The 137,293-nt window shown below is 44.4% G+C and overlaps 3 protein-coding genes across 6 annotated transcripts; 1 reads left to right on the plus strand and 2 right to left on the minus strand.

Moving 5' to 3' along the window:
* Positions 1-20,582: 20,582 nt before the first annotated feature.
* On the minus strand, positions 20,583-46,077 carry LOC141049625 (pleckstrin homology domain-containing family A member 3-like). 4 transcript variants are annotated; one of them, XM_073546224.1, is made up of 8 exons: positions 45,903-46,077; positions 42,368-42,484; positions 40,813-40,968; positions 35,837-35,973; positions 29,739-29,909; positions 28,097-28,140; positions 27,841-27,971; positions 20,583-22,051 (listed from the first exon to the last, which is right to left on the minus strand). In XM_073546224.1, the coding sequence occupies exons 1-7, from the start codon at positions 45,955-45,957 to the stop codon at positions 27,857-27,859; spliced, it is 795 nt and encodes a 264-aa protein (XP_073402325.1). In that variant the 5' UTR covers positions 45,958-46,077; the 3' UTR covers positions 20,583-22,051; positions 27,841-27,856. The 4 variants fall into 4 exon arrangements, with proteins under 4 accessions (XP_073402325.1, XP_073402324.1, XP_073402328.1 ...); XM_073546223.1 differs by lacking the exon at positions 20,583-22,051 and adding an exon at positions 25,069-25,496 and having other exon boundaries at positions 45,903-46,076; XM_073546227.1 differs by lacking the exons at positions 20,583-22,051; positions 45,903-46,077 and adding exons at positions 25,069-25,496; positions 45,339-45,880.
* A 232-nt stretch (positions 46,078-46,309) lies between these two features.
* TARBP2 (TARBP2 subunit of RISC loading complex) lies at positions 46,310-91,163 on the plus strand. Its single transcript, XM_073546228.1, has 9 exons — positions 46,310-46,466; positions 50,101-50,270; positions 51,053-51,155; positions 58,692-58,766; positions 61,483-61,555; positions 61,622-61,739; positions 77,204-77,331; positions 87,974-88,169; positions 90,222-91,163. Exons 1-9 carry the CDS (start codon positions 46,417-46,419, stop codon positions 90,377-90,379), a joined length of 1,071 nt encoding a protein of 356 aa, XP_073402329.1. The 5' UTR covers positions 46,310-46,416; the 3' UTR covers positions 90,380-91,163.
* A 2,841-nt stretch (positions 91,164-94,004) lies between these two features.
* NPFF (neuropeptide FF-amide peptide precursor) lies at positions 94,005-99,399 on the minus strand. Its single transcript, XM_073546229.1, has 3 exons — positions 99,263-99,399; positions 96,339-96,457; positions 94,005-94,534 (listed from the first exon to the last, which is right to left on the minus strand). Exons 1-3 carry the CDS (start codon positions 99,386-99,388, stop codon positions 94,414-94,416), a joined length of 366 nt encoding a protein of 121 aa, XP_073402330.1. The 5' UTR covers positions 99,389-99,399; the 3' UTR covers positions 94,005-94,413.
* Between the last annotated feature and the right edge of the window lie 37,894 nt (positions 99,400-137,293).

Below are 137,293 nucleotides of genomic sequence, written 5' to 3' on the forward strand. Positions count from 1 at the left end.
TCACCCCTAGATAAATTTTTCAACACATATGCAGCATCAGAGGTGCTATCCCAAGCTAACAGCTTGAGGGGTACTGGTCTTCACATGACTGATGCCATGTTATCAGTCATGGCTGTCGCGGCGCACCCGTCCCCCCTGTATACTGCAGTTCACGAATAACAATTTTTGATGACGTGGTGGGAATCTTTTGTAGGTAGCCATGTGCTTGGCTTCAACATCTTCATCAAGTAGCCTTTTGAGATCGGTGCAGAGAAGAGCAGGGGCAACGACACCTTTGGTATCATCATTAGCTGTCTTTGTGCAGACTTTCCTAATACATACAGAAATACACCAAAGCACAAGTTTTAGTATCACATATACAACAAGGATGCAGGCAGCAATGTGTAACAAGCTTTGTAAGATCCCAGCTATCCAGCCCCCAATTCCCTTGAACCAATTGGCTGGATTGAGAAAGGAGAAGGTGTCCTTATTACGATCATTGTCTTTATTGTATTGATCTGAGTCTTTGAATATCTTCTAACTTTAACTTCTACCAATAATAATATGGAAAATGCGAAAAACCAAAACATTATGTCCCTTCATTTGCTATTGGCTTGTTGGGTGATGAGGAGAACTTGATAGGGACCGTTATACAAGGGTTCTAGTCCGTGCTTCCTGACATGCCTCTTCACGACTACCAAATCACCAGGCTTCAGGTTATGACAGGTGTCGGTTTCTGCTGAATCTGGAAAAGAAAAGAAAACTAGAACATAGGTGTTAGCAAGATTTTTACTAAGCAGAATAACATATTGAACAACACGGTCAGTTTCTTCTGATAACTGCTGGGGCTGGAAATTTGCAACTGGGGGCCTAGTACCAAACAATATCTCATATGGGGACAGGCCATATTTTACAGTAGGGGTAGTACGGATGTGGTATAGTACAATGGGTAGGAGCTCTGGCCATGGAGCCGTAGTCTCCTGCATCATTTTGGTCAATTGTCCCTTCAGTGTGCCATTCAACCTCTCAACTTTCCCACTGGATTGTGGGTGGTATGGAGTATGGAGGGCTACAGTGGATCCAAGCATTGTCGGAACTTCTTGTTACACATGGGAAGAAAAGGCCGGACCTTGATCACTTTCAACAACTTCTGGAACCCCATATCTGCATATCACTTCCATCACCAGTTTCTTTGCTGTGGTTTTTGCAGTCATGTTGGTAACAGGGAATGCTTCTGGACAACTGGAGAACCGGGGCCCAGTAGAATTTTTGCACCAGTGCGAGGGCCTGATTCTTTCCTCGATATGTAGGCCCATGTGCCTATGTGGCAATAGCAGGGTACATCCGCTTAGGGAGACACACAAGTCGGTCCTTTTTCCAGAAACCATTATCCATTCGTGCCCCATCAGTCTTCCATTGCTTCACCTCTTCCTTTGGAGACATTCTCTGCATTGTCATTAAGCGGTCTCGCAGGGTTCGACAGAAAACTTCAGTCTGTTGAAGATCATCAGGTTCTTGTACGGTCAATGCTTCTTGTAACTGTTTACGCTGAGAGCGTGTGGTCACCATAGTTGGTATGGTTGGTTCAACGGGTAAAAGAGCGGCGGCTTTTGCTTGCATATCCGCAAATGCGTTGCTAACAGTCTATGGACTGTTCCTAGGACCGTGCGCCTTAACTTTGATAATAGCCACCTGAGTAGGTAATTTGATCGAGTCCATGAGGGTTTTAACAGCTTCAGCATTTTTCACTGGGGTTCCAGCAGTAGTAATAAACCCTCGATTGGCCCATAGAGCCCCAAAATCGTGAACAATAACAAATGCATACCGTGAGTCCGTGTATATATTAGCCCGTCTGTTCTTGGCCAAAGTACATGCAGTAGACAGAGCCTGGAGTTCTGCTTCTTGTGCTGACTGTGAGGGCGGGAGCGCAGCTGCGTTCACTACAGTGTCCTCTGTGGTAACAGCGTATCCCGTGTGGAATCTACCAAACTCCTCAGCATATCTTGAACAATCCGTGTATAACACCAGATCAGGATTTGGGAGTGGATTCTCACTGACATTTGGTGGAGTAGCTGTTTTTCAGTCAGAAGTTGGGAACAATCATGTTGGAGGTAATCCTCATCACTGCCATCTTCCCTTATAGGTCATTATACCGTCTTTCAAGGCGTTGTAAAGGGGTTGAATTATGCGGGATGCATCCGGTATCCACTGACAACAATAAGTGCATAGTCCAAGAAAACGCTGGAGTTCAGTTTCATCTTTTGGGAAAGGAAGGGAGCTGACAGCTATTTTTCTTTCTTCTGCGAGGTGTCTGGCACCCTGAAGGAGACAGTGACCTAAGAATATCACTTGACCAAGGCAGAACTGAAGTCTCGAGACCGAAACCCGACAGTTCAGTGCTGCCAGATACTTAAGGAGGCTAACAATGGCAGAAATGGCAAAAGACACCTGCTCATATTTTTTCAAATTGGTTGGGACTGTTTTGGGCCCCTTGTGGCATAACTGTCCATATTAACTGTCGTTCCTGCTAAGTGAATGCAAATAGAAACTGGCAGTCTGGGTGTAACGGAATGCTAAAGAAGGCATTGGTAAGATCAATAACTGTAAACCAAGCAGCATCCTGGGGTATTTGGGACAAAAGAGTATGAGGATTAGGCACCAGGTTTGAGAAACACTTTTACTGGTTCTACAGGCATTTTCCCTATATCATTTGGCCCTTTTGACCAGAGTTTAGATGGTATCTCTGAGAGGTATGGGGTGAGTCATTGATCCTCTGGCAATATTGGGGGTGGATCTGAGCCTATCAGGGCCATCATAACCGTGAGAAGGGCATGCAAAATACAGATTTCCTCACTGTCTTCATCTACATAGGGATTTTATAACAAAAAAAAAACATCTGACCATCATCTTGGAATTGTATTCTGGAGCGGAACTGTGATAATTAATCTACCCCTAGTAAATTTACAGGACATGTGGGAGAGATTACAAACTGAGCAGTAACGAGAATTAGCAGGGAGGGGCTGAGGAGCAGGGTTCCCACTAGCTGAAGTCTGAGGAAGGGGGCGAGAGTTTGCTGTGTGGGCTGAAGGGCACACTGTTTGCTCGCAGCTGCGGTGGGGGCTGGAGGCTGCTGTTTGCTCTCTTTTTTTTTCCCTCTCTCTCTCTCTGCTGAACAGAGCGGGTTAAAGTCTTCTGAAAACTTTTTTTTTTCTTCTTTGGATCCCCATAACCACTAGCAATATTAGGCATAGCGGGGACTGAGGCTGGCAGCGGTGGCTGATAATAGATACCGTCAGCATTCAACAAAGGAAAGGTGGGGGCTGCAACACCCGGTCTTCTTGTGCCACAATTATAACAGACCTCTCTCCACTGAGGATTAGTAACTACACATACAGCACAGATCCACCCGGCAGGATCATAGGGTGGGGGCATACTGAGTTTCGGTAGTCCAGGATACATCGGTGCCTTAGGGTTAAGGGGCACTGAGCTTACAGTCGGGAGGAGAGGCTTGATTTCCTGGGGAGGGACCTTATCATCTAACAGGGAAACTTCTTGTTTCAAATCATCACTTTTAACTATTCGACTGCCTGACACATTGGTATTAATCTTAATTCCTTCTTAATCAATCACATTCTCACACCACAGTCACTTGCTTGAACCACAATACATCCAGTCCCTGTCATAATAGACAATTTTTCCTTCTTCAACATAGCAGTAACAGAAACAGTATCAGAATTCACTTGCTGTTCAATTTCCACATAACCTTCATTATACAATTCATGTGCCAAGCCACGGAATTCCTCAGCGCCTTTAAGTAATCCATCATCAGTCAACCTCCCTTTATTTATTTATTTATTTTATTTTTTAACTCCTTCATCCCATAGCGTAGGCTACAACCTCCCGCCCTTAGAAAATCCCAGAATCGAAAATATTTTTCCTGCATTCCTGACATTTCTTTCCTCGTCTTTGAATCATAAGACTAACAGTATCTGATCCTTCACACAATTCCAAACTTTTCTTTTTCTTCCACAGAAACATAATTCTCTCCTTTAGAGCTAAATATCCTGACAAATTGTGCACAATACTGGAGCAGCCGTCTCCGTTTGTTCCACAGGGTCAATAATCCCCCTCTGGGATTGCCCAAAATTCGCGGTACTCAGTGAAAGGAGGAGGGCGTCTCAGACTATCCCTCCAGACACCTCTGGTTATATATATCTATCTATATATACCTGAGTTACGTATCCTACCCAGTCTTCGATCACTAACTACGCCCAATACTAATAATGATCGGGAATTTCAGGATATTTTGACTATAAAGAGAGTCACAATCACTGGTCAATCCGGGGTGTCCGTCCCTTATGAGGTACGGTTCGAGCACTGGGCCCCCAACGGGACTAAACCTCTATATGATTCCACCCATGAATCACCCCACCACGGGGACAAACCTCAGATCCTCTTTGCAGCAACAAGCACAGGAAAACCACACCAATGGTCAGTCTGAACAGTATAACTGCCAACTTACCGTGGTTGTGGGGCATGATCAGTCCCAATTTTCCAGCACCTGTGTCCGCTCCGAGGGTCCTTTGTCTTGTTGTCCTCCAGGAGCAGAGGCGTCCCTGTTCGGGGGCCCCACGTTGGGCACCACTGTCGAGGTAGCTATTTTGGGAGGGCTAAATTAACCCTTCACGGTTGAGCCAGTGATTTCCAAATTATTCCAGTGTTGCTAGCAACTCAAATGACCACACGGAGACTGGGGTCTCTGTACGGGAGGATCGAGGCAGATCACTAAGCCCCTTTATTTTAGTCACATCTTTTATAATCTTTTGCTTAATTATGCAAGGTTCTCAAGTACCAATAGCATCATTTCACTTTATAAGTCAATAATATTGCAAGAAAACCGGAAACTACATATATGTCCGTACCTAAATAGCGTAGAAAGTAGTATAATGGCATATTCTTCAGAGTTTTACACCCCCGCCTCCCTTATCTTTGTACCTGATGAGAACAGTCTGGTTTCATGACAGCCCATGCCAATTACAAAAATTTATCTTGCAACAACAAAACCAGAGAAACGAAACCTCCAGAGAATGGATAAAACGAAACTTCAACTCTGATTTTAGTATTAACCCTTCACAGTTCCACTCCTGGTTTTGGCTTACAAATACTGATGTAAAATACTGACCAAATACTGAATGTGTGAACGAGGCCTTATATTTACCATCTGCTGTCTTCTGCTGTTATCGACGCTGCTCCAATCAGTCTCCAGCAGTTTGTGACATGCCGGATCACTCCGGTTTACTGGAACCGGAGGTCACTTTTCATTGTAAGTCTATGATAGGCTCATTCTGGCCTCATTCAGGCCTCGTTCTGGCTCTCATAGACTTGCATTGAGAGCAAGTGATTGTTATGTCTGATTTCCGGTCAGTCAGAAGTTGTGGTCACAAGATGGTGGAGCGGGACCGAAGCGAAGCTGGGAAGAACTGAAGATGTTGGGTGGTGAGTATAATACTAAGTTCAGTGACATTTTGTTACCTGTACCTCTCCAGCTGCAATAAGAAAAAACGCTGGAGTGGTGCTTTAATAAACAATTTAATACAAAACCGATCTCATTAGCAGGAAACCTTTATATATCTGACTTAGTAGTGTCTTCTTGCAGGTTGATATATTTCATGATCATCTTAGGTACGTTCTATAGTTATGGAAGTCTTACCATGTCTTGTTGTTCTGTATACTCACTTTTATTTTTGCACATTATCTCACTGAATATGAAGTCCTTCATCTTATTCCTTTGTCTACGGTAACTAAGATAAAGGCATATAGTTTACAAGCCAAGACAGTGAATATGCTTACCATAATTTCCCCAAGTATTAAGACAGCATTTGTCTATGATGATACATTGGTGAACTGTTAATAATTGTACTGTTAGTCCTCCTGTCAGACCATGCACACTAAAGTAAGTGTTATCGACAGTTTACCTTGGAAGAGACATTGCCGTATACTGCCACGGAGAGGTTTACGAGAACATAGTGCTGACTTACAGTATGTTAACCAGATCTTCAGCTATTCCTAATTTAAGTTGTATTTAATGTATCACTGAACAATAGTAGAGAAAGACAGCAGCATATACCAGCTTTATTTCTGACCACACACCTTATAGATGTTGGTCGGTTGCTGAACTATGTGAATAAATATCATGTGCACTACTAGAATAGGTGCCTTAGGAGGTTCCCACACCGTACATAGAAATATAATAAACTAGGCACTCAACTTATGCTGAATAGTAGTGGTTTTTAATGCAGCCAAAAAACGTTTCGGCTACAGGCGGCCTTCTTCAGTTGCAGCGATATTGGGGTTCGGGTATGTGAACCCAAACTGTGTAAACGGTATATTAGAAAGACCCGGGAGGGTGGTGTACCAGCGTGTCAGGCTGTGACGAGGTATCCACCGCTTGTCAGCTCTTTCTTTCTAATACACCGGTTACACCGGTTGGGATCACATGCCCGAACCCCAGTATCGCTGTAACTGAAGAAGGCCATCTGTGGCTGAAATGGTTTTTGGCTGCATTAAAAACCACTACTATTCAGCATAAGTTGAGTGCTTAGGTTGCTCAGCTATGTCTCAGAACTCCGCCATACGTGTGAATACTCCAGGACAGCTTGACATGGGAGAACAAAAGGATGAGGATGGGGCTTTTCACCACAAATATCATCTATCCTGACTACAGAATGGTCTGCCATTCCTTCCAAACTTGTCAGGTTTTGCCTTACATGATTCTAATGTGAATAGGGGCTTGATGTATCACTGCCCGACCTTCATCTCCAAGGACATCACCTTTAATAGAGGTGGGGGTGTCTGTAGGCCCCCAATACACATTACATTAGGATGCTGTTCAGCCAACTTTAGTTTAATCTGTTTGGATATAAACTTCTGCTACAAGTCATGAAGATGCATTACGAATCATGATAATCTTTGTTACATCTATATGATTGTTATCTATTCTAAAAAAAAACTGTGCAGAGATTTTAGGTAATGTAACCCTAGAAGACTATTTCTTTAAAGGAATTTTTAGACAGTCTATTCCTGGGTACCAGACTGTCTAATCACTGAGGTATTCAACAAGTATTCTATCTGGAAGAGACCTACACTCCTCAACATTGAAATTGCTACACCAAGAGTTGTGGAATTAGGGAACTTACAGGACCAATAAACATGTTAATGATGTGCAAATGATGAGAAAATAGAAACAAAAAAATTAAAAACACTTTGATTTATTCAATATTATGAGTATGAGTCCCACACTTACATGCCTTAGCTGCTGTCAATGAGGTTATTAATGGTTGCGTGAGGAATGTTCTGCCACCCTGAATGCACTTGGAATGTAAATCATCAAGATCAACTGCTGGCATCTCCCTTTGGATTTGCCATTTTTAAAAAAAATTGTTTCCAGTTTTAATAATTTGCATATTATTAACATGTCTATCAATGCTGTGAGTTTCATTAATTACATGGCTTTTCCTTCTTGGTATTGCAATTTCAATGTTGAGCAGTGTAGTTTAAACACTATTTTTCCTCAGGAATTATTGCCTGAGCGTCTGTCAATACGAAATAACTGTTCAAACTAAGCACAGCACCTTGACGGGAAAATTGCATTTAGTGTCCAAGTCTGTTGCTTTACTTGCCAAAAATTGGCATCATCATCACCCCATGATTTTTAGACTCAGGTTTGGTGGTGGTTGGGTGGTTGAGCGTTAAGTACCTTTGTTTCAGTTGCCTCGTGTTGTCAGACTTTAGTCTATTTCGCTTTGCTTAGCTCCAGCCAGGTGTATCCTCTGTTATTCCTGACTTCCATGCTACAACCAGAGAGTTTCCCAGGCTTGGACCAGGTTACTTAAGAGTTGTCTACACAAAGTTCTAAGCTAGTTACCAACTGCTCGTAACTGTACACACCTTGCCTCTGCAATGAAGGAAATTCATCTCTTCAAGTAAATATACAGTATACTTCATTGCTTTTACATCCCTAATCACTGCTATTAACCATGGTCCTGCTGGAAGACACCAAATTGCATTTACTTGTCAGTTACTCCTGTGTTTAACCATTGCCCTGATGGAAAATACTAGGCTGCCTTCCTGCTATTAACTGCTTCCCTGCCAGAAGATACCAGTTTCCTATAAAGTAACTCTTCCTGTCAGTAGCGTAGCTACCGGGGGGGCACAGGGGGCGGTGGCCCCAGGCCCCGCACTCTGAGGGGGCCCACCCGAGCTGTGATTAACTGTTCTATTCTGCAGCAGAGCAGGGAGAATCGATCTCCCTGCTCTGCCGCTCGGCTGCTGCGATGTTCATCTCTTCAGTGCGCACAGGACCTGTGATGAGGTCACAGGAGGGGAGGAGTCAGGGGTCACATGATCAGGGGTCTCAGTGTATGTAGGACGCTGCTGTCTGTGCTGGTTGTCATGATGCTGAATGAGGGAAGTTTATGTGTGGGGTCAGGAGGGGTTTACAGGGTGGATGTAGCAGAGCTGTGTGTGTAAAAGGTGTACAGAGCAGAGATGTGTACAGAGCGGAGATGTGTGTGTACAAGGTATACAGAGCTTGTGTGTACAAGGTGTACGGAGCGGAGCCGCGTGTGTACTTGGTGTACGGAGCGGAGCCGTATGTGTACAAGGTGTACGGAGCGGAGCTGCATGTGTACGAGGTGTACGGAGCGGAGCTGCGTGTGTATGAGGTGTACGGAGCGGGGATGTGTACGGAGCAGAGCCACATGTGTACGGAGCGAAGCCGCGTGTGTACTCGATGTACGGAGTGGAGTCGCGTGTGTACGAGGTGTACGGAGTGGAACCATGTGTACGAGGTGTACGGAGCGGAGCCGCGTGTGTACTTGGTGTACGGAGTGGAGCCGTGGGTGTACGAGATGTACGGAGCGGAGCCGCGTGTGTACGAGGTGTACGGAGCAGAGATGTGTACGGAGCAGAGCCGCATGTGTACGAGGTGTATGGAGCGGAGATGTGTACGGAACAGAGCCGCATGTGTGCGAGGTGTACGGAGCAGAGCCACATGTGTACGAAGTGGAGCCGCTTGTGAACGAGGTGTATGGAGCAGAGCCGTTTGTTTATGAGGTGTACGGAGCGGAGCCAGCGGGGGATCACCTTGGACTTGGGGATGTCGGCCATGTGAGCGGATCATGATATGTCCTGCACCGCGAGGCTCAGGTGAGCACTGCAACGGGAGCCAGGTTGCTATAGTATCTTTCTTTCTCCAATGTAGCCTCCTTCATATGGTATAATACAGCCCCCCCCAAAGAATATAATGTACCCCCTTCAGAATATAATGCAGCCCCCCCTCATAGGGTTTCATGCTGCCCCCCTCATGGGGTATCATGCTGCCCTCCCTCATGTGGGGTATCATACTACCCCCCTCATATGGGGTATCTTGCTGCCCCCCCTCATACGGGTATCTTACTGCCCCTCATCATACAGGGTATATCATGCTGTCATACGGGTATCATGCTGCCGCCCCCCCATACGGGGTATCATAATCATGCAACCAGGTCTCACTATATAAATAATAATAATAAAAAAAACTAACCTCTCATCCTCGCTCCCACGCTGATTTCGGCGACGGCTCTGCTCCAATGTCAGGAGCTGACGTCATCGTGCACCCGCTCTGTGTCAGAGGAAGAGGGTAATGATGGGAGAAGGAGCGTCATGTGACACTCTCTCTTCCATTATTGCGGCGCGCACTGGGGGCCGCGCTGATGCTGCGTCCCCCTGTCTTTCGGCCCCATGGGCTGGGGGCCCCTGGGGGGTGTGGGGGCCCTGGTCTGCAGGCCCTTATAGCGGGCAGTGTTAGCCGCAGCCTGTGGCAAACACTGGCTGCTTAATATTCACTCCTCTCCACGCCCATGGGAGCGTGGGGAAGCGTGAATATTCATTTCTCTTTAGCAGCGGGAACAGGCTTTGGCTTCCTGTCACCCGCTGCTGCTCTGCTGGCACGGGGGGCCCCCATAGCAGCTGCTGGTGTGCCGCTATTAGTGACACACCACTGGCTGGGGGCCCCTGGAGCAGCAGGGACCCTAGGCAGCTGGCCCTATATGCCAGCAGGTGTCAGTGCCTGGGCCCAACCGAAAATCCTCCGGTGGCCCAGTCCGACCCTGAATGTGGGCACTGTTTTCTAAGGCACTTGCACCAGGAATTACTATATTCTAGAGTGTTGCTTTAGAATTTATAGGTCACATGGAACCAAACAATAGGTGCAGTAGCCGGGACACATACGGCAGCAGCGGCTCAGTATTGGGGTACCAGGTGCAGTAATAGGGACACATACAGCAGCAGCGGCTCAGTATTGGGGTACCAGGTGCAGTAATAGGGACACAGTATCAGCAGGATGAGCAGTTTGTGCAGGTTGAAAATAGTCCAATTGGTGACGGTGCTGAAAATATGAGAAGTAAAACGTGTCTTTGTTGTATTCTCTGCAGCCGAGTCCTGGCTGGAGGAGTCGTCATGTCGGTCTGGGCCAGATGGAAAAGACATGAAAAGTGAACGATTCCATCAGAAAGAATGTCAGCGGTAAGTCATTATCTGTAACTCTGCTGTGATCTCTTATATGTTCGGTAGGACTGGTATTATTTACCACTGACCATATGGCGGTAATATCAATACTGGTCTTTTTATCTATAGATTATTTTTGGCAACAGCGCGGTCATCTGCTGAGATTCTCTGGTTAGGGGCCCACTCAGAAGTTTCGCCCCCCTGAACCAAAACCCTAGCTACGCCTCTGCTTCCTGTATGTATCCAAACACATTTATACTTCCTGCTCTGCTTGTTTGTCTGCCGTTCTGCATACTCATGGTCTTGGTCTTTGCTGATCTACGTGTTGTCCAACAACACCTGCTCTACTGGACTGTCACCTCTGGTCCATAATGCTCATCTAGACTTACTTACGGCTCAGATAATCCACTATTCCCGATTGAGCTCATAAAAGTTATTTTAGTCACCTGATCCAGCTCCAGTTCTCAGCCTTGCTCCATTCTATGGCTGTATATTTCAGTCTTCGTCTACACTGGGTTGCCTTGTTTACCCAGCAAGTACTTCTGATATCATCCAATAAGGTTTAATACCTGCTCAGGTAACCATGAGTTGCCTGAGCATTTGAGAAGTAGAGCACCTTGCTACCATGTGCTATATTGCAGGAGTGAGGTCGGAGTCACACTAGTGAGAAATACGGACGAGTGCTATGCGAGAAAAAAATAGTCCCAATGTTAATCTATGGGGCAGCTCCCATCAGCTGTTTTTTTTCTCGGCCGTATTATACGTGTTGAGAAAATCGCAGCATGCTGCGATTGTCAGCGTATTATGCCCGTAAAATGCCAATGCAAGTCTATGGGGGCGAGAAAAATACGGATTACACACGGAGCATACGTGTGACTTGCGAGAAATACGCCCCGGTGTCCTTTAACAAAAGACGTCAATCCAGTGCGCGATACAGTAAAATCACACTGACATGTATATTAAAGAATAGAAAGAATGGATATATAGACATAGAATACATATATATATATACATACAGTGTGTGTGTGTGTATATATATATATATATATATATATATATATATACTAGCTATGAACCCGTTCTACGCCCGGGTGGCGAACATTTATATTGTGACATGGTCTGTATTCTGGTATGTGCTGCTTCTATCCTGCGCCGCTCTTCTGTTATGTGGTACTCTCATCCTGCGTCCCCATTCTGGTATGTGCTGTTGCTATCTAGTGATGTGCTGGTTCTATAAAATAGAACTTGAGTCAATGTGTGCGTATTTCACAATATCTGGTGTCATTTTGTTGAAGACACTATGTCTAGGAATTTGCACACACAGTGTGTTCACGAAAATGGCATCATAGTGCAGTATGCAGGCGTTGTCACTGAGGCACTACACTGCACAGGTGTTACCTATTTTGTCTTTGAACCGAAAGACACATTTACTGTTATATATAACATTTTGCCGTGTGCTGGAGCAGGGCTCTTACAATGGCGGCAGGTGTTGTTCAGTGACATGACGTCATGCTGCGCCACAAACCGCCGTGTGCTGAGAGCAGTGCGAGACCGTTGGCGTAATGCTGCGCCACAAACCGCCGTGTGCCGACAGCAGTGCGAGACCCAGCATCACTATCAGATTATGACGTAGTTGGGCGGTGATTTCTGTAGAGGGCGTGTTGTGTGTCTGACTCGGCGCCTGTGCAGATTATTACATAGTTGGGCGGTGATTTCTGTAGTGGGCGTGTTGTGTGTCTGACTCGGCGCTGTCCGCCGCCATTTTCTTGAAGATACACTGTAGTGTGCTTCAACATGGCGGCAGTAAGCGATGACTATGCAGGCGCCGAGTTCGGCACCACAACACGCCGTTTCCAGACATCACGGCCTAACAACATCATAATCTGGTATTGATTCGGGGTCTCGCTGTGATGTCAGGAGAGGGCCCGCGTCAATACCCGATTGTTTAGCTGTTCTGAGATGTGTTTCATAAAATGGCGGTGGTAAGCGTGGGGGATGCGTCACTCTGGGTCCAGACTGCGTAGGCGCTTGTAAGTCTTCACAAGGTTGCCACACACTGTTGTTGGTATGTTGGCCCATTCCTCCATGCAGATCTCCTCTAGAGCAGTGATGTTTTTGGCTTTTCGCTTGGCAACACGGACTTTCAACTCCCTCCAAAGGTTTTCTATAGGGTTGAGATCTGGAGACTGGCTAGGCCACTCCAGGACCTTGAAATGCTTCTTACGAAGCCACTCCTTCGTTGCCCTGGCGGTGTGCTTTGGATCATTGTCATGTTGAAAGACCCAGCCACGTTTCATATTCAATGCCCTTGCTGATGGAAGGAGGTTTGCACTTAAAATCTCACGATACATGGCCCCATTCATTCTTTCATGTACCCGGATCAGTCGTCCTGGCCCCTTTGCAGAGAAACAGCCCCAAAGCATGATGTTTCCACCACCATGCTTTACAGTAGGTATGGTGTTTGATGGATGCAACTCAGTATTCTTTTTCCTCCAAACACGACAAGTTGTGTTTCTACCAAACAGTTCCAGTTTGGTTTCATCAGACCATAGGACATTCTCCCAAAACTCCTCTGGATCATCCAAATGCTCTCTAGCAAACTTCAGACGGGCCCGGACATGTACAGGCTTAAGCAGTGGGACACGTCTGGCACTGCAGGATCTGAGTCCATGGTGGCGTAGTGTGTTACTTATGGTAGGCCTTGTTACATTGGTCCCAGCTCTCTGCAGTTCATTCACTAGGTCCCCCCGCATGGTTCTGGGATTTTTGCTCACCGTTCTTGTGATCATTCTGACCCCACGGGGTGGGATTTTGCGTGGAGCACCAGATCGAGGGAGATTATCAGTGGTCTTGTATGTCTTCCATTTTCTAATTATTGCTCCCACAGTTGATTTCTTCACTCCAAGCTGGTTGGCTATTGCAGATTCAGTCTTCCCAGCCTGGTGCAGGGCTACAATTTTGTCCTTTGACAGCTCTTTGGTCTTCACCATAGTGGAGTTTGGAGTCAGACTGTTTGAGGGTGTGCACAGGTGTCTTTTTATACTGATAACAAGTTTAAACAGGTGCCATTACTACAGGTAATGAGTGGAGGAAAGAGGAGACTCTTAAAGAAGAAGTTACAGGTCTGTGAGAGCCAGAAATCTTGATTGCTTGTTTCTGACCAAATACTTATTTTCCACCATAATATGCAAATAAAATGAAAAAAAACAGACAATGTGATTTTCTGGATTTTTTTTCTCAGTTTGTCTCCCATAGTTGAGGTCTACCTATGATGTAAATTACAGACGCCTCTCATCTTTTTAAGTGGTGGAACTTGCACTATTGCTGACTGACTAAATACTTTTTTGCCCCACTGTATCTGTTAAATTAACGGGTAAATTCGCTGAAAAAAATTGTGTGGGCTCCCGCAGTATTTTCTCCGCCAGAGAGGGAAAGCCAGTGCCAGATATTAATAGCCTAGAGAGGGACCATTGTTTTTGCCCCCCGGCTAAAAAAATCTGCACCCAGCCACCCCAGAAAAGGCGCATCTATAAGATGCACCTTTCTGGCACTTAGCCTCTCTATTCCCATTGCCTTTAACGGTGGCATATGGGTTAATAAAGGGATAATGTCAACTTGCAATTGAAAGGTGACATTAGGCCGGGTTAATAATGAAGAGGTGTCAATAAAACACCTATCTATTATTAATCATATAGTAGTAAAGGGTTAAAAAAGACACACACATTAATTAAAAATTCTTGTAATGAAATAATTACACAAAGTTTTTAACCAAATTTATTATTCTGCTAATCCAACTGATTTCCTTGTTCTCCTGTGAAAAATAATAGAATAAAAAAACAACAATATCCATACCTCTTCGCAGTTCAGTCAGGTCCCCCGCTGCAATCCATCACAAGGGGTTAACTAGTTTACAACAGGGACCGGTGCTAATGCTACCGACCGCGCTGTAAACCACTGCAGAATTAAATTATGTCTGTGCAGGCGCCCCGGCTGACCGGGGATGAACTGATTAGCGTGGGAAAGTTTCTGAACTTAGGATTTCCGTTGCCGAAATCCTAATCTGCGCATGCGCCGCTTCCAGCAGCCAATTTCCCAGAAGCCACTCATCACAGCAATGAAAGTGCAGAGGCTCCAGGCTTTCAGAAAATGTCGACAGAGCCCCCGCACCACTGCACGCCGCTGAATCCTGCTGCACCAGCTTAGGATGGAAGTGTGATCATCACCTTGCAGCATCGGACCACCGCATAATCGCCCGACTCTTGCTGCCACCACACTACTTGTAAGTATATTCTGACTATAAGACGCACCCCTATTTCCCCCAAAAAAGTTTGGCGAGAAAAGTGCATCTTATAGGCCGAAAAATACAGTAATCAGTTTATGGTGCCCAGACAGTCATTAGGTGGAATATTTATTTAGTTTTTGCTCAGATCTGCATTGTGGTATCCACCAAACAACAGACATCACCAGCATAAGTCCAATGGATGTGCGCAGATCAGTAATTTTTCCGCATCAAACATGCCAGGATATCCAATGCAAGTTTTGAACAGTGGAACATTTACGTCACTTTTGACCAAGGGTTTAAAGGGAATGTCACCCCCGGGACGTAAATAACCTGTTAATATGGGCATACAGGTAATAGAAATGTTACACTAGTGGAGCGCACTGCAGAGCCATGGGGTACTCGGTAACGGGCCAGATCTTATGGGGATGTGTCACGGCAGCGGTGGCCCTGGGCGTCCAATGAAAATGATGATAAAAGAGGGAAATAAAGTTTATAAGAGATAGTTCGTGATGCCACCTGTGGTGTTCGGCAATGGATGGGACCGCTGGGGCTGATGGTGATGCAGCAGAGTTGTTACAGTTCTCCACATGTAGAGCTAAGTCCCAGGACAGTTATGCTGTAAAAGATGGTGATGATGGATGTAGTGCAGGACTGAGGGAGCGATTAATCACTGCAGACACAAGAACTGTAGTTTACTTTACGTTTACTTGATGGGCTGAAGTGCAGACCGGAGCACTGGTACAGGTGGAAATGGAGATCTGGGCAGCCTGGAAGCAAATTAATATTCCCTAAGCCAGATGGGGTTGGATGCCTCCTTACTGCGCTGTTCTCTGAGCTCCTTGCTGCCTAAAGCTATGCTCAGTCCGCTGTTCCTTATTGTCCTTAGTACTTGCCCGTATGGCAGGCAGCTTGAGCCTATTGCAGGTGTCACTGCTTCGTGGCGGCTCCGGTTTGCTGCTGTGCCTTCAGTAGTATGATGGGGCCAGGAGGCCTGCTGTCTCCTGCCCTCCGGATTTAGCTGATGGGACTGTTGCACCTGTGCAGCCACGGACTCCGGCGTCCGGTTTCAAGCGCTCTGCCCTGGGGTGAGCTTGGTCACAGCTCCAATCCCCAGGGTTCCCTAAACTTCTCCTTTCTTCTCTCTTTACTCTGCTCTTGCGACAAGCTCCTCACAGCTCCTGTCCCTTGTACAGACTCTGACAGACTGCAACTAACTAACTCCACCTCCAGCCCAGAACTTATAGGAAAGCTCCCCTGAAACTGGGTTTAGAGCTCCCCCTTCTGGTGTGGAGTAGGAAAAGTGTTGGATGTTGGTATTATCTGGCTAAGGGACTCCTCCTTGCTTCCAGGCATGTTATCACCCCCCCTTTGAGAGAGGCAATGCCACTGTGGCAACCGGACTCCTGGGGTGCCACACTAGTCCTACCTAGTAAGCCTCATATTAATGGTCTTGTTGCAGAAATGTTATATTCTCTCTTTATGTTAATGATTTCTTCCAGGCTCTGGGAGGTGCGGTGCCTGGAAGAAATCCCTATCTCCTGTCTTCACTATAATACTACCCCATTCCATCAGCGTCAGTTACGCCGCTAGAATACCACACCTGCACCCTCTCAGAAATACATACCTCATCCTCCCTTCTGTGGGCGCTGCATTCAGGGATCCTCTGCTCAGGCGCCGGCGACTTCCGCTCCAGTGACCTCCGGTGTGCATGCCAATAAGGTGCTCTCCCCACTTCCTCCCTGCACAGTCATCGCTGTGTACACATGGTTCCTACTGACAACTGTGCAGGGTTGAAGTGGGGAGAGCATCTTATCGGCTCGCACACCGGACGTCACAGTGACTGGCCTGCGCAGCAAATCCCTGAATGCAGCGCCCATAGAAGGATGAGATATGTATTTCTGAGGGAGAGGCATGCAGGGCGCAGGATTCCGGGGCCATATCTGATGTTTATGGGAGGGTAGTACCATTATAATGAAGTCAGGGAGCAGGGATTTCTTCGAGGCATTGCAAGCCCCAGAGCCTGGGAAAAATCATTAGCATAAAGACAGAATATAACATTTCTCAACAACAAGACCATTAATATGAGGCAGACAGGTAGTGTAACATTTCTATTACCTGTATGCCCATATTAATAGGTCATGTACGTCTCGGGGGTGACAGATTCCCTTTAAATATAAGACATGCAAAGTATTAATTTATTTTCTTATGTGTAGCGCAGTTAATTCCACAGCACTTTACAGACATTATCACTGTCCTCATTGGGGCTCGCAACTTCAGTTCCTATCAGTTTGTCTTTGGAGTGTGGGAGAAAACCAGAGTACCAAGAGGAAGTCAACACAAACATGGGGAGAACATACAAACTCCTTGCAGATGTTGCCCTTGGTGTGATTTGAACCCAGGACCCAAGTGATACATGGTAACAGTGCTAACCAATGGGCCAAAGGATAACAAAATGTACAATTATGTAAATAGCGTTGCAAATAAAATATTGTGCAAAAAAATACTGACAAATTTATGAAATTGGGAGAGAAATACGAGTTGGGGGAACCATTGAGAATTTTTGTAACCCAAGTTGCAATTCTTACTATGGAAGTAGAAATACGCTGTGTTATATGGGGAGTGATGTCCTGTGGACATAACAGTGACAAGTTGCCCAACTGCCCTCTAGGAGCTCATCTGAGCTAGCTTAGCATTCAATAAATTAATGGCTGCCACCCAAATACAAGTGTAGTAACCAATAATATCAATGAATCCAGTAAGGGATACGACGAAGTTTACTGGTGATCCATTATAGAAAAAATTTATTCAAGGAATCCAATCCATGTAAATGACAAATATGAGGTCATTTAACAGTAAATTGTAGGTCTTGCTGTTCCAAGGAATACTTACTGCCCAATATACTTTGTCCTCTAGACGTTATTTAGCGTTAGGTTATATTTCACAGCATCGGTATGATATAAAGCACTCAGCGGTGTTTATCAGACCCAAGTTTAATCTTTTTGATTGACCCATAAAGAATTCCAGGAAGTCGTTAGAGAAATGCATGGGCCACTAAAGGTAAAGATTTTGGTGTCAGGCAGCGGTGGAGGATTGATGTCTGGGTCGGGACACAATTCTGTTTGGTTTGGCGCAGAATTTAGAGGAGCCAAAGACATGATCAGAATTTATTTAACCTGATAGCATTCTGCAGATATGCCGGAAAATCTACGGGCTTTCTTGTCCTTTTACAAAGGCTGCTGATGCTATCAAGTAATTGAACTCAGTATCTGGTTTATTAAATTGTCAATGTCATGATTTCTAATGGCATTTGCAAACTAAAGAGGACTAAATCTACCTTTGACATTTTCCATTCTCTTGGGTGCACTGTGCCAAGATCAAGGTAATTCCTCTTCTTTTCCTCCCCGCCCCATGTGATGAAGGTGTCCTGGTATGACCAGACGGCTGCTCATCAATGACTATTGCCGTACACATGGGAGCAGAAGTTAAGGATCGTTATTTTTCTGGTTTTTTTTTTATCATCTGAAAAAAAATGTCCATTTATTCTAAACATCAAAATATCTGTACTGTCTAGTGCCACTTATAAATGGCTACCTTGTAAAATGATGTCCAAACCTTATAGTGGTTGAACATTTTCTTGGGGAAGGTCATCAATATCAGATCAGCTCTATGTAACGTGACTGGAGCGGGAAAAACAGCTTTGTACATTGTAGTCGACGTTCTCGGGTACTGTAGCTCAGGTCACATTGAAGTAAATGGGAGCCGAGCTGCAGTACCAAAGAACGGCTGTTACTAACTAAACTGTGCCGTTACGGTTCTGTACAAGGTCTACTTTTGGATGCTGCTGGAGCTGAAAACAGACGATTGCTGGAGGGGTCAGGTGATGGACTCCCGCTAATCTGATATTGATTACCTATTCCTAAAACAGGTCATCAATATTGAATTTCCGGACAATCCCTTTAAGGAGTCTTGGCCCTAAATTATTACCATAGATATTTGTAGCTTTTGTGCACATATTTGTTTCTTTGCAACAACTATTTTATTTTTTTGGGCTGCCAAAATATTTGAATTTAAATATATTTTTTAATTTCTTTTTGTATATATTACCCCTTAACAGATCACTGGGGTATTTTTTAATATATATATATACACTCACTGGCCACTTTATTAGGTACACCTGTCCAACTGTGTGTTAAGACTTAATTTCTAATCAGCCAATCACATGGCGGCAACTCAGTGCATTTAGGCATGTAGACATGGTCAAGACAATCTCCTGCAGTTCAAACCGAGCATCAGTATGGGGAAGAAAGGTGATTTGAGTGCCTTTGAACGTGGCATGATTGTTGGTGCCAGAAGGGCTGGTCTGAGAATTTCAGAAACTGCTGATCTACTGGGATTTTCACGCACAACCATCTCTAGGGTTTACAGAGAATGGTCCGAAAAAGAAAAAAAATCCAGTGAGCGGCAGTTCTGTGGCCGGAAATGCCATGTTGATGCCAGAGGTCAGAGGAGAATGGGCAGACTGGTTCGAGCTGATAGAAAGGCAACAGTGACTCAAATTGCCACCCGTTACAACCAAGGTAGGCAGAAGAGCATCTCTGAACGCACAGTGCGTCGAACTTTGAGGCAGATGGGCTACAGCAGCAGAAGACCACACTGGGTACCACTCCTCTCAGCTAAGAACAGGAAACTGAGGCTACAATTTGCACAAGCTCATCGAAATTGGACAGTAGAAGATTGGAAAAACGTTGCCTGGTCTGATGAGTCTCGATTTCTGCTGCGACATTCGGATGGTAGGGTCAGAATTTGGCGTAAACAACATGAAAGCATGGATCCATCCTGCCTTGTATCAACGGTTCAGGCTGGTGGTGGTGGAGTCATGGTGTGGGGAATTTTTTCTGGGCACTCTTTGGGCCCCTTGGTACCAATTGAGCATCGTTGCAACGCCACAGCCTACCTGAGTATTGTTGCTGACCATGTCCATCCCTTTATGACCACAATGTACCCAACATCTGATGGCTACTTTCAGCAGGATAATGCGCCATGTCATAAAGCTCGAATCATCTCAGATTGGTTTCTTGAACATGACAATGAGTTTACTGTACTCAAATGGCCTCCTCAGTCACCAGATCTCAATCCAATAGAGCATCTTTGGGATGTGGTGGAACGGGAGATTCGCATCAGGGATGTGCAGCCGACAAATCTGCGCCAACTGTGTGATGCCATCATGTCAATATGGTCCAAAATCTCTGAGGAATGCTTCCAGCACCTTGTTGAATCTCTGCCACGGAGAATTGAGGCAGTTCTGAAGGCAAAAGGGGGTCCAACCCCTTACTAGCATGGTGTACCTAATAAAGTGGCCAGTGAGTGTATATATATATATATATATATATATATATATATATATATATATACTGTATATATATTAGTTTACACTCAATATTGAGATTGCAACACTGAGAAGGACAATAAGATTATGCAAATAGAGAAAGGAGCAGGTGTCCCTGAGATCTGCAAATTATCACATTTTAAAGAAGCTAGCTTCAGGGCGAGTGCACACGTTGCGGATTGTGCTGCAGATTTTTTCTGCGGATTAGCCTGCAGTTTTCCCCTGCGTTTTATACACAGTAAATGGAGGGCACCACCAGAAAAATTTATATTTATATGTAAGAGCAAGAGGTTTCACTAGGGTATGCAAGTAGACATGTAATAGAGCAAGAAAAAGTCAAACTCATAAAATGGAGCACCTCAATTGCATAAGAAATATATATACCAAATATATGTGTAATACAAAATTTGAATTTTTATTATTCACCAAAAAATACATACAGAGACAGAACAAAACACATAGTATAAAAACAATAAAAACTGCATCTATGTGCAAAGGAGACTCAAGACCAAATGCCACACCTCAGTATAAAGGCAATGGCAAACCACAGCAGGTTCCCATAAAAGGCGCTGAATGAATAAATATAACTGGCTTTAGAAATGTATGCCTACAAATGTTCAAGCATGTATCACAAAAAACTTATATAAATATAATATGTGCAAAAAAATTGCATATATAGAAAGTGACAAATGACAAAATGTAACAATGCGTATACAATACCAAAAGAGGGTCCAACAGCATTTGTGATCAAAGATCGGTTTGAAAAAAATCTCGTTATATGTCCTTCACATTTGACTCAGTGATAAAATTCCCCCCTTTGAGGGGTTACCATTGTTTCATATTAGCAACTGGATATTTTTTTTTTTTAGATTTCCCCTGCGTTTTGACACCTGGACAATGGAGCAGGTGCCAAACTGCTGCGGATTCCGCACAAAGAATTGACATGCTGCAGATTTAAAACCGCAGCAAATGCGCACGGAAAAATCCGCAGCATGTGCACTGTGTTTTTTGATTTCCATTGAATTTAAAGGTACTGCACAACGCTGTAGAAACTGCTGTGGATCCGCAGGGCCAAAATCGCTGCAGAATACGCAACGTGTGCACATACCCTCATTCTTTGGCATGTGAAAGAGGCATAAAAGCCAGGTGAAAAGCAAAATTTTTTTAGCCACATGAACCTGCAAAAATTGGATCAAATTTTGCGAGATGATTGTGAGGCCTCCTGTTTATCTACGTACTAATTATTGCCACTTTTCGCAAACTAAGAGGGTTAAAATCCTTGAACAGAGAGAGAAACCTTTGTTTCTCACCCCGGACAATTACATCGCATAAAGGCTAAGATGTCAGCACTCTTCAACGGTTTGTGTCCTTGTAGTTGGAAGAACAAACTGGCATAACAGCAAGAGGTGCACAGAGGTGACTCTCTGGACGGACAGAACATCAGATTAGAAGAATGGATCCATTATGTACTGCAAGTAAAAATGGACATCACATACCAAGCCTAAGGAGTCAGTGTCTGCACAATCCATCAGAAGGCATGTGCACGACACTGAGTTACGAGCCAGACATCCAGCTACAGGTGTTACATTGACCTCACGGCACCTCAAAGGCTATCATGGTGCAAGGCAAGATGGCAATGAAGGTCCATCCTCTTAACGGACGAGTCCTGCTTTTGTCTTGGATGCAATGATGGCCATAAATTGGTTTGGAGACCATGTGGGCAATACGATGAAGAGACCTTAACAGGGGAACGTCAGACCAGTCCTACTTCCAGGATTATGGTGTGGGCTGGCATAATGTATGTACGGCAACTGGATCCCTCTAGTTTTCATTTCAGATACAGTAACAGCTCGATGTAACTGTAGATAAAAAAAAGTTTAATCTAGAATGTGGGACTTTTTTTTTAAAAAAAAGGGAAGAAGCGAGCTCTACCTCTGGTCAGCACACAATACATAAAGTGCATATGCACATATTGATTTCTAACTGTACTTTAAAATGAGACATTTATCAAACAATTGATCAATGCTTTGAGCCACCCCGCCATGCCAAGGCATTCTCATATAGGTTAGTCCTACTCTACGTTTTTTATATTCGCTGTGCCATTATGGCCTCCTAAATATATTAAATGCAAACTGTACCTGAAGCGATTCTGAATCACTCCCATGGCGCCAGAAAGGGCGAGCGCAGATAAAGGCTGACCAGGTCCGGACATGGACATTTCAGATCTAACCTCCATACTGCCAAACCAGCAACCACAGATGAAGGGTGAGACAGGCCCAGGACACAGGTGCATAGTCAAATAGAGCCTGGGGCAGGGTAGGGCTGCTGTATGTGTGTACAGCAGCTTAGATCAATCACAATAAAAACAGAAAGAATGGCGTGCATAACCCAGCGCGCACGGCAACAGTGGTGGTCAGCCACAAATCAATATCATTTTTTTCCACTTGTCATCTGTGTGCAATTTTTTTTTTTTTTTTTTACAGCAGCAGCCATTAATCATCTACAGAATTCATTGCACTTCATTAATATAAGAATTACAGAACTGCAATGTATCCGTAAAAATCGCATGCTATACTGCGGCTCCGTATGGTATCTAATTTTTATGCACACAGGCTTGAATGGGTGATTCTCATCTGGTATACAGAATAAACTAGTGTATGCGGCAATTTTTTTCACATGCAGATTTGGTCAGTGAAAAGAAAAATCACTCATCTGCACTGCCCCATTGAACATTGGTCCGAGTGATGTCGGTTTTTACTATCGATAGCACTCGGACCGGAAATATGGTGGTGTGAACGAGCCCTTACATTGATTTGGTCATTGAACCAGTGTGACAGCCAATTCTCCAATGTGCACTAGGAGATGATTTCAACACGACAGCGCCAGGCTGCATGTTGCTTGTGCTACTGTTAGATAAGGCCTGAACGGGCTACCATGGGCTGCAGTGTCTACGGACTTGTCTCCCACTGAACACACTTTGGACATCAATTCAAAAGTGAGCTGCCAGCAGAGGATCTTGATGATTTTTCTGAGTGCATTCAGCGTGGCAGAACATTCCTCAAACAACCATTAATAACCTCAGCCAAGGAGTGTAAGTGTGGGTACTTTTGCGGTGGCGCACATACTCTATATTGAATAAATTGAGATGTTTTTAACATTTTTGTTGCCATTTTCTCATCATATGCATATCATTAACATGTCCATCCTGTGATTTCCATAAGTCCACGACTTTTCCTTGTTGATCTTGCAATTTCAATGTTGTGGAGGGTATGTACAGTATCAAATTACAGATAATTATTTGCAAAGATCTTTAAAATATTTCCCCCATGTCATGAAAGATTGTAAATTCCATTTTTTTACTTTTATTGCAGCTTTACACTGAAATTGTAACAAATCAGTGGTGTCCAAATTACTGGAAAAATAGGCCTCTGTGATGCTATTAGCAGATCCAGATCATCCACCTGAATGTGGCGGTCCTCGTGTTTCATGAAAACAGTGGGCAGCCGCAAACAGAAAAAAGAACAACAATTAGAAAAATTCTTACATGTCACCCTTTTTCTAGCAAAAGTCAGATCTGAACTTTTGGGATGTAAGATCCTGGCATTTAGGGTGCGATCCCAGAACCTTCCCCGCTCCCACTCATTATGGCTGTTACTAACTGCTGTGTACATAAGGCAGCAGCGTTACTTTAGTTAAAAGCACGAGATCTTATGTTTTGTCAGCGAGGGGGTCCATGGAGAGTTGTGGGATTCTGCTTTGCATACCATGATTCCACCACTTGAAAATTCAAAACTAACTTTTGCTATAAAGTTGAATTTTTAGGCTGGCATTGGGGACACTTCTGGCCATTTTTCTTATTGATTTTCTTTAACAAAATTACCTGTCTGGATCTGTCCACCATTTTCTTAAATAAAAAAGGGCAGCCGCAAGCAAGGTACTCTTTTAAAACTTGCACCATACGATTAAACTGGCGCAGGTTTAAAGCCTATGAGAAAGCTGCGGTACATGAATACTCTGCTTGGTTCTCATATACACCTACCTGAATATTGAGGGTGCTGCCTGACTGATGGGGGGTAGTGTTCAATACTAAGAAAGGGGGCTGCAAGGATGGGGAAATACTGATTTAAATAAAATTACCTTCATGCATTGATACCTGCTCCTTTCCTGCCTTTAGTGGCAAAATGGCATAGCCTGAAGGCTACTAAATTAACAGTCGTAGCCCTTCCCCTACCTATTTTACCTTAGAGGTGCACTGTCCTTCTTAAAATAGTATACCTACTTTAGTGCACACAAAAAGTTCCTTGAATCAATGCACAAGTCTTATGTACACTGATCTGGATGAGATTTTGTTGCAATTATTATATGAAAATTTTTATTCAAAGTCACAGCTGGCGGTATGGAATCCTAGTGGTGTGGATCAGCTTCAATGGCGGACATTCCCGCCTGGTGTCAGGCATATCGCTCACAAGCTCAATGGTTATGAGGTTGTGTTCATAATAAAGAATGTTTTTTTTTTCAGATTTTTCAATAAATGCTTTGCTCATCCTCTATCCAGCCAAAGTTGTCTTATTTTGGGTTAGTGGGGTGGGCGTCACATTACATGTGCAGGTTACATGCTATCAGTCTTATTTGGTTAAGGAGCTTTGAACCTTCATCCAGCTCCAGGACAATCAGAAAATGAATGATGGAACTCCCATAGCAATGAATGGAGAAAACCAGTGGAAGCACTGCCACCAATCCACTGACTGCTGGTGAGACACCAACCGGAATGAGGGATAGGAGACGACAGCTTCACTCTCAATATTGAAATATAGGTGCATAGTATAAGAGATTCTATACAGACTGCTGTATGAGGAATTCAGGGATCACACGTCTCTAGAAATATATAAAAGTAGAGTTTATTTTGTATTCACATTTCATCTGTAAGGCCATGTTCACACGTTCAGTATTTGGTCAGTATTTTACCTGAGTATTTGTAAGGGAAACCCAGGAGTGGGTGATAAATACAGAAGTGGTGACGTGTTTCTATTATACTTTTCCTCTGATTGTTCCACTCCTGGTTTTGGCTTACAAATACTGATGGAAAATACTGAGCAAATACTGAAGTTACTGAAGGTGTGAATGAGGCCTTATACAGTTTATCAGTTGTATTGCACACGCCCTTAGCACTGTATTGTAAAACGACCATGTACATGTGCAAAAACCATCTGGACGCTCATCTGTAGTAGAAAGGGTCCATCACTCATGTAGATCTCCTTCATATCGGTCACACTGAGGAAATGTTAGAATTTGGTCTCAATATTTCTGCAAAAGAGAAATCGAACAATGACTTAATCCTCTGGAGATGCAGGTAAGACGTGTAGGCACGAGTCACACACAACACTCTATGAGTAAAGTGTGGAGGTTGTACCACCCGACGGTGAGTAAAGTGTGGAGGTTGTACCACCCGACGGTGAGTAAAGTGTGGAGGTTGTACCACCCGACGGTGAGTAAAGTGTGGAGGTTGTACCACCCGACGGTGAGTAAAGTGTGGAGGTTGTACCACCCGACGGCAGAACCCCCGTAGACCAGTGCAAGCCGGGCACCTGGAAACCATGGCAACCCATTATCAGAAGCCATTATTCTGCCCTTCATTCCCAATTAATATTACCTACCTAGAATTATTTTCTTACTCCATGAAAAATTACATTTTTTCCAGCACCAGCTGGAATAAATGTCTAACAAGTAGGCCGCAAGGTTTCCATAGGAACAATTAGTACAGCTCTTCCGATCCTTCATATCAAGGTAGTCATCCATGATAGGGGTGATTAGAAACAGCATTTTGCTTTTTGCGGAGACTAGGAACAGTTTCCCCACTCACCATACAATTAGGATGAGCGAGTAAGAGACATCAGAAAGCGATAAATCTCATAGTTCACAAAATAAAGCTAAAACGTAGTCCATAAATACTAAAGGATGCAAATACTGACTCAGAAGGACACATAAAAGGTAATGGAGGCACCCTGGGGTGACCCCAATCTGTGACCTGACCCCTACTCTTATATTCATGGATGTACCATGGGTGCTAATGTAGGGGACATTACACAGTTTGAGGGCTAGTGTGGGGACTACTGTGGAGGGTCTAAATATACAGTGTGGGTTCTACTATGGGGGCCATTATACAATGTGAGGGCTACTGTGGGTGTCATTAAACTGTGTTGTAGGGGAGCAGTGGGGACATCACACCGTGTATAGAGGAGCTGTGGTGGTATCATACTGTGCCTAGGGGAGCTGTGGGACCATGATACTGTATATAGCGGAGATGGTGGACATCATACTCTGTATAAGGGAGGTGTGGGTTCACCATACTGTGTATAGAGGAGCTGTAGATTCGGGGGACTCGGTGGACTTTATTAAATTTTAAATGACCACATAAGAAGCATTATTGCTACAGAGGCACTCATTGTAATGTGGCCATGAGAGGGGCAAAATGTGGACACGGTTTTCTAGGGCATTTGTGCAGGGCATTAATATTTTCTAAGGGGTAATTTTACCATTTAGAGGGCACAAAGGAGGCATTATTACTATGTAAGGGGCACAGTAGTGGCATTATAATGTGGGGCAGTAGGAGGAGCGCTGTTATTGTAACACACAGTAGGTGCAGTAATAGGGACACATACAGCAGCAGCGGCCCAGCATTGGGGTATCAGTAGGATGAGCCATTCGTGCAGGTTGGGAATAGATGGGGGCAGTGCTGGAAATGTGAGAAGTCATATTTGTCATATATGTTTTTTGCTGTAATCTTTGCAGCCGAGGCTTGGCTGGAGAAGTCACATCGGTCTGGGCCGGAAAGAAAAGACTGGAAAAACGAACGACTCCATCAGAAAGGACATCAGCAATAAGTCACTATATATAACTGTACTGTAATCACTTGTATGTTAAGCAGGACTGGTATCTACCACTATGTGATCACCATATGGCGGTAATATCAGTGTGCCACCATAGTAATCAGGGTTATCGGTTAGGGGCCCAATCGGATGGTTTTCACCCCTGACACGAACCCCTAGCTAAACCTTTGATATACAGGTTTTACAGTGGGAAAAAGTGAAGATAAAAGACATTGCACAGCTCATTGGTTTCTCCCAGTCCAGATGAAAGGCAAGCAAAGACAAAGAAGAGGGTCTTATAAGGTTATAGCAAGCACAATCCCTGCCAGTAAATTGGACTTCACTTCCAAAACCAGTTCAGGCAAAGTGTGACCAGCCAGTCCAGATGCATGGAAGGAGCATGGCGGTGACATTGATAGTAACACTGTGGCACCATTACTTGTCAGATTTTCTACATAGAAGGGGAAAAACACCATTTTTGTGGAGGGTGATTCAAAATAAGTTGGCTGGTACCAAGTTATTCTCATTATTGCCTGTTTTACCCCAATTCAGCTCTTGCAAGGTCACATATTAACTTTAATCCACTTGATCAGTGGATTTGTCCAAGCTGGTGGTTACCACTACCATACCCCTAACTACCTTGGACTTGCTATCTTTTTGGCCTACCATCATTCTTTGAATACTTTAAAACAGGATGCAGCCAACCCAGAATGACGCCCCCTCTTCTCCAGAGGCCTGATAGCAGCGGCCTAGTCCACCTCAATGGTGGGTACGGCCCTCACCTTATTCAGAGTCTTGTTATCCTGATGATCCATTACTGGACGGATGTTCTTTAGTATGTACCCTTAGTGCCATTTGCTCCAGATTCCTAACTACAGTTCGGCCATCACTCTGCCTTAGCGAATTAGAAGTCCTATGAGACAGAAGTAACATTTACATCAATTTCTTAGAGACTTCAATTCATCATAGAAAGGATGACTCCAATATGGATGGTATTATTGGACAGTATAGAAAATAGTCCTGTCTTTTCATGCTCACCTTGGTGGTGTGGACTCAGCGGGCTGACTGAGTGAACGCTTTACCTAATAAAAATGCGCAAATAAAAAAAAAAATATCCATTAATAGGTTAATAAATTAAGTGGAAAAAAAAGGATAAATTCCTGTATAAGAAACTCAAGCTGCATTTACACTGCGTTACTAGGAATGCTTGTTTCACAGTAATAGGACAAGTATACACAACAAAACGTTTGTTCGTTGGGTGAAACGATCATAGTTCTCGGCAGCGCAATGCTCAGTGTAATCCGGACTTGTGCTGCCGAGAACAATGGCAGCCTATGCACACTGATCGCTCTATTACAGATCAGTCAGTGCACATCTCATGCCAGGTTTACCTGTGTACACACGCTATGAAACAACCACCGATCAGCAAACAAGCAGCTGATCAGTGGTTGTCTAGTTCCGTGGTCAGCTGGTGGAAAAGGACTTTTAGTAATTCTAGTATGGGCTAAACCTTATTCTATCTGGTTTTTGGAGATTACACTTTATAAAACTAGATTTGCAAATATCCCATTGTCAATCGTTAAAAATCATTAAAGGGATAGAATCATGATGTGGGTCAAGATCCTGAGATATCAAACTGCTGATTTTGGTCAGAAAAGTCACATCCGGCCAAACAGACTGCCCAAGTCAGCAATAACGGATCATAGGGGGCGATCCATATCGGGAGATCAAAAATGCAAAAAGGCAAGGGCTGTCAGGCTGGACCACTGCAAGGAAGCTGGCAACGACAAAAACCTCAAAAATAGGACTCAAGTAGAGGTCTAGAGTACCACTCAGTGGACAATCAGGGGCCTTTCCTCTCTCTGAACCCCTGCAGCAAAGATGTACCTGCAGGTTCTTTATGCCACCTAAAACACTAGTATTAACAATGGCGTACAGCAGGAGGGGACACCAGATTTCTTCATTGAGACTCTGGATCTTCATGTTATTGCTTCGTCGCTCATCCATTTAGAAAAAAAAAAAATCAAGGGGGCAGATTCATCAATGCTTTTATGCCAGTTTTCTTTGAAAGTTGCTAAACATTGGCTTTTCTAAGCCCCATCAAGCGGGAGAATTGAAGGTTTTCAACTTCGAGGTCTGATGTGCAGACCAATAACACGAGGAGTACCATGGTGGCAATGTGTCCCAGGCACTGAAGAACTACGTATATAAGACTATGGAGGGAGTTCATCGGTGGCTTTATGACACTAACGTGGTGAAAAAAATAAAAGATTCTTATTGTGCTATTCTTAAGATTTCTGCTAAAATGTGACTTTCTGCTGCTCTTAACCCTACAGAGGACTGTCTGGAAAAAGTGTGGATTTACGTGCTAGGGTGAGGAGCCACGAGTGATCCAAACCATGTAGTGCAGATCTACACCTCCTAGCCTGCCCCTATGGGCGGTGGAGAAAGGGTCAATGTTCTGCTGACTACTTACATCTGCAACCTCTTCTGCTGTCGGTCCTACAACTAGAATATTACCTCTAGTGTCTTCAGTATTCATCCTCACCCACCACTGACTGGTACAAGCTTACAAATAACGGGTTTCTATGTAGGTCAGAAGACTATGGAGACACAAGATGGGCAGAGAAGGTGTCCGAGTGGAGATATTGTACCACAATTATGTAACGTATAGCCATACCCTTCGACTCTGGGGCAGTTTGGTGCCAACCACATCTCCTGGTAAGACTGGCAGAGGAGGGTCTTGCTTATTCAGATGCAGGCTTGTGTTGACGTATGTTATACATTCATCTAATGTAGAACAGATATAAGAACATGTCCCCTGCAGGTTGGAGCACGCTGTATTAACTTTCTAAAAAAGAAGAAAAAAAAAAAAACAATATTCCTAAAGCATTTATACACAGCTCTTACTGTAAACTCTGCAACAAAAAGAAAATCTTACAATGGCTAAAACATCTAAAGATGGGAATAGCTCTCTAAACGTTATCATCTGTCCATAGGATAACTTATACAGTACAGACCAAAAGTTTGGACACACCTTCTCATTCAAAGAGTTTTCTTTATTTTCATGACTATGAAAATTGGAGATACACTCTGAAGGCATCAAAACTATGAATTAACACACTTTTGATCTGCACTGTACATTCTTGATCGTGGGGAGCAAATCGTTGAAAACCCCCAAAGGTCCTGAGAACAGGGCTGCAGAGCCCCTTCTAACGTACAGCGGCTGATCACACACACACACACACACATCTCCACTCCACTCATTCTCTGTGGCACTGATGGAGATAGCCAAGTGCCGGACTCGGCTTTTTCCAGGAGTCCCATACACAATGAATGGAGCGGTTGTGTGCGTAATCAGCCACTCTAAGTTTAAAAGGGGCTCTGCAGAGTGGACCACCAATCACAAAGGTAATATCTATCCTATGGACAAGTGATAACTTCTAAAGTTGGGAATAACCCTTTAACTATGGATCTATCATTTTTGCTTTGTCTGGACAACCCCTTTAGTCTAAGGCCTTTACCTATTACACATCCTAGGAATATGTCATTAATGTCTACCATTGGACTAGTCCTTTGAGTCTAGTAAATGCAGATGTTTATTTCCATGGTCCTAATGAGATGAATAAAAATAGTGACTCGTACAAAAAAAACCTAATCTCCCAGAACAAGTGTGTATAGTCCAAATACGGTCAGACTAGTAGAGCAGATCCATTTCTAATTGCAGGGTTACAGATTCCAGCATAGTTTCAGCAGGATTGTGGAAGTTATATTACATTTTCTAATATATGTAATTTTTCTTTTTTGGTGATTCTCCCCAGGTCTTGAACCCACAACCCTCAACCTCACAGGCAGGAGCTAAAGCTACTGAGCCACAAGCTTTAGTGTCATTTTCTAATATAGGAATGGCAGATTTCAAGTGGTATAACCGTAAAGGAACATGAAACACAGAAAAGGCACAAACATCCCACTAAATCCTCCATTAGTCTCAAAATCTTTGATCTGATCTTGTCTTATATTACAATAAAAACTGGGAAATGAAAACAAAAAATCTCTATCTCAGGAGCTCAACCATGTCCACCCATCCGGACAGTTGTGTGTGGCTGTGAAACAACTTGTTGCAGCAGGAAGAACCGGGAGAACAAAATAGAGCATGCGGTAACTGACATGTAAAAACATCAATTTTTATTAAGGTAAAGTACTGTGGTTAATACAAAGGTAACACTGTGCTTGACCAGACAAAAGAGACAGTATCAACCCAGAATACCCCACTCCTCTATCAAGATGGAGCATGAGCCCCAGACTGCATCCCCATGAAGGCCCGTTTACTGCGCATACAAGTGTAAAAGACATGCACCCAAATGCTAAGTCCAAAGTTGGACATCAAAAGGTGAAAGTGAGACAGGGCGCCAGTGTAATATAGTACCGCAGCATAATGCAGTGAGGTAACATAAAAGACAGACCACAGGGGAGCTTACCGGGAGAAGGAGGAGCAGGGGGACCGGGCTATGCCACCCTCGACGCGCGTTTCGCGGCGCCTCAGGCCGCTTTATCAAGAGGAATCTGGTTAAGGATCCAACCAGGACCTTAAAATAGCCCCTGACCTTGGTCATGTGACCGGGATGGACCAATGATGAAGGCGTCAGCGGCGCATGCGCCCCAGCAGGTCCTACAGAGCATAGCGGGCATCATGCACAAAGTGCACACGCGCCGGTACCAAAGTCCGGGCGCGCGCACAGTGCATATAGATGCCAGCTGCAAAGTGGAGCCGCAGAGTGCAAAGGGCGATGCGCTCGGCCATCAATCATGAAAAGACAGTAAAAGGAAAGGAGACTAGAAAGATGGTGGATGCAATGCAAAATATTTTAAAAAGACAAAGTAGTACCTAATGCATAGATATAATGCCATGGAAAATACTGTATGTACATATAGACCCATCTAATGGCTGCCAAGTATGAAGAACATAGTGCATAAAAGAGCATACGAATACCATAAGTATACAGTTGGTTACAATATAGCATAAAAGTACAAGAGTACATAAGGTATAGTGCATATAGCACAGTACATAAATAGTCACCAAGGGCGTACAAGAGACAACAGTATACAGTAATTTTGTAAAAAAAATATATACATAAGGCGGTATCCCAAAAAGAAAAAACATATACATGGCAAAGTATTATTATATGAAAAGACAGATGAAGATTGTAGGTACTTGATATGGAGCCATTATACTCCTATTTCTAGAAACTTTTTTGGTTCCAGCGATCCTATAAGAGGGTCATTTTCGTGTGGGCACTGCCTGGCTTGCGCCAATGTCCTGCGCTACGGATTGCTCTTTTGCATATTTTCGAATTTTGATTAAATGGGTATTTTCCTTTTTTTTGCCTCCACATTCCTGATATCCTCCCATTGGCTCCGTGGCAGCCTTTTCTGTTTTTAATGGTTTTAGTCTTAATTGTGGCTTTTTCACTGTTATTAATTGCTTTTTCCTCCCCTTTCTTTACTTTAGCCCTTTGCACTTTTTCCTGGTTTGGCCATTGACGTGATCGTAGGATTGGATTACTACTATCAAGTACGTACAATCTTCATCTGTCTTTTCGTATAATAATACTTTGCCATGTATAGGTTTTATCTTTTTGGGATACCGCCTTATGTATATATTTTTATACAAAATTACTGTATACTGTTGTCTCTTGTACGCCCTTGGTGACTATTTATGTACTGTGCTATGTGCACTATGCCTTATGTACTCTTGTACTTTTATACTATATTGTAACCAACTGTATACTTATGGTATTCGTATGCTCTTTTATGCACTATGTTCTTCATACTTGGCGGCCATTAGATGGATCTATATGTACATATTTTCCATGGCATTATATCTATGCATTAGGTACTACTTTGTCTTTTTAAAATATTTTGCATTGCATCCACCATCTTTCTAGTCTCCTTTCCTTTTACTGTCTTTTCATGATTGATGGCCGAGCGCATCGCCCTTTGCACCCTGCGGCTCCACTTTGCAGCTGGCATCTATATGCACTGTGCGCGCGCCCGGACTTTGGTACCGGCGCGTGCGCACTTTGTGCATGATGCCCGCTATGCTCTGTAGGACCTGCGGGGGCTGGGGCGCATGCGCCGCTGACGCCTTCATCATTGGTCCATCCCGATCACATGACCAAGGTCAGGGGCTATTTTAAGGTCCTGGTTGGATCCTTAACCAGATTCCTCTTGATAAAGCGGCCTGAGGCGCCGCGAAACGCGCGTCGAGGGTGGCATAGCCCGGCCCCCCTGCTCCTCCTTCTCCCGGTAAGCTCCCCTGTGGTCTGTCTTTTATGTTACCTCACTGCATTATGCTGCCATACTATATTACACTGGCGCCCTCTCTCACTTTCACCTTTTGAAGTCCAACTTTGGACTTAGCATTTGGGTGCATATCTTTTACACTTGTATGCGCCGTAAACGGGCCTTCATGGGGATGCAGTCTGGGGCTCATGCTCCATCTTGATAGAGGAGTGGGGTATTCTGGGTTGATACTGTCTCTTTTGTCTGGTCAAGCAGAGTGTTACCTTTGTATTAACTATGGTACTTTACCTTAATAAAAATTGATGTTTTTACATGTCAGTTAGCGCATGCTCTATTTTGTTCTCCCGGTTCTCCTTGTATATTTTGAGCTTGTGCATTTGGCACTGGTGTTTGGGTTGCTCTTCCCCATCTCCATTACGCCACATTATGATCAAGGGATTTTTGTTGCTAATTATTGTTGCAGCAGGAGCCTCCCCCCAGTGCCCAGGCTGCAGATGCTAAGTCCCACCCCTTACGCTAAAGAGACAGATTCTGTTGATCACCAGACAAAAATGGCACTGATATGCGGATTAACCCCTTGTGTTTTCTGCAGGTTTCCTGCCAGACCGTCAGTCTGCAGTCTTTTCGGTATAATACTTCTAAAAATAGTGAACACAACAATATTTTTACTTTAATTTATCCAGTCACTTCTAGGCTTACACTTCAAGACTTATTTTGATTAATTTTCCCCTCCAGGAATATTCTCTGTCCGATATGTCACATAGAGTCGAGAGACAACTACTAGTTGGCCGGCAGGGCTGTGGAGTCGGAGTCAGAGCCAGTGTCATGGAAATTGTGGAGTCGGAGGTTTGGCTTACCGACTCCACAGCCCTGTTGGCCGGTAGAGCTGGCAAACAAACATATGACATCCAGCGAGTTTCATACATAGGCACAATTACAAAGAAATGTTGATTTTAATACATTATTTTTGTGACAGCTAGGACTTAGGGATGAGCGAACGTGCTGGGATAAGGCGTTATCTGATCATGCTCGGGTGCTAACCGAGTATCTTCACTTCAGCATGCTTGAAAAATATGTTCGAGTCCCCGCGGCTGCATGTCTCTCGGCTGTTTGACAGCAGCAACACACACAGGTATTGGCTGTTAGTCAATCCCTGCATGTGTTGCTGCTGTCAAACAGCCACGAGACATGCAGCCGCGGGGACTCGAACATATTTTTAAAGCATGCTGAAGTGAAGATACTCGGTTAGCACACAAGCATGATGAGATAACACCTTATCCCATCACATTCGCTCATCACTGTTAGGACTTCACGTAGTCTAGTGCATCATATTGAAGCAACCACATATTTATGCCCATCTTACTATATGAGGTTATGCCAAAGACTAAGGGAAGCTCCACCACTGAAATATGCACAGATACTGTTGAATCTACAAAACGCAACAGTGCCATCTGATAAATGGTGAAAAAAGGATCCAATTTTGTCCATGTCATTTACCCAGGAGTTATTCTCAGCAATTAGGTTATCTTCAATACCAAAACAGGTGACACCACTAAACCGGTTTGGCTACAATGGTTTTTAATAAAGAACTGTTAGGGTAAAATAACATAGATCACATGGATCTGTGTAACTGCAGGCAAAAAACAGAGAATAAGCAAATTTGCTCTGCAAAATCAGTCAGCTTGTAGCTGAATCCCCACACAGGGACTCGCCTGTCCCATTAGCTTCCAGAATAGCTGTAATTTCGGACTTAGAAAAAAATAAAATAAATATAAAATTTGTTTTTGACAAGTGGAATAGTCCAAACATGTGCATCACTGATCATTGCAACATGGACATGAGTAAAGATGGATCTCGGAGGCAGATGGACAAAAAATAAAAAGTAGCTTCTCCTCCATCTTCCTCTGTTATCAATGGTCCCCGCTGATTGGTTACTCTATGTGAGCCTTCCCCTCTTTCACAAATTTATTTATTTAAAAAAAATGCATTTTCTAAATGAATCAATCTTGTAAAGCATACATTTTTTGCTATATTTTTTATTGCATAAATTAATATTAAATGTAAACATTTACTGTTCATCGTTCTTGCCTGATTTCTGTAAAGATTCACAAATAAAACTGATTGTTTTTAGTGAATCCAAAAGCAGGAGGAAGGATGGGAGGGATAGGAGGGAGCTGGTGCTGCAGATTCACTACTTCTGTCTGTGGAGGCTCAGATCTCCATTTGACCTGTATATGTTCTATCCATTTTTGTTTTTTTTTCCATAAATAGAACTCGCACCCATTATCGTTTATGTGACTGTTCACATATCCATGTTGTATTATGGACTGAACATCTGCAAAAACAGAGAAGCAGACACTTGTCCGATTTGATCTGAGCCATGGATCGGCCTTGCGAATGTAAATCTATGGGTCCATGAAAAGCATTGGGAGGCACAATGATGGCATCCTCGCTGCTTCCTAGTGCAGTTTTTACCTCCGTATTTGGCGCAGCTCCTTCCTCTTCTGTAGTCAATGCTTCCTTTACTTCTGCCACTTGCCCCATGAGCAGATCACAGAAGAGTCGCAGTTCTGACAGTTTGCGGCTAAGACTTTCATTATCGGGTAGCACATCTAGGAAAGATAGGTAGTATTATTATTTATTATTATAGTGCCATTTATTCCATGGCGCTTTACATGTGAGGAGGGGTATACATAATACATACAAGTACAGTAATCTTAAACAATACAAGTCACGACTGGTACAGGAGGAGAGAGGACCCTGCCCGCGAGGGCTCACAATCTACAAGGGATGGGTGAGGATACAGTAGGCGAGGGTAGAGCTGGTCGTGCAGCGGTTTGGTGGATCAGTGGTTACTGCAGGTTGTAGGCTTGTTGGAAGAGGTAGGTCTTCAGGTTCTATTTGAAAGTTTCCATGGTAGGTGAGAGTCTGATATGTTGTGGTAGAGAGTTCCAGAGTAGGGGGGATGCGCGGGAGAAATCTTGTATGCAATTGTGAGATCTTGTGAGGATCGGAGGTTGCGTGCAGGTAAGAACCGGGAGACGAGGTCACAGATGTATGGAGGACTCAGGTTGTGGATGGCTTTGTATGCCATGGTTAGGGATTTGAACTGGAGTCTTTGGGTAATGGGAAGCCAGTGCAGGGATTGACAGAGTTGGAGAGGCCAGGGAATAGCGGGAGGACAGGAGGATTAGTCGAGCAGCAGAGTTTAGAATAGATTGGAGGGGTGCGAGAATGTTAAAGGGGAGGTCACAGAGCAGGAGGTTGCAGTAGTCAAGGCGGGAGATGATGAGGGCATGCACTAGGGTTTTTGCTGATTCCTGATTAAGGAATGTACAGATCTGGGAAATATTTTTGGCAGCGAGCTTGTGGGACTGGGGAGAGTGAGCAGCCATTTACTTTAATAGATAGGTCCATTGGGAAGGTTGAATGAGATGGTGGAAAGATGATGAATTCTGTTTTGTCCATGTTAAGTTTTAGAAATCGAGCAGAGGTACAGGATAACTTTCCTAAATTTAAAATAAAAGTAAAATAAATAACATTTTTAAAGTTCCCTCAATCTGACAAACCCTCCTATGCTAAAATAGCAATGGACGGAATGTGATATAGGACTAGGAAACTCAGTGTACAGCATTGGCAGAAAAACTCACCCCATCCTGCTGAGGGAATTCATACATAAGGTGAAGTGATTCATCGCAAAGGAAAAGCACACACATATATATGTGTATAGATTGAGAGAACGGGGTCGTGCCAGAGAGGGAGAGACAGCGGTGGCGCCCGAGAGAGACATAGTAACATAGTTATTAAGGTTGAAGGGAGACTTTAAGTCCATCTAGTTCAACCCATATCCTATCCTAACTTGCCCTAACATGTTGATCCAGAGGAAGGCAAAAAAAACCCATGTGGCAACAAGTAAGCTTCACATTGGGGAAAAAAATTCCTTCCTGACTCCACATACGGCAATCAGACTTGCTCCCTGGATCAACGCAATATTAAGGAAACTAGTGTATATACCCTGTAATATTATACTTTTCAAGAAAGGCATCCAGTCCCTTCTTAAATTTTAGTAGGGAATCACTCATTACAACATCATATGGCAGAGAGTTCCATAGTCTCACTGCTCTTACAGTAAAGAATCCGCGTCTGTGAGTATGCTTAAACCTTCTTTCCTCCAGACGTAGAGGATGCCCCCTTGTCCCCGTCACAGGTCTAAGAGTAAAAAGATCATTAGAAAGCTCTTGGTATTGTCCCCGCATATATTTATACATTGTAATAAGATCACCTCTAAGCCTTCGATTCTCCAAACTAAATAACCCCAAGTGTAATAACCTGTCTTGGTATTGCAGACCCCCTAGTTCCCTAATAACCTTGGTCGCTCTTCTCTGCACCCGCTCCAGGTCAGCTATGTCTTTCTTATACACCGGAGACCAGAACTGTACACAGTATTCTAAGTGAGGTCGCACTAGTGACTTATATAGAGGTAAAATTATGTTCTCCTCCTGAGCATCTATGCCTCTTTTAATGCATCCCATTATTTTATTTGCCTTTGCAGCAGCTGCCTGACACTGGCCGCTAAATGTGAGTTTGTCGTCCACCCATACACCCAGGTCTTTTTCAGTGACTGTTTTGCCCAGTGTTTTACAATTAAGCACATAATTATACAACTTGTTCGTTCTACCCAAGTGCATGACCTTACATTTATTCCCATTAAAGCTAATTTGCCATTTATCAGCCCAAGCTTCTAGTTTACATAAATCCTCCTGTAATATAAAATTGTCCTCCTCTGTATTGATTACCCTGCAGAGTTTATTGTCATCTGCAAATATTGAAATTCTACTCTCTATGCCCCCTACAAGGTCATTAATAAATATGTTAAAAAGAAGCGGGCCCAAAACTGACCCCTGTGGTACCCCACTGCTAACCGTGACCCAGTCTGAGTGTGCTCCATTAATAACCACCCTTTGTTTCCTATCCCTGAGCCAGCTCTTAACCCACCTACACATATTTTCCCCTATCCCCATTGTTCTCATTTTATGTATCAACCTTTTGTGTGGCACCGTATCAAAAGCTTTTGAAAAGTCCATGTACACCACATCCACTGCATTCCCTTGGTCGAGTCCGGAACTTACCTCTTCATAAAAGCTTATCAGATTAGTCTGACAGGAACGGTCCCTTGTAAACCCATGTTGATATTGGGTCATGAGGTTATTCTTCTCCAGATACTCCAGTATAGTATCTCTTAGAAAACCCTCCAGGATTTTACCCACAGTTGAGGTTAAACTTACTGGCCTATAATTTCCAAGTTCAGTTTTTGTCCCCTTTTTGAATATTGGCACCACATTTGCTATACGCCAGTCCTGTGGTACAGACCCTGTTATTATGGAATCTTTAAAGATTAAAAATAATGGTCTATCTATGACTGTGCTTAATTCCTGCAGTACTCGGGGGTGTATCCCATCCGGGCCCGGGGATTTGTCAATTTTAGTGATTTTTAGACGCCGCCGTACTTCCTGCTGGGTTAAGCAGGTGACATTTAACAGAGAATTTTTATCCCTGATCATGTTATCCATCATGGGATTTTCTTGTGTAAACACTGTTGAAAAAAAGTCATTTAGCATATTGGCTTTTTCCTCATCCTCATCCACCATTTCACCCAGACTATCTTTAAGGGGGCCAACACTATCATTTTTTAGTTTCTTACTATTTATGTAGTTAAAGAATATTTTGGGATTATTTTTACTTTCTCTGGCAATGAGTCTCTCTGTCTCAATCTTTGCTGTCTTGATTTGCTTTTTACAGAATTTATTTAATCTTCTGTATTTAGTTAATGCCTCATCACTACCTACTTGCTTTAATTCGCTAAATGCTTTATTTTTGTCCCTTATTGCGCCCCTTACAGCTCTGTTTAGCCATAGTGGTTTCCTCCTATTTCTCGCATGTTTATTCTCATACGGTATATATTGTGCACAGGTCCTATTCAGGATGCTAATAAACGTCTCCCATTTTCTTTGTGTATTTTTATGTCTCAGGATATCGTCCCAGTTAATTGCACCAAGATCATCTCTCATCCGTTGGAAATTTGCTTTCCTGAAGTTTAGTGTCCTTGTAACCCCTCTACTACACGTCTTATTAAAGGATACATGAAAACTTATTAATTTGTGATCACTGTTACCCAAGTGACCCCCAACCCTTACATTTGATATGCGGTCTGGCCTGTTGGTTAATATTAGGTCTAGCAGTGCCGCCCCTCTTGTTGGGTCCTGAACCAGTTGTGAAAGGTAATTGTCTCTCATAGTAGTCAAAAACCCATTACCTTTGCTGGAACTGCAGGTTTCTGTTCCCCAATGTATTTCAGGGTAGTTGAAGTCCCCCATAATAATGACTTCTCCTTAAGTCGCAGCTTCATCTATTTGCTTTATGAAGATATTCTCTGTTGCTTCCATTATTTTTGGAGACTTATAACAAACCCCTATCAGTAATTTATTATTTTTCCCCCCTCCCCTTATCTCTACCCACAGGGACTCTACATTTTCGCCCGAGAGAACGGGAGAGAAAGAGAGAGCGCGAGAAAGGCAGAGAAGTAATACAATGATGGATATGTTGTCTTAGTGGCTGGACAGGTGTGTTGTCCAGTGACAGAATTTCGGGTCTTCGCTTCGTGTATTTTAATTTGGAGAAGGAGCATGGAAATGGAAATGGTGCGGAATATATGTTGATGTATGTATAAGACTTGGTCTGTTTGCCCATAACTTGCTATTTATGATGTACGCTGGATGGATGTTATTCGACCTTCAACTCTCCTATAACATTCAATATAATCAAGTAGCATGTTTTGGGGGTTTTGGTGGGTGGGGGATTAGGGAGGGCGATGGGGATGCTTTTCGGTATTTCACAGGAAGAAAATATTTTCAATGAAGTTAAATTCTACGCCAACAATTTATGAGGGTTCACTTCCTGGGCCCCCCACCAATGCACAGATGTGATGGGGGGGGGTCACAATTTTGGCTTAGTGCCATTTTCTCCTTATGGCGGTGCTGCACACGGAAAACTTAGAAGGGGATGCGGCTCTACACTAATGCTTCAGCCCATTCATTTTTAGGGTAAATTTAAGGGGGGGGGGGGTCGCACCAGCTAGCAAAAACTGCTGCAGATCCTATCAGTATGCTGTCACTTTAAAACATGGGAATAAGCCCTGAAGGTTGATACTGTCAGCAATTTCATGATCAGCAGCTTGAACCAGTATGTCTGCATTTCCGCACAGAGAGAACCAGTAAGACATGAGATCAGCTGTAGGTCCTGTATGACATAAGTGCAGGTATTCTCACTCTGTGTACAGGACCATCCCATGGATGATTGAAAACCTATTCTAGTAAGATCCTGGCCTAAATTCTGATCCACGTAGTGCCGCGCTGACAGTTCTCTTGGTTATTCTTACAGATAATCCCACTTACCTTTAGAGTTTTGAGTTGCGATGTCTCCCAAACAAGCTTTGGCCGATCCTAAGGCCACCAGCCACCTCTGCCTGTCGGCCGCACTGTCTGCGCGCAGGTAAAAGCACTGCTCCTTGGGTATATACAGATCCATCCGGCAGCTGTCAGCCTGGTGCACTGCAAGGAAAGAGAATCAGAGCAGAGACACAGAGAAGAGATGGGAGCTATAACATGTGGGGTGACGAGACCAAAGCACCAGATCTATATTTAGGCAATATATTCAGTTTTTACATTACATACTTCCCCTGTATAGAGCTTATGGAGGCAAAAATTTGCATTATACATTGTAATCAATAATCTAGATAAATCAAGTGTAACATACCTGCTCAAGTGCACTTTTACAAATAAATAAGTGTCCAACTTTTTCCCTGCCCTCCATGTAAAACTTCTCAGTATCCACAATAAGCTCCACAGATCAGGAACAGATCAGAAGTCCGGACTGGGGGTGAATGCACGCCCCAATTACAGCAAACGCATTTGGAGGTCTATGGGTGCCATATGCTGCTACAGGCATGTAGAGTGGCAATCGCTATATAAGTAAGCATCTACTCTATTATTTCTAAACACTGTTTTTCGGTGATTACTTTGTATCTACGTTCATACTGCACCCACACACACACACACACACACACACACATGATACACCATTTGAAAGGTAAACCTGCAGAAAGACACAATGACCTGCAGGTGGCACCTCAACCGGAAGACATTTTTTGGCCTCTACTTATCAAACTATTTTATTGTATTACCAAGCTACATATATAAATACCTGTCTGTGTTCATCATATCATGAAATACGTTTACATTTGACCAGCTTGCATTTTCTGAAATTGCCTGTGCCCCTGACGACCAATGTGCGAAAAATTCGCACGGGCCAAGTTAGTAATGATAAATAAGGTTATTGGTATCCTTTTTCCGAATGGGAAAAAAAAATCAAAACAAAAAAAAAAAACCCACACAGCTCATACAACCCAAGAAAAATAGTGCATCGTGTGAATGAGATTTTCTATATCTTATTTATCTTGCCGCTATTATAAAATGCTGCATTTTTTGTGTGAAAGCAAAGCAGCAAAAACGCTACATGTGAACAAGCGCTTAGAGCTTAATCAATGTTTTTATACCTTTAAGTCATGTCTGGTTGATATAAAATCAATGGAAAAAACAACTATTCTCAACTGAAGTGAGGACTTGTAAATCTGATGGCTAAAGTGCAGCAAATGCAGGATGTAACAGGTGGGTTTCAGGTCACAAATCCAGAATATCCCACTACTGGCATGTAGAGAAAGCCACAGTGGGTATACTATAACCGTGAGCATTCAGGGCAGCCGGTCTCCTCTGCGCCTGGCATCCTCGTCCCTCCATCCTGGGCGCTCCTAGCGCTTCTACATCATAAGGCTGCAGGGCCTACTAGACGTCAGAAGAGCCCAGGCTGGCAGCAGAGGATGCCAGGAACAGCCCGGCTGCCATGGAAGAGAAGACAGGATCAGTAGTATTCTGTAACAGGAGCACATATTACCTCGGATCTCACACACGGCCATCTTGATGCTGCCCTTGCTCCCTTTCCCCACATCATCCTGCGAGTCATAGTAGGACAAGATGCCTCCATCCAGCACGAAGTAACGTGGCTGCCAACCTGATCACAGGAGAAGACAAGAAGTGGCACATTTCAATAGTGGCAATCAAATAAATATTTCTATCTACTGACAGACAGAGACCAGATCATGGGCAGCTATATGATACCCATATCATCAAGCCAGTGGGCAGTATACCATTCAACCAGCAGGCAGTATACCAACCAACCGGCGGGCAGCAAACCATCCAACCGGCAGGCAGTATACTGTCCAACTGGCGGACAATATACCATCCAACCGGCGGACAGTATACCATCCAACCGGCGGGCAGTATACCGTCCAACTGGCGGACAATATACCATCCAACGGGCGGGCAGTATACCGTCCAACTGGCGGACAATATACCATCCAACGGGCGGGCAGTATACCGTCCAACTAGCGGACAATATACCATCCAACCGGCGGACAGTATACCATCCAACCGGCGGGCAGTATACCGTCCAACTGGCGGACAATATACCATCCAACGGGCGGGCAGTATACCATCCAACTGGCGGACAATATACCATCCAACGGGCGGGCAGTATACCGTCCAACTGGCGGACAATATACCATCCAACCGGCGGACAGTATACCATCCAACCGGCGGGCAGTATACCATCCAACCGGCGGACAGTATACCATCCAACCGGCGGACAGTATACCATCCAACCGGCGGGCAGTATACCATCCAACCGGCGGGCAGTATACCATCCAACTGGCGGACAATATACCATCCAACCGGCGGACAATATACCATCCAACCAGCAGACAGTATACCAACCAACCGGCGGGCAGTATACCATCCAACCAGCGGGCAGTATACCATCCAACCAGCGGGCAGTATACCATCCAACCGGCGGACAGTATACCATCCAACCGGCGGACAGTATACCATCCAACCAGCGGGCAGTATACCATCCAACCAGCAAGCAGTATACCATCCAACCGGCGGGCAGTATACCACAGAACCAGCAGGCAATATACGAACCAACCAGCAGGCAGTATACCACCCAACTAGCAGGCAGTATACCACCTAGTCATGATTGTGATGTGAATCTACATGATGGATGACACCATCCCTCAGCACCTGCTGGCATAATCCTTCAAGAACATTTTACAACGTGGATCCTCTCCGATCACAAGAACAGGGGTGCTAAATGTCCCTTTAGAATGGGCGCAACCTTATTATTATTTATTTATATAGCGCTATTAATTCCATGGTGCTGTAGATGAGAAGGGGGTTACATACAAAGTTATAGATATCATTACCAGTAAACAAATTTACAATGACAGACTGGTACAGAGGGGCGAAGACCCTGTCCTTTGTGGACTTACATTCTATGGGATAGTGAGGCAGAGACAGAAGGTCGGGGGTGCAGCCGCTCTGGTGGTGGTGAGGCGGCGGCTCGGGCGGTGGTGAGGCAGCAGAATGGTTATTGGAGGCTGTAAGCTTTCCTGAAAAGATGGGTTTTCAGGTTCCGTTTGAAGGATCCGAGGGTGGTGGATAATCGGACGTGTTGAGGCATGGAATTCCAGAGGATGGGGGATAGTCGGGAGAAATCTTGGAGGCGGTTGTGTGAGGAACGAATAAGTGTGGAGGAGAGTAGGAGGTCTTGGGAGGATTGAAGATTACGTGAGGGAAGATATTGGGAGATTAGTTCAGAGAGATATAGGGAGGGGAAAGGTTGTGGATGGCTTTGTAGGTCAGTGTTAGTAGTTTGAACTGGATTCGTTGGAGAATTGGGAGCCAGTGAAGGGAGTTGCAGAGGGGAGAGACAGGGGAGTAGCGAGGAGAGAGGTGGATTAGTCGGGCAGCAGAATTGAGGACAGACTGGAGTGGTGCAAGAGAGTTAGCAGGGAGGTCACAGAGTGTTGCAGTAGTCAAGGCGGGAGATGATGAGGGCACGTACAAGAGTTTTAGTAGATTGAGGGCTGAGGAAGGGACGGTTTCTGGGAATATTTTTGAGTTGGAGGCAACAGGAGGTGGCAAGAGATTGGACGTGTGATTTGAAGGACAGGGCAGAGTTGAGAGTTACTCCAAGGCAGCGGATTTCATGTGCGTGAGAGAGTGTGATGTTATTTACCATAAAAGATAGATCGGATAGGGAAGATACGTGAGATGGAGGAAAGATAATGAGTTCAGTTTTGTCTACGTTGAGTTATAGGAAGCGAGAGGTGAAAAAGGAGGATATGGCTTATAGACACTCAGGGATTCTGGACAGCCTTACAAGGGGTATTCCTATCTCATACAACCCTCTAGGACATATTTTTTGCAAAATGTGCGATTTTAACCACTTGAGTGTCGTAAAATCAGCTTAGGTAGAAAAAAAGTCAATTTTGGCCTTTGCGCAAAATTCTTGCGTTCATTTATTTTGAGAACTCTGACACGAAAAAAAGTTCAAACACCACAAGTCGAAAAATAAAAGTGACTTATAAAAAAAAAAAAGACCATTTTCAACTCTGAGTAAAATTCATGAATACGTGTCGTATTCTGCAAACCTTTATGCGCTAAACGTCCGCTCATACAGACGACCTGGGTTTGGTCTGAGTGGGGATCGCACTCGCCCCCATGTTATCCAATCAGGCAGCGCGCGTCGGGGCTCGGGGAAAACATCACAGCGATAATCAGATGACACTCGAACACTGACGTCTATGGATCCGTAGAAAACATAAGAGTGCGGAGCTATTATCATGGACTGACAGAATAAAGAAGATGGGGAAGCGGAGAAACTTTTTGTTTTTTGACAGATCTTCCTGCGTGTGCACGTACAGATAAGACGCCATGTTTACTCCAGGGTCGACGGACAGAACATCCCCATAAATCAACAGGCACGGAGAACAGACGGCATTATACGTCATATTACAGTGACCCACAACAGAAATCAGCCATTTACTGATCGGACGCTGTACAACATTGTACCCAGACGCTCCTCGCTCTCCCCCACAACATCCTGTCCATCCATGCGGTGGTCCCTGGACTAATAGACACGGTATGAGGAGGCCCACCACAACGCCTCATAAACTCAGATACTGATGAGAACTTTCTATCATGTCTTTGTGGGAAGTCGCTCTCCTTGTGGAACCAAGATACTGAGATTTACTTCCTGGGAAAAAAATATGCAAATTAGCTCTCATCCAGAAGGAAGAATGGGAGGCTGTCTCTCTGCTGCCACCTAGTGGAGGTAGTCATCTGTGCCATTTTCCTCCTAAATCCTGATTTGGCCGTAAATAAACGTCAGAAAACCCCTCTCATAGTCTCCCCGCCTTTAGTCACTGGATCGGTATACAGGGGCAATGCTGGAGGAGAGCAATATACTACAAAGCCTGTGCTGCGCCAACACAGGACTACAAGTCCCAGCATTCCCGGTTTAGTGCTGCACCCAAATAGATGCCTCCGGACACGAGCCACACTGCCCGCGCCCCGGCTGCTGTACGCACCAGACAAGTAGTTAGTCCATTTCAGCAGAAAACCCTCCATGGCCAGCTGCTTCATTGCCACGCCCACTACCAGAGGAGGGCCTATCCCTAGGCGAGTTATCTAGGAAGGACCAATGAATGAGAGGAGAGGCGTGGCTTAGCTAAAGGAGAGAAGATTTTCTGTCCTCCTCACCCAATCCATTTTCGGAGTGGCCGCCGCGTGGATTAGTGGGCGTGTATTTAGGTTACCACGTGACACTCTACACTTTACGTCGGGTCCCTCGCTATAGGCTGCGGCTCTATAAGCGTGCGGACTCGGAGTGTACAAAACGTTATGTGATTGGGCGGTTTAGCGGCTGTCGTTTGAACGGTGGCATGCCGGGAAATGTAGTTTTGAACGTGTAATTCTACGTGTAATTCATGTAGAGTTAGAACTACAACTCCCGGCGAACCATGGTGTTTTTGACTGCATGACCTTCCGGGGCCCTCCTTCCCGCCCCGGCCATTGTTGCTGGTTAGCGGAGAGCAGGAGGGAATGAGTGAGACCGAGGACTGTGGGAACCAGACGTGCCCCGGGAGTCCCAGGTAGGAGGCGCAGTCTGCCGGACTGTCCTCTCCACATAATGGCGCAGATAATGAATGAGTGCAGCTCTGGAGGAGTGCTGCGCCCTGTTCCGGCTGGCGGTGTCGGTGCTGCGCTCACACAGCGCCTCCTCTCTGGATGACCGAACCTGTCCGGCCAGACGCACACAACCTTTTGCATGGGCGCTGTGTAATGCGTCAGGTGCCCAGGGGAGGCGCTGCAGGGACACTATAGCGCCAACATATACAGCAGCACTGTACAATAAGCGGAGGCGTGTGCAGGCAATAAAGACATGACAGAGTACCACACAGCTCAGCAGTTCCAGGAGGAGTGAGGTCCTGCTGGCAGCTTACAGTCTATAAGGACATGGGGGCACTACACAGCTCAGCAGTTCCAGGGGGAGTGAGGCCCTGCTGGCAGCTCAGTCTATAAGGACATGGGGGCACTACACAGCTCAGCAGTTCCAGGAGCAGTGAGGCCCTGCTGGCAGCTCAGTCTATAAGGACATGGGGGCACTACACAGCTCAGCAGTTCCAGGAGCAGTGAGGCCCTGCTGGCAGCTCAGTCTATAAGGACATGGGGGCACTACACAGCTCAGCAGTTCCAGGAGCAGTGAGGCCCTGCTGGCAGCTCAGTCTATAAGGACATGGGGGCACTACACAGCTCAGCAGTTCCAGGAGGAGTGAGGCCTTGCTGGCAGCTCAGTCTATAAGGACATGGGGGCACTACACAGCTCAGCAGTTCCAGGAGCAGTGAGGCCCTGCTGGCAGCTCAGTCTATAAGGACATGGGGGCACTACACAGCTCAGCAGTTCCAGGAGCAGTGAGGCCCTGCTGACAGCTCAGTCTATAAGGACATGGGGGCACTACACAGCTCAGCAGTTCCAGGAGCAGTGAGGCCCTGCTGGCAGCTCAGTCTATAAGGACATGGGGGCACTACACAGCTCAGCAGTTCCAGGAGCAGTGAGGCCCTGCTGGCAGCTCAGTCTATAAGGACATGGGGGCACTACACAGCTCAGCAGTTCCAGGAGCAGTGAGGCCCTGCTGACAGCTCAGTCTATAAGGACATGGGGGCACTACACAGCTCAGCAGTTCCAGGAGGAGTGAGGCCTTGCTGGCAGCTCAGTCTATAAGGACATGGGGGCACTACACAGCTCAGCAGTTCCAGGGGGAGTGAGGCCCTGCTGACAGCTCAGTCTATAAGGACATGGGGGCACTACACAGCTCAGTCTATAAGGACGTGCACTACACGGCTCCGTGCTCACAGGCTGCCATAGTCCTCATCAGTGCAGATTCTGCTGACACAGATGATGCTCCGCTGAGAACTATGATTTTTGTTTTGCTCTTCGCAAAAGCTTATTCTATTGGATGAAGTGTTCTGCCTGTTGGTCAGGTCATCAGCAGCCGGTTTACAGGTTTACACGGTCGGATAATAGTGACACAAGCGGTTTTCACACTTGTTCCCCATGATTTAGTGTAAATGCTGCTGAAGGTCCACATACACCTGCAGATAATCCGTGATGACCAATGGGATCGTATCTTTTACAGCGAGCAATATTAAGTACTGCCATAATCTAATCTCTCTTCTAATATATTTTAATTAAAAACTCCCTACCGCTCCCCCTCTGCGCTCTGCTTTTATTACTGCTTCCTCTTTGGTGCATCGGTTGAGAACCCCCCGTGCATGCTGCGATAATCAAACAAGATGTCATCAGTGGGCAGCCTCTGCCTTCTCCCTGAAACAGAGCATCATAACATCAGTTTCAAGGACAGGACTAGTCCCTGGTCTGAGCTTGGATCAATTCTGATGTCTGCTGAGTAGATTCTTGTCACTGAGCAATATGCCGTGACAGGGTGCTCCCTCGCCGGCCCTGATCAGATGTGATGGGTCGGCACTGTTAGCGCGTGTTGTAAGGAGACTACCCAGCATGCAGGAAAAGCAGAGACCAGCGCTGCCCCCGCAAGTGACTTCACTTACAGGGACGGTGCTGGTCTCTGCTGTTCCTGCAATCTGGGTATTCTTACAACACTCACTGACAGTGCTCTTTCTTGCCAGCTTGACTCTTCCCATTGAGGGAGCGCACTGTCAGGGCATGTTGCACAGTGACAAGAATCTACTGAGTATATGTCATAAATGACAACCGACATGTCCACAAAGTATAAAAACACCATGAGGCCGATTCATCAAAGCTTTTACTTTAGAAAGCTGAGTTGCTCCAGTTTGAAGCAGCTCTGCCGAAATGGTTGGAGCTGGGGAGGGGACAGGACGTGGCTGCGCCCACCTTCAGAGTCATTAAAAAAATGTTTGGGTTTCTCTCCAGAAATTTTCCTTTGTCCTCTGACTGGAGTAGTGTTTCTGGCAAGGTGCTTGGAGTCACGCCACAGAGTAGATGCACCAAATTTGTTAGGTAGTATATGTCTCTTAATGGATATCTTTCACCGCATATGACCTATTTAAACTATTAATATGGGCATTCAGATCATAGACTGCTGAAAAATGTCCTCCCTGTGTGTCTCATATCAAATGTCTTGTCTTGATAAATAATCTTTTATGACTTTATATAAATGACCTCTTCCAGGCTCGGGTGAGGGTGTTGCCTGGAAGATACCTTGCAGGCTCTGGAGGCAGAGTTGTGTCAGATATCAGGAGAGCACAGAGCGGCCATTACACATCACATTGGTAACTTCCCCTTCATGTATAATAAGCTCTGGAGGCAGAGTCCTCTCCAGGCACCATCTGCCCTATAGCCTGGAAGAGGTCACTCATATATAAAGTGAAATAAGATGATTTCTCTGTTACAACACATCTGATATGATTTGAGACACACAGGGAGGATATTTTTCAGCATTCTATAACCTATTAATAGTTTAGATAGGTCGCATATGGAGATAAATTCCTTTTAATGAATTTGATGCTTTGTTTTCCATTTAGCCCTTCATTAGGACTGGTGTGCACATTGGTAGTAAATCAGCCCCAATGAATTAGTGTTTTTTTCACAAAGTACATTTTAAATAATAGATGTTGCAATAAAATTTGGTGAATTTTACAAACCCCCTTAAACATTCTTTTTCCTGGACATTTTCTAAAACCTGATATGGCATGTGCACCAGAAAACTTTTAAGTGCCTGTTTAACCAGGGACAAGGCCTCAGTAAAGAATGCGATCTGTAGTAGATTGTTCGGTGCACGTACGGTGGCAGCACCAGTCCTGTTTTCACAGATGATGCGCCGCAGAGAACAATGGAATTTTTTTTACCCTGCGTGAAAAGCATATTTGACCCAATGAACAAGCATCTTACTCATTCATTGGGTTATCGGCATGTTTAGACTGCAGGATTATCATGAAATGAGCATTCTTAACACTGGTTCATGAGTATCTTGCAGTGTAAATGCAGCTTAATTAACACTGATATTAATTGTTCGAATGACGAAAAATAATGCCATATATAGATATAAATGTCCCCGTGGATCAGCATCACACAATCTAGTGACCACCAGCCTCATTTTGTCCGGATTCCCCATGCGCAGTGGTCACTTCAATGAATTCTCCGCCTTTTTCGTGAACGTATTCTCATAAGCTTTGTTTAATGATCGTTAATAACGCAGATTAATATTAATACTTACATCTTTTTTGCAGTATAGAGCAGATGCTGACGTTGTGTCCTGGGAAGACCCCCATCAGCTTACTGCAGGAGTATGGGACTCGGGTAGGAAAGACCCCCGTTTATGACCTACTCAAAGCTGAAGGACAAGCCCATCAACCCAACTTTACGTTTCGTGTATCTGTTGGAGACCTCAATTGCACCGGTCAGTGCCTTTATTGAAGCGAAGCTTGAAATGAAGTTCTATGATGATGCACTAAGGACTATCTTGCCTTGGGGATAAATCATTGTATTTAAAGTCCTCGGTGTGAATGATCACATATTCACAAGAGAGAATTAATGTATGATCATTGAGACACCCACGAATAACAAGAATGGGGGTTCCATTTTCCCCTGCATGAGTGAACTGTGTGACTGCTCTTACAGATGGGGATTAGTGCAGTGGTCCTCCAGGTGTACTCGAGCCTGATCTCCTGTTTCACCAAGATCCCAGCTGTAGTATTCCTGGTAATCATACATGTATCCCCTCAATAAATGATATTTATGGGACAAACACATTAATGGAGCAGGTTACTTTTAATATGTTTATATAAAAAAATTTAACTGGGCTTTGTGCAGCGCTGACATTTATTAACGACTGGCGGTCTTGCAGCACTCGGGACCCCCAAGGTCCTGCAAGCACTGCAATTGGGGTGTAAAGTGATAGCTCGGACAGGTGACATCATTGTCTGTGTGGACAGAAAAATAAAAAAGTTACGGCTCTTAGAAGGAAGAGAAAAGCGATGAACAAATTGAAACTGGCCATGTGGTAATGCGGCTAAAGAGTAAAGAATGATTTTGCTACGCGATATCCTATGATTGTTCATGATGTCTTCTCAGATGACGGTTCTGTCAAGGTTCTCTTGGGTCCTGGCATAGGGGAATCCATAATGCGAAATAATGGATATATTGGCTCTTAATTACTTTTTATGCTCCTTCTCTCCTCAGGTCAAGGACCTAGTAAGAAAGCGGCAAAGCACAGGGCAGCAGAAGTGGCAATCGCCATTCTCAAGAGTGGGGCTATGTTTGCAGCAATTATTGAGGAGAACAGGTGAGGATAGATGGGTTATTCAATACTGCTTAAAAAGGACCTGTCACAGGGTCACATTTGGACGGTATTTGATCTTATTTTATTCTCGCCACTTCACTGAGTACTTCCCCCCCCCCCCCCCCCCTGGTTTTTAAATCCGCCATATTGTTCCAGAGATTTGGGCGCTTTTCTCTATCGCTTCATTGGGGGACACAGGAAACCATGGGTGCATGCTGCTGCCACTAAGATGGTGACATTAATTAAAAAAAAGTTAACTCCACCTCGGCAGATTACACCCACCAACCAGAACAAAGCTAATCCGTTGTGGCTTGGTGTCAGTAGGAGGCAGACATGGTCTGTGTTTCAGACTCGTTTCTACCCTAGGTTTTGTTTTTTCTTCTACTGCTTTCACTTTGTCAGGTTCTGCAAGTGATTGAGAAAGAGTGGAAATGCCACTCTGTCACCCCACTTAGAGACTGAGAGTACAGTGCTGAAAATGTCTCACTGTATCCTCTCTGGTTTATGCATCAGGACCCTAACCCTCTTAACGCATGAAGAGCGTTTGGAGCAACAAGGCGGTCAGTCCTTGCCTTCTATATCCAGCCTGCTCATCCATCATATTGAGTTGTGTGCAAGAAGGGAAGTCTGACCTTATTTCAATGACTCTCCTTCCCGGGGCTCCTGATGGATCGTATATCCTGCGAAGAAGTTGAAAATCATCTTCAGGAACAGGTATTTCAACTCTTCTTGCAGGCACTCGGGCAGTAGGCACGCTGGCTTTCCTGCTCCTTTTCAGTGCAATCCGCGGCAGACCCAGTTAAAAATCTAGGCTCCGGCTTTTCTGAGACCTAGTCACGCCATTAGGCCACGCCTCTTCTATGGTCTACCCAATCAGTCATGCAGTTTCCTGGCCTTCAACTTATCGGCTTTTTCCTTCCTAGCCAATCAGAACCTTTGTGTATTTCCTTGGCTCCACTCCTCTTCTCCTTGCCTCACCACATTTTCGGTGGGTTCTGATCTTGCTCTGCACATTCTGCAGCCTGGTTCCAGCTTCTTTTTCCAAAATTCTTTAGACTCCGGTCTACGGACCCTCCAGTGTCCACGACCCCATTGGCTCTGTTGCTCTCATATTAAGATAGTGACCCTCCTTAGTAGATCCCAAAACTGAAATTTTTCCAACTGTTTTTCTCCATGTTTAAGCTCAAGGAGAATTGCTTCCGTCATTCCCCTACTCTAGTCAAGCATTTTGCTTGCTTTTGTGTAAGAGAGTTTCCTTCAGGTCAGTCTACAGTACTCTGTTCCAATTGCAGTCTTCACCCAACACAGTCCTCCCGAGTTGTCTGCAGCTCTTAGTCTGTCGTTGACCTAACCAAGGTATCTTGGACCATGGGTAAAGTTATAGAATGTATGCCTGATCAATCAGCTGGTACTGTCTTCATCTCGCACAAGAGGTCCAAAAAGCAGACACGAATGAGCTCCTCTTGGTTTCCTTCTACCTCCTTCAGGATGGCCTTCATCTTTCCTCTTCTAAAACTCAGGCAGTTCTGGAATCGGACCTCTGGTCTATGTTGGTCTGTTACCTCGACTCTGACCAGACCGCCAAACTTCGAGACATGGTGGTCAGTCTGATTCTAGCTGTTAATCAGACTTTAAATGTCGGGGACTGGGGGGGGGGGGGGGGTGGAGAGACCATTTGCTCTTGGAGCAATTGGTATCTATAAGAGGGTCAAGCCGCCTCCCCAGGTCTTCTCCACTCACAAGGAGTTTGATTAGGTATTTTCTAAGGAGTGGGAACATCCAGGCAAATGTTTCCAGAGATGGAGACTCGCAGACATTATGTACCCCTATCTCTCCAACCTCCTCAAAACCTGTACTGAGGTGAGGAAAGCGCTATGCTCCCTCAACCCAAGTCCAAACGCCCACCTCACAGAAAGCGAACTGTTCAGTTTTGCTCCATTCATCAATTTTCCTCCAGAGGGGCTTCCAATCGACAAGTCTCTGGCACCGCAAGAGAAATCAAAAACATATATGTGACATGCACAAGTGTGAACAAGTCAGTTAGACAATGCCCACACCACCCAATGGCTGAACCACAACAAGAAAGCACAAAATGACAAATTTGCAAAAATACTCTGCAGTAAAAAACATGCCAGTAATCAGCAAGTGCTGTATAACAGGGTATTTAGTCGATACGTTTTTTGCAAAAAAAATATACCAAGCTGCTTCACCACGTCACGGTAACCCTTCACGAAGCAGTCCCTATCTAATGTATTTAAAACCTGAACGCGTGAACAGTGTCTAAATGAACAGGATACAGACAGGCGCTTCCCAGTATATGGGCTTGTGGTGAAAGACAGCTCATTTATGTGCACGTCACACAGGAGAGGGGTGGGGTCTCCCAAACCATGCTGAGCACCGCAAGAGAAGCAAAGACCTTCTTTCAAACCATCACCAACTTGGCAACCACTCATGAAGCAAAGCAAATCCTCCAAAACCAGATCTAACAGATTCTCTTCTGCGTGATGGGGTGCTCCCTCCTAGGAATCCACTAGGAGTAGGAGGCAGTCTCCTTCTTTTCCATGATATGTGGCTCTCTGCATTCGACGGCGCCGGGATCAGAGAAGTTGTCTTCTCCATCTACAAAATAGAATTTTCCTCCCTCCCTTGATAACGTTTCAACAAATCGTCTCCCCAAAGGAACCTCTCCTTGGCCATCACATCTCTCCCCCAGTCTGGCGTTAACACTCCCGTTCCTCCACAGGAGTGCTGAAGAATAGGTTTTTATTCAAACATCTTCTTGTTCCCAAAAAAGGTTGGTACCGTCCCTGCCATCATCCATCATTTATTTCCACCTGAGGAAGTTCTCTGTTCAGTGGACATTCAGGATGCCTACCTTCACATACCCATCTTTCTAGGCCACTAGAGATTCATTTGCTTCGCAGTCCAAGAGTCTCATTTTTAGTTTGCGGCTCTATCCTTCAGTTTAGCCACTGCTCTACGGTCTTTATGAAGATCACAGCAGCAGCCATGACCATCATGTGAACCAGGGGGATATTGGTTAGCTCTTACCTGGACAACCTGCTGATGAAGGCTCAATTATTTCCATCATGTTGTGGAATTCTACAATCATTCTGAACACAGTATCTCCGCTTGGATGGATCATCAACAGGTTGAAGTCGTCTCTGATCCTGGCTCAGCATCTAGTCTTTCTGTTCGATGTTGCACAATCAAGAGTTTTTCTCCCTGAAGGAAAGATCTCTTCTCTTCCTCACAGGATTCGGTGTCTCAGACGTCTTTCTCTATGTTCTCTTCAAATCTGCGTGAGCGTGCTGAGCAAGGTGGTAGCTGCAATAGAAGTGATCTGCTTTCCGCAGTTACACAGCAGACTTATACAGCTTGCCCTTGTGTCTCCTTGGGACGGTCCTCTCCTTGGACTGACTAATACTCCTTCATCTGCGAGTCAAACAGTCCTTGGCCTGGTGATCTTATTCTTCACGGGAGATCCTTTCTACAGATTCCCTGGGAGGCAGTGACTACTGACACCAGTCTCCTTGATTGGGGAGCAGTATTCCATAAAATCACATTTCAGGGTTGCTAGAAGGCTTAGGAAACCTCACTTCCCATCAACATTCTGGAACTCTGAGCAATGCATCTGTCTCTCTTCCATTGGCAGGATATTTTGTCAGGCAGCTTGGTACGTGTCCAATCCAATAAGACCACGGCCAATCACCAAGGTGTAATTCAAAGCCTGTCTGTCATGGCAGAGGTATCTCTTATCCTGTCATGGGTGGAACAAATTGTGGCTGCGATTTCAGCAGTACACATTCCCAGAGTGGACATATGGGCTGCCAGATTGCCAAGCGGAGAAGGACTGTTCATGGAGGAGTGGTCTCAGAGTCTGACCAGTCTTCGACCAGATCTACCTACATTAGGGCATTCCTGACCGACTTGATGGCATCCATAAAGAACAACAAAGTCCCTTAATTCATATCCAGATCCTGCAATTGTCTACTTGTCGAAGCTGATGCCCTTGTATTCTCCTGGTCCCAGTTTCCTTCCATATCTATTTTCCCCCCACCACATCTGATCCCCAAGCTGATCAATAAGATACAGGTGAAAGGCGTGCCAGTCATCCTCGTAACTCTGGACTGGTCCAGAGGATCTTTGTATGCAAAGGTAGTCTTCTTGCAGATGCCCTGTGGCAACTTCCAGATTGTCCAGACCTGCTTTTCTGGGGTCCTCTTTTCCACCAGAACTCACAATATATCAATTTAATGGCATGGCTGTTGAAGCCACAGTGCTTCCAAACCATGAGTAAGGCAAGAAAGAACTCTTCCTCTTATCATACATGGAAGGCCTTCTGTTGTGAATTCTCTTGAGTCGGGGCTCCCTCTGGTTACTGTGGGTAGTGGAGATGGCTGGATTGACAGAGGTCTGCCATTTGACAATGATTGGAAATCTGGGGTTACTGATTGGGAGTATTTAAGTGAGCAGGCTTCCCTTAATTGTTGCTGGTGATTAGTTCTTCCTGTGCAACTTGAGGTCAGCTGAAAAATGCAGGATCAGGCAGGAGACAGCAAAGTTGTTCATTTGCTAATCCTTTGCTTCTGATCTGGTTTTGCCTCTTTCTGCTTTGCTGTGCGGGTTCAGCGTGCTCCCTGCTGGGGCTGTACTGGACCCCACTCCATATGTTACAGCTTGCGTCAGTTTGTTCAGTCCCCTGTTATTAGTCTCTTTTGCTTTGCTGCCACTTTACTCCAGAATGCTGATATAGTGGGGGAGAGGTCGTGAGACCTCAGTGTTTTTTGTACGTCAGACGTGTTGAATTTTTTTGGGTTTTTGCGTGATTGCAGACAGTGTCTTTCCTTTCCTTTCTAGACAGTTTGGGCCCCATCATTTGCTCCAGTGCTTTTTTTGCACCGGTACGGCGTACCGGAAAATCTGAAGGTGCTGCCGCACACCTTAAAATAATAAAGCATTCATTCTTACCCTCCGTCGCTCTGTCACCGCTGCCGTCCTCTAGTTCCTGCTTGTACCCGGCTACGACCGGTGTCTGCAATTTGCTAAATGACCAACCTTTCTGGTTTCCTGGTGGCCTAGCCTATTCCTGCCATCCTCCTCGGTGACCTGTTCATAACAGCCTTCTTTCCAAGGCTGTGGAGTAGGAGTCGGTGTCAAACCACTATAGGTCTCCCGTGGATTCTTGGGACCGCATCTTGGTTCACTCTCCGGATAACACTTTTTATCCAAGCACGCTCGCTCTTCACTAGCCCTCATCCCTAAGGGTCAGAAGTCTTCCCGCCTCTAAGGCTACTATTGCACGTTGGATTCTCTCTGCTATTCTGGAATCCTCTCGTGCAAATTAGAGCGCGCCCACTCGGGGTTATGGCTCACTCCACCCATGCAGTGGGGGCTTCCTGGGCTGTTTGTCATAGGGCCTCTGTTTTGCAAACCTGTTACCTTTTCTACTTACTTTTTCCAAGTTCTACAGAGTGCTCACCTATGCCTCAGCAAATGTGAACCTGGGTAGAATGGTTTTACAAGCAGCAGTGACCCGGGTCTGATCTGAGAAATGTGCCTGTTCTTCCCTTTTTTTTTTTTTTTTTTTTTTTTTTTTTTTTTTTTTGGGGGGGGGGTTTCTTTTCCCACCCTTGTGACAGCTTTGGTATGTGCCATGGTTTCCTGTGTCCCCCAATGAAGCGGTAGGGAAAAGATTTTAGGTACTCACTGTAAAATCTGAGTCTTCGTTGGTGGACATACTACGCACCCTTCTTCGTGCCTCTATTGGGCCAGTATGTGGTTTATTTTCTGTTGATTCCCCTTCTGCTGTCTCACTAGCTGATTCGCTTGGTTCCAGTTTGTGGGTATAACCAGCTGAGGAGGTGTTAACTTTTTGCCTAGTGTTAGACTCCTAGTATCAGCAGCATACACCAGTGGTTCCTGTGTCCCCCAATGAAGGCTCAGAGAAGTATTTTACGGTGACTACCCAAATTCTTCTTTTTATTTAGTACTAACTTTTATGGTGTTTACCAATGGGGCATGGCTCATGGGATTCTCTGGGATGTGTCGTTAGGGTTTTGTGCACATGTTGCGGATTAGCCTGCAGATTTTTCTGCAGAGAATCCGCATCTCTTGGCAGAAAACGCAGGGTAAAATGCATGCTGTTTTCCAGCGGAATTGATGCGGATTCTAGTGCGTTTTTGCTGTAAACTTTCTCCCTTGTGGAGAGATTGGAAGAGTTTTTTTTTTTATTTTATGTGCCAGAATGGAAACTGCAGCTGCGGATAGGCAAAAAGAATTGACATGCTGCGGAAAATAAAATGCTGCGATTCTGTCCAGAATTTTCCGCAGCATGTGCACAACGTTTTTGAATTTCCCATCCATTAACATTGTGTGCACAACACCCTGCGGATTTGAGGCAATTCTGCGCGTCCATAAACACTGCGGAAACGCATCAAAATCCGCAACGTGTGCACATACCCTTAGGCTGCTCTGTGTTTTTACCCTGTGAGCAACGTCCTCCTGGTAAAGACCTCCGCCTCCTCCTTTCTATTTTTTTCCTCTACTTACCAGAAAAACTGATCACACTTGGACCATAATAATTGGTCTGTTTTCCTCATACATGAGACGTCTGAAAGAGGTCTTACTCTAAGGGGTCTTCTAAAGTGCGTTGGATGGCCCATCCAGCACGCCTTGTATTGTGCCAGGTGACTGTATTGGATCCACAGGCTCAAAGCTGCTTCACTGAAAAATGGGACTGAAGGAAACGTTGGCTGTCAGGATGGGAAAATGTTCATATGTGCTCTAGTTGTAGTAACCCATTAGGGCATATTTGTTAGTGCTTTTTAAAAGATGGATTTTTCTTCTGATATTTTGTAAAACAAATTAATAAATCTGTGTTATATGTATGTGGCCACATCTCTACCTCTGTGTTTATAGCAGTCTATAGTTCGGTGAGTGCAATGATTTTTTTTTTTTTAGGCTTCAATATTATCGGCAGCACATCACCCCATGTAAACAGGAGATGTGTTGCCGAGAATGACATTCTGTGGGCACAGAGCATTGGTTGTGGTGAACGGCTTCAGTTTTTTGTTATGATTGAAGCCACGTTTTTATCAGTAATGCCTTAGGGTATGTGCACATGTTGCGGATTCGTCTGTGGATTTTTCCGCGGGGAATCTTCAGAATCCGCGGGTCAAAATGCCTGCGGTTTACCTGCTGATTTCGCCTGCGTTTTGACACTTGCGGATTCCTATAATGGAATGGGTGTAAAACCGCTGCGGAATCCGCACAAAGAATTGACATGCTGTTGAAAATAAACTGCTGAGTGTCCGTGCGGAATTTTCCGCAGCATGTGCACAGCGGTTTTTGTTTTCCATAGGATAACATGGTACTGTACATCCCTTGGAAAACTGCTGCGGATCCGCAGGGCCAAATCCGCTGCTTATCCGCAGACAAATCCGCAACGTGTGCACATACCCTTATTGTTAGTTGCTAATTATGACACTAGAAAATGTTGGACTCACTGGTATGTATGTATCTGTGTATCATCTGTAGTACCACGTTCACGGAGGAACCACCCAAAGAAATAATACTAAAGACAGAGACGTCGCCACCTCCACCTATATCAAGGTAAACCATTCCCAAGAAGAAGTGAGCAGTGACGGCTCTCATCCTTCAGACAGTGGAACTAACCACAATGTGACTTTTGCTTTTGTGTATTTTTTTCAAATTTGTCTTTCCAATGTTTAGTGGGTAAATCAAGGATAATAATTACTACCTGAGCATTAAAAGTCAATATTGTCCCTTTTAAAGATCCTTGCCATCTGACTTGGGATAAGAAGCCAAACCAGAAACTCCATTTTCGGGCACGTCTTTTGTGCTCCTCATCATTGCAAAGCAGGAGAACTGATGTGGATGGATAAGCGGCCTCCTTATGCTCACTTGGCTTTTTTCATAAGGAGAAACTTTACAAATTATAACCCCTACCACTGACCTCTCATCCAGCCAAACCCCTTCTCCTGCTTTTCACTGATTTAGGGCAAACACCTTCGAAACACGTGTCCACATGTGGAGTGTCTGTTTTGTTTTTTTTCTAACCTACGTAATGTGGCAATGCTCATTAAAGGGTCGATATTGACTTTTAGGCTGTGTGCACACGTAGCGATTTTTAAGCGTTTTTGCCGCGATTTTCGGCGCAAAAACGCTTAAAAATCGTGTACAGAACGCCCCCCATGCATTCCTATGGCATTCCGCACATGCTGTGCTAATGCTGCCCTTTTTTCCGCGGCGGAATCGCATCGCGGAAAAAAATCGCAGCATGCTCATTCTTTGTGCGGAATCGCAAAGAATTGCCGCGATTCCGCACCCATAGGAATGCATGAGAATCGCTGACTTCCCGCATGTGGCTATGCCCACCATGCGGGAAGTTAAGCGTCTCATGTGCGGTTGGTACCCACGGTGTGGAGGAGAGGAGACTGTCCTCCAGGCCCTGGGTACCATACCTCTGTAAAAAAAGAATAAATAAAAAATCGGGGTATATTTACCTTCCGGCGTCCCGCGATGCATTCCCGGCCTAAGCGTTCCCAGTAATGCCTTGTGGCAAGGTCCTGTGATGACGTAGTCTCGCGTGACTCTAGCGGTCTCGCGAGATCGCTATAGCAACGCGAGACTACCTCATCACAGGTCTCGCAAGGCATTACTGGGAACGCTGAGGCCCGGGAATGCAGCGCGGGACGCCGGAAGGTAAATATACCCCGATTATTTATTTATTTATTTATTTTTTTTTTTTTTTTGCATTTTAACATCCTATCTTTTACTATTGATGCCGCATAGGCGGCCTCAATAGTAAAAACCTGCTCACACTTGTCAAACACTATGTTTGACGAGTGTGACCAACCTGTCAATCACTTTCCAAGCGATGCTTCAAATCGCTTGGAAAGTGCTTGAATATCGCATGCGGAAATCGCGCAGAAAAAACCGCGCGATTTCTGGGAAGGAGTCCGGTTTTTAGTAAGCGTTTTAAAACGCTACGTGTGCACATAGCCTTAGGATTGCTACCTCCAATGGGTGTCACTGGAGTTCCTTTCCTCTGAGAAGCTATTTGCATCATTTAAAAGGGAAAAAAAAATCAATAAATTGATAACTGGGTGGTGCTAGTTGTGGGCGTGTCACTACATAGTCTGGCAGTGTCCAACCAGTGTCTGTGTAGGGACATACCTCTTTGATAAGGTGAATGGTAACACCCAGTTGTCAATCTATTCATAAATATTTATTAGCTAAACAGTGACACCCACAATGCATAGTTATAGGAAAAGAGAGCCTAGAATTGACCCTAAATACATTGACTTACTTTTTAAGGCGGCCTCTCCTCGGTGCACACTCACAGCTGAAACCCAATGCGGTGAGACATTGTGTGGTTGGGCTTTCAACCATTGTAATATCCTGATTGGATAATGAGAGATGAGAGGTCATTGTGCAGGGAGGGGGACAGGGTGAGCTGTGACACATTGTGAATGGTGAATCCTATGTAATAATGCCTTTGGTGACATTAAGATGACTGTTGTAAATGATCTGTACAGCACAGGAAGGGTCAGCTTATTAGATATGAAAATTGTTGGATTTCAGATTTTATTTTAAAGGGAATCTGTCACCCTTTTTTTTCGACTATGAGCTGCCGTCACTGACATCAGGGGCTTATCTACAGCATTCTGTAATGCTGTAGATAAGCCCCCGATGTAACCTGAAAGATAAGAGTTATATTATACTCACCGGGGGGCGGTCCAGTCTTGGTCCAATGGTTGTTGCTGTCTGGCGCCTCCCATCTTCTAACGGTGACGTCCTCTTCTTTCCTGTCGTGGCTCAGGGGCACTGCTCTGCCCTGTTGAGGGCAGAGCAGAATACTGCAGTGTGCAGGCGCCGGACCTCTCCCAGCGCCTGCGCACTGCAGGACTCTGCTCTGCCCTCAACAGGGCAGAACAGTGTGCCTGCGCCGGAGCCACGACAGGAAGGGAAGAAGAGGACGTCATCGTATGAAGATGGGAGGCACCGGACCGGCCGGCGACACCCTCCGGACCGAACGCCGGGGTGAGTATAATCTAATTTTTTTTCTTATCTTTCAGGTTACATCGGGGGCTTATCTACAGCATTACAGAATGCTGTAGATAAGCCCCTGATGTCAGTGGCGGCAGCTCATAGTCGAAAAAAAGGGTGACAGATTCCCTTTAGCTATAGCTTAGTGAAATGTAAAGTGTAAAAAAAAAAAACATTGAATGTAAAATTTTGATGTAACTACAGTAGGTTTTTGGTCATTTTCTGATGCCACATTCCTTTTAATGTCTTTGTTTAGGAATCCCAGCATTGACATGAAGCCGCCTTTGTCTGCACAGCAGTCGGATGGGAATCCCGTGGGGGCCCTACAGGTAAATCCTCTCCTGCCTTAATTGTGATAAATTGTTCCTTTTGTTACATCTTTTTTGGTTTGTTAGGAGCTGGTGGTGCAGAAAGGCTGGAGGCTTCCTGAGTACACAGTAACCCAGGAGTCCGGACCGGCACACAGGAAAGAGTTCACCATGACCTGCCGGGTGGAGCGGTTTCTAGAGATTGGTACGTAATCTCCGCACCAGGGAGACATGATCGGCTTAATAAAGGTTGGAAGGAGGCATCTGAAAACATATACTTTTTTGCAGTTCACAGAGCTTGTGTTCTAGTGAAGCTCTAACCTCTCGGCACACTGCATATGTGTATTACGCTATATGCAAATTGCATCTTCAGATAGGAAAATTATTTGAACTCTATAGCGCCACCTGTTGGAAGCAGCAATCCTACAAGTCAATATCGACCCCTTAATGAGTCTTGAAATGAGACTTGGGTTAGAAGCCAAATCAGAATCTCAATTTGCAAACACTGTGTTTTGGGGTATTGCCCATCATCAGTGCATTAGTTTGAGAACTGATTTGGCTAGGAGAGAGGCATTGGACTGAGGTCTAAGGGGTAACATTTCTCCTTGTGAACAGTGACATACCGGCTCTGGCATTTCAAGCTAAGGAAGCTTATTCGCTGTGTAATGCTCTGCTTTGAAATTAAGGCTGAATTCACACGTGGCGTTTTTTTCGCGTTTCCACGGCGGTTTTAACCGCGCGATTTTGCCGCAAAAAATAAGCATCCCATGCATTCCTATGGGATTCCGCAATGCTGTGCTAATGCTGCGGTTTTTACCGCGGCGGAATCGCTTCGCGGTAAAAAACGCAGCATGCTCATTAATTTGCAGAATCGCGGCGATCCCGCACCCATAGGAATGCATTGTTCCGCTTACTTCCCGCATGTGGATGTGCACACCATGCGGAAAGTAAGCAGAACAATTGCGGATGGTACCCACGGTCCGGAGGAGAGGAGACTGTCCTCCGGGCTTTGGGTACCATATCCCTGTAAAAAATAGAATTTAAAATAAAAAAATATTGTTATTCTCACCACCTGGCGTCCCGCGCAGCCTTCCCGCCTCTCTCCACGCTCCCGGTCCCAGTAAGCCTTTGCGAAAATGCCCGCGATGACGTCCATTCTCGCGGGATCGCGAAGTCTCGCGGTCATTCGCGAGACGTCATCGCGAATTACCGCGAGACGTCATCGCGAATTACCGCGAGACATCGCGATCCCGTGAGAACGGACGTCATCACTGGCATTTTCGCAAAGGATTACTGGGAACGGATGCGCGGGACGTCGGCAGGTAAGAATAACACTATTTATTTTATTTTTTTTTTTTTTTTTTTTTTTACATTCTATCTTTTACTACTGATGCCGCATAGGCGGCCTCAGTAGTAAAAAGTTGGTCACACTTGTCAAACACTATGTTTGACGAGTGTGACCAACCTGTCAATCGGTTCTCCAAGCGATGCTACAGATCGCTTGGAAAACGCTAGCATTTTGCAAGCTAATTACGCTTACAAAATGCTAGTTTTTCCGCGGGAAAATCGCGGGAATTTAAAATGCGATTTTCCCGCGGAATGAAATTCCGGAATTCTCGCGGTAATTTCCGCGAGAGTTCCGGTACGTGTGCACTTAGCCTTAATGTGCAAATTGCCTCTTCAAAGAGGAAGAGGACTTGAATTCTATAGTGCCACCTTTTGGAAGCCTCAATCCTACAAATCAATATTGACCCTTTGACGAGCCTTGAAATGTGACTTAAGACAAAAGCCAAATCAGAATTTGTTGCAGACACGTTTTTCGGGATATTGCCTCTCATCAGGGCAAAGTATGAGAACTGATTTAGCTAGGTGTATTATGCTAGTCATTTATTATGTTATAAAATTACTGTGTAATGCGATCTGTGCTACTTTTTTTTTGGTTGCATTCACAATTCTTACATCAGGAAGCCATGGTACCAGCAGGGCTGTGGCGTCGGTAAGCCAAACCTCCGACTACTCCATTTCCATGACACCGACTCCATCCAACTCCACGACTCAGACTCCCTCATACATAGCTCATGTTTAAGTGACTGATGTAAAATGGTAACATCAGTCTTTTAATCATTATGATACAATAATCAAGCCATTTAGATAGAACATAATTTATTGGAATAAAACTTTAGAACAAAAAAATTTGCATATTTACAATTTGATATACACTCTGCAGTAAGTGGGGGAAAAAAAGTTTTCAACAAAAATGTACTGAATAACATTTGTGCACTCTATGAACTTGTTCAGAGAAATGGTATCTCCTCCATCAGATCCTCCTTCATAGATGACCAGAAAACTTGCCTAATTATGTAAAGAATGGAGAACAACCTCCCTACACTAACTTGGGTTGGTGGCAAAGCCGTAACCACATGGGCAACATCTCTAACAATTTCAGGGTGTAAAGGAATTGCCTCATGCAGTCAGTTTTGATGAACTGTTGCACTCTTCTACTTCTTGGAGAGCAAGTGAAAAATGTTGCTGAAATATGGATAATCTTTTTTTTTTTTTTTTTTTTTTTTTTTTCCTGCGGCAACGCTTTGCCTGTTCCATTTTGTCTAAATACTTTTCTAAATCAAACTCATCTGATGAGGATGAAGAAACTGCAGCAACAGCACTCGCAGGACCCGAGTCCTCTTGCTCTTGGCCGCCCTGTAACCCACTCATCCTTACTACTACCTCAATCAGAGCTTCTTTTCCTTTAGTAAGCTGTTGATCATCTTGCAATATACGATGACTCGTGTCCACATAAACAGCTGCCAGAATGTTTGTTTTTATTTTCTAATAGCAGTGTCTCTCTCCGTTTCATTGAAGCAGCAATGCCATCTGCGATTAATCCTCCTCTTTGGGGCAGGCAAAACAAGTTCTTCCACTCCTTTATAAAAATGCCAGGAGTTAACTCCTCAGCTTGTAACTTTAGTCACTGTAAATGGGTGATGAAGCAATTCCTTCAATTCAGCCACCTGTGTCCATAGACCTTCATGTAGTGTTACCTGAGGGTTGGCCATATCTACAAGGAATGGTTTCAGCTCAAGCAATCACTCAATCATTAAATAGGTGCTGCCCCACCAAGTTGCTTGATCCACAATTGCCCCTTTTCCAGCACGTCTCTTCAAGATGGAATCAATTTTAGGAATTCTGGAAGCAATAGCCAATTTCCTCACTTTGCTAATCAGAGTTCCAGCATGTCCCTCTTGCAGACTGTCTCTTATTGCCAGCTACAGCGTGTGCACAACACAGTGCATGTGATGAATAGGAAAGAGGTGTGCAGCAGCTTCAACAAGATCATCTAATTGTAAAGAATCATTTTGCTGTTCTTCTGTAGTAATATCTGTTTGTTCCTCCGTTATGGGAACAGGACTGTGGCTTTCCATTTCCAACATACTGAATGTGAAATGTTCTTCTAGCTGCTGTTCACCTTCATTATTCTCATTCATCAGTTTAATTGTACTTATGTTTGAAGCATTATCAGTTACAATAGCAAGAACCTGTTCTCTTTTGAGTTCATAATCTTGCCAAACTTTTTCCAATAAGGTCTGGAGAAACTGGCTGCTGTGATAAGCTTTAGTATCTTTTACTGCAAACATCTTGGTAAAAAAAAATTTGTTGTCACAAACATAATGAACGTTGAATGCAAAATGGTTCACTCTGTGATGTGTACAGGCATCCGTTTTTAAGAAACAAAACGTCTCTTGAGTCTTTTTAAGATCTTCCTTTTTTGTTAAGGGCTTCTTCAATCAATAATTTTCTAATACTTTCTCTTTCCAGAGAAACACCAAGTTTGCGGGCCATTTCTCCATTAAGAGCTGTAAAAGCTGGTCATGTAAATAATAATGGTACACTGTCCTTCACAGCAAGCTCGATGAGCTGTCATTTAAACACATCTGCTGTCATTGTTACAGTAACTTTGTCACTTACAAAATATTATGCCTCTCTCGCTTCATTGGGGGACACGGGTTACCATGGGTGTATGCTGCTGTCGCTAGGAGGCTGACACTATGCAAATAAAGTTAGCTCCTCCCCAGCAGTATACACCTACCAACATGCCCAAACCACCTCAGCTTTTGCTTAGTGTCTGAAGGAGGCGGACCTGGATCTAATGCCAGATCCGGATTATTATTTCTTTACAGGTTTTGTGTGTGTTAATCTTTTCATCTTTATTTTTCAGATACAGCTCGTCTGGTAACAGGGTGCAGATTTCTCACCCTGTTTTCCCACATTTAAGCGACCGAGAGAGCAGTGTGGTGTCACCCACATCGCCTACTCTTGGACCCGCTGGCAGGACTTTCTCCTGTCCCCCGTAAGGGTGTTTCAGGGCGACTCTCGGTGGCCAGTCCTTGCCTATTCCCCTCCTCACCCCTCTCCTCGGAGAGGGCTGAGAGGAAGACGGTGGTCACCGGTGGTGGCCTTCCCCCTTATTCTTAAGGGGTGACAGTCTTCTGCGCCGTCGGGACACGGTGCGGGAAGGAGGATTGTTTTCCCAGGACCCTCTTCCCCAAGGGCTCCTGATGTCATCCTCAGCTATGAAGAGGAGCCGGATTCAAGAGACAGGTAGTAGGCCTCCCTCCCCTGACACCGCTAAGTCCCTGCAGCACCCACCAGTAAGCCATTGCAGCCCCTGCTTCTCTATCCAGATTCAAATTCCGCGCCTTTTTCTTCACATAGCGTGCGCTGTCTGACATTTTTTTCTTACAGCCCTCTTCCTCCGGGCTGTTCTCTGGTTAGGCCACGCCCCCTCCGGCTCTCCCACTATCAGCGGCCCCTTCTCCCCTGCTCGGGCACGCCTCCTGGCCGGCGTCAGCCAATCGGCGCCTTTCATTCTCCAGCGTCGGGCACGTCCCCCTGCCTGTTCCGATGTCTCGACTCTCCCTTTACTCTCATAGCATGGTGGCCACACCCCCTCTGGCGGGCCAGCCTATCAGGACACCGCTTTCGATTTCTCCGGCCGGACACGGCCCCTTCTTTTTGGTTCTCTCGGCCTGTCTGGTCAATTACTAGAGGTGCCTAGGTTGTTAACCCCGTCCTCCATCCTGCTCTTCTCGTGGCTCAGAGTGCACAGCCTCCATCTTGTGCTCCTGCGGCGTCTTTTCTCTCTGGGACCTCAGATACCAGCCTCCTCATCTGTGTTCCGGCGGGGGACTCGGTTACCTGCGCTACTGCTGCTGCATCGCTGGGTGTCTGGTAGGCTCTTCTTTCCTTACCCTGACCGGCTGTTAACTTCCCTCAGCAGTATCACCTCCATAGCGTTCTGCTACAGTATTCACTTAGACTCTACCTATGCCCAATTCTGTAGGGGCCTCTGCCTATATCCCTACGGTAGTCCACTACGCTTGTGCCCGCTGTAAGAGAAAATGGGCTTCAGGCCAGCCGTCCCCTTTCTGCTCGTCCTGCAGTCCTTCCACCATGTTGGCGCCTCAGGAGTCCTCGAACGCCCGGGATGAGAGCACTCCCCCACCTCCTGAGTAGGCCGTTGCCATATCCCAGTCGGTTTCAGGTTTGACCGTTGCCATGTCTCAATCTGTTTCAGACTTCACCAAAATTTCACAGTCCCAGGTACAGGTCCTGGAACGTATGCCACATCTCTCTACTGCCACCAGTGCTCCAAACACCTCTCACGGTGATTCGCACACACCTGACCATGACCTTCACAGGGACAGATCAGGAGACAGGTCTAGGAAGCGGACTCTGTCTAGCTCTTCCTCAGGTTTGGCAGCACCAAGGGTGCCCTTCTCTGCCCGTTCTCCCTCCGCGGAGGCGGATATTGGGTCAGACGTAGCCTCTCTGTCAGAGTTTGACTCTGACGCAGATCACACCTCTAGAATGCAGGACATGGTAGATAGCCTTATTTCGGCTATTGTGCAAATGCTCGACATTAAGGAATAAAATGCTACTGCTCAGGACCAATCTGTTTCTTTCAAACGGGTAAAACGTCCTTCCAAACTTTTTCCCAATCACAACGAGTTTGACATCACTACCTCTAGACACTGGGAAAATCCTGGAAAAAGCTTCCTGGGAAGAAAACATCTGGACATCCTTTACCCCTTTAGTCCTGACCTCGTTAGCAAATAGTCAGAATCTCCTAAGGTGGACTCGCCGGTTTCACGTTTAGTATCTCAAACAGTCCTGTCCATTCCCAATGCGGCATCTCTCAAGGACACTACGGACAGACAGATTGAGGCCTTAGTCAAGTCAGCCTTTGAGGCATCAGGTACTTCCTTTTGCCCTAACGTTGCCTCCTCATGGGTGGCGAAAGCAATATCTGCCTGGGCCAAGATACTCCGTCGAAGCATTGTGGCAGCAGCTCCCCCAGAGGAGCTAGCAGATTTAGCATATCAAATTGCCCATGCTGGTAAATATTTGTTGAACGCCTCCCTGGATGCTGCTGCTTGCTCAGCAAGTGCTAACAGCAACAATATTGCTATTTGCCACATCCTTTGGTTGAAGGCGTGGAACGCAGATACGGCTTCCAAAAAATCTCTCACTGGCCTTCCTTTCCAGGGTGCCAGACTTTTTGGGGCCAAGCTAGACCAGATCATTTCAGATGCCACCGGAGGCAAAAGTACTTCTCTGCCCCCAATCCAGGCCAAGATGCACCTTCAACAGAAAGGGCCCTCAGCCTTTTCGGCCCTTTCGGCCTTTCTCTTCCTCAGGTGGATCCTCTCAACAGGACCGTCCTTCCACTCGGAGAAAGAAGGAAGCCTTCCTTCAAACCTGCCCCTTGCTGGAGGTCTAGGAGCCGCCCCTCTAAGCCCTCCGGTTCTCGCGGCCACAGATTTTCCTCTAAATGACGGGTCACCCCCACCTGGGAATCTTTCCAGGGTGGGAGGCAGGCTTCTTCTTTTCAAGGAAACTTGGTTGGCAGCGGTCGACGCCTGGGTCAGGGAGGTTGTCACATCAGGCTACAAAATAGAATTTTCTTCGGCCCCAAAAGGATGTTTCTTCCTTTCTCGTCCACCAAAACAGCCCTCTCATACCCCAGGGCTTTCCCAGGCTGTCTCGTCTCTCCTAAACTCAGGAGTGATCGTACCCGTTCCTTGGCACGAACGGTTTTCCGGGTTTTACTCAAACCTGTTCGTAGTCCCAAAAAAGGACGGCTCCCTTTGACCTATCTTGGACCTCAAGCAGTTGAATCGTCACCTTCGGGTTCGCCATTTTCGAATGGAGTCCTTGCGCTCAGTGATCGCCTCCATGGAACCGGGGGAATACCTTTGCTCTGTGGACATTCAGGACTCTTACTTGCACGTTCCTGTTTGTGTGCAGCATCAGAAGTTCCTCAGATTTGCCATACAGGAGAGCCATTATCAGTTCACAGCTCTCCCATTCGGTCTGGCGTCCGCCCCCAGAGTCTTCACGAAGATCATGGCGGCGGTCATGGCCATCCTTCGTTCAAAGGGGATTCTTATAATCCCTTATCTCGACGATCTCCTGATCAAGGGTCCATCTTGCCGAGACTGCAATCACAGCCTCCAGATCACTCTGGACACGCTGCATCGCCTCGGCTGGATAGTCAACAAAGAAGTCTACCCTGATCCCAACTCAGCGTCTCATATTTCTGGGCATGGAATTCGACACCAGCCAAGCTCGAGTCTTCCTTCCAAAGAAGAAAATTTCTTCCCTCCGACAGGACATTAAAGCCCTAAAGCGCCCGGTCCCTCTTCCTATTCGGCTCTGCATGAGAGTCCTAGGGAAGATGATTGCTTCCTTCGAAGCAGTGCCGTATGCCCAGTTTCACTCCCGCCCTCTCCAGCTGGCACTCTTGCGTGCTTGGGACAAGTCGACATTCTCCCTGGACCGCCCAGTGCTTCTGCCTCTCAAGGTGAGGCAATCCCTAACCTGGTGGACGTTTCCCATCTCGGTCCTACGCGGGAGATCCTTCCTTCCCATTCGATGGCAGGTCATCACCACCAATGCCTGTCTCCTGGGTTGGGGAGCGTTTTTTCTCCACCTCACGGCGCAGGGCCGCTGGGATGCTCAGGAAGCTCTCCTACCAATCAGTCTCTTGGGAGATCAGGGCAATCTTTCTTGCCCTCATCCGCTGGCAGCCCATCCTTGCGGGGAAGCCGGTCCGCATCCAGTAGGACAACGCCACGGCCGTGGCGTACATAAACCACCAAGGCGGAACTCGCAGCAAGCAGATCATGCTGGAGGTGGCAAAGATTCTGCGTTGGGCGGAAAGCCATGTTCACGCCATATCAGCCGTACACATTCCAGGAGTGGACAACTGGGAAGCCGATTTCCGGAGTCGTCAAGGGCTCGTGTCAGGCGAGTGGGCTCTCAACCCCGACGTCTTTCACCAAATTTGTCTGAGGTGGGGCGTTCCGGACGTCTGCCTCATGGTATCTCGAGCAAACCACATGGTTCCCCAGTACGTAGCCAGTTCTCTGGATCCGATGGCCATCGGTTGCGACGCTCTAGTATTCCCGTGGTCCCAGTTTCGCATGCCTTATCTGTTCCCACCTCTTCCCCTGATCCCAAGAATCGTGAAAAAGATAAAGGCAGAAGGGGTTCTCGTTTTGTTAGTAGCTCCAGATTGGCCACGAAGGGCCTGGTATGCGGAGCTAGTAAACATGCTCTCGGACGTCCCCTGGAGGCTTCCAGACCGTCCGGAATTTCTATCGCAGGGGCCCCTCTTCCACCCGAATTCTCGATCTCTGAATTTAATGGCATGGCCGTTGAGGCCGCGGTCCTGAGAGACGAAGGTTTTTCCCACAAGGTCATCCAGACCATGATTAAGGCAAGGAAACCGGCATCATCTCGCATCTATCACAGATGTTGGAAAGCCTTTTTTCGGTGGTGTGAGGACAAGTGTGTGTGTGTGTGCTTCTTATGACTTTTTCTCTTCCTTCTGTTCTGGGTTTTCTGCAGACGGGTTTCGACTCCGGCCTTTCCCTCAGTACCTTAGAGGGTCAGGTGTCCGCTCTAGCTATCCTCTTCCAAAGAGATCTGGCTTCTTTTCCCCAGGTGAAGACTTTTCTTCAGGGCGTCGCTCACATAGCGCCTCCTTACCAGTCTCCTGTCGATCCATGGGATTTGAATCTTGTTTTAAGCGCTCTTCAGCGTGCGCCTTTCGAGCAGATTCAGGACATTTCTCTTTCCCTCCTCTCGTGGAAGGTTGCCTTCCTAGTCACTATCACTTCTATTCAGAGGGTCTCTGAGTTGGCAGCATTGTCCTGCCATTCCCTTTTCTTGGTTTTGCACCAGGATAAGGTAGTGCTCAGACAGGTTCCGGCCTTTCTGCCTAAGGTGGTCTCTGCTTTTCACATCAATGAGGACATCGCCCTGCCCTCTCTGTGTCCCTTGCCAACTCATCCCTTGGAGAGATCCCTGCACAAGTTGGACTTGGTCAGGGAAATTCGAATCTACCTTGCTAGGACTGCTCCTTTCCATCAGTCCGACTCCCTGTTTGTCATTTCGGATGGTCATCGGAAAGGGTCCCCAGTCTCCAAATCCACCATTGCTCGTTGGATTCGTTCAGCGGTTCTGGAGGCATACCGCGTCCAGGACAAGCAGCCTCCTCCGGGGGTGAGGGCTCACTCTACCAGGGCTGTAGGAGCTTCCTGGGCCGTTTGTCACCAGGCTTCGGCTTTGCAGGTTTGCAAGGCCGCTACCTGGTCGTCACTCCATACCTTCGTGAAATTCTACAAGGTAGATACTCACGCTTCTGATGCACGCTTAGGAAGGAAGATTCTGCAGGAGGCGGTCTCACACTGGCCGACCTAAGTTCCTTTCTCTCAGCATTTCTTTCCCACCCTGGGGACTGCTTTTGGACGTCCCATGGTAACCTGTGTCCCCCAATGCAGCGAGAAAGAAAGGGGGATTTTTTGGTATTTACCGTAAAATCTTTCTTGGAGCCTTCATTGGGAGACACAGCACCCTCAGTGTTGTACCGTGTTGGCTAATGTGTCTTGTTTGGTTGGTACATAGGTTGAGTTCTTACGGTTGAGTTTCTTATAGTAGCTCCTTATACTTCTTTAGCACCAGCTGAGGTGGTTTGAGCCTGTCGGTGGGTGTATACTGCTGGGGAGGAGCTAACTTTTTTCTTATTTGCATAGTGTCAGCCTCCTAACGACAGCAGCATACACCCATGGTAACCTGTGTCCCCCAATGAAGGCTCCAAGAAAGAGATTTTACAGTAAGTACCAAAAATCCCCCTTTATTTATAGCACAATTCCATGGTGCTGTACATGAGAAGGGGGTTACATACAAAGTTATATATATCATTAACAGTAAACAAGTTTACAATAAGACTGGTGCAGAGGGGAGAGGACACTGTCCTTGCGGACTTACATTACAAATATCTTGTAACTGATGTTTGAGGCGCTCTTTGCTCTTCCTTTGCCTGGCGGGAAGTGCTGGGCTGTGGTTTGTTGGTGTTGCTGTGATCTTTTTCAATCACAGCTTTGTAAACTTCTGGGTGGCAGCGTTGTAAATGTCTTTTTAGATTGGAAGCTCTTGAAGGAGCATTTTTATCACTGCATGAGTATGTGCTAATTTTGGCATCACAGCATTTTTCATCTGGGTCACTTATACACTGACACAAAATGGGTTTTTTTTTCTTGAGTCACTGAAATTCTCAAATACAGCTGACTTCATAAGATGCTTCTTAGGCACTTTGTAATTATGTAAATTCACTCTGAAAATTTACTCTTGTAAAAATAAGGGTACCGTTACACTTAGTGATGCACCAGCGATCCCGACAACGATATGGATCGGTGGTGCATCGCTAAGTGGTCGCTAGTGAGCTGCCAAACAGGCAGATCTCACCAGTGACATAGCAGCGGTCGGGGGTCGCTACTTACTTGTCAGACGTGGTGATCCTGACGTCCTCCCGCCCGCGTCCACGCATCGCTGCCACAGGAAGTCCAGCAGGAAGCGCCCGACGAGGAATGGTCCAGGACGTTCTCGCGCGATCAGCGATAATCTGCGGGGGAGCTGGTCGGAGGTAAGTATCACATGTAGCGATATCGCTGCTACGTCACAAAACCAGTGACGTTACAGCGATATTGCTAGCGATATCGCGATGTGTAACGGGCCCTTAAAGGGTTGTCCAGGCTTTTCACATAATCTAAGTACATATCTGGGCTGCAGAATTATGAAAATAAGTCATTTACTTTCTGTCAATAGTTTGCACGGTTTTCTAGATATTCTGAACAGAACGTCCAAGGAGGGGTGTGTGATGGCATTGAAATAAGAACTAGTCGTAACCTCCTACTCTACTCCAAACATGCCCTCCCCGTCCACATGAAGCAGCCCTCATCACACAGTAACAAATTCTTCCCCTCCAGCAGCCTCACTGCAGAGAGCTGCTCCTCCCCCAGACACACACTGAACAGTTATCTATGGAAAGTGAAAGTAGTGTGGAGTGAAAATCGCCTTGTATTCTGGGCCACTCCATGATTACAATACATAACTCATTATCAGTAATTCCTTCCATCACTGTCCCAGGCTGCTGGCAGTAGTGAGAACAGACTGTGTGATGGCCAGTGATGGGGGTCTGCAGCTTCTAATCTGCACAGGGGATGGCAGTCACTGATGTAATCTGTTCTGTGACAAAGCCTCTGCTGTGTGAATGAGACAGCTCTGTGTCACTGATGTCTTCACACAGCAGCAGATTTGGTGCAGTGTATGTGTGAGCACTGTGTCTCTAATGACCCAAATACTGATGGGAGCAGCCTGTCCCAGAATACAGGACGATTCTTCATGTGGACGGGGAGGGGCTGTAGCTATGGACGGTGGGGTTGTTGCTGTAGAGGGCATGTTTGGAGTAGAGTAGGAGGTTACGACTAGTTCTCATTTCAATGCCATAACACACACACCCCCCCCCCCCTTTGGACATTCTGTTCAGAATATCTAGAAAACCGTGCAAACTATTGACAGAAAGTAAATTACTTATTGTCATAATTCTGCAGCCCAGATTTGTACTGAGATTATGTGAAAAGCCCGGACAACCCCTTTAAGGAATATTGTAATTCTTGCAAGAATAGGGGAAAAACTGTATAATTTGGGATAGACATAAAACAATCTTTGCATAAATCAATAGGACAGATGATTAGTATAAAGCTTGTAAAATGTTAGTTTTACTCTGAACTTTCAGTGTAAAAGGCTTGTCTCACTAAATGCTCCACGTCCTATTTCTTTACAGTCTGAGGAGGGAGGATGTTTGTGCTGAATCATGTTCCATAACACACGCAAAAATATATATGTCCTCATCGATTCTGTTACTGTATTTCTGAATGAGATGTTAGAAAACAGTTTTTCCCCTTATAGTCTATGTATAGTGTATATGTCATCAGCACAGCTAATTTCTCCAAACATGAGCTAAGAGGAAAAACAAACTAAAACATCAAGCATACAGAGACAACATACAGTCATATGTTAAAGTTTGGGCACCCCTATTAATGTTAACCTTTTTTCTTTATAACAGTTTTGGTTTTTGCAACAGCTATTTCAGTTTCATATATCTAATAACTGATGGACTCAGTTATATTTCTGGATTCAAATGAGGTTTATTGTACTAACAGAAAATGTGCAATCTGCATTTAAACAAAATTGGACCAGTGCAAAAGTATGGGCACCCGTATCATTTTCTTGATTTGAACACTCCTAACTACTTTTTACTGACTTCCTGAAGCTCTAAATTGGTTTTGTAACCTCATTGAGCTTTGAACTTCATAGCCAGGTGTATCAAATCATGAGAAAAGGTATTTAAGGTGGCCACTTGGAAGTAGTTCTCCTATTTGATTCTCCTATGAAGAGTGGCATCATGGGCTCCTCAAAACAACTCTCAAATGATCAGAAAACAAAGATTATTCAACATAGCTTTTCAGGGGAAGGATACAAAAAGTTGTCTCAGAGATTTAACCAGTCAGTTTCCACTGTGAGGCACATAGTAAGGAAATGGAAGAACACAGGTACAGTTCTTGTTAAGCCCAGAAGTGGCAGGCCAAGAAAAATATCAGAAAGGCAAAGAAGAAGAATGGTGAGAACAGTCAAGGACAATCCACAGACCAGCTCCAAAGACCTGCAGCATCATCTTGCTGCAGATGGTGTCACTGTGCATCGGTCAACAATACAGCGCACTTTGCACAAGGAGAAGCTGTATGGGAGAGTGATGCGAAAGAAGCCATTTCTGCAAGCACGCCACAAACAGAGTCGCCTGAGGTATGCAAAAGCACATTTGGACAAGCCAGTTACATTTTGGAAGAAGGTCCTGTGGACTGATGAAACAAAGATTGAGTTGTTTGGTCATACAAAAAGGCGTTATGCATGGAGGCTAAAAAACACAGCATTCCAAGAAAAACACTTGCTACCCACAGTAATATTTGGTGGAGGTTCCATCATGCTTTGGGGCTGTGTGGCCAATGCCGGCACCGGGAATCTTGTTAAAGTTGAGGGTCACATGGATTCAACTCTGTATCGGCAGATTCTTGACAATAATGTGCAAGAATCAGTGACGAAGTTGAAGTTACGCAGGGGATGGATATTTCAGCAAGACAATGATCCAAAACACCGCTCCAAATCTACTCAGGCATTCATGCAGAGGAACAATTACAATGTTCTTGAATGGCCATCCCAGTCCCCAGACCTGAATATCATTGAACATCTGTGGGATGATTTGAAGCGGGCTGTCCATGCTCGGCGACCATCACACTTAACTGAACTGGAATTGTTTTGTAAACAGGAATGGTCACAAATACCTTCATCCAGGATCCAGGAACTCATTAATAGCTACAGGAAGCGACTAGAGGCTGTTATTTTTGCAAAAGGAGGATCTACAAAATATTAATGTCACTTATGTTGAGGTGCCCATACTTTTGCACCGGTCAAATTTTACTTAAATGCAGATTGCACATTTTCTGTTAGTACAATAAACCTCATTTGAATCCAGAAATATAACTGAGTCCATCAGTTATTAGATATATGAAACTGAAATAGCTGCTGCAAAAAACAAAATTGTTATAAAGAAAAAAGGTTAACATTAATAGGGGTGCCCAACCTTTAACATATGACTGTATACTGGACTATTGATTTATGCACAGTTTATTGAATAAAGTTTAGATATGCTTTAAGAAGTGCTTGCATTAATCCTGCTTTCCTGTTCACTCTAGAAGTTCTGAGATGAATGCAGAAATTCCTTTCCTGTGTGTTTATTTTTTTTCCTTTATCTGTAGAGGCGGAGCTTCACTACTTATCAACATAAACAGTAGCACAGGTTCATCTCAGCTAAAAGTCTAGACCTTAGATCAGGAATAGGACAGACCTTTATAGGACATTCCATAGCTTTCCCAAATTCTTATGGAAAAAATATTCCCCACAAACTGCATTTGAACTACTGTGTCCAATTTATTCTATATATTTAGGAGTCTGTTTATTTTTTACTGGCTCCACGTCTGATTCCACAGCCCTGGGTACCAGTATGGAAAAAAAAAAAACTTGTTTGTGTGTGAAAGTTTTTTTTAATGTTTTGGTAGTGTGGCAAACCTTAAAAGGAATCTGTTGTGACTTCACGATCATATGACCAGTCGTGTGACCATGATATCGCCACAGGTCCTGCACTATGTGGGAGTCAGAGCTGAAGAGGAGATGGACTGGTGGGTAAGTCCTCTATTGTGTTCCTTCCTAGTCACCCTGGAGCCAGAGCTGGACGGCCACTTGCAGAATACAAGAGAATTACAGTGAAAACAAACAGCTCCTACAGTATATTGAATAATAACTTATATTATGGCACCGGTATCCCAAGTACATCATAATGGAGCTGCAGATCCTATACTGGAGCTGACCTGTGTATAGAACATTATAACAGGCTGTTACACAGGGGACAGGGTCCTATTGTGGCTGTTGGAGGTGAAGTTCATCAAACTCTTTGCCATGTAGCCATAAACCGCATTACGAGCCCCCGGTAAAGGTGTGCGCTGATGGCTGAGTCTACTTGTTGGGCAGCACATTCAGAACCTTGAAAAAAATAAAATCCTGTTTTCTTTTGGGGTTTATAGAGAAAACAAATCCTGCTCATCACGCTCATATCACTGGGGCCATTTTTTTTTTTTTTTTTGCTGGGGAGTTTGAGGAGAAATCTCCTAAAGGGAGCAACAATGGCGGTTGTATACAATGTGTAAGATATTCTACAAATCCTTGCCACCCTGAAACAAGTTGATTATGATTTTCAGCCACTCTAACATTGACCAGATTAGTATTCTTCTGGAATGGGGACGTGTGTATGAAGTCATCCTGGCTGAGGAGAACTAAAGTAATAACTTTATAAATCCTTGAGCAATATATGCCACATTTTTATTGTGGCGTTTATTATGTCTGTCTGCCTTGGCGAAGTTGTAAAATACCTAGCAACTTGTGACATATGGCTGACAAACCGCGCCGTAATTAAGGAAACGCATATCTTGTTTGCCATGTTTTATATTGATGGATTTATTTTCTTGTTGATTATGTTAGACACGAGATATATATATATATATATATATATATATATATATATATATATATATAATATTTTTTTTTTTTTTTTTTTTTTTAACTGCATCTTCACTGACTCTTTACCACATTGTTTTGTCCAAAAAAATATAAATGCAGATTTTAAAATCTGTGTTTTTTTTTTTCTCTCTCCAGGCAGTGGCACATCCAAAAAGTTGGCTAAAAGGAATGCTGCCGCTAAGATGCTCCTACAGTTACAAAGGGTACCCACTGAACATCGGGAGAATGGAGAGATGGAGGCTGACGAAGATCAATTTTCTATGGTATCAGATTATCATAATTATCATCTTGTATAGCGCCACCATATCCTGCAGCTTTACAGACATTATCATCACTGTCCACATTGGGACTCACAATCTAAAGGCCCGTGTGTGTGGACAGATACGTACAGTGTATACTTACAGTGGATGAAATAAGTATTGAATATGTCACTAATTTTCTTAGCAAATATATTTCTAATGGTGTTAACAGTGATGACAGCTTCTAGACGCCTCCTGTATGGAGAAACTAGTTGCATGCATTGCTCAGGTGTGATTTTCGGCCCATTCTTCCACACAAACGCTCATCAAATCCTGACGGTCCCGTGGGCTCTTTCTATGAACTCTGAGCTTTAGTTCCTTTATACATTTTCTGTTGGATGCAGCTCGGGTAATTGGCTGGTATTTCAGCTTTCTTTCTCTGAAACCAATTGAGTTTCCTTGGCTGTATGTCTGGAATAATTGTCTTGTTAAAATATCCACCCATGTTTCATCTTAATGATAATGATGGGTGGCAGCAGGTGTGTTTTTTTTTTTTTTTTTTTTTTATTAAGAATGTCTGTGTACTTTTTATCCATTCATCCTTCCTTCAATTACATACAACAGATCCCTGTTTGGGAGAGAAGAACAGACAAATCGCGGCGCCCTAAGTGCGTAAACACAATTTTATGCTTGCAGCTTGCCTCGGGTGGATCCAAGTGAAAGAGCCAGATTCAGGCTCATACAGGATGAGTAAATCAAGAAAGGCACATCCAGCCCATGAATGGCAGCGCTTCCCCAGGACTCACATCCAAAGATGATATTTCATATTTCTTTATCGCCTTATTGGGGGACACAGATGACCATGGGTGTATGCTGCTGCTGCTAGGAGGCTGACACTATGCAAAACAATAAAAATTAGCTCCTCCCTGGCAGTATACACCCACCGACAGGCACCAAGCACCCCAGTTTGTGCTTAGTGTCTGTAGGAGGCGGACCGGGATCTCCCCAGATCCGCAGTTAATAATCCATTTTTTCTTTTAGGGTTTAGATCGAACTTTTTAATCTTTTCTCTTTTATTTTTCAGGTTTTTCCGTCGGGAAACAGGGTATAGTTATCACCCTGATTTCCTATATCATGCGGCTGAGCGAGCAGTGTGGTGTCACCCACATCGCAACTCTCAGTACCGCAGGCAGGACTTTTTCCCTATCACCTTCCGGTGATAAGGGTTGTGGACAGGTGGCTGGTCCTTGCCGAATCCCCCTCCTCACCCCTTTCTCGGGACAGGGATGAGAGGAAGACGGCGATCGCAGGAGGTTCAAGCCGTCTTCTGCAGGATGCGGGTACAGAGGACCCCTGCCCAGCGGCCTGCCGTTTCCCCGTGGGCCCCTGTGGTCATCCTCTTCAGGGACGTCAGGTAAGTGCCTGTACGTTCCCTCCGGCCCCGCATAAGCTTCCGTGAATGGGAGAAGTTGGACCTTGGTGATTACAGGTCCACAGTTATTTGAATCTCCCGCCCTCTCTGCCTGCCGCGCGCTCACACAGCCGCTTGCGTCTCACCCTCCTCCTGCACTAGTCAGGGAGACACTGGGGATCCCTCCACTCACCACAGCAGTGTCACAAGCAGCAGGGCCACTGTCAGTTCGGCACCGTTATGTCGGCGTTTCCTTCACAATGCTAGGCATGGGGCTGCGGCGTCTCCCTTTCACTTTCACTTTCCCTCAGCGTGCTCCCTCCTCCCTTCCTGAGCGCGCCCTTTTCAGCGCGCCGTTTCTAGCCCATCACAGGGCTCCTTTTCTTTTGATATGCCAGCCTCCCCCTTCAGCCATGCCCTCTTCGTCGCTGTTAGCCAGTCACGGTGCAGCCGCTAAGCTCCGCCCCCAGCCTCCAGCACAAGGATTTCCTGGATTTTCACTCCTTCCTGCGCTGCTTGGGGGACACTTCGGCGTTTTCTGCTGCTCGCCAGAATCTCGGTAGGCTCTGCTCTGAGGCAAAGATTAGCTCTCCTCGGTAGTTCTTCCCTAATTCCTGCGGCCATTCAGTGCAGTTTACTTATGCCCAATCCTTCAGGGGATCTCTGCTTCAGGCCCACCGCTACCTATTACGCCTGTGCGCGCTGTAAAAAGAAGTGGGCATCGGGTCGGTATTCCCCATTCTGCCCCCCCTGCAGTCCTTCAAATATGTCGGCATCTCAGGAGCGCACAGAGTCCCGGGCTGAGGACACTCTCCCTTCCCCCCTCCCCCCGGAGTGGGCCGTTGTAATGTCTCAGTCTGTATCTGACTTGACAAAAGTATCACAGTCACTGGGCCAGGTCTTAGAACGATTACCTCAGCTATCTGCAGCCACCTGTACCCCGACCGCCTCTCAGGGTGAGTCGTCTGCACCTGACCGCGACCTTCAGAGAGACAGACAGGGCAGGAGTTCTAGGAAGCGGGCTCTGTCTACTTCGTCCTCTAGCTCGCAGGGCCCTTCTGCTTCTCCCAGGTTTCCTTCTCCTTCCTCGGATGACAACCTTCAGTCAGGCGATGACTCTCAATCGGAAGCTAGTTCAGAAGGGAACAGCGTTTCTAAAACACGGGACATGGTCGATAGTCTTATTTCAGCTATCTTCCAAACACTAAAAATTAAGCAGGATAAGACTCCCCTCAGGAATGCTCTGTTCTCCTTAAACGCGCAAGACCTCCATCTCGAATCTTTCCCAATCACAATGATTTCGATACTACCTTATCCAAACACTGGGAGCGCCCTGAGCAACGTTTCTCAGGCCGCAAGTACTTAGACGTACTGTACCCCTTTGACGCAGACCTGCTCACAAAGTGGTCCAAGGCTCCCGAGGTGGATCCTCCAGTTTCCCGGATAGCCTCAAAAACGGTGCTTTCTCTGCCAGATGGGGCATCGCTTAAAGATCCTACTGAGAGGCAGATTGAATCTCTGGCCAAGTCTATCTTTGAGGCATCCGGCGCCTCTCTCTGCCCTATTTTCGCATCCGCCTGGGTGGCGAAAGTCATTTCCGCTTGGGCAAAAATTCTTCGCAGGAGCATCTTGGCGTCAGCTCCTCAAGACGAGTTGGCGGATCTTGCAGATCAGGTTAACCATGCGGGAAAATACCTTTTGGCCGCCTCCTTGGACGCTGCCGGCTGCGTAGCAAGGGCTAACAGCAACATAGTAGCTGTACGCCGAGTCCTCTGGCTAAAGTCATGGAATGCGGATACTACTTCAAAAAAGTCGCTTACCAATCTGCCATTCCATGGCTCTAGACTCTTTGGAGCCAAGCTGGATCAGATAATTTCCGATGCCACTGGTGGTAAAAGCACTTCGCTTCCCCAGTCTTGACCGAAACGTTTTTTCAACAGAAAGGGTTTTCGACCATTCAGGCCCTTTCGTCCCTTCTCTGCCACGGAGAGATCTGCTCAACAAGATCGGCCGCCCTCCACCAGGGAGCGGGATCAGAGGAAACCTTCCTACAAACCCGCTCCTCGCTGGAGATCTAGAGGACAATACTCCAGATCTTCAGGCGCCAATTCCGGCAGATTTTCTTCTAAGTGACGGGACACCCCCACCTGGAATTTCTTCCAGGGTGGGAGGCAGACTTTCCTTTTTCGTGGATGCTTGGCTGTCCGTTGTCGATGACGCTTGGGTCAGAGAAATCGTCGCATCCGGATACAAGATCGAATTTGCTTCCCCTCCGAACAGACGTTTTTTCCGGTCTCGGCCTCCGCGACAGCGGTCCCAGACTCTGGGTTTTCTGCAGGCCATTTCCTCCCTTCTTTCCGCCGGAGTCATTGTTCCCGTTCCCTCAAACGAACGGTTTTCCGGGTTCTACTCCAATCTCTTTGTAGTCCCGAAGACAGATGGCTCCCTTCGTCCAATTCTAGACCTCAAATTGCTCAATCGCCACGTGAAGATTCTTCATTTCAAAATGGAGTCTCTTCGGTCGGTGATTGCTTCCATGGAACCCGGAGAATTCCTCTGCTCGGTGGACATTCGGGATGCCTATCTACACATTCCGGTTTGTGCGCAACATCAGAAGTATCTTCGATTTGCGATTCAGGGAGACCACTTTCAGTTCACGGCTCTTCCTTTCGGCCTAGCTTCAGCGCCCCGTGTTTTCACGAAGGTGATGGCAACCGTCATGGCCATCCTTCGCTCCAGAGGGATCCTCATCATCCCTTATCTGGACGATCTTTTGATCAAGGGTTCGTCTCGCCAGGACTGTCTCCAGAGTCTTCAGATAACCCTGGACACTCTCGGCCGCCTCGGTTGGCTAGTCAACAAGGAGAAGTCCATTCTGACCCCCACCCAGCGTCTGACCTTTCTGGGCATGGAATTCGACACGAATCTAGCCCGTGTTTTTCTTCCAGGGGAAAAATTTGCGACTCTTTCCAAGGGCATCAGAACTCTCAAGACGCCTACTCCCATTACCATTCGGTCCTGCATGGAGGTCCTGGGGAAGATGGTGGCTTCCATGGAAGCAGTACCCTTTGCGCAGTTTCATCTTCGCCCCCTCCAGCTGTCTCTGCTTTCAGCCTGGGACAAGAGCACGATGTCCTTGGACCATCCTATTCTGCTCCCTCTCAGAGTGAGGCAATCTCTCACTTGGCGGCTACGGCCAGCGTCGGTTCTCCAAGGGAGGTCCTTCCTTCCGCCTCAGTGGCAAGTCATCACCACCGATGCGAGCCTTCTAGGATGGGGAGCCGTGTTCCATCAGAAAGCGGCCCAAGGACGCTGGAATCCAGAGGAGTCTCTCCTCCCAATCAATCTTCTGGAGATCAGAGCAATCTTCCTGGCCCTACTTCACTGGCAGCCTCTCCTCTCCGGCAAGCCGGTCCGTATTCAGTCGGACAACGCCACGGCCGTGGCGTACATAAACCATCAGGGGGGCACGCGCAGCAAGCAAGTAATGTCAGAAGTGGCCAAGATATTCCGCTGGGCAGAACGTTACGTTCCGGCAATCTCCGCCGTCCATATTCCAGGGGTGGAAAATTGGGCAGCCGACTTTCTGAGTCGCCAGGGCCTAGCGTCCGGCGAATGGTCCCTGCACCCCACAGTCTTCAATCAGATATGCCACCGTTGGGGCACCCCGGATGTCGACCTCATGGCATCTCGGATGAACCACAAGGTGCCGCAGTTCATAGCCAGGTCTAGGGACCCTCTAGCCGTCGCATGCGACGCGCTGGTGACTCCGTGGTCCCAGTTTCAACTTCCCTATCTGTTCCCGCCTCTGGCCTTGATCCCACGAGTGGTCAAAAAGATAAAATCGGAAGGCGTACCAGTGATTCTAGTCGCTCCAGATTGGCCAAGACGGCCTTGGTACGCGGAACTGGTCAACATGCTCGCGGACGTCCCCTGGAGGCTTCCAGACCGTCCAGACCTTCTCTCGCAAGGCCCCCTTTACCACGAGAATTCTCAGTCTCTGAGTTTGACGGCCGTTGAGACCGCAATCCTGAAGGAATCAGGTCTGTCCAGTCAGGTTATTCAAACTATGATCAGAGCCAGGAAACCAGCCTCTTCCCGCATTTACCATAGGTACTGGAAGGCTTTTTTTCCGTTGGTGCGATGATAAAAAAGTCTTCCCAATGTCCTTTTCTATCCCATCTATCCTTGGGTTTCTTCAGTCTGGTTTAGAAGCGGGTCTGTCCCTCAGTACGCTCAAGGGCCAGGTTTCCGCTCTCTCTATCCTCTTCCAAAGAGAGAGAGAGCTTCTCTACCACAGGTCAAAACCTTTCTCCAAGGGGTCTCCCATGTGGCTCCTCCTCATCATTCGCCAATAGACCCGTGGGATCTCAACCTCGTTCTTGGCGCTCTCCAGAAGGCGCCGTTCGAGCCTCTCCAGGACATTCCTTTGTCCCTTCTCTCGTGGAAGGTCACCTTTTTGATCGCCATTACATCCATCAGAAGAGTTTCTGAATTGGCGGCCTTGTCATGTCGTTCCCCTTACCTGATTCTCCATCAGGACAAAGCCGTCCTCAGGCCCGTTCCTTCTTTTCTTCCAAAGGTGGTTTCTTCTTTCCATATCAATGAGGATATCGTTCTTCCTTCTTTTTGTCCGGCTCCCTCTCATCCGCTTGAGAAGTCTCTCCACAAACTGGACGTAGTTAGAGCCCTGCGTGTCTATCTCGCCAGGACATCTTACTTTCATCTGTCCGATTCCTTGCTGGTCATCTCTGAAGGTCGCCAGAAGGGCCTTCCGGCTTCCAAATCCACGATCGCTCGCTGGATTCGTTCTACCATTCTGGAAGCGTATCGTCTTCAGGAAAAACGACCCCCTCCGGGAGTAAGAGCTCATTCCACCCGGGCTGTGGCGGCTTCGTGGGCTGTTCGTCACCAGGCTTCGGCCATGCAAATTTGCAAGGCCGCAACCTGGTCGTCTTTGCACACCTTTACGAGGTTCTACAGGGTTCATACCCAGGCCTCGTCTGATGCTGTTGTTGGTAGGAAGGTTCTGCAGGCGGCAGTGGCTCACCGGCCGACCTAAGCCTTTCCGTTACTTTCGTTCCTTATTGCTGTTCCCACCCTTGGGACTGCTTAGGAACGTCCCATGGTCATCTGTGTCCCCCAATAAGGCGATAAAGAAAGATGGATTTTTGGTTCTTACCGTAAAATCTCTTTCTTGGAGCCTTCATTGGGGGACACAGCACCCTCCCTGTTTAAGTTGTAACGTGTTGGGTCTTAGAGTCCCTTGTTGGGTTGGTACATACGTTTAGAGTTTTCTCTTTGCTTCTCCTACTGCTTTTTCACCAACTGATGTGCTTGGTGCCTGTCGGTGGGTGTATACTGCCGGGGAGGAGCTAATTTTTATTGTTTTGCATAGTGTCAGCCTCCTAGCAGCAGCAGCAGCAGCATACACCCATGGTCATCTGTGTCCCCCAATGAAGGCTCCAAGAAAGAGATTTTACGGTAAGAACCAAAAATCCATCTTTTTTTTTATTTGATAAGTTCAAATAGAGATACAACGCGTCTCGGATACAGTGTATATCCTTCATCAGGTATAAAAACACAGTACAAATCCTAATAGTATAAAATTTAGTTACACATATATATAGTAGCAAACCTTTTATCCCAGTCTCCGAAACTTGATTTACGGTGTGGACCAAGTTCAGGAACACACCCACTGATTGATCCAGCATTGACAACATAGATGCAAGAAGAAAAAAATAATCAAAACAGGAAAAAAAACCATTCAAACTCTCTATGATGTCATTCAATCCATTTGGATATAATGTTATGACTATATATCCAAAACGTTTCTTTCCGGTTTAAAAGAGCATTCCCATTTGCAACACCAAAGGGAATCTGCTCCACCATAGTTACTTTTATGTTAAAAATTTTATGTTTAATTAGCTGATGCCTTGAGAGACTAGGTATTAAAAAGCCGTTTTTTGCTCTTTCTGTGACCACGATGGGGACTCTGGTCGCGCCAAGTTTCGCAAACTTGTTCATGGGGCGATTTGAGTTCTCATCACTCTCTAAGCCTGTTTTCAATGACAAAATAAGGCTTTATAAGCGCTTCATAGATGATCTGATTATTATATGGAAGGGGACAGAGATGGAAGCGGCACAATTAATAAAGGAGCTCAATAACAACGGGGGATAACCTTTACATCACAAATTAATAAAGAAAAAATGGTGTTTCTGGATCTAGAGATCAGCCATAGTGGGGAAAAAAATTATTACGAAAACCCACTTTAAAAAAGTGGATACAAATGGCTTTTTAGATTTCAACAGTGCACATTGGAAGGTTAATATACCCCACTGCCAATTTTTTTGTATAAGAAATAATTGTACGAGAGAATCTGATTATGCAGCTCAGTCTAAAATTCTAAAAAGAAAATTTAAGGAAAAAAGATACCCCAAAAATTTGATAAATAGTGCATATAGGGATAACAAAGACACAGGAGGAATGTTTAAAAGGAAAAAATAGGAAGGGGGATAATTTGACTATTGGTAAAGAAAAAAGTGATGATCGCTGAAATTGAATTTTGTGACCACATTCAATAGAGGAAATAGTCATAAGAACTGTGCTTTCAAAATATTGGTATATCTTGAAGCATGACCCTGTTTTGGGAAAACATCTCCCTGATAAACCGGGGATTACATATAGAAGGGGGAAAACTTTGAAATATTTGGTGGCCCCAGTAAACTAAAAAACAGTTGGATTCAAAAGGAAAAAAACATTAAAAAAAGTACGGATCAAATTTTATGTGGTGTTTTTCAAGGAACCGGAGTTTATAACTGCACCTCTAAAAAATGTTGTACCTGTGGGATCGTAGATCACGGGGCTAAAACTATCAAATGTAATGGTACTGGTGAGGTCTTTGAGATTTCACAAAGACTCACCTGTAGCAGTGATTATGTTGTATATGTCATCACATGCAGTTGCGGTTTGCAATATGTGGGACGCACTGTGCAGACACTGCCGTCCCGCATTAATGGTCACAGAAATAGAGCAAAAAATGGCTTTTTAAAACAGTCTCTCAAGGCATCTGCTAATTAAACATAACAAAATTTTTAACTTAACTGGTGTTGCAAATAGGAATGCTCTTTTAAGCCGGAAAGAAACATTTTGGATATATCGTCTGGGAGCATTATTTCCAAATGGATTGAATGATAAGAGTTTGAACGTGCTTTTTTTTTTTTTTTTTTCTGGGCTTTTCTTCCTGAGTTTTTTTTTTTTTTTTCCTTGCATCTATGTTGTCAAGGTTGGATCAATCAGTGGGTTTGTTCCTGAACTTGGTCCACACCCTAAATCAAGTGTTTGAGACTGGGATAAAAGGTTTGCTAAAATATGTGTAATTGAATTTTATACTATTAGGATTTGTACTGTGTTTTTATGATACCTGATGAAGGATATATACTGTATCCAGAACGCGTTGTATCTCTATTTGAACTTATCAAATAAAAAAATATGAAATATCTTTGGATGTGAGTCCTGAGAAGCGCTGCCATTCATGGGCTGGTTGTGCTTTTCTTGATTTCCTTCAATTATATGACGTCTGCCAGTGCCGTATGCTAGAAAACAGCTTCACACCATGTTGTTCCTACCTCCAGACTTTACTGTTGGTATAGTGTTTTTAGGGTGATATGCAGTTCCTTTAGGCCTCCAAACATGGTGTGTTTTATGGCATCCAAAGAGCTCAATTTTGGTCTCATCTGACCAGACTATATTCTCTCAGTATTTCAGACTTGTCTAAATGTTTTTAAGCCAACATTAAATGCGCTTAAACATGATTTTTGTTCAGCAATGGAATCTTGCATGGTGGGTTGCTTTGCTTCCCCCAGCACTAGACATCTAGGGCAAGATGCATTTAATAAAGCACCAGGAATGCCAAGGGGGGAACGTAATATGAGGAAAGCTGTCCTATTAGCAGGTCCGATGATGCCTCAGTCATCCCAAACATACCTCAAAGTCCTCCAACTTTGGTTTCAGAAGAAGTCCTGGAGGATTCTGGAGTGGATATTAGTTGCCTGTCTTGCATTCCATAGAAAAAAAATTGGTGGGGTTTGAAGGGTGTTTTTTTTTTTTGTTTTTTTTTATATACTACTAAAGTTTATTGCATTTTCTAAAAAAATATTCAGGATTGAGAGTCCTCAGTGGTTGATACCTTTTAATGGCTAACTGAAAAGATGGTAACACATTGCAAGCTTTTGAGACTACTCAGGTCTCTTCATCAGGCTAGACTAATACACAATCTGAAGTCACATATTTATGCACAACACAGCCTAGAAAAAATGCAATAGATAAGACAAGTGACGTGAAGCAGAATTATCAATATGGGAGAGGGAGAAACATAAATAATGAATTTTCTAGATATCTTACAAGTCTTTTTCATTTTCTATGTGCCCTGGTGGCGTTTGTACAACTTTTTTTTTTTTTTTTTTTTCCTTTGCCGTGTTATATATTGGTGTATGGCACAGGACTCTAAACAGATTTTTTTGCAGTGCTGATTTAGTTTTGCATTACAAGTTAAAATCATCCCCCACTTTTGCCTCATTGAAAATATAATAAAAAAATACACATTTCATATTGCTGCGTTTGTAAAAGTCCGAGCTCTCAAGATATAAAGTAAATTAATCCGATCCGTAAACACTTTATTGAGAAAAAAACCTCAAAGCTAGAACTACGTTTTTTTTGCCCGCTGCTACATTGTATTAAGAGGAGATTTAAACAGTTTATCTACTGTATATACTCTACAGTAGTATAGGCAGAGTTTGCATTGTCCCCTCATCCCTGTCCTGCTCCGTGTGGCTCCCCCTGTTGTATGCATGGCTCACAACCCCCCCAGTGTGACTCACAACAACCCCCCCCAGCATGGCTCACAACCCCCCCAGTGTGACTCACAACAACCCCCCCCAGCATGGCTCACAACCCCCCCAGTGTGACTCACAACAACCCCCCCAGCATGGCTCACAACCCCCCCAGTGTGACTCACAACAACCCCCCCCAGCATGGCTCACAACCCTTGTTTATGAACTGCTGTTTGCAATAAGTCAAATTTAGCTAAAAAAAAATTTTTAGTCTTTGATGGACGTCTTCTGAAAAATGTCCAGTTTGAATAGGTTCTCTGAACAGGGGAACTTTCAGTGCAGATTTGCCTTTCCACTTTAATTTTTCTAACTGACTCATCAGAAATCATCACTCGCTTTGTTTTTTAATTTTTTTTATGTGAGAATACCGGAGGGGGACGGATTGATGGAACCCGGGGCAGAGGATTAGCCTGTACTTGGGACTCTCTGCGGAACTCTGCTGGAGAAAAGATCCTTCACCTGAGAAGTCACCCACTTACCATCCTGAGTTCTGGCTTCTGTACCCTCCTGCAAGACCTGTCTGACGAGCAAAGCTTTCAGATCAGCTATCTAGACATTGGTAAGATGAGGATTTCTACTGCTAGAGATCAGATTTTTTACGTAAACCTTTGACAGAAACTAAAAAAAAAAAAAAAAAAAATCATATGAATTCAGAAAAGGATTCTCGTAAATGGATAAGTTTTTCTTATCTTCACTTGTACTATTGTTCCATAAAACAAAAGGGTTTAAAGATGCGGTTGTATCATCAGGTAGTAATGTAGGAATAGTCACAGTAGTCCGCACTGTGAGGCGGCTGAGAAAGGAAAAGTACAGTGTTTGTTTGTTTTTTTGTTTGTTTTTTTAAATGATGAAAGCTGATCTGATCGAGCCTAACAATTGTAAGCTTGTCATTGCAGTCGTTGTGCCCCATTTCCTAAGAAACCAGCACCCCCCCACCCCACAAACCCAAATCCCTGAGGTGGTGGAGGGTCCGGACCTTTTCGATCTCTTACAGCCACATAAACCATATTAAGGGGTGCAGGATGGGTGCACAATCCCTGCCGCTTGCATATGCGAGTTGCAGGTATCTGTATACATGATGGCACCAGCCACACTGTTCCTGACGCTGAAGTGAGCGGAGCCAACTTACCCCTTGATCATCATTACTGATGTTCTTGCATATAATATAGCAGAGTGATCTATTTCAAGTGTTTATTTCTGTTAATGTTGATGATTATGGCTTACAGCCAATGAAAAGCCAAAAGTAATTATCTCAATAAATTACTTTATAACGCCAGCTTGAAAAATGATTTTAAAATCCGAAATGTTGGTCTACTGAAATGTATGTTCAGTAAATGCACTCAATATATGGTCGGGCTCCTTTGGCATCAATTACTGCATCAATGGGACGTGGCATGGAGGTGATCAGCCTGTGGCACTGCTGAGGTGTTATGGAAGCCCAGGTTGCTTTAATGGCAGCCTTCAGCTCTTCTGCATTGTTGGGTCTGGTGTCTCGGGTGGACAGGTGGCAAGTCCTGCTGAAGAATGAAATTTGCATCTCCAAAAAGCTTGTCGGCAAAGGATAGCTTGAAGTGCAAGAAAATTTCCTAGTAGAAGGCGGTGCTGACTTTGGTCTTGATAAAACACAGTGGACCTACACCAGGTGATGACATGTCTCCCCAAACTTCACTGATTGTGAAAACTTCACACTAGACCTCAAGCAGCTTGGATTGTGGCCTCTCCACTCTTCCTTCAGACTCTGGGACCTGGATTTCCAAATGAAATGCAAAATTTACTTTCATCTGAAAACACCTTGGACCACTGAGCAAACAGTCCAGTTCTTTTCTCCTTGGCCCAGGTAAGACACTTCTGGCGTTGTCTGTTGGTCATGAGTGGCTTGACACAAGGAATGCAACACTTGTAGCCCATGTTCTGGATACGTCTGTGTGTGGTGGCTCTTCAAGCAATGACTCCAGCAGCAGTCCACTCCTTATGAATCTCAACCAAATTTTTGAATAGCCTTTTCTTAACAATTCTTTCAAGGCTGCGGTTATCCCGGTTGCTTGTGCACCTTTTTCTACCACACTTTTTCCTTTCACTCAACTTTCCATTAGTATGCTTGGATACAGCACTCTGTGTCAGCCAGCTTCTTTAGCAATGACCTTTTGTGGCTTACCCTCCTTGTGGAGTGTGTCAATGACTGCCTACTGGATATCTGTCAAGTCAGCAGTCTTCCCCATGATTGTGGAGCCTACTGAAAAAGACTAAGGGACCTTTTTAAACGCTTAGGAAGCCTTTGCAGGTGTTTTTTGTTAATTATTCTAATTTACTGAGATAATGACTTTTGGGTTTTCATTGGCTGTAAGCCATAATCATCAATATAAACAGAAACAGACACTTAAAATGGATCACTCTGTAATGACTCTATATAATGAGTTTCACTTTTTTTTTTATTGAAGAACTGAAATAAATTAACTTTTTGATATTCTAATTTAGTGAGAAGCACTTGTAGTGTTGAAAGCACAAGGCATTGATGTGTTGGATACTGGGTGTGTACATGGGCTTAACCTCAGTTTCTAATTTATTTATTTTTTTCCTGTTTTTCATTCATCTTATAACCATTGTTTCCCAGATGAATGCAGTTTGAGTGGTCTCTACCAATGTCTTGTGGAGCTTTCAACACAGCCTACGACTGTATGCCACGGTTCTGCCGCCACGAGAGAAGCTGCCCGGGGAAACGCTGCACGCAACGCTCTGCAGTATCTGAAAATTATGGCTGGCAGTAAGTGAATGTGATGAAGAGAGAAGACAAGACAGCTTACGTTTTATCAGTTACTTCAGTCACTCAAGGACTCGACACCAAAGAGCCTAAACTTAGTGTGCACCGTAAAGCCCATGGTCCTGGTAACCTGTGCTGCTACTATAGAAACCTACTGCAAACTCATGATCAGAAGTTACTGAGGTTGAGCTTGTGGTAGATTTTGTTTCCTGGGATCCATGTTTTTCACCTGAGTGGTTAGCCGTCAGCTTTCCTCATGAGATCCCTCAGCTAATGTTGGGTGGAAATGCTGAACCCCCGATTAATCGTTCTTGGAGGGGAGTATGTTGAGTGTTCTCACCCCATACTCTTGATCAGGTTGCATGGGTTTCTATTTATTTTGCGTTTTTTATTTTGAGGAGTGTTCGTCATAAAGGGGACAAGGTCTCTTTTGTGAGCCGGTGCTTCTGTGGCACTGTGTCTTTGTAATTTACCTCAAGGATCGGCAGCGTGGATGGAAGAAGAAAAAGGACGTGAGATCTACGACCGTGAGCATGAAAGAAATGAAATTCAACCAGAAACATTCGCCCCTCTTGGACACTTGAAAAGCTTTTATATAATTTTAACCATGTGCATCTGATGACGGCTGCGTGCGTCCTCTCTGGCAGATTATTTACTGTACAGGATTGTGTTGAAACAGTCCTCATGGAAATAACTATGAATTGTTCTTATTTAGTTTTTTATGAATTGAGGTAAAAAAAAAAAAAAAAAGCAAAATTGTAATTTGCTGGTGTAAATATAAATCCATATGTGGAAGCGATGCGTCTCTTGCATTACTACAGAGCTTTAGCAATGGCATGTGAACCAGTTCCTTTATATACAGACTCCAAACATTTGTTCCAGGATGACAGAGTTGACTCTAGACAGAGTTGTACCTCATAAGTTTAAAAAAAAAAAAATCCTACCCCCTTCCCTCTGGACCCTAAACGGAGTTTTCACAGGTGAAGCATTGGTGTATGATCGCTGCTGACATCCCTATCGGTACTAGTGGGGCTCAGTTCCTTCGTTTACTGGACAAACGGAGGGGGATTTAACCAGAGTGTTGTGCTAGATTTTTTTTTAATACACTTTATGATCTTCTTATTCATAACCAGAATTGTGTAATTAGCAGTTAGTAATGCCTCCTTGGGTTTTTCCATTTTTGAGTTTGTTTTTTTTTCTCCCTTTCTTCCCAGAGCCATAATTTTATTTTTCTGTCACTATGGCAGCGGCATTTAACATGAGATTGACAGCGGCATTTAACATGTTAACAACTGTGACTATTAGGAGCAGATGTCAGCTGTTCAAATGAGCTGACGTGCCAGATAAGTTGCAGGCTCCGTGCTGGAGCCAACCTTAGACATAACTGTCTAAGGTGGTAAAGGGGTTAAATCGTAACCGTCGATTTCATCTTTATTTCATAAATCAATAGTGCATATTAAGATATTACAATGTTTCTTATTTTATCAGAGAAATCTGCTTTTTTTTTTCTCCCCCAGAATTGATCAGTTATCAGAATTCTCAGTTCTGAGGTCAAATCTGTGTTCAGTGATGACAGACTTCACCATTACTGAGAGAGGAGATGACAGTTACTATGGATATGTCTATGTAGACAAGAGGGAGGAGCTAGAGGCAGAGCTCCTCCCATCTACATAGGAGATGGCAGTTACTATGGATATGATTCTAAGGAGATGAGAGGAGCTGTGCCTCTAGCTTCTCTCTCCTCCTGTCTACAAAGACTTGTAAGCATAGCAACTGCCATCTACTATCACAGTAATGGGGAAGTCTGTCTTCACTGAGTACATATTTTACCTATTACTAACTGCCTGCCTGTTCTTCCCAACGACTATCTGTCACGGTTCAGAGCTGCCACAGACTGCTGCTAGCGCTGATTCTCCTTTTTTCTACAATGTTATGTAAATAGCGCAACGCCTTCCCACCCTCGTCCACGCCTTCCCACCCTCGTCCACGCCTTCCCACCCTCGTCCACGCCTTCCCACCCTCGTCCACGCCTTCCCACCCTCGTCCACGCCTTCCCACCCTCGTCCACGCCTTCCCACCCTCGTCCACGCCTTCCCACCCTCGTCCACGCCTTCCCACCCTCGTCCACGCCTTCCCACCCTCGTCCACGCCTTCCCACCCTCGTCCACGCCTTCCCACCCTCGTCCACGCCTTCCCACCCTCGTCCACGCCTGTCCACCTGCTAGTCTGCTCCCTGCTGCCTCTTGACATGAGGTCAAAGGAAACAAGAGAACTGCTGCCTGAGCCGAGAGAGATCTCCAAAAGGCAGAATAATCAGCGCTTTGGCAACAACTTGCCTATAACTTAACTCAATAGGGGAAGATAAAAATAAAAAAATAAAAAAATTCTGGGATAACACCTGTTAAGGGATCCTGTCACCTTGGAAAATGCTCTTACTTGCTGAAAGTTTGGCTGCTGGGAGCTGCCAGCTTTCAGTCATGGGGCGTGCCTGGAGCGGGTATAGTCACTGCTCACTATACTGTGAGCAACAGCTGTAGCTGCACGCCGGCACTTTATTTTCACTGATGGCTCACTGTGCTCCGCATCGGTGCCCAGAGCTGTGAATACAGCGCAGAGGCATGCTTGCAGCCGTTGCTCACAGTATAGTGAGCAGTGACTATACCCGCTCTGTGCACACACCGGCAGCTCCACAGAAAGATGTTATTCACACACAGCATGTTACATTTTCCATTGGGATTTGTGCACAGAGGGCGTGATACACAGGAAATGGATACTGAGCTCTGAACTAGCAGCTGCACAAGCAGATTTAGGAAATAGAAGCTATCAAACGCAGTGTATGTTCAGACAAATCTAACACACGGCTTTCTGCCCCAAATGTGTAGTTAGAATTTAAGACAGTTGAGGCCCCAGCTTTTCCATTTGTATTGAATCCTTGAAGAAGCCATGTTGCCACGGGTGAAAGCTGATTATTGCATCTTTTTTTCTGCTTTTTTTGTTTGCAAAAAGGCTGGGATTCTGCACTTAAATGCTATTGTGGTTTTACATACCGTACTTTTTTTTTTTTTTTTTTCTAGGCTCCCCATACGTATATAGGGGAAAATGCACAGCTCACCAGCAACTTTTAAATGCTTGTCCTGGGCATGCGTGCTTGTATAATCACATGTACTTGAATATTTAGGGCTCATTTAGATGTCAGTCTTCCACATACTGGTTCTGCCTGTGTCTTTCAAGGTTTCATCTAGGTGCCTGTTCATCACGGTGTATCTTTGTGACCTTAATGGCTGCAGATCAATGCAAGTCTATAGGTCTGTGAAAAAAAATTGGACACAGTGTTGTTTTTTTTTTTTTTCATGGACTGCTTGATAAAAGAACCCCGAGAAACCTTTTCATTTTTTTTTTTTTTCTCATGAAATAAAAACTTATTAAAAAACTGACGAAACGCTAATGAAAATCGGATTCAAAACAGTGATGAAATGCTGTTTTGATTTTTTTTTTTTTTTGCATCAAAGAAAAAATAATTTCTAAATGAGCTCATCAATGTAGATTTTCTAAACAAAATTAAAACCTCAGCCTTTATGCTCTGTGGGAACATGACCTTAAAGGAACTGATCGCACAGCCAAGAATAACCAGCAGCAGCCGCTATATATTACTTTATTAACGTATAACAATCAAGGATCACAGGAACTCGTTACGTCACTTGATACAAGGTTTTATATACATTGATTGGGAGTCTTGGTGCAATCATCTGCCATCTTTTTCTATCAGTGATAGTAAAATTGTGCATTTACAAAAGATTTGACCGTCCTGCCGATGGCAAGTATTTCCGAGCACAGGGCTAATATCCATTAAGCCATAGAAAGCAATGCGGCATTTGTGGCCACAATGTGCCTGCTAAAGGAGGATCTAAGGCGAAGTGCTGGTGTTTTACAATAGCTGTGTTCTGTATTGGTGGAGATGTGTTTGGACACTTTCATATGGTAAAAGAAAGTGCAATGCAACCGGTGCCGGATCTGAGGCCGGACAGTGTACTGGTTAATACATGAGTTATTTCTTTCTGCCAAAGCGTTGGGGAACGGCCATACTCCAGAACTGTGGTGGAGAGTCCCATCCTCGAGAATGGATCCTGTTGTCTCCTGGCATGGAGCTGTGCTCATCTCTTCCAAACCTTCAAAGAGGTAGATCACAAGTTTAATGACACTTAATGATATTATGCTCGTATCCTCACTGTAATATCAGATTAGTTACATTTACCCTTAATATACAATGGGGCAAATCATCTTACCTTGTCCTCTGTCCCTTGTGGGAAGCAGCAGGATGGCTGCCTTACTAGTCACACCAATCACAAGGTTATATTTCACGGTTCTGAATTTCATCTTGTGTATCGATACTTTGAGCTCCCAGAATTGCCTATACTTTCTCCTTGTGATTTTCAAAATGTCCCTTGCTGTAATAAAATGTCTACATCTGGCAGTCTGTATCCTATCACCCATACAGATTCACATGTATGGTATTTGGCACCTCTTGGGAATTTAATTTCTAGGCTGAAATGTGATCACTTTTGCAAACTTTCCACTGTACACATGCAATATAATCTACATTTTCATGCATGTTTTATCAGCGTGAAGCCTTGGACTAAAACAGCAAAGCACTCGGTAGGTGCAAATGGCTGTTTGGTAATGAACCTGAAATATGGGGAAAAAAAATAGACTTCATATCAGACTGACTATTGGGGCACAGTCAGACGGCCGTATAAGATGGGCAACAGTCACATCACAGTGCACGGACTGGTCAGCGGCAGAGCGTGACAGCTACATAGAAATAGATGCCGTTACGCTCTGGTCAGGAGAGCCGCCGGCCAGTCCGAGCATTACATCGTTATACGTCTATCTGACTGCGCCCTTACTGGCACCTATGTTCCAAAAAAGGCTACAAGTAGATTGTGGGAAAACAAATGGTTCATTACACTGTTGAAAGGATGGATTTCATAGTCTAGTTTGGAGTTATGCTTATTTATAAAGTTTTGTCTTAGAACCATTTCCTCCTACTCGGTAATTGGAGACCTCCTTCTTTTTGTAGTCACAGCATCTTCATCCGCAGTAAAAGGAGCTGATCTTAGAAGTAGTCATGGCGGTGCCACTCATTCTAAGGCTACGTAAGGAACATAATTACTGCGGACCTCCAGCAGTGGAGACCCCTCAATTATATCTGCAATGGCAAATACTGCTTGAGTATCATTGCTAAAAAGAAGTAGGGAAGACACACCTATAGCTTAATATATAGGGCTCGCTCTAGATGTAATGGCATATCTTCACTTCCTCTAGGTGAATGCGCTCTGCCGGCACGTAGCTACATACCAGACGCATGCTACCAGCTCCAAATACTCTAAACCAACAAGCGTTTTTAAAATTACATGAAAAAAACAAAACCCTTAATTGGAGGTTTTGAATAATTGAAACTGCAAGGAAAAAAGCGCAATAGGGTCTTATCTGAGAAAACCAAGATTTCAAACAATAAATTATACTCACCGTATATAGGAGAGTAACAGGCATAAAGAAACGCGGTCAGCTTGCTGCACATCCAAATGACCACGCTGTGGCCATAAATCTTCAGATTCACTAGTAGGATTTTTTATGGATTAAAACGTGCGCTGCCAGACCATCACTCCTCACAAATTGTGTGCTTAATATATTTATTTCCCAACGCGTTTCGAGGTCATAAAACCTCTTCCTCAGGGGATGATTGTCATCCCCTGAGGAAGAGGTTTTATGACCTCGAAACGCGTTGGGAAATAAATATATTAAGCACACAATTTGTGAGGAGTGATGGTCTGGCAGCGCACGTTTTAATCCATAAAAAATCCTACTAGTGAATCTAATTGGAGGTTTTGGCACCCACGCCAAACCCTGGATAGAAGCCACCCCTAGCGGAGCGGACATATGCATGCTACGGATAGACATCAGTGCCGTTACCTTTGTGGTTGGAACTGGAAGGAGCTGCGGGAATTTCTGCTGTGCAGGATCGTTCTCAGCAAAGAATTCAGGCCGATCTTGTCATCTGATAAGGGTTGCGATGGGAGACTTTCCTCCAACTGAAATCCAAAAAAAAAACATTCAACAAATACACAGTCCATTTACATATGAGGCATCTCCACACTTCCAACATTCATGGTACAAGTACCGAAAGGGATGTCCGGACTGGCCAGAGGTCTCCTGATCCAAGCGCTACAGCCTCAGGTATCTGTGAGGCTGTTTAGTTCAGGTCAGGAGACCTGTGACAAATCTGGACCCCACAGTCTGCACTCGGACCATGAATGCAAGAACTGAAAAACTGGCCTATTAGAAGGTATGAACACTTCTACTGCTTTCTCCCAACATACTGGTATTTCCATGAAGTAACAATTCTGGAGGATCTTTTTCTTATAACTTCATTATGACGTTCCACTGTTAATCCTCCTAGAAACTTATGAGTCACAACTTGGTGCCACCATTCTCCACGTCAAGGGAGCCTGGCACTGTTAGATTGGAAAGTGTCAGTGCGGAGGAGCAGATCCCCAGCTGTTAACACCCCAATGCCATTGTTTTCTTCAAAACTTTCTAGGAAGAATAAAAGAGGAACCACACAAGGCAGAGGACTAAGAAAAGATGTATAAAAATGGTCAATACACGTTTTTACTAAAAATAGGGATCAGATGTCAGCAGAGCTGACATGTCCTCTTTAAAAGAGTATGTACATCTTCACACAATAGTTTTCATTGTATTTATTGAGCAAATAAAGCTAAAAATTTCTAGATGCTGATTGCAAAAGCAAGATGGTAAAGAAATGTTAGTGTTTTACATGTCCTTTATCTAGCTGCTGGTTCTGACACCTCTCTCTGCTTTCCTCTCCTCTCTGTGTTATAAATAGCAGCAAAAGGAATAGTACACAGATTTCCACTGTTGGAGAGGGGAGAAAGTAGCTACAGTCTTGGGGAGGTCAGAAATATAAGGTTGTTATCAAGAAGGTAAGCACATGAAGAACAAAAAGGGGGAAGGATAAAAGCCGTTCTGATTTGTGAGCTAACAAAGACAGCAGCACCCTGGGCTCACACAGACTTCATATCCAACCTTTATTACTGAGAGAGTCACTCTCAAAAGATCTGAAATGGGGATTAGGTGATAGACATAGCATGAAACTGGCTCACTGATAAGAGTAGGTGGATTACAGACACTTGCCAACTTTTGAGAAAACATGAAAGTTTCTGAAAAGCGATGCCACATCCATTAATAAAAGGACACACTTCAAACATACAGCATTTTCATACCCAAATAGTGGATATAGGAACCTTAAAATAAATATGGTACCCAGACCAAACCTTTGTATGACTTAGAAGTGACATTTAGCATTTTACTCTCCACAATTAGTATTGTGTTTTCAGGAGGCATTTCATGACACGATTTTGTAGTCTGTGGAGCATTATTTTAATTGATCTTTCTAAATGGTTTCCTGGCAAGGTTCTTTAGGACCAAGGTTCCTTCTGCCAGGAAGACGGATGTGTTTAATTGATTACGCTGAACACTGGACTTAAGTTCTTTAGAGATTTGTAACTAATATGCCCTAAGGGTCAATTGTGAAGGCCATAAGTCTGTCAGATGTTGTGTAACGTTTCAGCCGTTGGAGCCACAAATGTACAGACTTGTCTTCTCCACGGTAATTCGACTTATTAGAAGCCTGAAAAGGTAAAACGTCGGAAAATGAGGCTTCGATTTATCTTATATCATGTTATCCTACCTGCGGCTGAAGAAGAGACATCAAGACCTCATTCAGACTGGCACACTGTACCTGTGTCTCTTACAGTCACAGTCCAGATGTATCTTACATCACCATAGATGGCACGTTCCGGTCACTAGAGCAATGTGTTGCATCGCAACAGCTATATGGCTACAAAAAAGCCACCCGTCATACACGAGTGTATGAAAAATCATAAAAATCGTCCATCTTTGATATTCATATTACATCTGTTTTTTACATTGATAATTAAAAACACAAAAGTGGATACCATACAAATGGTGCATTTGTTTTTTGTGCATCCGTTAAAACATATAGGCGAGTCTCACCTGAAAAAAGTGTTTTAATTAAAGGCTTGGATTTGGGGTAGTGTCATTACACTTTTACTTTGGTTTTGGGAAGTTCTCACTAAGTCTACATCCCTTGGATAAGTGATTGATCACTAGCGTTCCGACCAATAGGACTCTACCTATCAAAAAAATAGGAATACCAAAGTCCCATCTGTCAATGAAACAGTAATACACCTGCATGACCACTGCTCCATTCACTTCTATGGAACTGACATGGACAGTTATTTTATCAGTCAAGTGAATGGAGTGATTTTTGAGTATGTCCAAAAATAGTTCACATTTAATGAGATTTTGGAACTCAAGATTGGTAGAGGGCTTTCTGATTGGACCCTCAGCGATTATACATTTATCACCTAACCACGGGATAGGTGATAAATGTATTTAACTAAGAAAAGCCCTTTAATAGTTCACAAGTCTATAAGACTTGTCTCAGAACTACGTTTTTGGTTCTGATGCCCCAATTACCCAGGTACTAGCACTTATACAGTGGCTAGGTAGTTGTGGCTTTGCACATGATCCATTGGAAACATAGGATTCTAAGAGCCAGGACTTTAGTGATGTCTTCAGGACCCACAGAAGGGACATTTCCCAAATTGGCTAAGTAACATGCAAATAATAATAGTACAATAATGCCAATAATAAATCGTAGCCCCGGCAATACCTGTATCTGATTACTACTGTCCTACTGGGAATATAAATGGTTAAGGACAATTATAACATTACAATGAATTTAATAAATTGCAAAAAATATCTTATCTTGGGGAACGACCATGACTTACCTGCGAGTCAAGGAAACTTGGGGACCCCTCCATGAAGTGTTCAGGAGACTCATCGCCAGCCTGATGAAGCTGGGCGCTCCTGGCACAGGAAAGGAGAGTGAGGAGCATCAGTGTTAGTATCTTCATGGCTGAGAGTGAGATGTGACAGAATGGGCATGGGTCTTGTGTATATAGGTTGTGAATTACCGGGGAGGAGCCAGCGTCCCTACAAGGTGCATCTGGTGATTAATCTGTGTAAGAGCCACATGTTCTTGTCACTCCATGACGGGAGAGATGTGGCCCCAAGGAGAAGAAGTATTCCCAGGAGTGTACAAAGCTCCCCACAATGTTATTACTGTGATAAATCCACTTAATTTGTGCTTTAAACCCCACTTGTGGACACTTAATTGAAAGCTGTTTGTCCTGCTAATGGATCGGGTCCCAGTGGACGGGATCTGGTGGTGATTTGCTCATTTGTACTGCACAGATATTTTGTTTTCAAGTGAATAACTGCAGCTATGACAGGTGTGGGGAATTCTCCATTTCTATAGGATTGCTTTATTTACTGATCTCATCCCCCATGTCTAATGTAAAGGAACAATTCATGCTACAGACATGGAGTAAACCGTCCTAACCGAGGTCCAGGATGCGGAGTTCATACATATGTGGACAGTGACACAGTTTTACCTCTGTACTCCAGGTCGACAGATCTGATGCAAAGTTGTCACAATGTGAAATGTTGACTTTAATTCAAGGCGTTTTAAAAAAATGTTGCATTTTTCATAGAAATCCTACTATAGACCCTATTGTCCACTACTCAGACAACCCTTCTAAATCACCATAGTTCTTCTATATAAAATAATAGCAGCTACAGTGGCTTGCAAAATTATCCGCCCCCTTGTCATTTTTCGTGTTTCACTACCTGACAACCTGGAATTTCACAGTTTTTTTTGAAGGTTTGCATCAGTTCATGTAAAGAACATTTCTACAACTGTGAACATTTAGATTTCTTTTTATTGTGATGCAAACAGCAAATAGGACAAAAGAACTGAAAACTTTAGTGTGTATTCACCCCCCTAAAGTCAGTACTTTGTAGAGGCTCCTTTTGCTGTAATTACAGCAGCAAGTGGTTTTGTATAAGTTTCTGAGCTTTCTACATCTTGCCACTGGGATTTTTCTCCATTCCTCAAGGAAAAACTGTTTCAGCTCCTTCAAGTTAGATGGTTTCCTCTGGTGAGCTGCAATCTTCAAGTCTGACCACAGATTCTCAATTGGATTAAGATCTTGGCTTTGACTAGGCCACTCCAAAACATTTACAGGTTTCACCTTAAACCACTTGTCACGGGGTCCTTCTCTGGTATCACACAATCAACAAAGCAAGCGAAGAGTGAACAATTCCAAGACCTTTATTCAGGCAAAAATACGAAAAGGTCCATATTCAGTCCACCACACAAAGGATAAGATAGTCCAGAATAAGAATGCAGTCCAGTAACAGGATAAAATGTCCAGGGAAACGAGATTCCAAAACTCTAGCACCAGAGGATAAAATGGGTCCTTCTCTCTGAAATGCAGTCTTTACACGATCCTGTCCACTCCGGAACTGACTTGCCCAGCTCCTGTTCTCCCCCGACCTCCTTCCTTGTCCAGGGAAAGTCAAACAAGTTGAGGTGGTTTCCAGGCCTCCCAGAGGAGAACAAAGGGCCTTAGGGATTAATGCACTACAGGGGGTCATCAAGAGACAGATACAGTGAGGCTGTAGACTTACAATGTAATAAGAAAAACACTATGAAAATAACTGGAATTGTTAAAAATAGGAATATACAAAAAATGATATCCACATAGCATATCACACCATCACACACTCGAGTGTTGCTTTTGCATTATGCTTTGGGTTATTGTATTGTTGGATGGTGAACCTCTGTCACAGTCTCAAATCATTGACAGACTGAAACAGGTTTTGCTCAAGAATAGCACTGTATTTCGCACCATCCATCTTCTCATCAACTCAGACCATTTTCCCTATCCACGCTGCCAAAAAACATCCCCACAGCATGATGCTGTCACCATCATGTTTTCCTGTGGAGATGTTGTTCTTGAGGTGATAAACTGTCTTGGTTTGGCGCAAGAGATGTGTGGTTCCACTATTACTCCCCAGCAACATGCCCGCTGTCTTGGGGTCATACTTGACTCCGAGCTTTCCTTTACCCCCCACATTCGATCACTGGCTCGCTCTTGTCATCTGCACCTCAAAAACATTTCTAGAATTCGACCTTTTCTTACTTTTGACTCTGCAAAAACTCTTACTGTTTCTCTTATTCATTCTCGTCTCGACTATTGTAACTCTCTTCTAATTGGTCTCCCTCTTACCAAACTCTCCCCCCTCCAATCTGTCTTGAATGCTGCAGCCAGGATCATATTCCTCACCAATCATTACACCGATGCCTCTACCTTGTGCCAGTCATTACACTGGCTACCCATCCACTCCAGAATTCAGTATAAACTTATTACCCTCACCCACAAAGCCCTCCATGGCTCAGCACCACCCTACATCTCCTCCCTTGTTTCAGTATACCACCCTACCGCGCCCTCCGTTCTGCTGATGACCTGAGGTTAGCATCCTCAATAATCAGAACCTCCCACTCCCGTCTCCAAGACTTTACACGTGCTGCGCCAATTCTTTGGAATGCACTTCCCAGGTCAATACGATTAGTCCCCAATCCCCACAATTTTAAGTGTGCCCTGAAAACTCATTCATTCAGACTGGCCTATCGCCTCAACACATTAATCTATCCCTGTGTGGCACAGCCAAAAGTTTTACCATAACTAGGTTCCCAGCATCATGTTGTTCCCACATGCTTTATGCATCCATTAGCCCTCTGTGTCTGTACTGTTACACACTTAGCATTATGGCTGGTCCATACACTCAGGGCAATTGTTACCACTCATCTTTCGTGTCTCCCTTTTTTCTTCATAGATTGTAAGCTTGTGAGCAGGGCTCTCATTCCTCTTGGTATCTGTTATGACCTATGTGATTATTGTTATGCTGTAATGTCTGTACAAGTCCCCTCTGAAATGTAAAGTGCTGTGGAATATGTCGGCGCTATAGAAATAAAATTTATTATTATTATTATTATTCCTTTTGTTGCCAAAAAGTTTAATTTTGGTCTCATCTGACCACAGCACCTCCCTCTATACATTTGAGGAGTCTCCTACATGTTTGGCAAACTGAAAATGAGCCCAGCAATTTGTTTGTAAGTAAAAGCTTTTTTTTCTGCTCACTCCTCTATAAAGGTCACCTATATGGAGTGAACGGTATTGTGGACGTATGGACAAATATTCCAGTCTCTGCTTGAGAACTCTGTATCTCCGTCAGGGTTACCTTTGGTCTCTGTGCTGCCTCTCTGATTAATGCCCTCATTGCCGAGGCTGGCAATTTTGGTGGGGGCCCCTCTCTTGGCAGGCTTGTTGTGGTACCATGTTCTTTCCATTTTATGATAATGGATATGATGCTGCTTCAGGAGGTTATCAGAGATTGGGATATTTTTATAACAAAACCCTGACTTGTACTTTTCAACAACTTAATCCTTGTTCTTCATGGTGTTTGGTTAGTGGTGCCTCTTGGTTAATGGTGTTGTAGCCTCTGTGGCCTTTCAGAAAAGGTAAAATGTATAAACTGACAGACCATGCAACATTTAGATTTCTCACAAGGGGACTTCCTATCACTAAGCATGTAAAGCCCCCGTCACACATAGCGATCTCACTGGCGAGATCGCTGCTGAGTCACAAGTTTTGTGACGTAACAGCGATCTCACCAGCGAGATTGCTGTGTGTGACACTTACCAGCGACCGGCCCCCCTGCCGGGTATCGCTGATCATCCTGGAATGGCCAGGACATTTTTTTTATCGCTGGTCTCCCGCTGGTCAGCACGCATTGCTGCGTGTGGCAGGCGGGAGACCAGCGATCAGCGAGCTGGCGCTGGTAACTAGGGTAAACATCGGGTTTCTAAGTGCCGCGCGCCGCTTAGAAACCTCATGTGTACCTTGGTTACCAGCTCCCTGCACCAGCGCGCTGGTAACTAAGGTACACAGTGGGTAACTAAGCGACGTGCGTCGCTTGTTACCCCCATGTCGCTGGTGAAGCTGCCTGTTTGACAGCTCACCAGCGATCGTGTAGCGACACACCAGCGATCCTGACAAGGTCATATCGTTGTCAGGATCGCTGGTGCGTCGCAATGTGTGACGGGGCCCTAACTTATGAAGGTAATTGCTTACACCAGGAATTTTTTGGGGCTTCATAGCAAAAAGGGGTGAATACATATGCAGTTGCCAATTTTTAGTTATTTGATCCCATCAATTTAATTTATGCCTATATTTTTCTCACTTCACTAACTTAGACTATCTGGTGCTGATGCATCACACACAAATCGAATTAGAAAAATATTTAAACACAGGTTGTAAAGTAGCAAAATAGGTAAAAAGCTAAGGGGGGGGGGGATACTTTTCAAGCTACGGTATATTCACCTCTGATTCTGATGTGAGCATCTTTCCAGCAATATTGGCGTCTGCAATTCTGGGGCCTGCATGACACAATACCCCCCTGCAGTCACTCCACTCTGACTTTCTTCAGATAAAACTGAGTTTAATTGACCCATACACTCAAAAAGTGGACCATGTCTCTAATACGCGAGACTCAGAGCAAGTTCTCTTCTCATCTGTTTTGCAAATTATACTCTGCCATTAAAGGAACCCGTCAGGTCCAGCAACATGTGTATAAGCCCCCAGATCCCCCACAGATCAAAGACAATACCTTGTATAATTCTCCCACATTGTATGCTAATTGCCACCATCTGTTCTAATGGTCATCGCAGGTCGGTGCTCAGCACCTTCTCTCTCCATCCACCATGGATGAGATTACTACGAAATCCAGGTCATGCTACAGTTCATATTTTCTTCTTCTAGATTGTAATCTTCAGATATCACAATCGATGAATCGGTTGGTGATTTTGCCAGCAATACGTCAGTCGTCTAGCTCTACTATTTCCAAAAAACACACATTCACAATAAGTACTCAAAAAAGACAAAAAAACAGAGTAGGAGTGATAAATACAACACAGACCCCCGTTAGCAGTCAATTGAGGAGTCTCAAAAAATTACTTTTGGCAAGAGCAATCTACCCCTATAGAAAAGGACATTGTGCATTGGCAGAATAAGTTAAAATCTCTGAATTTTGGGGAAGAAATAAGTCCATTATTAGTGAATTTGTACTCTCACATCAAAGCTGAAGCTATAATATAATAAATTGATAGTTTAATAATAATAATAATATCAAACCTATGTTTTTATCCATTCCAGGTAAACACGGAATCATCGGTGGCTCACATTACAGGAATTCATGGAATCTTACAGAAAGTATATGTCAGCAATAACAAAAGAAATTATAATCTTACAAAAAATGCAATTGGCGGCATTCACACGACTCAAATCATGGGAGGACATAATCATGAATTATCTGACCAAGGAGAATCCTTTGTAATTATGGACAAATGCGATTATTGCTCCTCCGTACAAAAAATGCTAACTCATGCCAAGACATATGTCAAATTATATGATCCCATCAGTCACTTTTATAGTTGAGAGTAGCAAAGTCATATCTAAAGGTGTTGCACTTGGAGTGCAGAGCACCCAACAGTAGAAAACGCTATTGTTCCTATCATGTAGGTGTCATGATCCATGCTGGATCAGGACTGATAAAAAGCACAGGTAACCTTTTTTTTTCTTAAGTTGTGCTTAAGTTTGGTTTTTGCCCCAGGTGGCCATTAGGATTATCGCACTGTGGTGTCGTTTGTTCTAAGTTTGCCCCCGGTGGTGGTGAGCGTCATTGTACTCTGGTTTCTTTAGTTTAAGTGCACAAGATTATAAAGCAGGTGTGATTGCTGGCTCTGCTATAAAAGAGTCACAGGTGTTGCAATCAGTGTTGGTGATAGTGTTCATTTCAACCATCCTTGGTGGAGGAAGGAGCTGGAGAGCGTTCCTTGCAGCACTGTCTTAGCCCTGGTGTGGAAGGAGTCATAGGGGATTTCCTTGTAGCCCTGACAAAGCTTGGTGGCAGCGATTCAGGAGGAGAGCTGCATTCTGGTGGTGGACTCTGTTGCCAGGAGCAAGTGCAACAGAGTAAAGCTTAGTGGTGTTTCCCTGTTTGTGTTTTTCCTTAGTGTGTATTAGTACAGTGGTGGGGCCAGTGCCTGCGCCACCCAGCTCCCTAGCAAGGGATAGGTGTAGGGTGTGCTAGGGCAACAGGTTCCTGATCGGCGCCCGGTGCGGAACCGCATAGGGAACGTTAGGAGCGTTAGGGACACTGACTCAGGGGAGTGCAGGATGTCTCCATGTCCCCTTTCCCTATCGCAGGGCCCACCGTTGTAGCTGTTTCCCCTTTCCTCGTGTCTTGTTGTTTTAGTTACCGGCCTGCGGGCCGTGTCACACAGGACAGTATCACGTGCCACGTCTTGTTGTTTTAGTTACCGGCTTGCGTGTCACGTCACACAGGACAGGTCATCGTGACATTATCACCAACCAATAACTTTTTTTTCTGCTGAGTCATGGACCCAGTTCAGCCCTTTGCCCAAATGCTGCAGACCCTTACTAATGAGATTAGGGGGCTGCGCGGAGGGTTGGTGCGGCAGCTGCGACTGTTCGTGGGCTCTGGGGGCTTGGTTCAGGAACAGGCTCAGCCAGAGCCCAAGATATCCCTCCCTGACAGATTTTCTGGAGGGAGAGATCAATTCTTGGTGTTTCAACAAGCCTGTAAATTGTATTTCAGGCTGCGCCCTCGTTCATCAGGGAGTGAAGAGCAATGGGTGGGAATCATTATGTACCTTCTTAAAGGGGATCCCCAATCCTGGGCCTTCTCCCTACCGGACGATTCTCCATTATTAGTTTCCGTGGATGAGTTTTCTGCGGCTTTGGTGCTTGTGTATGGGGATCCTGATGGCGTCGCCCCGACGGGATCTCGAATCCGTAGGTGTAAATAGGGAGCCCGGGTTGCTGAAGAGTACTGCTCAGAGTTTAGGAAATGGGCCACTAACACTCAGTGGAATGACCCTGCACTTAGAAGTCAATTTGTGCAGGGTTTGTCTCCAAAGTTGCAGGATACTCTGGTGCAGTACGCCGCCCCCAGGTCGCTGGAGGCCGCCATGTCCCTTGCCATCTGGGTGGATAGACGCCTTAGGGAAAGACATATGCAAAAAGTGCCCCCTGATGTCCTCGCTAGGGAGGAGGACCCACCAGTGCGGACGGAGGAACCCAGACAGCCCGGTGTTGTTGATACAAAAAAGGGGGTGTCTGCGGCTCGTCGTGGTGGGGGGTATGCTTTTCCTGTGGGAAGCCTGGCCATTTTATGAGAGCCTGTCCAGTTCCTGCCAAGTCTCCTGACAAACCTATGCAAGTAGGAGGAGCTAGTTTGTATTCGGAGCTGCCTACGGTTCGGGGAGAGGTGTCGGCATGTTTGTACTGTGGGCAGACTGGTCATGTCCTGAAGGCTTGCCCATTGCGCGCCAAATTATCTGTGCTATCTGAGAAGCCGCATTCCACTGGTAGCTTGGAGGGAGGCAACCAGGGAGTATACATTTCCTCCATTTTGCCCTCCCAAGGTACCATGTCAGCAGGTGTCTTGGCTGGTGGGGTACTGGAGGTGATACCGGTGCTTCTGGACAGCGGAGCAGGAGTCAGTCTGGTGGATGCTCGCTTTGTCCAGACTCATGGTCTGAGGTGTAGGACGCTAGCCCAGCCTATAAGCGTCCAGGCCATAAACTCTGTTCCACTGAGCCAGGGGAGCTTGACCAAAGTCGTAGAGAATATCCATCTGCGTATAGGACATCATGAGGTGTCCTTGTCATGCTACGGCTTGGAGGGAATGCCAGTACCTATTGATTTAGGCCTCCCTTAGCTGAAAAGACACAACCCGGTAATAGATTGGCGGGCGAGGGAAGAGGTCAGCTGGGGGCACTCGTGTGAGGGCTGCTGCCTAGGAACTACTGTCTCTGCCTTCTCTCTTCAACGGACCCCTTAGTCTCCGGTGAGGGCAGTAGATGTGCTGCAGGAGAGTAGGGGCAAGTCTCAACCCTCGCCACTGGCCAACCCTGGGAGGCGCAGACCTCGTGGTGGAAGGGGTTGGAGGGTGGTGTACCCCTTGGTGAAGTGCGGGGGTGTGAGTGTGGTGACACAGGGGGATGCCTCTGTTGTCAATCCCAGAAAGAGTTCTTCAAATGGTGACAAACTAATGAGTGGCAATAAACGTTCAGGTCTGGACCTGTGTGTGAACGAGCGTGTATGGGTGGCCACCAAAAAACATCCAGTGGATGTGTGTTGTGGAGTGTTACCAGCTCATACCAAACATACACATACACAACTCGTTCCCCAGGTCACCGCTTGAGATGTGTGGTGCCACCAGAACATACGTTGCCAATACCAGCGGGCTCATTTGTCATCAACCTGACGTGCAGGTAGTTGCTCGGGTGAACTCTGGTTCTGGGCGTCCCCGCTGTAGGTGGTTCCCTGATGGGGAGCGGTCTTGAGGGTCCAGAGGCATCTCATTAAGGGGAGAGTACTGTCAAGATCCATGCTGGATCCGGACTGATAAAAAGCACAGGTAACCTTTTTTTTTTTCTTAAGCTGTGCTTAAGTTTGGTTTTTGCCCTAGGTGGCCATTAGGATTATTGCACTGTGGTGTTGTTTGTTCTAAGTTTGCCCCCGGTCGTGGTGAGTGTCATTGCACTCTGGTTTCTTTAGTTAAGTGCACATGATTATAATGCAGGTGTGATTGCTGGCTCTGCAATAAAAGTCACAGGTGATGCAATCAGTGTTGGTGATAGTGTTCATTTCAACCATCCTTGGTGGAGGAAGGAGCTGGAGAGCTTGCAGCACTGTCTTAGCCCTGGTGTGGAAGGAGTCATAGGGGATTTCCTTGTAGCCCTGACAGAGCTTGGTGGCAGCGATTCAGGAGGAGAGCTGCATTCTGGTGATGGACGCTGTTGCCAGGAGCAAGTGCAACAGAGTAAAGCTAAGTGGTGTTTCCCTGTTTGTGTTTTTCCTTAGTGTGTATTAGTACAGCGGTGGGGCCAGTGCCTGCGCCACCCAGCTCCCTAGCAAGGGATAGGTGTAGGGTGTGCTAGGGCGACAGGTTCCTGATCGGTGCCTGGTGCAGAACCGGCATAGGGAACGTTAGGGACACTGAATCAGGGGAGTGCAGGAGGTCTCCACGTCCCTTTTCCCTATCGCAGGGCCCACCGTTGTAACTGTTTCCCCTTTCCCCGTGTCTTGTTTTAGTTACCGGCCTGCAGGACGTGTCACACAGGACGGGTCATCGTGACATTAGGCTTTCCCAAAACAATTGTTTCACCGCCCATCAGACCAATGGCTTCCGGAACTGGGACTTTGGGCAAGAGATTGTGCAAGTGGTTGGACTTAAGGCCGGCCCCATACACATTGGACTAATGTAGGCCGATCCCGCCGAAATCTACGGTTCAGTCGACAATCTAATGTGTATGGCCGTACCAACCGTCTGATGGTCGGGAGAGATGCCAATTGTGCATTTTTTATTTGGGACTGCTGATTGCATTGTTCTCCTTGAGATAATCTGCCATCCGAAGTGGCAGTTGGCGGCTTTGTCATGGAGAACACAGAAGCACTCAGCCAAACAAGTGCTCCTGTGTATGGGAATTCAGCTGAGATGGTTCTTGGCTGAATGATCGACCAAGACATCCTTCGACTGTCAGCCATGTAATGTGCATGGCCCGTTTTAGACCTCCAAACAAGTGTTTTATGTACCTGGTTTTCTACAGAACACCAGAGATGCTCTTTACAGTTAGACAGATCCTACACGGTTTTGTAATTATTGTTGGTTAGATGTGATGTAATATCGTTATATACATGTATGGAGACCATCAATTTTTACCGCCAAAAATCACTTAACTACACACAACACCTACAGGAATATAAAAATCATGTTATACTATCTTATGACTCAGAACTATTTTAGCTTTAACAACATGTTTTACCTGTAAAAGGGGGTGTCTCAATGTGGGCTACATATTTTCCCTTTCACAGCTAATTTACTTATGTTATGGTGGGAGAAATCTTTCATCATTTCACAGAACAATCCATTTTCAATGCATATTAAATGGCATGGCAGATACATCGATGATATTCTCATTACACGCGATCTCAATGCCATACCAGATTTCATTTAATACACTTTCATTTACATACATGTGAGTATATAGCAGGAACGTGGGATGCAGTGATAAGCAGGAGACAGAGCAAGAATTAACAGGTACTTTATGCAGGAAAAGGAAAATAACAGTAAGCGCTCCGTGGAGGGAGCACAAGAGTTTGACCGGTTTAAGATGTACACAAATTGTGAACAATAAATGGTGCAAGATTATGAACAGTATTAAACGAGTTAACTTATCAGTCCGGGGGTTCTGGAAGGAGGAGGTTGGAAGATCCCACGATGGCGCCGAAGGTGGCGCGAGACGTAGTTGAAGTGGTCCCGGATAAAGTTGTAACACAGTCTCTGAACTGAAGCCGCGTTTCCTAATTTTCCCCGGTGACAGCTCTTGGTCCTGGTATGCGGCGTGGAACAGGAGGAGCTCTGTGACACAGAGAGCGGAGTACGGAGTCCTGTAGCAACAGCCGCAGCTGCACCTTCTGAAGCCGCATGGTGAGAGGACTCAGCACTACGATGCGTGCCCTATATAGTCGCGGGCACCGGTCTGTCTGGACCCTCACCATTACAAGTCGGAAGGGTACTAGCATCTAGAGCTGTACAGTCAGTGTGCGCATAGGAGGGTAGGCTGTGGAGCGGGCTAAATCTTTGGTCTGGGTCAGCGGAGATGGAGTCAACCTTCTCCCTCTGGGAAAGCTGCCTTCCCGCCAAGAACCCCGACCTCCCTCATGCCCTTGCCTCTATTTATCTCTGGCCCGCCCCCTTCAGTCAGGTGCTAAGGTTTGCTCTCAACAGAAAGTCCTTCCCCCAGCCACACTGGTGACAAACCCGACAGTTCCGGCCCGGAGACCCAAGGAGCAGCCCTAGCTTGATCCATCTTCCTACATACACTCATCCCTCATACTTTTATATTTTTAGATCTTGAATTGAAAGAAAATAAATTAGGGCAAATCACAAAGTAACTTAGGGAAAAAACATCATAAGGCCCCGTCACACACAGCGATCTCACCAGCGATATCACTGTGTGTGACATGGAACAGCGACCGGCCCCCCTGCCGGGTATCGCTGATCGTGCAGGATCGTCCTGGGCCGTTTTTTTGATCGTTGGTCTCCCGCTGGCCAGCACGCATCGCTGCGTGTGGCAGCGAGAGACCAGCGATCAGCAACTCTGGTTTCCAATGTAAACAGTGGGTATCTAAGAGCCGCAAAATCACTTTCCAGCACAAACAATGAAGTCTATTCTGGTTGGTGTATTTACCAGAACCAAAAGGGATTATAGAAATCCCACTACTTACCACCATGCGTCCCAGCTGATAAAAAGCAGATTGCGAGTGAGGAGATATCCAGAATGGAGTTTGAATAGAACTTCAGAGATAGTTAATGATAATACAAACTGAAAGACGACTTAAAGCTGCCAATTCACACACCTGGGGCAGAAACATGAGAGAAAGCTATAATTATAAGCCAACGCTGATACTTCAGCTCAGTACTCAATTTAACGACAAAGACTGAGTGCAAATATCTGCCTATATTATATGGTGACATTCCCAACAATCACGTCTAAATGATGGTATAATGGTAAAGGATTGATTTGTCACCAAGTATGCTTCAAATGAAAAAATAGGTGGGTTTCATGGTTTTCAACAATTTTTATAAATGTGGCTGGAAAAATAACAAATACCAAATTAGGAGATTGTTAAACTGTAATTGTGTCTTCATTATTTATATTGTAAAGGTGTATAGAATGTAGATTAAAGGGATTGGCAGCACAGAATGACTGTTCAAACCAAGCACATGCCCTCGGTGCTTCATGGCAGGTCAAACATTTTATATACACCTTCCCACCTGCTTGTTTTTCATCTATCTCCTCTCTTCTTGGAGTCTATGAAGCAACAGCTGTCAATCAAAGAAGAAGTGAGGTAAAGATAAAGGGAAAACAAGCAGGTGGGGAGGTGTATTTAAATGATTGCCTCCACCATGGAGTACCTAGCAGTGGGACTTAGTCATCCTGATTCCCTTTAAAGGGAAGCATTCACCTCCAGAAGTGCGTTTTACCTTCAGATATAGTGGTAGTTTGCATGTACATAATGTATAATGTATACATCATACCTGGCTGCACTACTGGAGAGACAGCTACAGGGAGGAAAAACATGTATTACACCTGCAGCCACTCACTTCCAGTCATCGGGGTGCTGTTAGGCTGTGTGCAGGCGTTGCGTTTTTTAACGTTTTCGCTGTGTTTTTCTGCTGTGAAAACACTAAGAAAACGTATGCCATACAATCCTATGGGATTCTGCATTGCTGTGCTAATGCTGCGGAATCGCATAGCGGAACAATACGCAGCATGTTCATTCATTGTGCGGAATCGCGGTGATTCCGCACCCATAGGATTGCATTGAAACACTCACTTTACGCATGTGGCTATGCCCACCATGTGTAAAGTAAGCGCTTTCTGTGCGGATGTTACCCAGGGTCTGGAGGAGAGGAGACTCTCCTCGATGCCCTGGGTACCATAATCCTGTAAAAAATAGAATAAAAATAAAAAATAGTGATATTCTCACCTTCCGATGGCCGCCGAAGCCTTCCTACCTGTCCACCACGCTACCAGGATCTTCCAGTCCCATTGATGCTTTGCGCGAATCACCTGAGATGACGTCGCGCTCTTGTGAGCGTGACGTCACAAAGGTCCTTCGGGCAAAGCATCACTGGGACCGGAAGATGGCGGGAGTGCTGATGAGGAGATCGGGGGCCGTCGGAAGGTGAGAATAACCATTTTTTTTTACTTTTTTTTATTATTTTTAACATCCTATCTTGTAAAAAGTTGGTCACACTTGTCAAACACTGTTTGACATGTGTGACCAACCTGTCAATCAGTTTTCCAAGCGATGCTACAGATCTCATGGAAAACGCTAGCATTCTGCAAGCTAATTACGCTTGCAAAACGCTAGTGTTTAGCGGGAATACACATGCCAATTCCGCATGCGTATTTCCCGCGGCAGGGAGGTGCGGAATTACTGCGGAAATTTCCACGGCAATTCCGAACATGTGCACATAGCCTTACAGTCATGGATCACTATAAAGTGAGTGCGCCTGTATTCATTTCCCAACAATTTGGTTGACAGCCTGTTCTGCAGGTTCAGGTCCCCTAAAGAAACTAAAAAAAAAAATAAAAAGTAAACATTTTAAAAAGTTTATATATGAAAAAGTATATATAAAAAGTTAAATCCTTCACCTTTTTTTCCCTTCAAAAATAAAGAAATAAAAAAAAATATATATTTTGAATGTTTAAAAAAAAAGTCTGATCAAAATATTAAATAATTTAAATCTACCTAAAATGGCAAAAAGAAAAAAAAATTATCAGGACGCCAGAAATGTCATTTTTTTTTTGTTGCCACACTTTCCAAAGCAATGCAATAATAAAACAAACAAAATGTCACATGTACCCAAAATGGTATCACTAAAAACATAAAAAAAGCAAGATCTCACACAGCCTGATGGAAAAAATGGTGGCAGAAACCTATATTTTTCTTATTTCAGAATATTTTTCACCTCTAAAATAATAGAAAACAGGACAAGTTTGATACTGTCGTAATCACGCTGACCCAGAGAAGCTTATTAGGTTATTTTTTTCGCCACACAGTGAACGCTGTTAAAGCAAAAGCCCCAAAAACATGGCAAAATTGCTTTTTTTCCCCCAATTTTATTGCACGATTTTTTCCCCCCCGATTTCCAGTACATTATATTATGATCAGACACTTTCAGTGCCGCCGGCAGTTGGACGTTAACACAGGACAGAACTGAGGCGCACTTCTTAGCAGCGGCCAGTGCACACTGAACGGACTATGTGCTATCATTTTGATACAATTGCTGGTTTCTCTGACCTCAGATCTAGCAGTGCTCTAACTGCTGAGCTCTGTATAGCCCCACCCACATCACTGATTTGCAGCTTTCTGTGTACACTGCATATTGACAGCAAGCTGCTTATCAGTGAAGGGGGCGGAGTGACACAGAGCAGTTGACTAGAAGGCACCTAGTCATGAAGTTATCATTCTCCTGCTGATAAAACACTGATTTTATTGAAATAGCAAAACACAGCCCAGTAATTGACACATCATCGTAATCAGGGTCTCAGTCCCTACATTATGGTGCTCTCAGATTACATAGCAAAAACCTGCTGACATTCCCTTTAAGCCATTGCCTCAAATAGTATCTGTGTCTCAAAGATTGGCAACCATACAAAACTTTGTTAAGGGCCACAGAATTTGCTTTACATGTCCGGCAGAACATGTTGTTATTTCGAATAATAAAAAGGTGAATATTTTTGTAGGGAAGATTGTGAACCCTGGGACTTTTCTTTTATTCTCAATTATGGCCCTTTGTTACCTATACAAAGGTTTTAGTGACAGTAATGGCCGTAGCAAAGAAAGTAGTTTGGCTTCAATAGCTGTAAACACAGACATTATAGGACATTTTCCTGTACATTAGCTCTTCTAGAAGACCTTTGCTTGGCAACATATACAATTACCCTGTAGCATCTGGAGAGATAACCGTATGTAGTAAAAGTGAATCATGGATATTTTAATTGTCATACAGCTTGGTTAGTGCGAGTTCTGTTATTTACCTTAATGACTGATCTGCCGAAATCACCCACAAACAAAACGTACATGTATTATGCCAGCTTCTTCAGTGACAAACTAAGGATGATCCGAACAGGATTGGTACAAGGTGTCTTCGTGACCTACACAGATGAGGCTGAGGGTTCACCCCAATGATCCCTCAGCACCCAAGTAAAGGAATGGGTCAGAGACTAAGGTAAAAGGACCCTTAGGCTGTGTGCACATGCTGCGGATTAGGTGCGGATTCATCCGCGCGGATTTTGTAAAATCCGCAGGTGAAACCGCAGGTCAAAAGACCTGCGGTTTTACCTGCAGATTTCTCTGCGGTTTTGCCCTGCGGTTTGCTATCTCCTCAATGGAGGAGATGGCAAACCGCAGGAGAATCCGCAGAAAGAATTGACATGTCAATTCTTTCTGCGGATTGAAAACCGCAGATAATCCGCGCGGAAAATTCCGCACCATCTGCACTGCGGTTTTTGATTCCCATAGGGAATCATGGTACTGTACACCGCAGCAGAAACTGCTGCGGGTCCGCAGCAGCCAAAACCACTGCGGAACCGCAGCAAAATCCGCAGCGTGTGCACACAGCCTTAAAGTACGCCCCTCTTTCACTAAAAAATACTGGCAAAAGTTAAAAAAAAAAAGTGATGTACTTTAGGGCTGAGGTTCAAAAGAGGGTGCATTTTCAAAGTTAGATACAGGATCAGTCATTGTTTGTGGACCATTTTATTATTATGGCACCATTTATTCCATAGCACTTTACATGTGAGGAGGGGTATACATAATAAAAAACAAGTAGAGTAAGCTTAAACAAAACAAGTCACGACTGGTACAGGATGAGAGAGGACCCTGCCCGCGAGGGCTCACAATCTACAAGAGATGGGTGAGGATACAGTATATGAGGGTGTAGAGCGGCTCCTGCAGCAGTTGGGTGGAGCGATGGTCACTGTAGGTTGTAGGATTGTCGGAAGAGGTGGATCTTCAGGTTCTTTTTGAAGGTTTCGATGGTAGTCAAAAGTCTATGTTGTGGTAGTGGTAGAGAGTTCCAGAGTAGGGGGAATGCATGGGAGAAATCTTGTATGCGATTGTGGGAAGAGGAGATAAGAGGGGAGTAGAGAAGGAGATCTTGTGAGGATCGGAGGCTGCATGCAGGTAAGTACCAGGAGATGAGGTCACAGATGTATGGAGGACACAGGTTGTGGATGGCTTTGTATGTCATGGTTATGGTTTTGAACTGGAATCTTTCGGTAATGAGGAGACAGTGCAGGGATTGACAGAGGGGAGAGGCCGGGGAATAGCGGGGGGACAGGTGGATTAGCCAGGCAGCAGAGTTTAGAATAGATTGGAGGGGTGCGAGAGTGTTAGAGGGGAGGCCACAGAGAAGGAGATTGCAGTAGTTGAGGCAAGAGATGATGAGGGCATGCACTAGGGTTTTTGCAGATTCTTTTTTGAGGAATGTATGGATTTGGGAAATATTTTTTAGTTGAAGTTGGCAGGAAATGGAAACCTCTTTGATATGTGGTTTGAAGGAGAAATCAGTGTCAAGGATTACCCCGAGGCAGCGAGCTTGTGGGACTGGGGAGAGTAAGCAGCCATTTACTTTAATAGATAGGACTGTTGGGGGATCAAGTGAGATGGGGGAAAGATGATTAATTCTGTTTTGTCCATATTAAGTTTTAAAAGACCATTTACACAATACCAGGGATAAATAGCGATACTCAACCCTGACGTCCCAGATTTTATATGTCAGACCCAGGGACGGTCATGGAAACTAATATAGCTTAACTATAATGTGGGCCGTTTGGTTTCAATTAAAGTGTCCAGCATTTGGCAGACGCCCTAATGGAAACAGACCTCATTATAAAATATAGGGATACAAATATGTATGATTGTTTTTAAAGAAACACTCCTCTTCCTAACAAAATTTGTTTCCTCTTAAGGCCACGTTCACGTGTTCAGCATTTGGTCAGTATTTTCCCTCGGTATTTGTAAGTCAAAACCAGGAATGGGTGATAAATACAGAAGTGGGGACGTGTTTCTATTCTACTTTTCCTTTGATTGTAGCTTACAAATACTGATGTCAATTACTGAACGCGTGAACGTGACCTAAAGGGTATATCTTTTTTTTTTTTTTCAGAAAGTCCTGGATATCCCCTTTAATATATTGCAATCATCATATTATATAGCACTGTGTATTTACAATTGCTCATTTTGCCTTTCTACCCAGCTAATACTTCTCTTTTCCACTAGGTCTATGACATCATGAGATTAATTACTGACGAGTAGTGTTGAGCATTCCGATACCGCAAGTATCGGGTATCGGCCGATACTTGCTGTATCGGAATTCCGATACCGACTTCCGATATTTTTTCAATATCGGAATTCGGCATCGGAATCGGAAGTTCAAAGTTGATTGACAGCCTGACGTCATCATGATGCGCGGTGTGTGCGCATCATGATGCGCCGTCATTTCGGGCCTTCCGGGGGTCTCTGCCGGCCTGCCGGGGGCTGTGTGGACTGCCCGGGGTCTGTACCGGCCTGCCGGGGGGCTGTGCCGGCCTGCCGGTGGTCTGTGCACCCTGTGGGGGTCTGTACCGGCCTGCCGGGGGGCTGTGCCGGCCTGCCGGTGGTCTGTGCACCCTGTGGGGGTCTGTACCGGCCTGCCGGGGGGCTGTGCCGGCCTGCCGGGGGGCTGTGCTGATGTCCGGGGGTCTGTGCAAGCATCGTCCGATGGGACTACAAGTCCCATCTGGCGATGCCTGCTACCATGACAGTGATTGACACATTAGCCAATGATGGGACAGTAGTAGTCCCATCATCCGGCTAATGTGTTAAATGTTAAAAAAAAAAAAAAATACTACATACATACTGCATAAATACTACATGCATGCTACATACATACTACATGCTACATACATACTACATGCTACATACACATACATACTACATACATACTACATACATGCTACATACATGCTACATACTGCATGCTACATACATACTACATACATACTACATGCATGCTACATGCATACTACATACATACTACATGCTACATACATACTACATATATACTACATGCATGCTACATACATACTACATATATACTACATGCATGCTACATACATACTACATGCATACTACATACATGCTACATACATACTGCATGCTACATGCATACCACATATATACTACATACATACTACATGCTACATACATACCACATATATACTACATACATGCTACATACATACTACATACATGCTACATACATACTACATATATACTACATGCATGCTACACACATACTACATATATACTACATGCATGCTACATACATACTACATGCATGCTACATACATACTGCATGCTACATGCATGCTACATACATACTACATACATAATACATGCTACATACATACCACATATATACTACATACATACAATACATTCATACAATACATACATAGACATACAGTACATATAACATAGAGTAACATACTTACCAATACTTGTCACATTGTTCCCCGAAGCCATTGTCTTTTCCGGAATAAATATTAACATAACAAACCACAAAAATACTCACCCACGATCCGAAGCAGTCCACGAGTGTGTCCCACGACGATCTTGGGTAGAGAACTGCAGCATCAGATGATGCTGCCGTTCTCTACGGGCTGCAGGAATCCAATGACGGAAGGTAGGTATCCTTCCGCACTGTATTCCTCCGCCACTTAAAAAAAAAAAAGTCCCTAGTCTCACTTTATGCCATTGCTGTGTGGGAATTTCCCACGCAGCAATGGCATAAAGTGAGACTAGGGACTTTTTTTTTTTTTTTAAGTGGCGGAGGAATACAGTGCGGAAGGATACCTACCTTCCGTCATTGGATTCCTGCAGCCCGTAGAGAACGGCAGCATCATCTGATGCTGCAGTTCTCTACCCAAGATCGTCGTGGGACACACTCGTGGACTGCTTCGGATCGTGGGTGAGTATTTTTGTGGTTTGTTATGTTAATATTTATTCCGGAAAAGACAATGGCTTCGGGGAACAATGTGACAAGTATTGGTAAGTATGTTACTCTATGTTATATGTACTGTATGTCTATCTATGTATTGTATGAATGTATTGTATGTAGTATGTATGTTATATATATGTGGTATGTATGTAGCATGTAGTATGTATGTAGTATGTATGTAGCATGCATGTAGCATGCAGTATGTATGTAGCATGCATGTAGTATATATGTAGTATGTATGTGGTATGTATGTAGCATGTAGTATGTATGTAGCATGCATGTAGTATATATGTAGTATGTATGTAGCATGTAGTATGCAGCATGCATGTAGTATATATGTAGTATGTATGTAGCATGTAGTATGTATGTAGCATGCATGTAGTATATATGTAGTATGTATGTAGCATGTAGTATGTATGTAGCATGCATGTAGTATATATGTAGTATGTAGCATGTAGTATGTATGTAGCATGCATGTAGTATGTATGTAGCATGCATGTAGTATGTATGTGGTATGTATGTAGCATGTAGTATGTATGTAGTATGTATGTGGTATGTATGTAGCATGTAGTATGTATGTAGCATGCATGTAGTATATATGTGTTATGTATGTAGCATGTAGCATGCATGTAGCATGCATGTAGTATGTATGTAGTATGTATGTGGTATGTATGTAGTATATATGTGGTATGTATGTAGCATGTAGTATGTATGTAGCATGTAGTATGTATGTAGCATGCATGTAGTATGTATGTAGTATATATGTAGTATGTATGTTGCATGTAGTATTTATGTAGTATGAATGTAGCATGTATGTAGTATGAATGTAGCATGTATGTAGTATGCATGTTGTATGTATGTAGCATGTAATTTTTTTTTTTTTTTACATTCAACACATTAGCCGGATGATGGGACTACTACTGTCCCATCATTGGCTAATGTGTCAATCACTGTCATGGTAGCAGGCATCGCCCGATGGGACTTGTAGTCCCATCGGACGATGCCTGCACAGACCCCCGAAGCCTGCACAGACCACCGGCAGGCCGGCACAGCCCCCCGGCAGGCCGGCACAGCCCCCCGGAGCCTGCACAGACCACCGGCAGGCCAGCACAGCCCCCCGGCAGGCCGGCACAGACCACCGGAGCCTGCACAGACCCCCTGGCAGGCCGGCACAGCCCCCCGAAAGGCCCGTACAGACCCCAGAGAGGCTGTACAAGGCAAAAACAGGGTTTTTCTTATTCCGATACCGGAAGTCCCATAGACTTGAATGGGACTTCCGGTATCGGAATCGGCGATACCGATACTTTTTTTAAAGATCGGCCGATCCATTCCGATCCGATACTTTGAAGTATCGGACGGTATCGCTCTACTCTACTGACGAGCTGAATCCTTCTAAGTTAGGCCCATGTACATTTTGTATCTCATGAATCTACAGCTCCCAGTATGTCCTTAACAATGGTAAAGAGATGTTGGAAGTGATCAGTCATTACCAGACCATACAGGAACCACAGTACTGATGAGACAGTCAGTATCAACAAGTAATCATTTATATCCAGATACCTTATGGGTGACCTCTTCTCTGATTGAGTCTTTTCTATCTTTTCATCCCCATCTAGTACCGACGCCATGATGTTTTTTCACACCAACAGCTCGTCTCTCCATATTCCCTCTTCTGCAGCACATCCCCACATGGTGCCCTTTAACAATAACAGTGGGGGAATCTGCTGCTGACACTTCTTTTTGTTCAAGATTACTGTACTAGTTTTTTCTTTATTGTGTATACCCCTTTTCACATATAAAGCGCCATGGACTATGGCGCAATAATAGACAATTTTACTATTTGCACTCCGGGTTAATTGATGCCACTCTTTTTGGTTTCTGCCCCTAATTTGAGCTGTTTTGGCAGCTTTTGGTTTTGCCTTCCATTGAATTCAGTGGGGTTCGGGTATGTTCGGAGAACATAGGGGCATTCTTTGAGTCAAACCAAACCATGAAAGGTTCGATCACCTCTGTTGATGGAATAAAATGTTAAAGGGAAATTTTCAAATTTTAAAGTTGTGCCTCCATCCTCTAGGTAGCGCATAACTTCCTGATCGTTGGGGTGCAACAAATGGGACTCCCATTGTTCCCAAGAACCGGTGGTCTGAAGAGATGAATGTGAATACAGCGGAGGTCAATGATGCGCACTGCCACTCTTTTCTTCTTAATGCGACCTCTGGCCATAGCCGAGCACTGAACGCAACTGATCTCCTGCGCGTTCGGTGAATGGAGTGTGGGAGAGCATGATGATCACAGCTCCATTCATATGGGGGTCTTCAAACATTCATTTTTTGGCATCGGTGAAGGTCCCAGCCGGTTGACTGCTGGCATCTCATGTATAGGTGATAACATTCAAATGTGAGAATTCCCCTTTCAATCGTATGGGATCGTCTCTGCATTGCTGGATGTTTTCTATGTTTAACATTATTTCTCATGACTTTAATGAGGCCGTTCATACAATTCTCACTCTTGGGTTATGCTAAAAAAAAAACCGCAACATTTTATTGTCCCAGCAAGGTGAATGAGACCTCTGAAATCTCATGCACACATTGTTTTTTCCTTGCAGATTTGTAACGGTTTCAATCTGCAGCATATGTTAACTCTTTCAGCGTTTTCCACCCATTCTTATAAAGGTAAAGTATAAAAAAAATTCATCAAAAACGCGTCTTTTAGGTTAGGTAGCGCTTTTCCTGCCAAGAGTCGCATTTTTGATGCAGAAATGACTGCAGCAGATACTTACTGTATGCACAAACCCCGTTCATTTTGATACTGTTTCTTGGAATTTCTTAAAAATGAAAAACTAGCTCCAAAATAGCAGTGTCATATATCAATCAGATCCTCTGCATTTATTATGAATAAGACTGTCATGATTTTTTTTTTTACTTTCTTAAATATAACATAACACTTTGACCATATTGAAATAAATTCCTCTCGGCTTGTTACCCTTTATTATTGGTCACACTCACATTTACTTTAAGTTTCCTAATTGCTTTGTGAACCCATACTATTTCCGGTTTGTAAATGGCCTTAATGAGCAATATGATAGATTAGTGAGTAGGAAAGCTTCCTCCATTATGTGCATCATGGCTTACTCTCTTATGCAGGCATTACCGCTGATGCACGTACCTTAGTAAGACTCGGCCTTCAGGTGCTCAGAGGTGTGGACATCTAAGATGCTAAATCTCTAAGAAAAGTAATATGTTAATAAGGGGTCAATATCACTAAATAGATGCATTATTAATATATTATACACATCTTTATACTATGCACTTTAACACTCACTACAGGGCACACATATACACAGCACTGCTGCATGCACAGTACTGCTGTATATACACACAGCTCTGCTACATTAGCACACAAACACAGCTCTGCAACATCAACACACACAGTGTGCACACTACCTCATTGTGAAATTCCTTCCATGCATGTGACTGATCACATAATCTTAAAGGTCCTTCAGCTAGTCCTGGTAGCTTTCTCTCCTGCCCTGCACAGATTAGACTGATCAGTGGCGAGGGAGGGGAGAGAACACTGTGCAGCTTTCAGATCTGGCCAAACAAGCTAATGGACAATGGCAAGAAGAAAGCATGCTGTGAAGTGAAGGAAGTTCTAGCACTTATAGTGCTGGTAGAACGTCAAAAGAAGGAAGACTGCTCTCTGATAACTAGTGGATGGAAAGTTACAGGGCATGAGAATCAGGACAGCTGTAGGACATATTAGATTACTATATGCACCAAAACTTGTGATGAGGGAAGTTAGACCCTTTTTTTTTTTTTTTACGTTTTTGTGAAAATAGCAGCATGCTTTATGTTATTATGTTTCACTTTTCTTATACTTACGTGAAAACTAAATACAGGGATGTACATACAACAGAGGTAAATATACATTGCTGTGCAAACAATTTAGGCAGATGTGGAAAAAATGCTGCAAAGTGAGATTATTTTTAAAATGTGGAAATGTTAAAAGTTTATTTAAAAAAAAGTAAAAATGTGAATGAACAAAAGATCAATCAAAATCAAATCAATATTGGGTGTGACCGCCCTTGTACTCTATAACAGCATTAATTCTAGATACACCTGCACAGTTTTATGAAGGCACTCCACAGGGGATTGTTCCAAACATCTTGGAGAACTAACCACAGATCTTCTGTGAATGAAGGTTTGTCCAAATCCTTCTGTATCTCCATATATTCCAGACGGACTCCATGATGTTGAGATCAGGGCTCTTTTGCCACCATTTCATCACTTCCAGGACTGTGTTCTTCTTTACACTGAAGGATGTTATCAGGGTTGCCAACCATATTTTTCATTTTTTCTGGACGGCTTCTCAAAAAATCACAGACAATATTTTCTACCAGCACATTAGAAAACCATATTAAACCATTAAGATTTTAAGTGATACGTGTCTACAGACCATAATTCTGATCCGACGTTATCTGCATGTACTGTGAACTGTAAAAGGATGATAATTCCAAGCAAAACAATTTTTATGGACAGGGGGAAAAAAAAATAAAAATGTGTCAGCTCACCTTCTCGAAATGAATACCATGCACGGAAACCTGCAGTGCCACAGGTGGGTGACTATTAGTTGAAATAGATATATTGTAGATTTCAAAAAGTCGCACCAGTGTGCATGGGCAAGAAAAATGTGCAAATCTGCTAGATTTGTACGCTGGATTTTTTCTATTTCTACTAAGGAAAAATAAGTGTCCTATTTTTACCGACTGTCCAGGGATTTATGGACGGTTGGCACCCTGGCACGTAACAGGCACTGGCTGTATGACCTCAGCTTGGCTTACTTTAAAAGCCGCGGGGATGAGCCACATGGGAGACTAGTCAGACAGGCGCGTCTCCAGGGGGACTTCTCCCCGCACACTGCTCTGGAGTGATAGGTCTCTTGTGCCTATATGTGCACGTAGAGACTAGTCAGTCATTCACAGCAGGTGGAGAGAATTCAAATTCAATTCAAATTCAAATAGGCTTTATTGGCAGGACCAAAATACAATTAGTGTTGCCAAAGCAAGAAAAGAAGTGTGGCAGGGGAGTGGATTAGGGTAGTGGTTGTCCATTTGGAGGTCTTTAGTTCCTCTCATCTTATGACATGTGGTGACATATTGGGCGGCGACCTCCACCATTGATTCTTCTTCCCCCAGTAGGATGCAGAGTTTCCTCTCCTCGTCCATGATGGGAAGTCTGGGGTATGGGTGGTAAGTTTCTGGAAGTGGGAGTCCCTCACTGCTGAGTATTTGTTGCAGTGCAGCAGGAAATGCACCTCATCTTCCAGAGCCCCCTGCTAGAGAGAAGCCCCTGAGGATGCGCCTGTCCGACCAGTCTTCCTGAGGAAAGACATTTTTGGCTGAATGTCACGAAATGGGAGATGAAAAATGAGCCCTTCTGTCCCGTGTGGCCGAACCAGGATCCCAAATAAGAGTTTGTGTATTCTGTATGCCACTTACTGTATTTTTCGAACTATATGACGCACCGGACCATAAGATGCACCTAGGTTTTAGAGGAGGAAATTTTGGGGAAAAAAAATTGAAGAAAAAAATGTGGTCAATACTTTACTTAATATCCCCTATCCTGGTATATATGGTCCCCTCATCCCCATCCTGATACACATGGCCCCTCATCCCTAACCTGGTGTATATGGTCCCCTCAACTCAATCCTGATACACATGGCCCCCTCATCTCTATCCTGGCAGGAATGGTCCCTCCCTCATCTCTATCCTGGCAGGCATGGTTGCCCTTATCCCTATCCTAGTATAAAATGCCTCCATATTGTCCTAGTATGCAGGGCCCCATACCTATCCTGGTATGATTGGCCCCCATCCTTATCCTGGTATGATTGGCCCCATACTGGTATTCATGGCCCCATTAGAAAACATTAAAACCCCCCCAAACTATTACACTTACCTTCCTGACACTCCCCCGTAGAGTCTTGTTCCGGTGCCAGCAGCTGCTTTATGCTTGTAAGCAGCGCATGGCTGGGACGTCATGCGCTGCTTGCAAGCCGAAGGTCAGCTGCCAGAATACTCAATGCTCTGCACGCCGGGACTGTGTGCGCAGAGAGCAGTGAGTATTCATTGCTCTTTAATTGCAAGCAGTGTCAGCTGAAGCCTTCCGGCAGCTGATGGGTGGTCATGTGTGCCGCTACTTAAGAGAAATGAATATGCACCGCATTCCACTCCCATAGGCATGGAATGCAGTGAATATTCAATTCTCTTTAGCAGCGGGCACAGGAGTTAGCTGCAGCCGCCGGCTCCTGCCTCTGTGACCCGCTGCTGCTCCCCCACCTTAGTCAGAGCTAGTATATCCGGACTATAAGACGCACCCCCCCATTTTCCTTCACATTTTTTGGGGAAAAAGTGCGTCTTGTTGTCCAAAAAATATGGTACCTAGAAGTCAGATTATTCTTATGAGTCGATACACAGGATCATCTACCTCAGGATGGACACAGAAATGAGCGCTCCGGGACGACAATTGCATTAACTCGTTAATGAGCTAAAACGAAAGAACAATAGATCAGAACGATCCGGACACTGCCTCGCTGAGGGACTGGGAGATAAAGAGCAAATCTGATAAATTGCCTGAATATTTACACTGTAAATTGCAGCAGATAACGAAGTGAGATAGGGGAATGGCATTTTTTTTTTTATTGTGCCAGGTTAGTGGTGTCAGCTGCTGAACTAAATTGCCCATCATTTAGCCATTGGAAGATGATAAAGCGCATTATCTGTCCCCACACAGGAACCATTATGGTGAATCACAAGATGAGCGTCAGAAGGCAAGAAGCTCGCCCTACCTACTGGTGCGCACCAGGTGTCCTGCAGAATAGGCTGTCTGGGCTAGAGGAACATGGATGTCACATTAACAGATGAGAACAATAACCCCCATGAGAAATGTGCACTTGATAATGCTGATGGATTTTTCACACAATAATTAATTAATGAGGATATTCCACCGGTTTTATCTCCACTTTGCTTTCTCCATTGTTCTTAAGTCTCAGTAATTAGTCACCGGACATTTCATTTCCTTCATATTAATAAATACACAGCAGCTGCCATAAGGTTTACTCATGATACAAAATAATGAAACATTACATCTGTTGGCAAGGTACAATGGGGGAAAAACAAGATACAAGAAATACAAGATGCACTTTGGTATCTGTTCTAAAAAGTGAAGCAACTGTACCCAGACAGACCCTACAATAATAAATGGCGCCCTGTGCATCAATTATGCAATGGATCCGCTTTGGGAAAAAATTCCATTTTGTCTGTTCCAGAAACACAATTCCCAGACGCAACAAAAAAAAAAAATCCTGTATATGAATATACCCTAAAATTTAGTTGCAGCTGTATAGCACAAAGCTTCCAATATAATCCTGGTACGGATTCAAAGTTTGGTGCCACACTGTAGAAGGCCAGAAGATTTTTCCTTGTTTTCACCTTCCCCAAGTAATCATCGCTATATAAAGATCTTGTTGTTTCTGGGATGCACTGCTGCTTTTTTAGGCATCATTTCCCCACACATTACATTGTTATTTTGGATTAAAAGTAGAAAAAAAACCCAATTTTAATTTACGCCATTTACTGATCAGCCGAAAAGTTAATGCAATTACAGGAACTTACATTTAATAAAAAAATATAATTAGTATAATTTTCATGCAACTTTTTAGCCATTTTCCCCCCAATAATATACTGGATTAAAGACATGTATCTGTATATATCAATACAATCTATACATCTAAAACTCAAAATCTGTAGTAGCCCGCTCTATATAAATCCACAGTTCTCGCCCGATTTGGGGGAAATTTGGCACGCCCCCTCTCCACCCACAGGAGCAGAATACTGCGCACGTTACATCTCGCTAGCGTCTCCCCTTCATGAGAAAGGGGCCCCCGAAGTTAGGCCCTATACATATAATGGGGAAATGTGAAGGTGAAAGTAAAAGTGCTGAGGAGAAAACAACAGTTGTGACTGACAGGGATGGAATATAGCAACGCCGTCAAAGAGTCGCTAGTAAAGGGGCCGCACCACCTCACACAACCCACAAACACCATACAAACATCACACAGACAGCACACATACACCAACCCACAAGCGCAACACCACACAAATGCCACAACACAAACACCACCCCACAAATACCACAACACCACACACACACGGATGAACAGAGCACATGCGTACTCACACACACCATGGACACTTGCACTGCGCATGCACAAACACATGGATCACATGCGTGTGGCAGCTTTCATCACTGAAGCTGCTGAGGTAAAGTGAAAGCTGAGCTCTGATTGGTTGCTATGGGCACCTAGACAAGTCTGCCTGTGAGGCGGTTTTCACTACTGAGATGTGATCTCCTTCAGGTCATAGTAATACTCTTGTCAGGACTGCTCTGTACTTACTATTCATCCTATTACATCTCTTATCACTGTCAGGTGAATACTAAAGGGTCATAATACTATGGACTGTTTTTTTAAACTGCCGCCCAAAAAACGACCATCTACTGGGCAAGTTCATCCAAAAATGTCAATTTCAGGGTGACACTGAAAATTTGACTTTAGCTACCATAACCATTAATTTAACATATTTTCCGCGAGTGAAGTCACGCATATTATAATAGTATGCCTATAGAGAGGAAGAGTAATATTTAGCTCTTTAGGCAGAAAAATCATCTTATATGCAATGCAGAAGACAAATCCACATTGGGTGATGACCGTAGTGTGCGGTGTCAAAAACTACACAGTACTAAACAGAGAAGCCAGAGTTAAGGCATAGATCAGTAGATCAGCTACCGGCTGGGCCCATGCAGCATATCCACCCAGGAGATCAATAGATCAGTAGATCAGCTACCGGCTGGGCCCATGCACCATATCCGCCTGTGAGTTCAATAGATCAGCTACCGGCTGGGCCCATGCAGCATATCCGCCTGTGAGTTCAATAGATCAGTAGATCAGCTACCGGCTGGGCCCATGCAGCATATCCACCCGTGAGTTCAATTTATATAAAGGATTCATTTAGTGACACAGTTATACATTCCTCGTTTTCCATCACACAGCAGTTGAGTAACATGATAAAATTTTGTCTACCTGCTGCTGCCACTAGAGGGAGCTCATTGTGTAGGGATTTTCTACAGCTCCCAATAAACTCAATAATAATGAATATTATGCAGCATTATTAGCCTTTTCTCCTGAATAGCTCAGAGGGGATTTTTGTGTGCCACTAAGACTAGGTTCACATAAAAATTAGTGCTAAATAGGCCCATATATTTGGAACCGTATGACAGACTTACAAAAAAGAAAAAAAAAAAGTAATACTCTGAGGGGCAACGGGAATAAAATCTGAGTAAAAGCTGTCCACTTTTGACTTAGTCGAAGGCTGAGCAACGAAACACCGGTCGGGATGTACGTCATTCCAAAGGGAGTTCTATATTGCGCTATCTTCAGATATTGAATCATTTACTGATGCTATAACTGGGATAGATGGAATCTAGTTCTTCTATTGTGTATTCATGGTTTATACAAATATATATATATTATATATACACACATACATACAGCATGATTGATACTGTGTTATTATGGAAAGTGCCCCTTTTTGTAAGTGTGCATACCACTCCCCCAATTTCTGGTCCTGTAATACAGTATTCTTATTTCATATAACATGTAATTTGTCCCCATTATTTCACAGTGGTCCATATACAGTATATGGTTGCATGATACACCTCTAAATATAATTTTTCTACATACATTATAGACATGCAGTTTAATCCTATGAGTATTTCTTATTAGGTTGACACACATGCAGTGCGCTATACTGAACACTACATCAAGTTTTTTGTTGAAATCTTTGAAAAACAGGATTCCAATGAAAAGCCAGAATAGCCATTTACTATAATGAGGTCGCAGGAGTCACTTTGGTCTCTGTCTGACCTGCGTCACAGCAGCGTCTTTCTTTTTTGAGCATGCACAGAACTGTAGCCTACTGCAAGTCTGAAGAAGGCGAACAGTGGCAGAACACAAGCCAGATGGAGTCCAAAATGACTGTTGGCCTCATACTGGTGAATGGCACCTGCTTTGTTGAGGTTTCCATCAGAATCCCGGTTTTCAGAGATTGAGACAGAAGCCCCCAATGTACTGTTGAGTATGGAGCACGGAGTGTGTGTGACCCTAGTGTTGGTAATCCCCATTATCAGTATCATTAAAGAGAACCTTTCAGCAAGTCAAAAGTGGACAATTTTTTGCTCGTATTTTTATTCCCGCTGCTCTTCTGAGTATAAAATTGTTTTGTTTTTTTTTTGTTTTTTTTTAAATCTGCCATACTGATCCAAATTTATGGGAGTCTTTATTTAGTGGTAATTTTTACAGTTTTTACCAAGTGGGCGTAGCTTACAGGGTAATAATGCAGAGCAGCCTAAAGATACACCTCAGAGAATCTGCCCACTTTGTAAAAATCATAAAATTTAGCATAAAAAGATAAAGAACTTTACTTTTAGAATAAGACAGTACGGGTCTGTATGTTGCATGTTCATGGTCATAAGTGACCACTGAATACACAAAAATAATACAATTTAAATTTATTTCCAGAAAATAAGCTTTTTTTTATATTTGCCTGCTGTAAGTGATGATGCGGCAGAGGGGCAATGGCAGCAGCTGTTATTGAACCGTAAACTACAATATACTAATAATGTCACATTTCCATATGACAAACTGTTTTAAGTAGAGAATATGCAAAATTAAAATAAGGGAATATTGTTCCCATAAAATACATGGATAGATATGGAAATGACCATGTGGTTGCCGACAGTAGGAAAGTCCATGTGGAGACACAGGCTGATTAATACTGAGTAGACAAGCAGCAGATCACAAGCAGTACAGTAATCCCTGGGCTCACATTGTAATATTTAATATTCTCCTGTCGGCCAACGAATTCTCAAAACAACATGGACTTTTATTAAAACCATTCTTCACTATCACTGTCTCCATGTATCATGGCAACAGATCTTTCAGGCCTTTAGGAATCGGGCTTCTGGTCTGTAATTTCTCCATGTGATCAGTTCAGCCTCATTTCTTTTTTGTTTCCAAAGGCTTCACTTATTGGTTGCAAACTTGGGTTCTGGATAGGTCTTCCCTCTATAGACTTGGGTTTCGGATAGGTCTTCCCTTTATAGACTTGGGTTCCGGATGGGTCTTTCCTCTATAGACTTGTGTTCCGGATAGGTCTTTCCTCTATAGACTTGGGTTCCGGATAGGTCTTTTCTCTATAGACTTGGGTTCCGGATAGGTCTTCCCTCTATAGACTTGGGTTCCGGATAGGTCTTCCCTCTATAGACTTGAGTTCCGGATAGGTCTTCCCTCTATAGACTTGGGTTCCGGATAGGTCTTGCCTCTATAAACTTGGTTTCCGGATATGTCTTTCCTCTAAAGACTTGGGTTTATAAAGAACATGCACATTAGAACAAAGTTGGTTTCAGCATGACGATCTTGTGGCTCTTCAGACTCCATTGGGAAAAGAATTAAACTCAAATTCAACACCCAAATATTTTGTTTCCAAGGAAGATGAGCCAACAACAGAGGAGTCTGCCAGCACTTACTCCCCTATTTATAACACTTTGAGGATTATGTGTTAGTGGGCCATAGGTGCAGAATCACTATGGACAGATTCATCATTTGTAAGGTTTTTTTGTAAATTATTTTTCTTGTGTGTTTTGGTATTTGCTGCTGTTTTTTTGTACCAAATTTTTCAAAATGGTGCACATGTGCTGATGAATTTTGTGCAAAATTAAAAAGGTCTGTTTTTTTGCTTCTTTTGAGATTAAAAAGTCTCACAAGGCTTTAAAATATTGCACATTAGTCTTCAATTGCAGAAAAATAAAATTAGATTTTGTACTCCACCAAGGGAACGCGACGACAATGGCACAAACGTTTTGCAATATTTTGGAAACTTGGAAATAATTATTTAGGAGGATAAAACATATGGATAAGAAAACTCAGGCCCACATTGTTGAAAAACAAAAAACAAAAAAACCACAGAGACGAAACCAAATAAAGTTATATGAAAAAGGCACAAATGAAATAATGAATTAAGAGCAAATTAAAAAAAGTGTTAGCTAGAACAATTTTTAGGCTGTGTGCACACGTGTTTTTTTTTTTCGTTTTCGCCGCGGTTTTAACACGCGATTTTGACGCAAAAAAAGCATCCCATGCAATCCTATGGCATTCTGCACATGCTGTGCTAATGCTGCATATTTTTCCACAGCGGAATTGCATTGTGGAAAAATATGCAGCATGCTCATTCTTTGTGCGGAATCGTGAGAATTCCGCACACATAGGAAAGCATTGTTCCGCTTATATTCCGCATGTGGCTATGGCCACCATGCGAAAAGTAAGCGGAAAATGTGCGAATGATACCCAGGGCCTGGAGGAGAGGAGAGTATCCTCCAGGCCCTGGGTACCATATCACTGTAAAAAATAGAATTAAAATAAAAAATCGTGAAATTCTCACCTTCCGGCGTCCCGCACAGCATCCCCAGGCCTCAGCGATGCTCCCGTCAAGTCCCGTTCCCAGTGAAGCCTTGCGACAATGACCTTTGATGAAGTCGCGGTCTCGCGAGACCGCAACGTCATCAAGGGTCATTGTCGCAAGGCATCACTGGGAACGGGAGTTGCCAGGAGCATCGCGAGGATCAGGGACGCTGCACGGGACGCCAGGTGAGAAAAACACGATTTTTAATTTTTTTAAAATTATTTTTAACTTTATATCTTTTTACTACTGATGCCGCATAGGCAGCCTCAATAGTAAAAAGTTGGTCACACTGGTCAAACACTAAGTGTGATCAACCTGTCAATCAGTTTTCCAAGTGATGCTACAGATTGCTTGGAAAACGCTAGTATTCTGCAAGCTAAGTACGCTTGCAAAATGCTAGTTAAAACACAGGAAATACGTGTGAATTACATATGCGGAATTCTAGCGTATTTCCCATATTTCCAGGTGACTGGAGCATCACAACCTGGCTTCTCCAAACAACTCCTTGAGGCCAAGGTGACTGGTGGGACCCAATCTTGGCTTTCCCAAACATTTCCATGGGGCTCAGGTGATCGGTGGGTCCAAATCCTGGCTTCCCCAAACGTATTTATAGTTTCAGTGATGGTCAATGGAGCAGATCTGCATTCTTTCAGCTGGGGCTGTGGTCCCCTAAGCTGGCATCCCGTAGGTTTACAAATCAGTGTTGCTTCTGATGGATCCATAATGTCCAGGCCACTGTCCTGTAGTGTGTTTCAGGCTGTGGTTTTGTAAAGAATCCATCTAAAATAGTTGTGAACTGTTGTCCTTCATGCAATCATGCAGAGGTCAAGAGGAAGGTATGATGAGATTGACTTGCATTGTTTGAGTATTTAATCAATCTGAATAGATTCTCCTCCTCTGTTTTGCAATTCAACAAGCCACACAATGGTAAATCAACCAGCCCATTGTCACCTCTCCTTTTTGCTATAGCAATAGAGCCATTAGCATGCATTAGACAGCACCAGGAGATAAAAGGTTTTGCTTATGGACATAGAGAGGAGCGGATAGCATTAGATGCAGACGACATATTATTGTTTGTGGTGGATATATCCACATCTCTTCCGAAGATTATGGACATAATTGCTAGGTTCGGTGTATTCTTGGGATTAAAAGTTAATTGGAGAAAGTGGGCTTTACTCCCTTTAGGAAATAATGACAATCCTCAAGTGGGCAGTTTGTAAGAACATATGCATAGGTATATCGGGTAAATGAAGGCAGTCTGTGCCCATGTACGGATATGCAATGCATTCCACATTGCTGTGATAACTGCACATGTGCAAAGATTATGCGTTTCACAATTACCCATTGGTCGCGTATGTACCAGTGCGACCAAAATGCCATGCGCTCCACAATGCTGTGATAACTGCGCACGTTCAAAGATTATGCGTGATCTTTGAACATACCTACGCACATGTTCTTCCAGGGCCTTGGGAACAGAGTTTCCGGTCATTGGAACGCAGGGATGACACGCACTCAGCCCAATGGCAGTATGCTATGGTTAACATGTCTTTGAAGATATAAAGGGCAGACATTGCTTCATTAAATCCGTGCATCATACCGGAGAGGGGATTGACCTTGGATATCTAATACTATTTGCCTACCTGGCTATTCAGTATGTGGATTGGGACATTTAGCTAAGTGCTCTGTGCGGATATCTTACTCCTGATGAACGTTGGAAAAGGGGAAATGCGTTGAGTTGTAATATAGCTTGGAGTGTTATTTGCTTTAGTGTGTACTGGTGGTGTGGGTTCAATACGTGTGTGATGTTAACTATTTCTGAGGTGATATAGTGCATTGACAGAGGGGCCTGTCTAAATAAGAACGAGCTCTTTATTATCTGAGAAGATATTTTGGAGTGCTTCATGGTTGGAAAATGAGATTGGGGAAAGATCATAGCTAATTGAGGCTAGTTCCATACAATCTATTACAGTACAAAGACTTTTTGTTTTTTTAGAATCAATTATCTGATTTTTTTTGGTATATATGTCTGTGTTCATGTTTGTCGCTCCATTATATAATCACCCTATTTCCTTCACATTAGGGCCCAGTTATACGCTTCAATGTCCCAGGGATCCCACCAATGATCCGACGTGGATGGGATCGCTGGGACATAGTTAGACAGACCCACCAGCGATCAGGACCAGCGTGTACGCCGGTTTCCAAGGTAAACTGCGGGTATCCAAGAGCCGCGCTGCTCTTAGCTACCCGCTGTTTACCCTGGATACCAGCTCCCAGCGTCTGCTGTATGGCGCTTGGAGCTCGCTGATTGTTGGTCTCTCGCTGTCACACGCAGAGGTGTGCTGCCCAGCGGGAGACCAACGATAAAATTATGGACCAGACCATTATGCAACGATTAACAATTAGCCAACTGATCGTTGCTACGTGTCACACGCAACAATGTCGTTTCAACATCGCTGCAACGTCACCAAACTGGTGACGTTGCAACGATATCGTTCACAATATTGTGTGTAACGGGGCCTTTAGTTAAGTAAACTCACATTAAAGGGAGCCAGTCTATGTTTATTGTCTGTAGATTAAGAGAGTATCTCTATCACATTTGGAGCATAGGCAAAGATTATCAACAATGAAGACTTTTTGCAAACATATATAGAAAGTGTATATGTAACATCCCAAAAAGTGGCCATTTCTACGGGATACCGGATAGTGTGCTCACATAAATGCTGTGAATTTATATGTGGACTGTGCATTTTGAATACATTGTGTGACCTGCTGACAGGCAGCACAAAAAGGGTTAATCTCCTCCTCCCAGGCTTGATCAGGTGACACAGCTCTGTATTAACCCCTTTACCCCCCAAGGGTGGTTTGCACGTTCATGACCAGGCCAATTTTTACAATTCTGACCACTGCTCCTTTATGAGGTAAAAGCTCTGGAACGCTTCCATGGATCCCGGTGATTCTGACATTGTTTTCTCGTGACATATTGTACTTCATGTTAGTGGTAAAATTTCATTCATATAACTTGCGTTTATTTGTGAAAAAAATGGAAATTTGGTGAAAATTTTGCAATTTTCCAACTTTGAATTTGTATGCCCTTAAATCACAGAGATATGGCACACAAAATACTTAATAAGTAACATTTCACACATGTTTACTTTACATCAGCACAATATTGGAACCAAAATTTTTTGTTAGGAAGATATAAGGGTTAAAAGTTGACCAGCGATTTCTCATTTTTGCAACACCATTTTATTTTTACGGACCATATCACATTTGAAGTCACTTTGAGGGGTCTATATGATAGAAAATCCCCAAAAGTGACACCTTTCTAAAAACTGCACCCCTCAAGGTGCTCGAAACCACATTCAAGAAGTTTATTAATCCTTCAGGTGCTTCACAGGAATTTTTTGAATGTTTAAAAAAAAAAACTTAACATTTAACTTTTTCACAAAAAAAATTACTTCAGGTCCAATTTTTTTTATTTTACCAAGGGTAACAGGAGAAATTGGACTGCAAAAGTTATTGTGCAATTTGTCCTGAGTACGCTGATACCTGATATGTGGGGGGAAACCACTGTTTCAGTGCATGGCAGAGCTCAGAAGGGAAGGAGCGCCGTTTGACTTTTTCAATGCAAAATTGGCTGGAATTCAGATCGGACGCCATGTCACGTTTGGAGAGCCCCTGATGTACCTAAGCAGTGGAAACCCCCCACAAGTGACCCCTTTTTGGAAACTAGACCCCACAAGGAACTTATCTAGATATGTGGTGAGCACTTTGAACCCACAAGGACTTCACAGAAGTTTATAACGTACAGCCGTACAATTAAAAAATCATTTTTTTCCACAAAAATGATCTTTTCACCCCCAAATTTTATTTTCCCAAGGGTAACAGGACCCTAAGAGTTATTGTGCAATTTGTCCTGAGTACGCTGATACCCCATATGTGGGTGTAAACGACTATTTGGACGCATGGCAGAGCTCGGAAGGGAAGCAGCGCCATTTGACTTTTTTTGGCTGGAATTGAGATCGGACACCATGTCGCGTTTGGAAAGCCCCTGATGTAACAAAACAGTGGAAACCCCCCACAAATGACACCATTTTGGAAACTAGACCCCCCCCCAAGGAACTGATCTAGATGTATGGTGAGAACTTTGAACCCCCAAGGGCTTCACAGAAATTTATAACGTACACCCGTACAATTAAAAAAATCACATTTTTTCCACAAAAATGATCTTTTCACCCCCAATTTTTATTTTTCCAAGGGTAACAGGACCCCAAATGTTATTGTGCAATTTGTCCTGAGTATGCTGATACCGCATATGTGGGGGGTAAACCACTATTTGGGCGCATGGCAGAGCTCGGAAGGGAAGCAGCGCCATTTGACTTTTTTGGCTGGAATTGGGATTGGACGCTATGCCGCGTTTGAAAAGCCCCTGATGTGCCTAAGCAGTGGAAACCCCCCACAAATGACACCATTTTGCAAACTAGACCCCCTAAGGAACTTATCTAGATGTGTGGTGAGCACTTTGAACCCCCCCCGATGCTTCATAGAAGCTTATAACGCCCGGGCGTGAAAATAAAAAAATCATTTTTTCCACAAACATTATCTTTTAGTCCCCAAGGACTCCTTGAGAAAGCCACGGTAGGCGAAACGTACGTTGGAGGGAGCTGGAGACACATTGAGCCACTGATCACGGGTATTTATGATCTTATTACATTTCCTATGCACTTTGAGTTTTCAGACCCCATGTCTGCTTACTATATGCACTTTTTTGCTGATGGAATTTTTATGATCAGTATATTTATTCATGGCTTATGTGTTCACTTTGTAACTATCTCCTTATATTATGACATTTTATGGTATTGTATTATGTCCAATTTGTCTGGTTTTCCTTTTATTGTGTAATAAAAACTTTTTAAGTCTTTATAATTTGGACTTTAATTTGGTTTATTCAATCTAGCTGAGCAGCTTTCTATTGTCTATCATGAATATCCATATATGCTATATAGTGAGTGATTCTCACTGGTTGTTGGCTTCTTAACATCCAAACAAGTTCAAGCTGCCCTGCAGTCCGAGGGTACAACAGTGTCAACCCGTACTATCCGTCGGTGTCTGAATGAAAAGGGACTGTATGGTAGGAGACCCAGGAGACATACCCCGAGACATAAAAAAGCCAGGCTGGAGTTTGCCAAAACTTACCTGAAAAAGCCTAAAACGTTTTGGAAGAATGTTCTCTGGTCAGATGAGACAAAAGTAGAGCTTTTTGGGCAAAGGCATCAACATAGAGTTTACAGGAGAAAAAAAAGAGGCATTCAAAGAAAAAAACACGGTCCTACAGTGAAACATGGCGGAGGTTCCCTGATGTTTTGGGGTTGCTTTGCTGCCTCTGGCAATGGACTGCTTGACCGTATGCATGGCATTATGAAGTCTGAAGACTACTAACAAATTTTGCAGCATAATGTAGGGCCCAGTGTGAGAAAGCTGGGTCTCCCTCAGAGGTCATGGGTCTTCCAGCAGGACAATGACCCAAAACACACTTCAAAAAGCACTAGAAAATGGTTTGAGAGAAAGCACTGGAGACTTCTAAGGTGGCCAGCAATGAGTCCAGACCTGAATCCCATAGAACACCTGTGGAGAGATCTAAAAATGGCAGTTTGGAGAAGGCACCCTTCAAATATCAGGGACCTGGAGCAGTTTGCCAAAGAAGAATGGTCTAACATTCCAGCAGAGCATTGTAAGAAACTCATTGATGGTTACCGGAAGCGGTTGGTCGCAGTTATGTTGGCTAAAGGTTGTGCAAGCAAGTATTAGGCTGAGGGTGCCAATACTTTTGTCTGGCCCATTTTTGGAGTTTTGTGTGAAATGATCAATGTTTTGCTTCTTTCTTTTTGTGTTTTTTTCATTTAAGACAAATTAAATGAAGATAATACCAAAGAATTTGTGTTTGCCATCATTTTCAGGAAGAAACTGAGTATTATCTGACAGAATTGCAGGGGTGTCAATACTTTTGGCCACAACTGTAAGAAAAAAATTATTTTTGCATCGCTTTATTCTGCGAGCTATAACTTTTTTTATTTTTTCGCTTATGATGCTGTCTGGCGGCTCGTTTTTTGCGGGACAAGATGACATTTTCAGCGGTATCATGTTTATTTATATCCGTCTTTTTGATCGCGCTTTATTGCACTTTTTGCTCGGCGGTATGATAAATAAATCATTTTTTGCTTTTTTTTATTTTTATTTTTTAAGGGGTTCGCTAAAGGGGTTAACTAGTCGGACAGTTTTATAGGGCGGGTCGTCACGGACGCGGCGATACCAAATATGTGTACTTTTATTTATTTTTTATTTCCAAAAAATGAATTAAGGAATATTTTTTTTTTTTTAAATTTATTTAGCCATTTTTTATAAATTATTTTTACACTTTTTTTTTTTTTTTTTAACTTTATTACAATGTCCCAGGGGGGACATCACTGTCATGTGACAGATCGCTGATCTGTCACATCACAGATCAGCAATCTGTCACAGGCACTGCAGCAGACTTCCTCATGCCTGCGCTCAGCCCCTGACCGCCCCTGACACATAGTTCCGGGTGTCAGCTGTGATAACCAGCTGACACCCGGCCGCGATCAGCTGCGCT

This window comes from Dendrobates tinctorius, unplaced genomic scaffold (genome assembly GCF_039654945.1).
Source record: "Dendrobates tinctorius isolate UK_male_01 unplaced genomic scaffold, ASM3965494v1 ptg000145l, whole genome shotgun sequence".
NCBI lineage: Eukaryota > Metazoa > Chordata > Amphibia > Anura > Dendrobatidae > Dendrobates > Dendrobates tinctorius.

What these genes read in the sequence shown, in the direction of transcription:
- LOC141049625 (XM_073546224.1), bottom strand. Translation starts at nt 45,957, where the DNA reads ATGAAGCAGCTGGCCATGGAGGGTTTTCTGCTGAAATGGACTAACTAC. An exon ending in GAGCTGCGCCAAATACGGAG is followed by an intron (nt 29,910 to 35,836) that starts GTAAAAACTGCA and finishes CTTCTTTTTTAG; the next exon opens with AAAGTTAATACAGCGTGCTC. An exon ending in AACTGCCCCAGAGTCGAAGG is followed by an intron (nt 28,141 to 29,738) that starts GTATGGCTATAC and finishes CATTTTTATTAG; the next exon opens with GTAAAGCGTTCACTCAGTCA.
- TARBP2 (XM_073546228.1), top strand. Translation starts at nt 46,417, where the DNA reads ATGAGTGAGACCGAGGACTGTGGGAACCAGACGTGCCCCGGGAGTCCC. An exon ending in GCAATTATTGAGGAGAACAG is followed by an intron (nt 51,156 to 58,691) that starts GTGAGGATAGAT and finishes TATCATCTGTAG; the next exon opens with TACCACGTTCACGGAGGAAC. An exon ending in ATCCCGTGGGGGCCCTACAG is followed by an intron (nt 61,556 to 61,621) that starts GTAAATCCTCTC and finishes TTGGTTTGTTAG; the next exon opens with GAGCTGGTGGTGCAGAAAGG.
- NPFF (XM_073546229.1), bottom strand. Translation starts at nt 99,388, where the DNA reads ATGAAGATACTAACACTGATGCTCCTCACTCTCCTTTCCTGTGCCAGG. An exon ending in CAAGTTTCCTTGACTCGCAG is followed by an intron (nt 96,458 to 99,262) that starts GTAAGTCATGGT and finishes TTTGGATTTCAG; the next exon opens with TTGGAGGAAAGTCTCCCATC. An exon ending in TTCCAGTTCCAACCACAAAG is followed by an intron (nt 94,535 to 96,338) that starts GTAACGGCACTG and finishes ACCTCTTTGAAG; the next exon opens with GTTTGGAAGAGATGAGCACA.